General features: G+C 61.6%; 3 protein-coding genes across 5 annotated transcripts in view; 1 reads left to right on the forward strand and 2 right to left on the reverse strand.

The window, feature by feature from the left end:
• The first annotated feature begins 668 nt into the window (after positions 1-668).
• INAVA (innate immunity activator) lies at positions 669-21,636 on the forward strand. Of its 3 annotated transcripts, XM_065890330.1 has the most exons (10): positions 669-829; positions 9,245-9,393; positions 10,178-10,302; positions 10,722-10,838; positions 11,368-11,584; positions 16,252-16,305; positions 17,113-17,314; positions 17,493-17,651; positions 19,477-20,089; positions 21,544-21,636. In XM_065890330.1, the coding sequence occupies exons 1-10, from the start codon at positions 669-671 to the stop codon at positions 21,634-21,636; spliced, it is 1,890 nt and encodes a 629-aa protein (XP_065746402.1). The 3 variants fall into 3 exon arrangements, with proteins under 3 accessions (XP_065746402.1, XP_065746410.1, XP_065746411.1); XM_065890338.1 differs by lacking the exon at positions 669-829 and having other exon boundaries at positions 9,339-9,393; positions 19,477-20,032; XM_065890339.1 differs by lacking the exons at positions 669-829; positions 9,245-9,393; positions 10,178-10,302; positions 10,722-10,838; positions 11,368-11,584 and having other exon boundaries at positions 16,267-16,305; positions 17,115-17,314.
• A 23,093-nt stretch (positions 21,637-44,729) lies between these two features.
• KIF21B (kinesin family member 21B) lies at positions 44,730-85,869 on the reverse strand. The gene is made up of 40 exons (XM_065872008.1): positions 85,426-85,869; positions 85,206-85,384; positions 77,064-77,130; positions 76,853-76,936; positions 75,005-75,174; positions 74,635-74,763; positions 72,786-73,008; positions 72,337-72,519; positions 70,006-70,155; positions 69,795-69,929; positions 69,373-69,540; positions 68,957-69,072; positions 68,333-68,528; positions 67,071-67,260; positions 66,206-66,269; positions 65,926-66,126; positions 65,507-65,588; positions 65,134-65,227; positions 64,190-64,381; positions 62,082-62,281; positions 58,792-58,899; positions 58,302-58,370; positions 57,692-57,924; positions 57,410-57,557; positions 57,102-57,296; positions 56,916-57,017; positions 55,635-55,800; positions 55,417-55,468; positions 55,189-55,246; positions 54,262-54,467; positions 54,109-54,183; positions 52,420-52,533; positions 50,889-50,927; positions 49,096-49,232; positions 48,129-48,309; positions 47,845-48,009; positions 47,518-47,635; positions 46,723-46,893; positions 45,767-45,966; positions 44,730-44,787 (listed from the first exon to the last, which is right to left on the reverse strand). Exons 1-40 carry the CDS (start codon positions 85,867-85,869, stop codon positions 44,730-44,732), a joined length of 5,862 nt encoding a protein of 1,953 aa, XP_065728080.1.
• A 13,420-nt stretch (positions 85,870-99,289) lies between these two features.
• Positions 99,290-136,341, reverse strand: part of CACNA1S (calcium voltage-gated channel subunit alpha1 S) — a 60,697-nt gene continuing 23,645 nt past the window's right edge. The window contains exons 10-44 of the mRNA XM_065886695.1: positions 135,254-135,414; positions 132,194-132,419; positions 131,550-131,757; positions 130,530-130,650; positions 130,106-130,220; positions 129,526-129,619; positions 128,773-128,842; positions 125,681-125,813; positions 124,968-125,097; positions 124,400-124,459; positions 123,082-123,188; positions 122,579-122,666; positions 122,212-122,319; positions 120,098-120,150; positions 119,810-119,956; positions 119,369-119,570; positions 118,819-118,977; positions 117,417-117,527; positions 116,522-116,605; positions 110,718-110,774; positions 109,759-109,887; positions 109,571-109,636; positions 108,802-108,893; positions 108,052-108,211; positions 107,012-107,139; positions 105,937-106,033; positions 105,562-105,664; positions 104,705-104,806; positions 104,338-104,462; positions 102,869-102,997; positions 101,930-102,180; positions 100,713-100,798; positions 99,965-100,056; positions 99,658-99,786; positions 99,290-99,541 (exon numbers count right to left, since the gene is read on the reverse strand). Of these exons, the coding sequence (XP_065742767.1) occupies positions 99,290-99,541; positions 99,658-99,786; positions 99,965-100,056; positions 100,713-100,798; positions 101,930-102,180; positions 102,869-102,997; positions 104,338-104,462; positions 104,705-104,806; positions 105,562-105,664; positions 105,937-106,033; positions 107,012-107,139; positions 108,052-108,211; positions 108,802-108,893; positions 109,571-109,636; positions 109,759-109,887; positions 110,718-110,774; positions 116,522-116,605; positions 117,417-117,527; positions 118,819-118,977; positions 119,369-119,570; positions 119,810-119,956; positions 120,098-120,150; positions 122,212-122,319; positions 122,579-122,666; positions 123,082-123,188; positions 124,400-124,459; positions 124,968-125,097; positions 125,681-125,813; positions 128,773-128,842; positions 129,526-129,619; positions 130,106-130,220; positions 130,530-130,650; positions 131,550-131,757; positions 132,194-132,419; positions 135,254-135,414 (4,375 nt within the window). The remainder of the gene's footprint in view (positions 99,542-99,657; positions 99,787-99,964; positions 100,057-100,712; positions 100,799-101,929; positions 102,181-102,868; positions 102,998-104,337; positions 104,463-104,704; positions 104,807-105,561; positions 105,665-105,936; positions 106,034-107,011; positions 107,140-108,051; positions 108,212-108,801; positions 108,894-109,570; positions 109,637-109,758; positions 109,888-110,717; positions 110,775-116,521; positions 116,606-117,416; positions 117,528-118,818; positions 118,978-119,368; positions 119,571-119,809; positions 119,957-120,097; positions 120,151-122,211; positions 122,320-122,578; positions 122,667-123,081; positions 123,189-124,399; positions 124,460-124,967; positions 125,098-125,680; positions 125,814-128,772; positions 128,843-129,525; positions 129,620-130,105; positions 130,221-130,529; positions 130,651-131,549; positions 131,758-132,193; positions 132,420-135,253; positions 135,415-136,341) is intronic.

Here is a 136,341-nt window from a genome sequence, read left to right on the forward strand (position 1 = left end):
GACCCTCTTGCCAAGGGATTGCTCGGCTAGCTTGGGGATCCCCGAAGCCCTTTAACTTTGATCCGCCGGGACGGGCACTAGTAGGTGCTCAGCGTGTTCCCCGAACCAGTGGGTGAGTGAATGAATGACGGGCGGGGCGCCGGCTCGCGGTACGCTGCAGGAGGCGCCCCCTCGGAGCGCGCGCCTCCTTCTCCCGGCGGGACCGCCAGCGGCGGGAGGGGGCCCGGCCGGGGCCGCAGGGGGGCCGGGGGCCGGCGGGGCCGCGGCAATGGGGGGGCCGGGGGGCGGGGAGCGCCCTTGGGGGTGGGCGCGGCACCCCCTCGGCTCAGCCCGGGTCTCCAGGCGCGGAAGCCGCCGGGCCGGCCGGAGCGCGCGGAGGGAAGGCGGCCCGGGTCCGGGAGGAGCTTCCCCCGCCGGGCCGCGGGAACTGGCTGCGCGGGGGGGTCCCGCCGCGCGCGCGTCCGGAAGCGGGAAGAGGGGGCCGGCCTCGCCCCGCGCCCAGGTCCCCGCGGGACGCCCACCCCCGCGGGCACCTCCCCGCCCCGACGCGCGGCCCCGCCCCGGCTCCCGGATCGGACTCCCGGGTCCCTTCCTGCGTCTTTCCCCTCTTTCCTCTGGGCCTTGGTACGCCCCAGGGGACAGATGTCTTGGGATCTTTAACATTTGGGATGCTGCAAATGCCGAAGTTAAATGAAATACCTCCGGGGAGGGGAGGCCGGGAGGAGTCGCGGGGGGAGGAGAGCTGGCCTGGACGAGCAGGTCCCGAGGCTGCTAGGCGCGCGCGGGGGGCGCGGGGGCAGGCGGGCGGCGAGGGATCTCCATGGGACAGGTAAGGGGGAGCGCCGGGGCGCGACGCGGGAGCCGGGGGGATCGAGCCCCTAACCCACAGTCTTCCGCCTTAGAGGAGGGGGCCCTGCGGGGAATGGGGGGAATTTGCCGGGGGGTGGGAATTCCGAGTTCCTACCGAAAATGCATGTTTCCGTCTCCTCGACCTTTCTCCTCCGACCTTCCCCACGCCTGTGGATCCCCTGGCAGGTTCCGGGAAGGCAGACAAAAGGAGCAGAGTCTCGGGCCGCCTGGACGCGGAGGGCGCGGTGGGGGAGGGGAGCAGGGTGGACCGGACAAAGGGGCTTTTTGAGAAGAGCCTAGAGGTCTGATTCCAGGGCACATTCCAGGCCGTCGTGGAGTCCCCTGTCCCAGCCCGCTCCACCATCGCTCGCTGGAGGCGAGCACCTTTCCCACTGGGAAGGGAGGAGAGGGGAAAGAAAACAGTTTGAGGAACCATCTCCCGCCCCCCTCGCCTGGAGGGTCCCGGGATATTTCCCTCCCTTCTCTTTTCACTGTTTTGGCTCGAGCAGCCGACGATTGGCTCCTTAATTGTTTAAGTGAAATTGTAGGAGCGCCTGAGACTCTTCTTTGCTGGGTGCTGGTTGGGGCGTCAGGTCGGGCCCTTGCTTTGACTTCCGATCTCATGTATCACAGGAAACTTAAAGGAGGAACTTAAAAAAAATAATGGAGAGTGGATGGATGCAGGAGGTGCAAGAGTTTTCTGATTCAGGACTTTTCCTTAGGAGATGAAAACCCTGAAGAGATGCAATTTTTCCCCTTCTTTCAAAGATCAGATTCCAAGTGTGTGGGGAAACCCCGCTTCCTCACCAATGATGCTGTGGGGTTGGGGTTCGGGGCACTGGCTGGGAGCAGGGCGCTGAACCCTACGTTCTCAGCAGGCCTCTGGAATGCCCACTCTGGATACTTTGAATTGAAGGGCATGGCAGCCAGGGAGATCCATGGCCTTGGGGGTCTTGGGAGAGTTGGTTGGCTGGTCCCACTGCAAGCCTCAGATCCTGCTGGGCTGGGAAATGCTGCGTGTGAATTTGAGGGAGCAAGGGGCCTTTGAGGATTCCAGAGGATCAACGCAGAGACTGGTCGGTCCTCTGTCCTTCTCTCCCTGAGCTCAGAGATGGGGGTGGTTACCTGAGGGCGGGATTCTTAACTGGGTCCATGGGCACCCAAGCATCTGTGGATAGCATTCAGAGGGTCGTGTACTCGGATGGGAAGGGTTTATTTTTCACTAACCTTTACTGAAATTTAGCATTGCCTTGTAACCATTGGTAGTACCTGTGATTTGCCGTTCATAGACCCCACAGAGGGTTTCATATCACAGTGCAGCTGTGATAGCTGTCTTGAAACCTGGTTTACCGTCGGTCATGAAACATCGTTTACCATCGTCATTGCTACGGAACTGCCCACTACTAGATCCTGTTTAATGTTAATAAAGAAACATATATAGATTACTATGTTTTACTGTTTTTAGAACTGTATTTAATATAATCCATTATCTTAGTGATTCTCTTCATCTTAGTTTATGCATTAAAAAATATGCTATGAGTTGATTCTAGAAACTTCCATCACTCCCTCCCCCCACCCCGGAGCTGGGGGATGGGCAAGGTGGAGGCTGGGTGGCAGCTTCAGAGTCAACTCCTCTGTTTGTTGTGGGAAGACTGTGACAAACCTGTAGGGGGGGAAGGGAAGGGCTGCGGGCTCTTTGGGAGACCCAGAGTAGGCCCCCCAGCACAGGGGGGCTGTCCCCTGTTGGGGCCCCTCAGCCTCAGCCCAGGTAAAGAAGGGGGTGGTCAGCCTGGAGGGCTCAGGGCTCACATTGTTTGGACAGACGGTGTGCACAGGAATGTGAGGGGAGATGGGTGGTGTGCAGGGGGAGTAGGGAGACTGCCTGTGTTGGTGACACAGCTCCACAGAAGGTGGTTGGGGGGGTGACTTCTTCTGTCATCCCTGCCCTGGGGGCTGGGACTGGGGCTGGGGAGATGGTCTTTGGGGCTGGGGAGGTAGACTTTGGGGCTGGAGAGGTGGTCTCGAAGCTCGGGATGTGGTCTAGGGGCTGGGGATTAGGTCTTTGGGGCTGGGGTGGTGGTCTTCCGGCTGGGGACGGGGTCTTGGGGCTGGCTAGGTGGTCTTTGGGGCTGGGGAGGTGGTATTTGGGGCTGGGGAGTTGGTTTTGGGGGCTGGGGAGTTGGTCTTTGGGGCTGGGGAGGTGGTCTTTGGGGCTGGGGAAGTGGTCTTTGGGGCTGTGGAGGTGGTCTCTGGGGCTGGGGAGGTGGTTTTGGGTCTGGGGAGGTGGTCTTTGGGGCTGGGGAGGTGGACTAGTGGCTTGGGAGGTGGTCTAGGAGTTGGGGAGGTGGTCAACGGGCTGGGGAGGTGGAGTAGGGGCTGGGGAGGTGGTCTTGGGGCTGGGGAGGTGGTATTTGGGCTGGGGAGGTGGTCTTTGGGGCTGGGGAGATGGTCTAGGCACTGGGGAGGTGGTTCTTGCGGCTGGGGAGGTGGTGTTTGGGGCTGGGGAGGTGGTCTAGGGGCTTGGGAGGTGGTCTTTGGGGCTTGGGAGGTGGTATTAGGGGCTGGGTAGTTGGTTTTTGGGGCTGGGGAGGTAGTCTTTGGGGCTGGGGAGACGGTCTCGGGGATGGGGAGGTGGTCTTGGGGCTGGGGAGGTGGTCGTGGGGCTGGGGAGATGGTCTCGGGGCTGGGGAGATGGTCTCGGGGCTGGGGAGGTGGTCTTGGGGCTGGGGAGGTGGTCATGGGGCTGGGGAGATGGTCTCGGGGCTGGGGAGGTGGTCTTCGGGTCTCGCGAGGTGGTCTAGGGGCTGGGGAGGTGGACTCGGGGCTGGGGAGGTGGTCTTCTGGCTGGGGACGTGGTCTTGGGCCTGGGGAAGTGGTCTTTGGGGCTGGGGAGGTGGTCTTGGGGCTCGGGGGTTGGTCTTTGGGACTGGGGAGTTGGTCTTTGGGGCTGAGGAGGTGGTCTTTGGTGTTGGGAAGGTGATCTTTGCGGCTGGGGAGGTTGTCTAGGGGCAGGGGAGGTGAACTAGGGGCTGGGGAGGTGGTCTAGGGGCTGGGGAAGTGGTCTTGAGGCTGGAGTGGTGGTCTTGGGGCTGTGGAGGTGGTTTATGGACTTGGGAGGTGGTCTTGGGCCTGGGGAGGTGCTCTTGGGGCTGGGGAGGTGGTCAAGGGGCTGAGGAGGTGGTCTTGGAGCTGGGAGTGGGTCTAGGGGCTGAGGAGGTGGTCTTTGGTGTGGGGAGGTGTTCTAGGGACTGGAGAGGTGGTCTAGGGCCTGGGGCGGTGCTCCTGGGGTTGGGGAGGTGATCTCTGGGACTGGTGAGGTGGTATTCTGGCTGGGGAGGTGATATTTTGGGTTGGGGAGGTGGTCAAAGGGCTGGAGAGGTGGACTAGGGGCTGGGGAGGTGGTCTTTGGGCTGAGGAGGTGGTCTTGGGACTGGGGAGGTGGTCTAGGGGTGGGGGAGGTGGTCTAGGGGCTGGGGAGGTGGTCTTGGAGCTCAGGGTGTGGTCTAGGGGCTGGGGAGTTGGTCTTTGGGGCTGGGAAGGTTGTCTTCTGGTTGGGGATGTGGTCTTGGGGCTGGGAAGTTGGTCTTTGGGGCTGGGGAATTGGTCCTGGGACTGAGGGGTGGTCTTTGGGGCTGGGGAGGTGGTCTAGGGGCTGGGGAGGTGGTCTTTAGGGATGAGTCTAAGGGCTGGGGAGGTGTTCTAGGGGCTTGGGAGGTGTTCTAGGCGCTCGGGAGGTGGTTTTTGGGGCTGGGGAGGTGGTGTAGGGTTTGGGGATGTGGTCTTTGGGGCTGGGAAGGTGGTCTAGGGGCTGGGGAGGTGGGCTAGGGGCTGGTGAGTTGCTCTTAGGGCTGGCGTGGTGGTCTAGTGGCTGGGGAGGTGGTCTAGGGGCTGGGGAGGTGGTCTTTAGGGATGAGTCTAAGGGCTGGGGAGGTGTTCTAGGGGCTTGGGAGGTGTTCTAGGGGCTCGGGAGGTGGTTTTTGGGGCTGGGGAGGTGGTGTAGGGTTTGGGGATGTGGTCTTTGGGGCTGGGAAGGTGGTCTAGGGGCTGGGGAGGTGGGCTAGGGGCTGGTGAGTTGCTCTTAGGGCTGGCGTGGTGGTCTAGTGGCTGGGGAGGTGGTCTAGGCACTGGGGAGGTGGTCTTGGGGCTCGGCATGTGGTCTAGGGGCTGGGGAGGTGGTATTTAGGGCTGGGGAAGTGGTCTTTGGGGCTGGGGATGTGGTCTTGGGGCTGGGGAGGTGGTTGTTGGGTCTGGGGAGGTGGTCTTTGGGGCTGGGGAGGTGGTCTAGGTGCTGGGGAGTTGGTCTTGGGGCTCGGCATGTGGTCTAGGGGCTGGGGAGGTGGTATATAGGGCTGGAGAGGTGGTCGTGGGGCTAGGGACATGGTCTAGGGCCTGGGGAGGTGCTCTTGTGGCTGGGGAGGTGGTCTAGGGCCTGCAGAGGTGATCTTGTGGCTGGGGTGGTGGTCTTTGGGGCTGGAGTGGTGCTATAGGGACTGGAGAGGTGGTCTAGGGGCTGGGGAGGTGGTCTAGGGGCTGGGGAGGTAGTCTTTGGCACTAGGTATTTGGTCTTGGGGATGGGGAGGTGGTCTAGGGTCTGGAGGGGTGGTCTAGGGGTTCGGGAGGTGGTCTTGGAGCTGGGATTGGTCTAGGGGATGGGGAGGTGGTCTTGGGGCTGGGGAGGTCGTCTTGGTGTTGGGGGAGTGGAGCTATTGGAGACTCGTGAGTGCTGGGATCCCAAGGTGAGGGGCGTGGTGAGCAAAGCGGGTGGCGTTAAGCCTTGAGGGGTCTCCTCCGTGTGCAGCGCTGTCTGTCTTCCTGCCTCCTGTGATGGGTCACAGTGTCTTTGGCCCTTGCTTCCACCAATGAAATAGAGTGAATTCCAAACTGTTGGTTTTCCTTGAAGGTCAGTGGCGTGGAGCCCCAGAGGCTCATTTCTTGTAGGGAACAAGTTCCATTTTGGTCTCTGGCCCCCGGTGGTTGGGGAGTGAGCTTAGACCCCGGGGTCCCAGTGGCCCTCCTGTGGACTAGGGAGAGGACTGGGGTCCAGGTCAATGCGCCATGGGCCCTGTGGAGGGATGGTTGTAAAGATAAACAGGGAGGTGGCGGCCATGATGATTCTGGAGGGAAATGTCTGTGATCAGAACAGCCTGGCCTGCTGTGGGACCCCAGAGCCGCCCCGTGTGGAGTTCCGGGGTCACGGCCTGGCCCGGAGTTTCTAATCTCATCTGGCCTTGGCCCCACTTCAGGGTCTGGGGAGCAGGGGCCCTCCTTGTCAGCATGTAGGTTTCTCGCCGGTGGTCCCCACGCGCCGGGGTCTTTGCCTGCTCTGGGCGCTGCGCGGAGCCGGAATCTGGGGGGGCGGGCAGCTCAGCACAGGGCAGGGGGGCCCTTGAGGCCGCGAAGGCCTGATCCCTGCTGCCTTCTTCTGGGGTTCCTCTGTGGGGAGCCCCTTTCTCCCGCCTGCGCGGCCCCCGGAAGTGCAGAGGCCCGGGCTGCCTGTGGGGCAGGCTTTGCTCTGGGAAGGGCTTGCTCACCGCTCCTCCCTCTGACTCAAGTTGGAACAAGTAACCTGGCTCCCCTGGCCGGGCAGCCTGGGAGGGACACAGGCGGGACCAGGGGAGGGACAGCCACCGGCCATCGGCGTGGGGAGCGGAAGTGGGTCAGAGAGCACGGGGCGGCCTGGGACACCCTGAGGAGACATGCCAGGCCCCTCGGTCCCCTGACTTGGGACCAGGGGCCATTTCCCGGACTCCTGGACTGAGCTGGAAGCAGGTGAGGGTGGGGCAGCTGGAGCGGGTCTTTGGGGCGAGGGCAAGCCGGCCCAGGGGGGCCCCTAGGGGGGCCCAGCAGTGGCCGTCAGCCACAGGGCACAGGGGTGATGGGGGTGCTGGTGGGCTCGGATGAGGACCCGGCACTGTAGTTCCCAGGCCTCAGTTTCCACGGGAGCGGGGAAGGCTGGGACGAGAGCGTCCCAGGGCCTCCCTTTGGGGCCACATTTGTGACGGGAGAGGGTCCCAGTGGCTCAGCCCGAGGGCAAGTGCACGGCGCTCCCCTTCCTCCCCTTTTGTCCTCCTCTGCATTTTCCTGGGGGTTTGCATTCGTTTGCTTGTTCTCCGTTCTTTTTCTCTGTTCGGGGTGAATGGATAGGGCTTGCCACCTGGGGCTGCGGGTCTGGAGGGCAGGGAGGGTTCCCATGCGGAGAGGCGGGGATATTCCCAGAACTGCCTGTATCTGAAAGCTATGCCTTCAACACCCACGGGAGCCTGCGGGCCCTGGGACAGGGTCCCCGAAGCCGGAGGGCTGCCTCCGGGGAGGGGGCAGATGAGCGGGCCGCACACGTGTGGGTCCTTCCTGCTCAACCTGGCGCTATCCAGATTCAGTACGGGGACTGGCCAGGGCCCCGGGTACCGTCCAGTTTTCACCGTGCCTGTGAGGACGGGAGGCCCAGCCAGGTGAGAGGTGAGGTGAGCTCCCCTAAGATCACATAGGTGATGGCAGGATCCAGGCTGGAATCTGGGGCTTCCAACCTCCGGTCCGTGCTCTCTGCCCTACTTGGAGCAGGCCTGCCCCCGACCCAGGCCAGAGGGAGGAAGGGGCTGAGGGGGCCGTTCTGCCGGGCCACCCCTCGGTCCCTGCAATTTCTGCTCACTCTGCAACAGGCAACAACATGAGAAGCAGGGCTGAGTTGTCAGAGCTTCCCAAGGCAACTCCTTAATGGTTAATAATTAATTAGTAAGTGTGAGTAATTGATGGCTTCCCGCCCACATCATCCCCTCCCTCGTCCAAGCAGACGTGCTAGGACGGCCTTGCTTCCTTGCTCTGGCAGGGCCCTGCCCCTGGCTGCTGGGGAGGCCCACAGGCTGCCCAGGGCTCTGCAGCGGGCGGTGGGGGAGCTGCCTGCCGTCTGTCCCGCTCCATCTCCAGGAGGGATGAGGGTTTGGGAGGGTGAACCAGGCAGAGCTAACTCACGCCAAGTACCCTGGTCTCGGTTCCCAGAACGTGTGGCCAGGCTCTCTCCTTGGCATCTTCACAAAGGCCCCATATAAACTTTAAAAAAAAAAAAAAAAAAATCCTACCCTCCACTCTCTAGACTTTCTTGGAGAACTGAAACTCCAAAGTGCAGGTACCTATTGTTTTCAGGGCGAGGTTTTTAACTGAGGCCCAAGGTGCTCTGATAGGCTGTGCTGTTTCTGTAGGTCTGTAAAGCCGTCCACGGGCAGAGAGGTGCTCCTGGGGCCTGGCCGTCAGCGGTCCCTCCTCCAGGGGCCTGGCTGCAGGCTCAGCTTGTCTCCCACTGGCTGAGGAGCCCCCGCCCCCGGCCCAGCAGTGGTGCCCTGAGGAGAAGCAGGAGAAGCTCCAGACAGAGACTCCGGAGGACTTTTGGACTGTTGCTCAATGGCTGACTCAGGGAGGAGGTGGCTGGGCTTTCCTTCCAGGCCGCCTGCCCGGGCCCCGCCCGCGCTCCCCACCCTGGCTCCAGCCAGCCGCCGCCAGGCCCCGGCCAGCTGGGACCCTGAGCAGGGGTGCAGACTTGGCGAGGAGAGAGGGGGCGCCAGCGGGTGCGGCCGGGGTGACTGCTGCCGGCAGACGCACACCTGGAACTCTACCTGAGCTGTACACGTGCTCCCAGCCCGGGCAAGCAGCGTGGCCGTGGTCTCCTTCCCATCTTGGGGCAGCTTCGGCTCTGGTCACCCCTCCAGCCCCGGCAGCACGCACCCAACACACACGCACGTGCGCGCTGCCTCGCTCCCGGCTGTGGGGTGTGAGGTCCGGGCCCCCTCCCCTTCGAGGGGCCTCCCAGGCATAGCTGGTGGCCCGGGAGTTGGCTCACGGCTTTGGGCACCTGCCCTCGGGTGGACCGCCTGGTGTAGACAGACAGCAGGCAGCCTGGGCTGTGGGCCTCGGGACAGGGCCTGGCTGAGTGCCCGGTGCCCTCACCCACGGGGGCGGCGGGATGGGTCTCGGGCTGAGGACCGTCAACCGTGCCTCCCTCCTGGCACCGACGTTTCCCCTCCCTCCTCTCCTTCCCTTCCTCCTTGACTTGTCCTCCCACCTTTTTCTTGTTCCCTCCTTTCCATCCTCTCTCTTTGCTCCTGTCCTCATGGGCTTTCTCCCCAGTGTCGTGGTCCCTGTGGCCACCACTGCTGTCACCCCTTGGGCTCGGAGGCCTCTCTGGGAAGTAGGTGGCAGGGGCCCAGGCTGGGCCCAGGGCAGGTGCGCTGGAGAGGCCCACAGAGCCTTCTGTCCGCAGCGCCCCTAGCACTGACGCCCCCATCCCAGACTCACTCCCCCGGAAGCATGGGCCTCACGCCACATCTCCCACCCTCACCCACCTGACTCAACAGCTCTGTTTGGAGGCAAGGGGGTTTACATGTATCATTTTTTGTTATTTTAAAAGCTGGGGAAACTCCAGGCCACCTGCACATCCTGGCCCAGGCTGGGAAGGGTGTCGGCCCCTCCTCCTCTGTGCCCCCTCCTCCCAGAAGTCCACCATGGAAAGCAAGGATGAGGTCAGCGACACCGACAGCGGCATCATCCTGCAGTCTGGTGAGGGCTTCAGCGCCCCCGACCCCACCGACTCCTCGAGTCCCAGGCTCCAGGCCCGGCCAGGCCGAGGGGCCCAAGGCGGGGGCGGCGGGGAGGCCACTGTGCGGGGCAGCGGGGTGCAGACCCTGGAAGGGCTGAGAGTTTTCCTCCCTGGTGGGAGGGGGGGCTCTGGCCTGGAGGGTCAATCCTATCTGAACAGCTACCTGCCGTGTTCAGCTCTGGCCCCACGATTCCTAAGAAGCTGAAAGCTCTTATCTGGTTCGCGGGAAGGGGCCGTGGCTCAGGTTGGCCACAGCCGATGGGCCCATTCGGGTCTGGTTGGACAGAGAGAGAAGAGGCGCATGCAGTGTGTGTGTAGGTGTGTGTATGTATGCGTGTGTGTATGTATGTGTGTGTATGTCTATATGTGTGTATGTGTGCGTGTATGTATATGTGTGTGTGTGTGTGTGTGTGTGTGAGAGGGGTGGGGGAGCAGACAAGGAAGAAGGCACCTGCCACGGGTGGCGGCTGGGAAGGGAAGGGCGGGAAGGAACGGGCTCTGACCACAGCCTGGCCCTCACCGCACACGGCCGAGGGGCCGCCCGTCCCTCCGAGCCATAACGGTGCCGTTGGGCCGCCGGGGTACACGCCACCTTTTGGGTGTGACACGGCCTGCTGTGGTGGCCGGCCCGCAGCCTGGGCAGGCGTGAGGCCTCCTGAGCGCGCGTGTGCGCCGTCAGCCCCGGGGACGTCCCGCGGCGCCCGGGACAGGCTCCCCTGAGCGCGCGCCCCTGCCCCGCCGCAGGCCCCGACAGCCCGGTGGCCCCCGCGAAGGAGCTGACCCACGCGGTGCGCAAGCAGCAGAGGGCCCTGGAGGCGCGGCTGGAGGCCTGCCTGGAGGAGCTGAGGAGGATCTGTCTGCGGGAAGCGGTGAGGCTGGGCCCCCGCCGCGCACAAGCGCAGGCTTCACCCCGGGGGCTGGAGCCGCGTGCTGGTCTGTCGGTGCCGAGGACTGGGAGGCCCGGTCCTGAGAAAGTTCTGGGGGTCAGACGGGGCACCGGATGGCACAGCAAGGGGATAGCTCTTCCCCGCAGGGCCCAGGCATACGGCCGGGCAGAGGAGGGGCTGCAGGGGACCGAGTGGATGGAGGCGCCTGCGGGGACCATAGCCAGGCCAGGGCAGATTCCCGGACGAGGGGCAGCCCTGGACGCTGGGACGCGCGGAGATGGGCAGAGGCCTCTGGGAAAGGGCGGCACAGGTCACCCAGGGCCCGCCGGATGGGCTGTTCCTGCTCGGCCAAGGGCTGGATGCGTGGAGAGCGGCTTGGCACGAACTTGCTTCCCCCGCAGGAGCTGACGGGCATCTTGCCTGCAGAGTACCCCTTCAGGCTGGGCGAGAAGGCCCCCAAGGTCCGCCGTAGGATCGGAGCCGCTTACAAACTGGACGAGTGGGCCTTGCACAGAGAGGTGAGGTGCTGCAGGGCACCGTCCCTGCTCCCCGAGGCTGGCGGCTGTGGTCCCCAGGCCTTGCTTCCCCTCTGCAGGGGTCTCTGCTCTAGCATCACACAGCTCAGGCCGCTTGGCTCTGCGTGGACAAGGGGCACCCGCCTACGTGTAGCCCACGTGGCCTCAGGGAGGGCTGGGACCTCAAGGGAGGACATGGGGTTCAGTCCTCTGAGGGCAGAAGGCCAGCCAAGAGCGCAGCCGGCCCGGAGAGGCAGTGGCCTGTGCGGACGGGTCGCTCTGGCTCCTGGGGCCATCCTCCCCTTTCTCAGCACAGGAGGAGGGCCATGGGGTGGCTTGGACCCTCGGGTCCCTCCCCGTGGTGTGACGGGTGGCTCGTCTGCCCGGCCCTTTGGGGTGGGAGGGAAGCGTCCACCTCAGTCCCTCCCCACCTGGCTCGGGGTCAGGCTGCTGGGTGGGTCCTGGGCCCTGGACGCCGCCGTCTGCTGGGGGTCTGGGCCGTTCCGGTGTCGCTCACTGCGTCCTCCCCCAGGACCCACTGAGCAGCCTGGAGAGGGAGCTGGCCCTGCAGCTGCAGATCGCCGAGGCCGCGCGGCGCCTGTGCCGGGAGGGGAACCTGGGCCGCCAGGCGCGCCGGCAGCGGAAGCAGGCGATGCAGCAGGAAGAGAAGAAGCTGCGGGACCTGCAGCGCTGCCTGGGGGAGTGGCAGCGAGGCAACGGGGCCCCTCCCACCCTGGCCCCAGGCCCAGGTGAGCAGCGGTGGTCCCAGACCCATCCGGCTGGTCCCAGACCCGTCCCGACCCATCCCCATCGTCGTCGTCGTCGTCGTCGTCGTCGGGGGAAACCTGCTTCCCCGGTCCGCCCCACCCCATCCTGACCCATGGCAACCCCACAAGCCTCAGCCCAGCCATCACCCTCCCCTGAGACCCTCCCCATTTCCTTAGAAAACAACCCACTCCTCCCTCGAAATCCACGCCCTGCAGGAGACCTCCCGGACAGGAGGCACCCCCAGGCTGACCTCAGCTTATCTCAAGGGTTTGTCCAGCCCTCTGATCCCAGGCCCACAGGGCAGGTGGTCCCGTGAGCGCGGCCGAGGGCCCACATTCTGTGCATATCTGCTCGCTGAACTGCTGCAGGGCCCATGGCTGCCGGTGGATGCTCTGGTGGAAGTGCATACCCACCGTCCCTGAAGTACCTAGAACCGCCCAGTCAGGACTGGGGCCCCCGCACTCTGTTCTCTAGTTACTGTGCCTCTTAGTCTAGTCCCTGAGCCCGGGGTCCAGCGCCCGCTGACTGTGCGGCAGTGAGTCGTCCAGGCCGGTTCCTCTTCCAGCAAGTGGTTCTGGGCCCTCGCGTGTGGCTTTTTCATTCTCCTGACCCGAGCCCAACCTGTCAGGTCAGTCCTTGGAGGCCTCCCTTCCGTTCCACGCCAGGGCATTGGGCTCGCCCTCCCCCAGGCCTCTCCTGGGTCCCAGGCCTCCCGTGCGTGTGAGGGAGCTGGCACAGGGAGTTGGGCCCTGGGCTGAACTGGATCTGGGGCCTCCACCTGGGCTCCCCAGCTCCCACCCCTGCCCCTCAGGTCAGCTCTGTGCCAAGGCCGCCTCCTGCCCCGGTTGCGCACGTGGCCTCTAATTTAGGGTGAGTCCAGATGCCTCCCAGGTCCCCCCCAGCAGCCAGGAGTGGAGGACGAGGGAGGAGATGCCTCCACGCGACAGCTGACCCAGTAACCCCGGGCGACGGGGAGACCCAGGCAGGACGGCCGACCGGCTCTGGTGGAGAGGGGCCTCCGTCCTCCCTCTGTTCCTGACAGGGCCCAGGATGCGACCTCCCCTTGAAAGGCAGCTGCTGACTTGGGCACGGAAGCCCCTGAGGGCTCGTTGCTGTCCTGGTGGCAGGGGCCCGGGGGGCTGTGCCCCGTGTGTCCCAGCCCCTCCTGTGTCCCGTCTGGCCTCACGCCGCCCTGTGGGCTCCTCTGACCACAGGCCTGCGGTGTGGGGTGGTGGACAGCGTAGGGCTGTGGCTCTGCTACTATCATTGCGACGATGAGGCTGCTTGTTGGGAGTGGGGAGCAGGCCAGGACACGCCTGGGGCTTGGCCAACCATCCGCGGGAGGGGGCACTTAGTCCAGGGGAAATAGAGCTGTGGGGAAGGGGCCTGGCCATGCGACTGCTTCCACCCTCCTGATCAGAGAGGCAGCTTTGCTCTCCACCTGCAGCCCTGGCCTGACCAGGCCGAGGTCCTGGGTCTAATGTGCTGTGGCGATGAGGCCTGAGGTCCTGGGTCTAGTGTGCTGTGGCGATGAGGCCCGAGGTCCTGGGTCTAGTGTCCTGTCCTGACCAGGCCAAGGTCCTGGGTCTAGTGTCCTGTGTCGATGAGGCCTGAGGTCTTGGGCCTAATGTCCTGTACTGACCAGGCCGAGGTCCTGGGTCTAATGTCCTGTCCTGACCAGGCCGAGGTCCTGGGTCTAACGTCCTGTGTTGACGAGGCCTTAGGTCCTGGGTCTAGTGTCCTGTGTTGATGAGGCCTGAGATCCTGGATCTAGTGTCCTGTGTTGACGAGGCCTGAGGTCCTGGGTCTAGTGTCCTGTGTTGATGAGGCCTGAGGTCCTGGGTCTAACGTCCTGTGTCGATGAGGCCTGAGGTCCTGGGTCTAGTGTCCTGTGTTGACGAGGCCTGAGGTCCTGGGTCTAACGTCCTGTGTCGATGAGGCCTTAGGTCCTGGGTCTAGTGTCCTGTGTTGATGAGGCCTGAGATCCTGGATCTAGTGTCCTGTGTTGACGAGGCCTGAGGTCCTGGGTCTAGTGTCCTGTGTTGACGAGGCCTTAGGTCCTGGGTCTAGTGCCCTGTGTCGATGAGGCCTGAGGTCCTGGGTCTAGTGTCCTGTGTTGACGAGGCCTGAGGTCCTGGTTGCAATGTCTTCTCCTGGGAGCCCAGGAGGAGGTGGTTCTAGACAGGTAATTCCTGCTCTTGGCCATCTGCCCAGCTGGGCTCGCCCTGAAAGCAGGAAGTAGAGAGGGATTAATAATTAACTAGCAATAAAGATGTATGAAAAAATAATTAGTAGCTGAAAGGTGTTTTGAATTAAAGAGGAAAAAAAAAGCAAACAAACTAAACCCCAAAAAAGTTAGAGAAATCCACCCACCCTCTTGGTCTCTGCAGGAAGGTCACTCCATTTGGAACCTAATTGTACCAGGTGGCAGCCATTAGCTCGTCCTCTGCAGGTGGGGGGAGCGGTCAGCTGCGGGACTAATCGACCACAGGGAGCCTGATGAGAAAGGCCCCCCAGCACCGAGCTGACGTAACAGGTGCTCAGGACGCACTTGTTGATTAGCGGCGCCCGTGCTGGCAACGCTGGTAGGAATTCTTCCATGATGAAACGTTCCAGATCCGTGCTGTCCAATGTGGCAGGCACTCACTGCATGGGACTGTTGAGCGGTTGGATTGTGACCCGTGCGGCTGAGGAACTAAAATTTTAATTTAATTTAAAACAGCCACATACAGCTAGTGGCTGTTGCACGGGACGGCGCAGCCTCTGAGGATGCCCAGCGTTTGTATGGCCTCTGCCTGGGGTGTCCTCCTGCCGCTGCTGGGCCGAGGGCAGGGCTGTGGGGCAGCGTGGCCAAGACAGCAAGCAGCCCCCATGAACCACCTGTGATTAAACAGCCGGGGGTGACGGCTGTCTTCCCAGACCATATATTCAAACCCCAAACACATGACTATACCCAGCCCCCGACCCCGGCATCCCTGGACCGTGACAGTAACAGTCCCACAATTTCTTCAAATTGACATTTGTGAAAAATAAACATCTCGGTTCCCCAGGCTTTTATAAAAGATCAGAGGCTGGGAACCAGCATTAGGTAAGAGCATGTCTCCCCAGTTGAACCTTAAAGCACGGGCTGCTCCGTGGGCAGCCGACCCTGCATGGTTTACAAACTGCTCTGTGTAAAGGTTCTGTCTCATTTAAATGGAGGAGCAAACGTTGACAAACTTCTGTAAAGGTCCAGGGAGTAAATGTTTTAGGCTCGTGGGCCATGTGGCCTCCGTCATTACTACTCAGCTTGGACATCGTATCATGAAAGACATTACGTAAACAAACCCACAGTTGTGTTTCAATACAACTTTATTTATAAAAGCAGCCAGAAAAAAAAAAATTTTTTTAAGGGACTTCGCTGGTGGTCCAGCGGTTAAGACTCTGTGCCTCCACTGCAGGGCGCACGGGTCAGGGAACTAAGATCCCGCATGCCTCGCGGTGTGGCCAAAAGTAAAAACAAAGCAGCCCGTTAACTGGATTTGTCCCACAGGCCTGCCACCAGCCAATCCCTGTTATAGAGGATTTTCAGATGGCTGGAAACGGAATCTACTTTTCTTAGAATTTTCTGGTTAATGACCTCTGCATGAAAGGCCAGCTAACAGGAGAGCCCGTAAATGGTGGTGGTGAAGGGCCAGACTCTGGTCAGACGGTCTGGGTGTGAATCTGACTCAACCACCTTCCGGCGGTTTGACCTAAGCTATGTTATCAGCTCCTCCAAGCCTCTGTGTCCTGAGCTGCCACGGGGAGATGGTCATCTCACCGTACACGCTTGTTAGGAGGATCACGTGAATTCACATATACAAGGCACTTAGAAAAGCCCAAGAGAAATAATTAGCTATTGTCAGTTTGCCCTCACCCGTGTTCTCAAATGTAGTTGAAAATGCTTTGTGAGTCCCATCCAGGTCACGTTAGGTGTAGACCGAGTAGCTGAAGTTTCAGTGTTTTCAGGACAATGGTAAATTTGAGTCCTCTGTCTTCCTGGGTCCAGACTGCTGCCCATGCAGAAGGGCTACCCTCCATGTCCTTAGGTGGCTGTCCCGTCACCAGGGAAGGACCTTCCTGACCCAGACGGCCAGACTCTCACTTGAACTGTGAGAGCCCACGACCCCATAGCTGCAATTCCCACTCTCACTGGTAATGCAGGGGTTCTCAGGTTTGCGGGTGCTTGAGTTGAGCTGTACTTACGGTATCAGAAGACTATACAACAGTTAGCAAAAGTCTCTTTACCCCGGGGGCCTTCCAAAATGACTTTCTGCCTTCCCCTCCACTGCCTGGAAACCCTGCCAGACGAAGGCCTGGCTTTTTTTTTTTTAATAGATGGGGAAACGGAGGCCCAGAGCATTGAAATGGCTTATTCGAGGTTACAAAGCTAATGGCAGAGCCAGGATTAAAATGGAGTTTCCTGTCTCCTCACTCCTATTTACTGACTTTTATTTTCTCCTTCCAAGTGATAAATTCACACCTAGCACAGTACTGAACACATGGTTGGTATCTCCCGATAAGGGATGCTATCAGGAAGGGGGCGGGGCAGCTGCTCAGCACTGCTGACGCCCCAGATCTGCGGGGGGATTTCTTCACCTCCTCCTCTCTCCTTTGGCCTCCCCAGAGCTCGGCGCCTCAGATGACAGCTCCCTGTTGGACGGGCTGCTCCGTGAGGAAGGTGAGAGGGCGGTTTAGGGGCTGTTGTGAGCGCTGGGCTCCTGCGCGAGAACTCGGGGCTTGGGCGGCATTGGCTGTGAGTTCTCAGTGAGCTAAAGGAGGCGGGAGCCGGGCTGGGCTCAGCGTCCGCTCCGCCTGTTCGCCCTGTGCGTGGGTGAGAGGGGGGATGTGCTGACGCTTTGCCGGTCCGGGTGCTCGGTCATCGTGACCGGGAGGGGAAGGGGAATCCAGCAGAGCCTTGGGCCCCGGGCCTCCCTGCCTTTGCCTGGGACTTAGCCTTTACGTCAATACGCACCCGTCAGAGCCTCAGCCATCCGGCCACGGTCATTGCCCTTTGTGAAAACAGGGTAGCACTGAGGGAGAAAACAAAAGTCCGTAGATTGAGAACCCTGGTGACAAACCCTAACGATGCTGAGGGGTCAAGGTGGGCCAAGAGGGTGGTGAGGTCCTGCCCAGGGGAGGGCCCAGGCCAGTAAGGAAACAGCACACGTGGGCACAGCGTGAGAGGAAAAATAGGGAAACAGGAGGTTAGCTGCAGACATGGCATCAGGAGTAAAGGTTAGAAAGGAGAGTCATGTGAGCCAAGAGAGGCAATCTGGGGAGGCTTCCTGTAGGAGGCAGGTATAAAATGGAGCTGTAAGGAGTAAGTCTGAAAGGAGAATAAAGTGTTTAGAAGCATCTGGGCCCAGAGCCATGGCCTGGCACTGCCGGACTGACAGCCACGGGACGGCGGGCCAGGCACAGGCCACGGAGGTTCTGGTTGGGCTGGTTCCCCCACCACTGCCCTCCGGGCTTCCTTTACCTGCAGAGGCATCTCAAGTGCCAAAACCTCCCCCAGATGCGCCTTCCCGGCCTCTCCCGCCCCAAACCCTCGAGGGGCTGCAGCCAGCAGGCCTTGACACGGGGGGCCTGGAGCGGGCCCCCATCCAGAACAGCCCCTGGAAGGAGACAAGCCTGGACCACCCCTACGAGAAGCCCAGGAAGTCTTCTGAGCCCGGAAGCGAGTCCAGGTCAGGCGGGGGGAAGGGAGGGCCAGGAGCAGGTGGGATCGGGGCGGGGGTGCACAGTGCAGGAGACCCCCATCCTGCGTGTGATGGGGGGAGGCATGAGTCCGTCCCTCCGCACACCGGAGCCCCTGGATGGAGGCATTCCTGCTGCTGACCTGTCTCCAATCCCTCCAATCTCCAGCAGCCCGGCCAGCACCCCGCAGGATGGGCCCAGCGACCCCAGCCCTGCCTCCTGCTACGTGGTCCCCGTCCGCAACGTTGCCGGGCAGCGGCAGGGCCGCATCAGTGCCCCGGCCACCCCTGAGATGCAGGGCAGGAGGGGCCAGTCACAGCCCCTGAGGTAAGAGACAGGCCACCCCAGCGATGCAGGGGGCGAGACCCACCATTGAGAACTTACCTTCGGAGGGTGGTGGCTTCCAGGATTATGTGGGACACCCGTGGGTGACACATGGCTTGTGCAGTGGCTTCTCCTTGGGATCTTTTCTTAAGCACCTCTCAATAGAGGCTGCGCCCCAACCAGCAAAGCCAAGGGCGAGTCACGTGTGAAGCAAGGTGTTTTCTTCCAAAGACTCCGGTTTTGTCTTTGCACAGCCAGATTCCACTTTGCTTCCCGTCTCTGCAGACTCTCCTGCGAGAGCGAGTGTATCTCAGAAGATACTTTTGCAGTTGTCTGTCATCGTTTTATTATTAGTCTCTTGACGATGGACGGGTCACGTTTTCAACTGACGTACAGTTGATTCTCATTACTTGGGTAGTTACGTCCTGTGAAGTGCAAACGCTGAACCACTGCTCCCGGGGACACACAGGGTTACAGCTTCTGGTCACAACGTGTCTGTAAACTGATCCATACGTAACCTTGTTTTATGGGGTCTCTGTTTAAAGACACCTTATCTAATACGTACCATCGACTCATTAACACTGAACTCAGGGCCAACAGCCCTAGATCTCACGCCTGAACGAAGCTCATCTAACACGTTATTTTCTCCGTAAATCACGTCCCCGCTTCCTTGAGCTCAGGACACCAGGTGGCCCTGCAGCGTCAACTCTGGGGCCATTTTAGATACTGAAACCACCAACAAAATGCACAAAAAATATGAAAAGTGTGATACTAAACAGACTGTGGGAATAGTATGATAGCTGAACCCAGAACTCAGAGCCTCGGCTGGGAAAGCCTGCTGGGCAACTCAGAATTTTCACCACCCTGCGTGTGTCCACACGTGACCACGAGAGCGCCGGGAGTGTTGATTTTGAGGCTACAGATCAATTGGAGCAGTCGGTGAATCTGCAAATACAGAACCCATGAATAATGAGAACCCACTAAATGCTCCTTTCCAAGTTCCCTGCTGTTTGGTGCTCGTTTCACTGACCGAGGCACGACAGGCAGTGTCGGCCACACCGTCCGACAGCCCAGGGCACCCTCAGGACGTTGCTGGGTTCTTCCGTCAGGTTAACTTTACTTCTGGGCAGCGCTGGGCTGGAGCCCAGAAATGCATCTTATAGTTTACATACTGGGGGGCCTTTTTACACACAGGGCCTTTGCGCAGATTAGTGAAAGGCGCCCCCGCTGGACGGACAGGCCTGCTCCCGGGGTGCTGGCAGAGGGAGGCTGGATTCCAGCCCCGCTGGCTGTCCCGAGCTAGTGCCCTGGGGAGGGCCACCTGCATGCGGCCACCCTGTCCTAGCCGGCTGGGGCTGCCATATAGAGCAGCGCAGCTGGACACAAACCACCGCCTCCAGACTGGGAGGCGGCAAGTCCAGGATGCAGGTGCCCCAGGGCGGTTTCTCCTGAGGCCTCTGCCCTTGGCTGTAGAGGGGCCCGCCCTCTCCTCTCTTCACTGGTAGTCCCTCGGGGTGGGCCACATACCAGCCTCACGCCTTCACCTCGGACGCTTGACTGTGTCCGCCTGTTCAGATTGTGTGGATGAAATGCCACTGGATGCCTCGCACCTGAGATGGCTGAGAACAGGAGCCAGCTGTGGGTGGCCTCCGTGACCCAAACCCCAGCGTGCAGTGGAGCAGTGGTGTGGGGTGCAGGAGGGGCGTGTAGGGCAAGCCGGGCCAGGAGGCTGTGGGCACGTGGGGAGGCGTGGCCGAGGCCGCGCACGCGCGATGCCTTCCCCGCCAACCAGGCAGGGCTGGCTCAGAGCCCCCTCTTCTCTCCATAGGACCGACCCCTTCCGCGCGGGCCCCGACGGCAGGGGTCGCAGCGCCCTCCCGCGCCGCCGCCCCACTTACTACACGGTGACGGCACCCGCTCCCGTGCCGTGCCCCGCCTGCCACTCGTGCTCCGAGGACAGCGGTTCCGACGCCTCCAGCCTGTCGCACCCGACGCCGCCTGGCAGCAGCAGCCCCGACATCTCCTTCCTGCGGCCACTGTCCCCGCCCGCGCCGCCCCGCCCGCGCGTGCCCCGCGGCCCCCGACTCCGGCCTCCCCCCGCCTGCCTGAGGGCCACGCGCTACCTGGTGCTGGCTGAGGGCCGCCCGCCGCCCGGCCAGTGGGGCGAGTGGGGCCCGGGGCGCGGCGAGGACGCGGCCGCCCCGCGCTGGCAGCGCCCACCGCCCGCCCACGGCCGCGTGGTCCGGACGCCCTCTTTGCGCGACAGCCCCGCGGGCCGCGGGCTCAGCAAGGCGGCCGTGTCCGAGGAGCTCAAGTCGTGGCACGAGCGGGCCCGGCTCCGGAGCTCACGCCCCCACTCGCTGGACCGCCAGGGGGCTTTCCGCGTGCGCAGCCTGCCGCCTGGCGCCGAGAGCTTCGCGCGCACACAGGTACGCGCACGGGTCCGGCCAGGTCCCGCGATCTGGCGCTGGGGCGCAGGCGCACAGCCTGCAGTCCGGTGGCCGGGCAGCTTTCAGCTCGGAGGAATAGGCCCCAGAGCATTTCCTCGCGGCTCTGGAAGGCCCGCAGGAAGACTCCCCTGGGGGCCTCCTGAGTTCGCCTGCACGTTTAGCTCTAGAGCGCGCGTCCACGTGCGCCAGTGGAGGTGACCCTCCCGGACACCTAAGACCTTTTTTCCTAATGGCTCCACCGATGATCTACAAAACAGATAGGCCTCTATTTATAACCATAAGGCCAATCCACATCACCCCCCAGTCTCCCGACTTGAGTGCCCAGGACGGAGGGAGAGTCTGGCAGTGTGTATGCAGGAGCCATAACCTGTGACTGCCTGTCAGCCAGCTACTGCGCCCCACTGCCCTCCCGCCACCCAGCTGAGAAGCAGGGTGACTGATGGCTAAGGGCGCAGGCCCCGGTTCAAGTCTCAGCCCTGCCAGCACTGGGCAGGTTTATTAACTCCTCTGATCCTCTGTCACTCTCGCTGTAAAATGGGAGTCTTAAAGGACCCATCACAGAGGGGCAGTAAGAACTTGAGATGAGTTAATATGTGTGAAATGATTAGAGCAATGCATAGTAAGTACTAATACGTGGTGTTATTATCACCTGGGGCCCCCCGAGGTCAGGGACCGAGTTGGTGGGCAGCATATAGGTGGAGCACCCCGACATGAGGTAGCATGGCCACTCTTGATTTCTGTGCCCAGCTTTTTCTTTCTGGAAGAGGGGGACGGTGCATGAGCTTTCTTTTTTTTTTTGGCTGCGTGGCATGTGGGATCTTAGTTTCCCGACCAGGGATCGGACCCATGCCCCCTGCACTGGGAGCGCTGAGTCTTAACCACTGGACTGCCAGGGGAGTGCTGAGTGAGCCTTTCTTTATTGCTCCCTGGGAAGGAGGGCTCTGCAGGGGGTGTGCTCCAGGAGCCCCCAACAGGCTGCTGCTTTGAGACCCAAGATTCTGGCCGGGCCCAGCTGCACCTCCCTCCCCCGCCCCCAGTTCTCTGGGCTGCAGCTGGCATCCTGGGCCTGGCAGCACCCTGGCCGCAGTCCCAGGCCGCACCCTCCAGCTGACGTGCCTTTCCATGCCTGCGAGCTTGGACCTGTCCTTGGCCCGGGCCCAGCCCATCCCAACCTGCCAGACGGGGAGGGTGATGAGAAGTGAGCTGGGGGGGGATGGGGTGGGGGTGGAGCAAAGGTCAGGGTGCCTGTCACACCCCAGAGAAAGCTGGAGTGGAAATGGACGAGGGCACAGAGAGCCTGCTGCGGAGGCAAGGGCTGAGTGGCTGGGCCGGTGCTGCCACTGGTCAGCGTCCTTAAGGGACAAGGATGGTGTGGCCGGGCTTGCTGTCCTGATGTCTCTACCTGCTTTGCTCACCCACCTCTCCTTTCCCCCTGGCCTGGGCAGGTGCCCACCGTGTGTGTGCTCCGGAGATCGCCTGAGGGGGCCCCCGTGCAAGTGTTTGTACCTGAGAATGGAGAGATCATCAGCCAGGTGTGACCCTGGGCTCCAGACACCGTGGCCGGCAGGCCGAAGAGACTGCTTCCCAGCGGGGCTGGGGCTGAGACCGCCCACCCTTGAAGCCCTCTTCGGCTCTCCTCCCCCATCGCAGGTCGATGACCTGGAGCTGAGACTATTTTTTTTTTTTTTTTTTTTTTACCAGTTTTTGTTCAGAAGCTCTGGCCTATGGATTTATATTTGTGGTTTGTCCCCAAGATCCCTGTAATATGACAATGCTTTATTCCCCAGAGACAGGCCTACCGGACTCGAGGCCTTGCCTCTGACTAACAGCATCTGTCTCCGTGTGCAAGACGTGTGGTAGGGGACGCATCCCCAGAGAACAGCCCCTGGCCCTCCTGCCCCACTGCTGCTGGGGGCTGCACCTCCCTCCCCCATTTCCCAGCTCTCAGGCTGTAGGGGTGCCCGGGCTGGGGGCGAGTCGTCCCCTCTATGATGTGCTCTGTGATGCACACACCGAGAGCTAGGTTAAAGGTCAGTGTGTCCTGGCGGAGTCTCTTCCTCGGCTCTGCTCTTTTCCTGACCCCGTGACTTCCTCGTAGGGGCCCCTGTCACTGTGTGCGCCCTTGTCCTGAGGCTCCCAGCATCGACCCAGACCCTGGAGCCTTGGGTTGGAGGCCTCTCCAGATTGGAGTATCAGTAGGCCCTGGCCGGGAGCTGACCACCTTCTCTGGGCCTCTTGAGGGCTTGCAGGCCACTGCCTGCCCCCCCCACCCCCGCACCGCCCCACTTCCTCTGATGTCTTTTCATCGTCGTCATCCTAAAAACCAGCGTTTTACACGTGCTTCTGGAAGGGCGCCCCCTGTGGCGCGTTCCCAGGGCCGGGGGTGTCATTGCTCCTTCCCGCACTTGGCTGTGCTTCTGCCCTGAGACCGGATTTCCTTGAAGGAGGGCAAGTCCTTGTTTTTACAGACATTGGGATACCCGCCTTGCAGGGCGTTAATGAATCATCCTGGCGCTGGGACTTGAGGCCCGGCAGCTGGCCGTGCTAAGACCATCCGTGGTCCTGGGCTCTCATCCCCTGGCCTTTGCTGCCGGGTCAGAGCCCCAAATAGGGGTCCTGCTCCCAGGAGAGAGCCGCTGAGCTGAGGCTGGGAGGTTTGGACGCACCAAGCACTGACCTTGCCCACGTGGCATCCTCTGTCTGTAGGACGGGGGCTACACAGACAGCTCGACGCTCTAAGAACTTTTTTTTTTTTTTTTTTTGCGGTACGCGGGCCTCTCACCGTTGTGGCCTCTCCTGTTGCAGAGCACAGGCTCCGGACGCGCAGGCTCAGCGGCCGTGGCTCACGGGCCCAGCCGCTCCGCGGCATGTGGGATCTTCCCGGACCGGGGCACGAACCCGTATCCCCTGCATCGGCAGGCGGACTCCCAACCACTGTGCCACCAGGGAAGCCCCTCTAAGAACTTTGAGGCCTGACCCGGACGAGGCACAGTTCTCCCGCTGCCCGGGGCAGGGCGGCCCGGCCGAGGGGTCGGGAGGAGGGAGGGACCTGAGGGGAAGCCTGCATCCCTGTGCTCCCGGCCCGCAGCATCCTGGCTCTGGGTGCGCCTGCCCCGTCGTGTTGACTTTGGGCGCTGTTCCGTTGCGGTGGGTGTATGAGCGCGTTGCCCTTGAGCACAGCCTCTGCCCCCTGCCGCCCCGGGTCCTCGCGGAGTGTGCCCTCCACGCCCGCGAGTCCTTTGCGTTGACTTACTGGTCCTGTGTGATGCCTGGTGCACCTGAGAAGTGGCTGTGTCCTCGGCTGCGGGGCTGGAGCGGTGGGGTTTCCGTGCCAGATACTCCAATAAAGTCTGTCTTTGTGAGGCGGAGCTGGTGAGGAAGGTTCTTTTGTGCTGAATTTCGTGAGCAGAGGATCTGGCCAGGTCCCTGGGGGGCAGGGGGTGGGGTTGTGGGGGAAGCTCTCTGCGTCCCCGGGCAGGATGGAAGCAGGAGTTGAAGCTCCTTGGTCCCCCTACGCCCGGGGCCCGAGGAGCTGGGCTCTGGGGGTCCCTCCCCGAGAAGGACCCGGGGCCACGGCAGCCCCTGGGGGTTCCGAGACTGTGCTCAGTGATGGGAGGGGCTGAGCCTCCTCAGAGCCGTTCTGGGGGGAGAAACAGCCCCTCTTCTCCAAAGCTGGATGAGGTAGGGGGCGGGGGGGGGGTGGACTGCCCAGGTCACAACGGGGCGGGGAGGGTAGCTCGCATCGGCTGCCTCCATGCCTGCCCTGCAGGGACCGCTCTGGAACCCAGCGCAGCGCCCCCTGGAGCCTCGATGCCCAGGATGGGCGTGGGCCCCAGAGCTGAGGCACCAAGTGTCAGGTGAGGCATCCCTTCCGCCGGCCCTCGCGGCGGCCCCGGGGCAGGGCGTGAGGCTGGGCAGATGCCCATGGGTAGGCTGGCCCCACTGTGCCCTCTGCCCTCCCTGGGCTCCAGGGACTGCGGCTTTGGGGGCCGGGGCGCTCCATTCTGGGGTGGGCTCCGAGGGGACACAGCCCAGGGTCTCTGGAAAAGTGTGAGCATCCCAATCTCAGACCTGAACTTCTTCCACCAAACTGAGTCGTGGATCACGGCCCAGATTTTGTGGATTCTGTGTTTTAGACCATTATAAGGAGTGAGGCCCAGGGAAACCGTGACCAGTGTCCCCAGGGTGCATGCCGAGGGGGAAGCTCCCCGTCAAAGGAAGCAACCAAGTCCAGCGAGTAGGATGGGGCGGCAGGAGGAGACGGGCCCCTGGAGGGTCCTGTGGGGGCTGGGGACCCAGTGTCCAGCGTGGGAGACGCGGCCAGGCAGCACTAACCTCCTGCTCCCAGGCAGGACCTGGGCAGACATCTGGGGGCTGTTAGCCCCCCAGCCGCAGGGCAGAATGGGATTATGAATTGGGCAAGGGGTCGGGGGCTTCAGGATTTCAGCAGCGAGCCTCCCAAGGCAGAGCAATGGGAGGCCACCTCTGAGTCTGAACCATCCACATGCAGAGAGGTGGGGAGGAAGCAGGGCCCTTAGAGGGTCCCCACTTCCCAGCGGGGGGGAGCGGGGAGCTGGCAGTGGGACCGGAGGGGGCACCGCTCAGCCAGTTGCCTTTCCTTTTCTGCAGCCCGCCCTGGCTGCCGCCCCGAGTGCGCAGATGGATTCACCTCCCAACAAGCGAAAATTAAACAGGTCACCTTTTCACCATTGGCTGACCGTGTCTCTTGGAACCCTAACTTAGCAGGTGAGTTAGCCCAGGAAGGGGCTGTGTCTCAGCTCCCAGCGGCTCAGAGGTGATGGTGCTTGGTTGCCCAGCCCTCGCTGGGGACTCATTGATCGGCGCGAGTCTGCCCACTCCTGGCTGCCCAGTCGCAGCTCTGGTCTCTGCATGCCTGTCCTTTTTGAGACCTGCCTCCCTGAGGGGCCTGGAGCTGGATGGGGTCCAGGACATTGTCTGGGGCTCTTGGCCGTTCAGGAGAGCCACGGCAGACCTCTAGACCCACCGGTGTGTCAGCAAGTCCCAGATCCCACCCCTGAATTCCCGACTCTTAAATCCAGCTGCCCGGTGACATTTCCACTTTGATGCCTCGTAGGCGTCCCAGCTACGCTCCCTCCGGACTCTGTTGCCAGCCCCAGACCTGCCCCACCCACTAGCGCAGTCCCTCAGGCTCCACATCTGCGCTTCTGTGTTCTCTCACACCCAGCTCACTGCTCTCCCTTCTTGGTCCTGCCTTCCACATAGATACAGAGTCTGAGCGCTTTCTCCTACCTGCCCTGGTCCCAGCCCCCATCACCCCTCCCTTGGGTTATTACCGTGCACCCCCTGCCACGCTCCACACCATCCCCCCAACTCTCTCGTCTCAACTCAATGGCCAGGGTGATTCTGTTGAACAAAGCAGACCACCTGCCACTGTTTTACCGGGAACCTACCCAGGGCTCCATCCCTTACAGAGCAAAACCCAGAGTCCCTACAGCCATCCTTACAGTGGCCTCGCGAGGACCTCCTGACCTGTGCCCTGACCGCTCTGCCTTCGTGGCTGGCCACTCTCCCTGCTCCCCCAACTCCAGGCTCCAGGCCTCCGGGCTGTTGCAGGAACATATCAGGCGTGGTCCTGCCCCAGGGCCTTTGCGAGGGCTGCTCTTCTGGCCTAGAAAGTTCTTTCCCCAGATATCTGTAGGGCTTGCTCCTCACGGCCTCCAGGGCCACTCAGGTTCAGTCAGTGAGATTTTCTCTGACCTCCTGTGTGTACATACACATACATATATATGTGTATATGCATACACACAAAAGCGTATGGGCAGACGCAGAAGTAATTCCTCCACGAGGACACGAAACAATGTCCCGTGAAGGGACCTGTTGATATGTCCACGCTACGTCTGTAAGCTCTGCCTGAAAGAGCACATTTCACGTAAAAGGTGCTCAATGCAACGTGTGAAAAAGAAAGCACTTACTGATCTCCTACTGTGGGCCAGAGGCCGTTCTAAATTTTTTACGTGAACGAATTGATTTAACCATCATAACAGACACTGTGATTACCATCCCCGAGTTAAAGGAGAATTTAATTTGCTCAAGATTTCTCCTTTATTTATCATTACCCTGTGTTAATTATTTATTGTTATCATTTATTATTTATCATTATGCTTTCGTTCATTTAGTCCTCACAACAGTGACGGGGCGGTCATCCTCTCCACTGTACAGACGGGGAAGCGAGCCGAGGGGCTTTAACTCGGGAAGGTCGCAGGGCTCGTAAAGCACAGGGCCGTGAATTCGGGCACTTGAAACAGAGCGGCTGTGCTGTGCCTTTAACCCCACCTGCACACCCAGGGTGCTCTGCGGCAGGAATGGCCTGACCTCAGGCTTAGTGGCCGGTGTTGCTTCGGGTCCCAGGGCTGCCGCCACCTCCGTCCTCTTGCTTCACCCGCTCCCGACGGCCATGGGTGGACAGGCCTATTCTTAGCCTCACCCCCTCCCCCCGTCTGTGTGTCCACACCTGGGTCCCCGCTCAGAGAGGCTCGCCCGAGGGTTACACCAGCCCAATCGTCAAGGGAGACGCTGAGGCTGATTTGACGTTTCCAGTCCCCTCCCATTCAGGGGTTTCTATCTGCGGCCCCTGGGGGTGACTTAAAGGACTCTCCCTTTCCATTGCTGTCCTATCCCGGCCGTACCTGATGCAGAAAATCTCTTAACCAAGTCCCCACGTAGTTGCCTTTCCACGGAGGCTCCTGAGGTCCACTCTCGGCCACAGGCCTGGAGCAGCTAGTTCTTGGAGCTGGGGCACCCACGCTGGACCCCGACGACTGCCGAGCCCTCTTGGCCGAGGGTGGGGGGAAGGGGGTTTCTGCTCTCCTGTTGCACCGAGAGAATCAGCCAGGCCTCTTCCCAGCTGCAGGATTGCGCCAGTCGGAAAGGGAAGCCTATGAGTGTATTCTGGAATTTCTGGGACAAGAACAGGTGGTAAGGAAATTCTCTGGAGCTTTTTGAGAGCTGCGGAGGAAAGTAGGAAAAAACGAGGGCTCACGCTTCCTTGGGTTTTGGATATTAGCCCTGGCTTGGAAGCTGCCTGACTTGGCCTCTTAGGCGGCCAGGCCAGCGGACAGGTGCCGGGCAAAAGTGTCTGCCTCGTGGGCCCCCGTCCCCGGACGCCTACGGAGGGGCCGGGCCACGGTGAACGCCAGGGCGGGGCCTGCGCCCGGCGTGGGGCAGGGTCTGGGGGCGGGCGGCAGCGGGGCCGCAGGCAGAGGTTTGAGTGTCCTTCCATCCTAGTTCGACGTCGACACGCTGAAGTTCCTGAGCCGGGGCTGGTGTCCCTCTCTGAGGGGAATTCTCCTTTCCTCCTGGCCCTTCCAGACATTAATCCTTGAAGAATCCACGGAGGCCTTGGTCAGCACCGTGCGTCCGCAAGCCATGCTCTGCATCGCGGCCCTGAGGTTCCCCAGGCTGTTCCCTCCCCCGAGCCACAGGGTCTCTGCTGCGGGAGCACTGGGGCTGTGAGGAGGGCAAGGCTTGGGGACCTGAGCTCTGGGCTGTGGGTGGCAGGGCCCATGACCACCACCTGGCCTCCCAGCCTCCTGGGGTGGGATGCCCCCAGCTTTCACTGTTAGAAAGCTGTTAGGACATCAGTGTGGGGAAGGCTCCCCAAGAAGCCAGGGCCCCCTTCCCTGGCAGGGAAGCGTGTGGGGCTCAGGTCCCACTGTTTCCTGTGCCTCAGGGAGAGGGCAGAGCAGTCTCCCCCGGGGCCCTCGACACTAACCTGTCCTCCAAAGCCCTCCTGCGGCTCCTCCCCTCCCCTCCAGCCAGGTGAACCTGCCGCTCCACCTGTCCCAGAAGCTGGACCTGGCCAAGGCCGGCCTCTCCAGCATCATCCCCCTGCCGCCCATCACGCCCAGTCTGGACCGCAAGGACAGTGCTAGTCTCTACATCCAGGTACCCACCTTGGCCCATCTGCCGGGGCTGATCTGCCCCCGAGGAGCCCACCCACCCACCGTCCTCTTCTCTCCAGGCCTCCCTCCCCGTCTCCCCGGGCTGCCCACCCTCCCCATCTCCCCGGGGTTGGTTCCTGCTCGCACGCAGCCCACGTCCTCCTCTCACGAGGGCTACGTTTCTCTAGTTCCATGACAGCCCCAGTCTCAGGAGGAGACAGTCTGGCGATAAACCCACAGATTCTATGGAATTACTGGCCAATATAGACTTGGCCAGATCTTCCCGAGAATTTTCAGTTTTAAAGCTGGAAGTTTCCTTGATCGAAAACGTTAGAGAACGAATCTCTGATGGTGAGGGCCCCGTGGGGCTGTATTTGTTGGCAAGAACTGCCCAGTGCCCACTGCTGCTCTCTGGCCTGCCAGTGGAGCAGGTCCGGGCTTCAGTGAGGTCAAGAAAGGCCAGCGCTTGGGAAGCTGGGAGTGTGGAGGCAGAGCTGGCCGGGCTTCCCTTCCCCGTGGGGAGGGGTCTGAGGGGGATGGGGTGCCCCAGGGAGCTGTCCATCCTCTGACACCCCACGTCCCCCACTTGCCAGACCATCCAGACCTTAGATGATGTGTTACAGGCTCTTGTACTGGAGCGTCGTCCTGCAGAGCTTCCTGGAGGTGAGTGTCCACAGCAGTCAGGGAAATTGAAGTCCTGTGTTAAACCTGGTGTGTTGGGGGGAGCAAAGGAACATTAGGACGGTCTGGGGGCCGCTCCAGCCAAAGGCCATCGGTCCTCAAACCTCCACAGTTGTGACTGTCACCCGGAGACAGGTTCCTGTGTCTCCTCCCTCTGTCTTCATAGAGTCTCCCAAATATTCTCAGTTATGATAAATTGTCACCTGTAGGGGTGAGTGTGAATTTGAGAAATAGCCCAGAGTCACTTGAAGCCAACTTTCATGAGCAAGACGGGAATTAATTACGATAATATAATTTGGGATATAATATTAAGTGTGACTAAAGATAAGGAGACAAGATTGCCCAGATATCTAATTTTTTAAATTAATTAGTTAATTAATTTGGGCTGCACTGGGTCTCTGTTGCAGCACCCGAGCTTCTCTAGTTGCGGCACGTGGGCTCAGCAGTTGCGGTGCGCGGGTTTAGTGGCGGCATGTGGGATCTAGTTTCCCGACCAGGGATCGAGCCTGGGCCCCCTGCATTGGGAGCGTGGAGTCTTACCCACTGGACCACCAGGGAAGTCCCTGCCCATATATCTCACTAAAGAACTTTGATGAGGGCCGTATCTGGAGAGGAACCGTGTCTACGTTGGGACATCGTTCTTTTGGAATGTATCATTTCTTGTATTTTTTTCATGTTTAATGATGTTTATTGTTTTCTTTCTAATTTTACAAGCAAAGCATGTTCATTGCAGAAAACTAGAAATACATGAACTCTGTTGCCAGCTGAGGCCTCCCTCCTGTCGTTTCTTTGGCCTACCTGCTGCAGCAGGAGGCTCCTGTGTGTGTTTAAGGGGGTCGGGGATGTGGACTCAGGACTAAGAAGGGAGGGACTTCCCTGGTGGCGCAGTGGTTAAGAATCCACCTGCAGGGCTTCCCTGGTGGCGCAGTGGTTGGGAGTCCGCCTGCCGATGCGGGGGACACGGGTTTGTGCCCCGGTCCGGGAAGATCCCACATGCCGTGGAGCGGCTGGGCCCGTGAGCCATGGCCACTGAGTCTGCGCGTCCGGAACCTGTGCTCCGCGACGGGAGAGGCCACAGCAGTGAGAGGCCCGCGTACCGCAAAAAAAATAAAAAAAAAAAAAAAAAAAAAAAAAAAGAATCCACCTGCAAAGGCAGGGGACACGGGTTCGAGCCCTGGTCCGGGAAGATCCCACATGCCGCGGAGCAATGAAGCCCTTGCACACAACTACTAAACCTGCACTCTAGAGCCCGTGAGCCACAACTACTGAGCCCACGCGCCACAACTACTGAGCCCGTGCGCCACAACTACTGAGCCCGCGCGCCTAGAGCCCGTGCTCCGCGACAAGAGAAGCCGCCGCAATAAGCCCGCGCACCGCAACGAAGAGTGGTCCCTGCTCACTAAAAAGACTAGGAAGGGAGGGGGCGGTGCTCCCACGTGTGTGGATGGGGTCTCCTCGCTCTCCTTCCAGATCATCCTGCCTTGCTTGGTACGGTCGGAGAAAGTGCACGAACAGTCCCGGGCCTTGGGGGCCATTTCCCGGCTGCTGAGGCTTACCTGCAATTTCCCTGAGCTGTCGGTGAGTGCCTGGGGCGGCGGAAGGCTGACCCCTGCCTCTGTGCACATGGGACACCCAACTGGGGCTCTGCAGGGGGCCCTGGAGGGTGACCAGAGCGCCTTTTTCTCCCCCCCACCCCGCGCCTGTAAGCTCCAATCGGGTACACGCATCTCAGCCCTGGTGGGGGACCTCGGCCTAGAGAGCCGGGCTGGGTCCACAGCTCCCGTTGGCTACCGTGTCCCAGGGGTCTGGCCGCTCCACTCCCCTGGGTGCTGACTTGGAAGGTCTCCTTTACCAGTACAGTGCGGAGCTGGTGGGTGGGCACCCACAGCAGATGTCGAGCGATATGTGTGGGGAGGGGATGGTGGCCCCCGGGGGTGGGGGGGGAGGAGCCCCCTGTGGACGGCTGGGTGCACCCAGTGTCCTCTTCCTGCCGCACATGGCAGAGTTCTCGATGAGCGGGCAGCTCATGGGCACCCTAGGCCTCTTCTGCATGAACCCCAACCAGGAGATCAGCATGGGGGCCTTAGAGGCCTGCACTACCTGTTCAAAATCCTCGTGCTTCATAGAAGTAAGTGTTATGAGCCTGGATTGCCTCGTGGCCGTGGCCGTGGGACCCTCTGGTTCGTAGGAGTGACAAGGACGACCGTGGAGACCCCATGTGGTGCTGGGGGCATCAAAGGGCCTGCCTCTCTCACAGCTGCAATGCTGTAAATGTGCTTTATCTAGATGGACCCCAAGTGCAGTGCTGAGGCAATGCCCTCTTTTCAGAGGTTCCAGGAGAGTCTTGGGAGAACAGCGAGCTAGGCTTGCAGCCACCTATGAGATCAACTTGAATCCTCAGTGTCTCTCAGCTGTCCCACTGCCACCGTGAGGTGTGAAGCTGGGAAAAGGAGGCTCCTTTCTCACGGAACAAACTTGGGCATCCCTGATCTAGGCTTTCTCTGCCCCAGGAAAACCAAAGATACAGACCACCACACACACTTACAGAGGTGCCACAGGAATTTGCAAGTCTCCCCCAAAAGGAGTTTCAGGAACTTGACGTTTTGTGATTGAATAGGGTGTATTTCCTGGTTGCCTAGCAGCGGGTAGAGGGGGGAACGTGGTACAGAAGCAGCAGCTGCTAGAGGACCAGGCATCTCACCGTCACACTCCCCCTCCACCCACTGGCCTGGCACTAGGGACCAGGGAACCCTCCTTGTTCTGTTGGGCAAACGTCATCCCACCTATAAACCCTCTTGATCTCTGACGTTTGCAGGGGAGAGGGCAGGGCGTGTTCCTTTTTCCCTGTTAAGGCCCTGCCCCGAACTGTTGGTTTTGGGTCGGAGGCATGAAACACAAGACAGAGGACATCCTGAAGGATCTGCTGAAGCATTTCCGAGCGGAACGGTTTGCCAACATACAGGATCTCACAGTGGTAACCCTCGGCCTCCACCGAGTATGGGATGCCCAGATGGGGAGCCTCGGCAGGGGAGGAAGAGGCCTGGGGCGCAGAGGGGTAATCCCCAGTGCGGGGACGGGCCCCCAAAGTTCACGGAATGCTGAGGGGAACGCAGCGGGGGCGAGGCTGAAGGAGGCTCCCGTCTCTGACTTTGGAGGGCAGCACTTAGAGGCTTGGGGTGACCCGACGCCTGCACCGGGCTTTTCTACAGCCCCGGCTCCCCGGCCGGCCCCCGGCACACAGTGGAAAGCTGTGGGTGTGACACTTCCTTTCCCAGGAGCGCCCCCATGGTTCCCGGCCCCAGGCATCACTGGCCTTCTCTCCAAGCCGCTCTCTGCCCTTTGCCACTGACCAGAGACGGGCTCCCAGGGCGGGGAGGCCCCCATTGGAGGTAGCACGGCGTCCAGAACAGAGAGGGCCCAGAACCGGTCCGTGTTCTGCAGTGGATGGCCTGGCTCTGAGCCCGGGAGCCTGGGCGCGTGAACCGCAGCTGAGAAGTGCTGACATCGGCTTGCACACCCCGGCTCCTTTGCCCGGCAAGGCTCTGACGGGCGCGTGAGGATGCGCTGAACCGGCAGCTGAGCTGGGACGTTATCTTTGTGGAGGGGGTGGGGAGGGTCCCTCCCAGGGAACTCAGCTTGGACGTTTCTGGCAGAGCCGACCCTGATGAGAGGAGTGATCACCCACTTGGAGGATCTAGACTTCAGGGAAATCTCTTCTCTGAGAGACTGTTTTGGGCGCTGGGTGGGTCTCCGTACAGCAACATAGCAACTGGGAAAATCATTACCACCCTGATTTTTCAACTTCTCATTGGTAGGAGAAAGGGTGCAGGTACAGCCAAAGGACGGCCTGGCTTTCCTCCCACCCTGGGTCCCTCGGAGTTCACTGAGTCCCGTGCCCGCAGGGCTGACCTCACCGCCGTCCGTCTCCTCTCTCCATGCCCCTCGGGGTCTCCTCCTTGCCCTGCTCTGTAACACCTTGCACTGAGCCTCCCCGTCTCTCCAGATTGCCCGGTCCGCCCTCTGCCTTACGGCCACCTTGATGGGCTGGTCAAAGCTCAAAGCGATATTTGCCGAGAAAGACGTCTGGAGCGTCCTCAGAGCCCTGGTAAGTCGCGGCTCCCACAGCGCCTGCTCCTGGGCAGGGAGGCCGGGGCACCCAGCCGTGTGGGTCTTTTTCCTGCGGCTTCCGGGTTTGCAGTGGTGCGGTGATGAGATGCCCACTGGCCGTCCACTCTGCGCCCAGCACCTACATGTGGCTCCTGCCCCACCCCGCTCCCGTTGCTTCCTGTCTGAGTTGGGGAACTGGGCACACAAGTGGATCATTCTGGAATAGTCAAGTAAAGGCTGAAAGAGAGGAATGTACTTCGTAATGCAAGGTGGGAGCGCGCTGAGCCCAGTCTGGGGGTTGAAGGAAGGCTTCCTGCAGAGCTGTCCTCTGGGGGCAGTGGGGAGTGGAGGGCGAGGTAACACTGCGGCAAAGGGCTGGGCTCAGGAGTGCAGGTGAGGTGCTGCCCTACAGGGGGCGTGGAGCAGCGGGGCAGGGCTCTCACTCTGTCCCTGGGGCCTGGGCCACCTCATCTGATAGGACTTGATAATGGGAAATGAGGGCGGGAGAGCCCAGCGTGTGGGGAGCTACAAGTGGCTTGGAACCATTAAAGCAGGAGCAGAAAACTCAAATGCCTCCGGGCCACACAGGTAACATCAAGCAGAGAAGCAGGCCAGGTGGGTCTGGAGGGCTGAGGGTCGTGGTGCAGCTCCGGCCCTGCTTCTCGGCCTCGTTAGAGCACGCGTTCGACAACAGCCCCTTACTATCCTGAAGTGAAATGTGTGGGTAATATCACCGCCTCTACAGACTCCCAAAGTAAAGAGATATGAAACCCTAGCTCCAGAGGAGAAATGAAAGTACTTTTTCATAGAATGTAACATAACATGACGTGATAACATGGCAGGATGTGGCCGTGATATAAGCGTGGCCGTGCCCGGCCCAGCGCCTCTAGGAGACGTGACGTGGGGCCTCCTGCCCGCGGGTGGACCAGCTACAAACGCAGGTCGTGTGTTGGGGACGCAAATAGTGACCCAACGAGTGTTGCCGCTGGGGATGTGACTTCCAAAGTGATGGACGATTTTTGGCGAGGTTCTGAAAATGTGGAGTACAGCCTTGCTTTGATCTATATTGTAGCTGCGTCCCTAGAAAATCCAGTGTGTATCTGAACCATAAAAAGTACTCTGTGTTTCTTTAAAAGACAGAGTCAAGTTCTGGGCACAGACGATTAGAAATAAGGTTTTGATTGCACAGGTATCAGTAGGACATGAGGAACCGTGTCCTTCCCCTCATCCCTCTGGCGATGGCACAGTCCCCAGCTGAGAAGGCTGAGACCCCCTGATTGCATCTATGAGAAAACGTGGGCTCAGGGTCGCTACATCTTCCACTTCGCTGTAGGAAGTGGAAATCCTGATTTTAGGTGCAATTTCCCACGTTTATATTGGCAACTAATTTAGAATGTTTGAAACACTGTGCAGAGCAGACGGAAACATCTGCGGGCTGGCTTGGCTCATGGGTGCCGGGGTGCCGTCCTGGTACCGGACCACAGAGCAGGAAGCAGGAGGCTGGGTCGTACGGTTTGGTGGAGGTTGGGACACAAGAGCAGGACTTGACGCTGTAGGAATCGGGGAGCCATCGAAGCACTAAGCATGGGGGTCACGTGGTCGAATGGCCGCGCATTTTTGACAGACCGCCTGGCGGCAGGTTGGGGGATAAGTTCCCGGGACAGGACTGAGTCTGGGCCGGGGGCCAGGGAGAGGTGATGGGGTCATGGAGACGAAGACGTGGGGGGTTAGCCAGACTTGGAGGCTGATTTGATGTGGAGCGTGCAGGTAAGGGTGGACTCCCAGGCTCCTAACACAGGAGAGTGCTGGCGTCGGAGGCTGAGGGGAGAATCCAGGGGTAGGACCAGGTGTGGAGGGGACGCCAGTGGCTCGACTCGTACACGTGGAGTCAGTAAGGCTTGTGGGGTTCGTCCCACTGGACGTCAGACACGGGTCACTGACGCAGGGAGAGCGGGCTGGGCCGTGGGCAGGGACGTGCACTTGAATGGCAGGTGGAAGCTGCAGCCCTGAGCCTGGACTCGCACAGCGGGACAGGCACGTAGTCAGCATTGGGATTCCAGGACCCAGCGAGAGTCTAGGAAAGAGAATCCGGCAGAGGAGTGGAAGAGGGACGAGAAGAGAGGAGCGTCACGGTCACCCAAGAGGAGAAGCTTCGGGAAATGATGGTGACCGTAGCATGAGTGTAGGAAGAAAGACGCTGGGGGGGCCCGTTGGGTTTGGACCACAGGGGATGCTGGGACCTTTGCAGGCGCAGGGTCAGTGGGGGGCGCGGTGGAGAGAGGGGCCCAGGGAGCAGGAACCCAAGGGTTCTTGGGGCGGCTTCCAAAGATGCGGATGAGTAGTGGGCCAGCTCAGCTTCACCACACCTCCAACCAGTGCGGTCCTGCCTTTGTCGGTTTGGGATGTAGAGTTTCCAGTTAGGGTTTTTATTGGAAGAAAAGGTTCTACTGCCAAAAAAATCTGAAAAACCACGGATGTAGCCTCGACGCAGAGTGAAAAAGAGTGTCGGGTGTAGCCAGGAAGGAAAAGCAGGGGACGGGGGCGGGGCTGGTGGTCTTTGCAAAGGGAAGACGCGTCATCCTCGGAACCTTCAAGGGAGGAGCACGGATAAACACAGAGGTGGGAGCCTTCCCAGGCGTGGAAGGAAGGTAGTAAAACACTTAAGTGCACACGGCACCGCGGGGCCCTGTTTAAACAGTGGTGTAGACACCATGGGTTCTCCTGCCGCCTGAGGCAGGTGACCTGGAGATTGAAGATTTTAAGCCGAGATGTAAATAAACGATATAGAAGCCATAGGATTGGAGGGGAAAATGTGTGAGCCAGAGATTGGGGTGATTCTGTGTGAGTTTCATGCGTCCTCCAGGGAACGTGGTTGCCGGGGCTCCATCCGTCCGGGAAGCCTTCACAGAGTAGATAAATCCTTAGGAGCTGGGCGGGAGGAGATGCAGGTTAGAATGTTGTCACGGATGTTACACCGAGAGGGTGACTCCAGCGTACTCTCAAGACTGTCGGGGGCGGGGCCGCAGAACCAGCCGTGGACACCTCGCCCGCGCCGGCAACTCTTCCTACAGCTGAAACGGGAGGAAAGCAAAGCCCTGTGGTTCCTGAAGCAGACTGTGATGGTTTTTAAGAGCCCGCAGGTCCACATCCGCCAGGCGGCCGTGCGGTTTGCAGGTATGGTGGGCCTTCCCTCTTCCTGGAGCCACCGTGTCCCTGTCCTGGGGTCCTTCAAACAGCCCGAGGAGCTGGGACAGCGGGCAGATAGAGCCTGGGGTCGTGACCTTGGAGGGCGGAGGACTGTCTGCCCCTGACCCCCACCCCCCGTAGGAAGCTCCTGCCCGGGCTATAAGCCACGTACTGGTGGTGGCTGGGCAGGGAGGCTCAGACACTGGAGGGGTCAGCTCGATCACCCGAGGAGAAGCATCTGCAAGGCAGAGGCTACCCTCCCCCTCCCCAGCCCCATCTGCTTGGGACCCTTCAGAGAAGCAGGGACGAGGTCACTTTGACTTCAGGGGGAGAGTCAGGACCCGAGGCCAGTCGTGGGAGGGCCAGACAAACAGAAGGCGGGAATGGTGGCGGCTTGGGGCAGAGGCACCGAGCAGGTGCAGCCGGGGCCCCACTGGTCCTCTGGGCCCCCCGCAGGCCAGATCATCCAGACCCTGAGCGAGGAGGAGGCCGGGGAGGCGGAGGAACCCTACGCAGGTGAGTGCAACCCCGCGGCACAGCGCCCATGGCTGTCAGATGTGGCGCCGGGCTTGGTGGGGAAGGCTCAGAAATGAGGAAAATGGGCAGATGGGCTCACAAAAGTCACCACTGGGGAGGAGTGAGGAAGGAGCTTGTCTCCCAGGCATTAGCTTCGGGGCTCTGGTTGGGGCCCCCCCATCCCCCAAGTCACTCACCGCCCCTCACCCCGCTGAGCTCCAGCCGTTCATTGGCCCGGACGGTTCCTAGACCTCTTTGCAGGAGGGACCCTGGCCTCTTCTCACGTGGGGGCACACAAGGGCTCCCAGCGCCTCCCTCCTGCCCGGGTCACCACCCTGTGTCCCCCGCCCATCCGTGGAGATACCCCTCCCTCCCACCCTCCCCTCTCCCAAGCACCGCATCCCTGCCTGGCGGGGCTCCCGGTCGCTGGCTGAGTCCCTGTAGTCAGAGGACGTGGCTCACAGCTGTTCTCTGGGGAGAGCAGGGCAGAGCCGGGGCGGGGAAAGTGGGCAGGACCTCCAGGGCTGGTCCCGGGCTGGACGGGGAGCCTCAGACGCGTCTCCTGGAGCCCGGCAGGTGTGGTCCTGCTTGTGACCGGGTGTGTGCACCCCCAGGAGGAGCTCTTGCTTACACTCTACAAGCTGTCCTGCCCCTTGCTGCACAGCACCGCCCCCCTGCCCACGAGCCCCCGTCCCCCAGGCCCAGGCCCTCCTGCCCAGTACCGCTGTGTCTGCGTTGCAGCCCTGAAGCACATGCAGGAAGACCCCGACCCCGCGGTCAGCTGCCTGGCCGCGCAGACCTCCTACGTCCTGGAAGCCAAGGAGAAGATGAAGATCACCGGCCCCCAGCTCCTGCTTCTGCTGCAGGAGGCCGAGAAAGGCCCGTTTCTGAGCCTGCGTCCAGGGCAGACAAGACGGCGGCAGCGGTGACTGTGGCTGGGCTTCTGAGCCCTGCTCTAGACATGTGGGTGCGTCCCTGCAAAGCCTCTGTGATAAAGGGAGAGGGACCACTGCTGACCTAGTGGCTAGGATTCCGGGCTCTCCCTGCCATGGCCGGGGCTCAATCCCTAGTTGGGGAACTGAGATCCCATAAGCCGTGCAGCATGGTCAAAAAAAAAATCTTTTAATTAGAAATAAAATAAAATAAACGGAGAAAGAGGGAATGTCCTAGCAGGAGGTGTTTCCTCGTCTTTCCCCTGGAGCCCATTCCCGCCCAGGGTAGAGCTGCCTTCTCTGCAGTGAACCTCTGGGTCCAGGCCCCTCCCAGCCCCGCCCTCACTCAGCCAGGGCCCTGAGGCCAGAGTGCGGGGCCTGGGAACCTCAGCTTGAACAGCAAACTGGGAGGAAAGCGGTGCTGGGATACGGGGGGGTTGTGGGCAGGGTTCCTGGCCGTAGGCAGTGCACTCTGGCTGGTTTAAGCCGCTTATTAAAGGGCATCAGTCAGCTCCCGGGGGATCAGCGTTTGGCTACTGCGCTCCAGGCACCAGGCGGCTCGCGGAGCACCACTGTGGCGGTCCCGTGGCTCAGAACACCCCGGCCCAGGTGACAGCGCTCAGGCCTGGGCATGGAAAACTTGGCCGCTGTCCCTCCTGCCACGCCGACGGGTCAGCGGGGTGAGCACCTACCATCTCCCACTGCCCCCGCTGGAACCGGCCCTGCCGGCGGCCGTCCCACCGTCCCGGGGCGGCTCTCCGTCCACGCAGGGCCACTGGCTGTTCCCATCGCCACCATCCCGCCCCCGCTTGGAGCCAGGGTGTCACCTGTTACCCCCGACCTCAGTCAGCCGGGCCCTGGGCAGAGCTCTGGGTACAGTGACAGTGACCCCATGTCCTACAGAGCAGGGGCCCCATGGCCCAAACTCTGGCCACAGTGAGGCGGACGCCTGGCCTGGCTCTGTCTCTGGCCCGGCAGTGTCTGGCCTCTGTCACCCGCACCCCAGACCCCGGGGATGTGTGGAGCTCCCACTCAGTGGCCGCATCTCCACCTTGCACGCCTCCCTCTCAGCAGTGGCCACGCTCCCCGGGTTATCTGGGCCTAGGGAGCGGCGGGAATCACTGCCATGGTTGCAAACAGACCTCAGAGGCAGCGTTGAAGCTCGCGCTAACCCGGCACTGGTCAGAAGCCTCTTCCACCCACCGCCTTTGTCACCAGCTGGCACTAGGGGCCATTCCGGCCGCACCTGTTATAGGTGGCAGTGCTCGGGGAAAGTCACAAGACTCAGTATACACTCACGGTCCCTGCCTCGCCCTCCAAAGCGCGATCCTGCTTTGCTACAAGCAATGACAAAGGATGGATTGTATTATAACCTGTCAGCAGGTCGAGTGCATTGGTATAGGACCCGCTTCAGAGACAGTCACGCTCCTTGCCTTGGTCAAGCCAAATAAGGGACTCAATGGGCAGAGACAAGCCCAGGAAATGGATTCTAGGGCCCTCTTGTCCTGGGATGATCTCGGCCACATCTGTTGCCTTCTGGGCCTCAGTTCCTTTCATCTGTAAACTGAGAGGTTTGGAAAAAACTATCTTTTAAGATGCCACCCAGCCCTGGCAATGAATGGCTCGTGTCAGATTCCGAGAAGTGCAAATTTCTTGCCTGGGAAAGCCGCCTGGGAACTTATATCCTAAACAGAATTTCTCTTCTTCATCCTCGTTTGTTTTCCAAGTTTTCTATAATAAACAGTTATTGGACGTCCGCGGCGGTCCGGCGGTTAAGACTCTGCCTTCCAGGGCAGGGGGCATGGGTTCGATCCCTGGTCGGGGAACTAAGGTCCCACATGCCGTGGGGTGTGGCCAAAAATTTTTTAAAAAGAGGCCATAACAAGCAGTTATTACTCTTATAATCTGGAGAGGAAAATCCCACATTAAAAGAATAAAAAGCGATGTCCCTTAACTCACTATTCCTGCTTCCCCACCCCAAGTGCCTTGGCTTCTTCAAGACTTGAATTTGGAAAAACCACCTTTTGTGGCCAAAGTCTGGGGGCCGAGGGGGAGTCCGCTGGGTGCAGTCAGTCAGCTCCGGGTCCTCCGTCCTCTGGTTTCATCCACACCCCTCCCCGCTGGTATGCAGCTGGCGATGCCCCGTTGTCACTTCCTGCAGTCGACTGTAGGCTCTGTCCCGAAGGGCAGAATCCTATGTGAAAGATGGCCTGTGGGGAGCAAGGGTGGGGTGAGTCCGGGTGGGAGGTGGCGTGGGTGGAGCTCGGTCAACCAGCCAAAAACAACTGGACTCAGGAGCCACCGCTGCTCCCCAGGGCTGGGAGGTTCCGTGCCCGCCGCGGGGCTGGGGGGATGCATCTCTGTCACTGGCCCCCAACTTGCCAAGCCCCTTCCTTGTGAGGACCAGGACCCTCTGGGGAGGAACCTTCCTCCGCCCACGGTGACCCCATCGGCGCCATCACCTGTCACCAGCCGTGGGTCCGGATCTGCAGCAGGGCCTGTGCAGGCTGAGGAAGCAGCTTGCTTTGGTATTTGGAAAACAAAGCAAAGAGAGACCCAATTGTCTTCTTAATACAGACATCAGAAAGGAAAGCTTCAGAGTGGTCGGGGGAGGGAAGAAGGTGCAGACTGGCCCCCGAGGTGGTGGTGCAGGGGCGGGGTGGGTGGGGGGGATGTGTGGTTTTCAAAAGGAAAAAGTAGGTTTAGATAGTTGCTGACAGCTCATCACTCGACCCGCCAGGATTGCTGTTCTTTCTTCATTCACTCCCACTCTCCCTCTTTAAATGTTTGCTCAGCATCTGTGGCCACAAGGCACTGAGGGAATACAGAAAGAAGCAAAATGAAGTCAGTACTGACCCTCCCCAGAAAGAGGGTAAATTTTATGGTATGGGAATTACATCTCAATAAAACTGTTATGAAAATGTTTTGATAGAGCTAAACCTGACAAAGTAGAGATTTGCACACACAGCTAGTGCAGAGCATCGGGACACTATGGACCCTGAAGTGCATGCAACCCTAAGTTATATGAGCATCGCTGATGCCTGGAAAACCGTAGTAACGAACAGGATCTAGTGAGTTACAAGCATGAGAGCAGCTCCGTTTTACGGTAACAGCTCTGTGTCTTCCGGGGTGAAGAGCACATTACAGGGTTGCTCGGCATCTCACAGACGTTTTTATGTTAAAAATGGGGCTTTTATGTTCAAAATAATGGGACGTATAGGCAGAGCACAGAGGATTTTTAAGGCAGTGGGAAAAAGAAAAGGGAATACGAGTTTTTAAGACTGAGAAGCCGTGATCTGGAAGCAAACGTCACGCCTTCGGTGGAGCCGTTGGCACGTGTGACCGTTTGTGTTTCTGTCCCCTCCTCCTAAGCCACGAGGAACAGAACCGCATCTGGGGGGCAACCCGCACGGCGCCTCCCACCCGATGGAGCGACAGGAACGGGTGTCAACCATGACTCTGCCCTTAGCAGCTGGGATGCCCGGCAAGCCGCTTCCTCTGAGATGTTTCTCATTTCAGAAAATGCAAACACTGCCTGTCACACAGGTAGTGAAAACCCGACGGACGACGCCTGGAACAGTGTCTGGAATGGAGCAGGCGCTCAGGAAACACCGGTGCCCTTGCCTCCAGCTGCGCACCTGTCCCAGGAGGGGACACAGGGCCTGGCCCAGATGCCTGGCCCCGCCCGCCACCAGCCCCTTCCCCCAACCCCTGCCCCAGGGAGGACCACCAGCCCAACATCCGTAGCCCTCAGGGTCACACCACACACCACAGACAAGGGTCATTCGCGTTTTATTTATGACAGCTTCTTAGAACACTCACATCCGGTCCGGGAACAGAAATGTACAGCATGAGGTTTAAATAACTTTCATACACTATGTACAGTCACCGGCAGACGTACAAAACATATATACACCTGTGCTACCACCCAGCGGAGGAGCTGAACCAAATGCAACCCTGCGCCCGGGCAGGGGATAGCTAGAAAAGAGCTGGTGGGCAGGGCAGGGCTTCACGGCAGGGGTCTTCTCTGACCCTCGGCTCTTCCCGGAACTGCCCCTGCTTCCCTGCAAGGCCCTCGGGACAGGAGTTCAAAGGGCTGAACTGGGGTGTGGTGCAGCTGGGAGCTCCTCTGAGCACTGGGGGAGGGGGAGTAGAACAAAGATGCCTTAGAAGAATCAGAACTTTCCCTGTCAACTCTATCTTTGCACATCAGAGGGTTGGGAAGGGTTTGGGAGCCAAAAGAGGAGGGATTGTGGGGGGTGGCAGCCAAGCCCTGGCTGCTTGGGGTGCAAAGGGACAGATGCGCTGGGTTTGGGCCACTTGGTGGGAAGGAGCTCAGCGCTCTGGCAGGCCAGGCCCTGGCCACACAACACGGTGGTGAGCACACCGGGCGACGTGGGGATGAACGACCAGGGGGTGTGCCTGCACCCAGCCCAGACCGCTTCAGAGGATGTCCGGGAGCCAGGCCCCGCAACGGTGGGAGAGGCCAGGACTCCTCGACCGTACAGCAGCCCTGCCCGCGTCTCCGCCACCCCGGGTGGCGTGAGCAGGTCCTGGTGACAGTCCTCCCTCCGGTGGTTTGTGCTTTAAACTCCCTCTGCCCGAGCCACCCGGCCCCTGGTGGGCAGCAGGACCGGACCATGCCTGGACCCACAGGTGGCCTCCCAAGGGGTGGAAGGCGGCACCTGGACCGCCTCAAAGGCTCGGGCGTGCTGGCCTCTCTCGGCCTTCCTCTCTCCTTGGCAAGCTCCAGAGTCAACTCCAGGCGCCTCGGAGGAGCCAGCCCTGCAGATGGAAGCAAACGCTGGCCTGGCTAACGCTGAGCAGGGGCCTGGCCCAGGACCGCGCTGAGAAGGCTGTGGGCAGCGGCCGGAAGATGGTCCCGTCAGGGGAGCTTGCCGGCCAGCTTTGAGAGCTTTCCCGGGGCTCAGCCCCGGAACGGGATACGGGTCAGTGGGGCTGGGATGGACCTGGGATCGAGCATTCAACAATTCGGGATGTCGGGGAACAAGGGTGCCACTCCGGGGCCCCCAGCCCTCCGAGCCTTTGGGTGGGCACAGCAGGGCAGAAGTAGTAGGATGAGTCCCGGAATTAGGAAAGGCTGCGGGCCGAGCCCTGTCGGAGCGAGGGCAGCCCCTGAAGTGGGCGTCCTCGGTCTCCCGCTGGGCAGAGCCTCCTGGGAGGAGCCTCCTGGCCGGGTTTGCCCGGGCCGCCTGCCACCAGCCCTGCCTTGTGCTCAAATCACAACCATTTTGTGCTTCCACATTGAGGGTGCTTGTCCATCGAGGGGCGCTGGGGGCCCCCCAACCACGTACCCAACCCGTCCCCGAAGGAGCGGGCAGACTTCAGTGCTCTGGAGCACAGCTGGGAAAGGCTCCCGAGACCTCAAGTTCAGAGTCAGTGCTTCCCGCCAGGACAGCAGAGCCAGCCTGCCATGAGGTAGCTGACCCACGAGAAGCAGCGGGAAACGGGCAGGGCCTCTGGGCGCCTCTCGCGGGCCCAAGGGCCCGTCTGTGCAAGGACAGGCCTGCAGCCGCTGCCCACTGGCCCCAGGCCGAGGCCTCCAGTCTTGTGTTTCTACAGTTTGTAAACAGTCATGCAGATTCTTTCTTACAGGAGGCAAGGTTGAAGCTTTCTGTTGAGGTGGGGGAAGGGCCGGGGCCCGAGAAGAGAATTGTACCCACTTCTGAGCGGCTGAGGGGGCTCCCGGCACCCCCGGGATGGCCCAGCAGGAGGGATTTCCAGTCCTGAAGACACTGTCCTGGCTCTGGGCGTGTCCCTGCTGCACGTCTGCTCCCCCATTGTCGACCCCAAGTCCAGCAGGGGGCCCTCACAGCAGGACGGCTTTCTGAGCTGGGGGGCAGCTCGGAGCAGTGGGGACAGGGCGAGTTCTGCCCTGGCCACGTGGGGAGGGGCACCGAGGGGAGAGCGCAGGGCCACCTCCGGAAGATCCAAAAGTCACTGCGTCCTCTGAACAGAGCTGGGGCTTCCCGGCCTCAGACTGAGTGAGGCCAGGAAGCGCAAGACCAGTTAAGCGTCAGAGAAAGTGTGTGAAAAGAGAAAGAATGCGGATTGAACAACATCCCGGGAGCGGGGAGTCCACGGCCCCCAGGAAAGGAGAAACTCAGTGGAGTCCATCCTCACCGCTGGCCCTACAGGGAGAGACCCTGGCCCGTGCCAGTTAAGGCTTGAACGCAAGTCTCCTGAATAACCAGGGAAGGACGCCAGGGGCTCTGCCTGGCCGGGGTGAGATGCAGGGGGGCTGGGGAGGGGCCGGGCCGGGCGTGCCGTCCAAGCCCCTTCATGGTGGACAGTCTTCCGAGCTGCTTCCTACGTGGCCCACCCGGGGTTCTGGGAGTGGGGACCGCGGGCAGGAGACCCCGCGGGTGAGAAGACACATATGGCTCTGCGGGCATGGCTGGTGTAAGGCTGCCCGGGGCGGGCGCCAGGCCCCGGCGTAGGAAGGCACTGGCGCGCCAAGCGGCCGGAGGCGGGGGCACTAGAGCGGCCCCCGGGTGAGGTCGGGGACGGGCCCAGGCTGCAGAGTCAAAGGGGAGCCGCCCTCCTCTGCAAAGCAAATGGTGGGGGGGGCGGCCCTGGAGGGCGGGGGGCGGATCCCCTCCGGGACTGCTGGCCCCTAAGAGCTGAAGGAACAAGCTTGTGGGAAGAAACTTCAAGTCAGTTTCCAGGAGGCAACAGCAAAAATAAAAATAAAAAATAAATAACTGAAGGACGCTGACCATCTCCCCAAAGGAATCTTTCTAGCAGCTCCACCATGGCCCCAGCAGAAAGGGACCCAAGGGATTGCTGGGGTCCACGGGGAGTGGCCACTGGTGGCCGAGGGGCTAAGGTCAGCTGCAGGGCCAGCTGCCTGCACCTGGTTTCCATGGTTACCTGAGGGCTATCTTTCTGGGCTCAGAGGCAGGTGCAGTGGCTGGGCCAGAGGATGTAGGGGAGGCCTGCTGGCCGGAGGGGCACAGAGATGGCTGCCCCACCTCCCGGACAGGCCCCCCGGGGCCAAGGCTGGAGGAAGGGCGTGGCCAGCTCGGCAAGAGAACACGGGACAGGTTGGGGGGTGGGGGCAGGCTGCAGGGAGAGAAATGAGGGGAATTTGGCTTCACAGCTTAATTAACTCCCCGACCTCCCTGTCCCCAAGAGGCGGGGCAGGGAGCGGGCAGTGTCCCGTGGGAAGGTTGGGGAGAGGAAGGCGGACAGGAGGGCCACAGCCTCTGTCCCCCGGGTGCCGCCCCGCTGGGCCGAGGGTCAGGCTGTCCTCTGAGCTCACTCCTAGTGGGGGCCGCTGGGTACCAGGCGCCGGGCACTCCAGAACTTCACTGTCAGGTCACTGGGCGGAGCAAGAGAGGGCTGGTCAATTCCTGAAGTGGCCAAGGCGGGCCATCCCCGAATGAAGCACGGGCCACATCCCCCAACTTGCCGGGCGGGGCTGGGACCCAGGGGCAAGCATTGCTTAGGCCGAGGGCGGCTGCAGGGGTGGAGGGGAGCTGGGCAGAGGGAGGGGCCTGTGGTCTGAGCACGGCTTCTCTCCGTTGTTGCTATTTTGTTTTCTTGTCCAGGCCTGAATGCTCCCCCTCTGCTCTCTGCCCCCTGGCACCCCTCTCCTGGGGGTCTGCCCCCCGTCCATGCTCGGAAAGAAGAGGGGCAGGCGGGGCAATCTCGGGGCAGGCAGGATACGGGGGGTGGGGGGAGAGAAGGGAGAGGAGTAAAATAATCTCGTACCGTTAAGAAGCAGTTCAGATCGAAGTGGAGAAAGAGGGGAAAGGAAAGAGGGGGAGGACTGGGGTGGAGAGAGGAGAGCGGAGGGGCGCGGAGGTCAGGGCAGGGTGGTGGCTCGGCCCTTTATGGCCAGGACTCGGCGCGGAAGGCAGGGGGTGAGTCCAGGGACGTAATTCCACAACTTTACCCGGCAGTCACTGTGGGGGGGAGAGGCAGGGGGAGGCGGGAAGGGGGAGGCGGAGACAGGGAACGTGGTCGGAACAAGAAGGAAAAAGAAGAGGCCGTCTGAGCAGCTGCCCCTGGGACAGAGGGCCTGGGCGTCCCTGGATGGGACCAGAGCTGGGGCTGAGGGAGACGGGCTGCTCTGTGGTCTGAGATACCTGCACAGGGGTCCAGGCTGCTGTGTCAGGGGCAGGAAGGGCTGGGACACGGGGGGTGGTCCCAGCCTGGGGCCCAGCATCCCCCGTGGGCGCTCCGTGAAGGCGGGCTCAGGCCAGGGGCGCCGCGGGGTCTGCTCCATGCCCTGGCCGCGGGGACAGCGCCCGGGACAGGGTGGAGAACAGGAGCAGAGCTCTCTGCCCGGCACCCACCTGGAGGCGCTGAAGATGTGCCTGGCGTTGGTGCACATGGCATTGATGGGGCTGTCGTGGCCCTTGATCTCGCCAATGGGCGTGAAGTTGTCGACGTTCCAGACCTTGATGACGCCTGCGCGGCAGGCACTCAGCAGCATGGGACGGCCCGGGACGAAGGCCAGGGCACACACCCAGTCCTTGTGCGCCGTGGGGATTTGCTGCGGGAGGAGCGAGCCGTGAGGGCGAGAAGCGGGGGGCCCTGCCCCAGGCTCTAGAGGTCAGTCCCTCATTCCTGCTCCCGTGCTCCACCCTGAGACCCTGCACTGGTACAGAGACCTTTAGCCCTCAGAGGGGTCGGAAGAGAAGGAAGGGGTTGACTAGTCAGACCAGGGGCTAAGAGCAGACCCTTCCTGAGAGCTGCTGCCTGAAGGCAGATGGTGGAGGCCGGAGAGGGCGCCGGCCGGCGGGGGCACTGGGGGGAGGGGGCGCCGGCCGGCGGGGGCACTGGGGGGAGGGGGCGCCGGCCGGCGGGGCACTGGGGGGAGGGGGCGCCGGCCGGCGGGGGCACTGGGGGGAGGGGGCGCTGGCCGAGGCAGGGGTGGGCATGGGGGGAGGAGGGTGCCGGCTGGCGGGGGCACTGGGGGGAGGGGGTGCCGGCCGAGGCAGGGGTGGGCACGGGGGGAAGAGGGCGCCGGCCGGCGGGGGCACTGGGGGGGAGGGGGTGCCGGCCGAGGCAGGGGTGGGCACGGGGGGAAGAGGGTGCTGGCCGACGGGGAGGCACAGTGGGGAAGAGTTTGCTGCCCGGGGCGGGGGGGGGCACGGGGGGAAGAGGGTGCCAGCTAGGGGGGTAACCACAGGTGGGGGAGAGGCTGCAGAACTGGCAGGCTTGGGGGGCTCTGGGCCAGGACACAGGGCCCCCAATCCCTGCCCGGGGACCGCCTCTCCGCAGCCCACCCCTCCCGCCCCCACTGCACCTGCATGAGCTCCTGCTGCGCCAGGTCCCACTTCTTGATGCCATTATCCCGGGAGCCGCTGAACAGGACGTCCCCCTGGATGGCCAGACACTCGATGCCATCGTAGTGCGGGGGCTCGAAGTTGTGGGTGGGGCCGACGGTGCCCGTCACACACTCACCCAGCTGAAACATCTACGGAGGAGGGGCGGGAGGGAGGCTGGGCGCCTCACCAGGCTGTGGGGGGGGGGCTTCCCGGGGGACAGGAACTGGGGGCAGGGAGGCTGACTCAAGGTGGGTTTGGGGTGTGAGCCTCTTTCCTACTAAATTTTTTAATAAATAAATATGACCCTACTTGTACTTTAAACAAAACCATTCATCATAACCCCACCACCCTCTTTCCCTTTTTATCCACTGCTTCCCGGTCTCCGGCCCTGTACCTACGCTTGCAGTGACACAACCAGGGAGCAAACAGCACCAGTGCTGACTTGGGCTCTTTGTGGGTTGTTTACGTATTTATCGTGCAGTCAGTTGTGCTGCATCCCGTCCTGTGGGTTTTCCCTAATTTTCTTGCCTGTTGTTGACACTTAGGTTCTTTCTGACTTTTCAGCACATGTACAAGATCACACAGCGATCTTGGCCTTCTGCACAGACCTTGCTCCTTGCGGGTGACTTTTCAGCATTAAATCCCCAGGGGTCTCATTATTTCCCATGAGTCCCAAGGCAGGGGAGGGAGAGGGCCAAGGTAAGGAGAGTAGGAGGAGAACAGAGCCGCCACCGAGCCCGGCCTCAAGGTCAAGGTCAAGGACTTCTCCGTACCTTAACGTAGTGGTCCTTGGAGCCGGTCACCACCAGGTCGTGCTGGCTGGCGGTCTGGGCGACCGTCAGGCACATCACAGGGCCGATGTGGCCAGTCAGCTTGCCGACAGGCTGGAACCTGTAGGGGAGGAGAGGACCAGCTTGGGGGGGGGGGAGTGGGGGTTGGATCGGGGGGGACCCTGGGGTGGGGTTGGGGGTCCACCCTGGGGTGATACGCCAGCCAGGGGACTATCCCCCCTCAGAGCAAGATGGAGACCCAGGCACGAGCCGCCTGCAGCCCGGGGCCGCCCCGGGGGTCCCCCGCCCCTGCCCGGGCCCCTCCCCGACCTGTTGAGCTCCCAGATGCGGACGGCGTTGCCCGAAGCGGCATACAGCATGCTGCCCGAGGGGCTGAGGGCAATCTGGTTGATCTGGTGCTCTCCCTGAGCGCTGGTGATGGTGCGGGTGGACGCAGCCACACAGGCGTCCCCTGAGACCACCTGGCCTGAGGACCTGCCCGTGAGGGAGAGAGGCAGGGTCAGAGGTAAGGGCTGGGGTGTCCCTCGCGGGTCTCCTGGCCTGGGTCCTGGCTCCTGCCCCGCCACCAGTGCGAGCCGGGCGGGACGACTTACGTGAGGGTCCGGACGCACTTGGCCGAGTCTCGGATGTCCCACACCTTGATGTAGGAGGTGGACACGGAGAACACGAGCCCAGAGAGGCCGCAGTACTTGATGGAGACCACGTTGCTGGGGTGACCCTTCAGAGCTGCGATCTCCTGCCCCGTCACCAAGTTCCACATCTTACAGCTGCGGTCTGCAAGAAAGCGGGCGTGAGCGGGGGACAGCCGTCACGGCCGGGGCCCGGGGAACTCACGTCCCCACAGCCACCGGGGCCGTCAAGGCCAGGGGAGGTGGTCCAGGGTTGCCCAGGGGACGGGCTCCGGGTCCGGGGGAGAAAACGTGCTCCCGCCTGCTCCCGTGGCGCACGGACGAGCCCGGCACTTCCCACCGGGGCTTCTCGGGCAAACGCCCACCAATGCCAGGCTCACGGAGCATCGCCGGGGCGCCGGGGCTGGAGTAAAGCTCCCGTGCCTGCCAATCGCTGACCAAATTAACGAACGATGCCAAGCAAGTCTCAGGAGGAGGACTTGGAACCGATGAACCTCACCTCGATTCACAACCCTCTCCCTCCTGCCACGCAGGTGGGTGTATACACATTTCCCGCTGTTCTATTAGCTACCTCCTGCACAGCTGCTCTTCCTGCCGGAAGGTAACGTTTTCTGACTGTCACTGGGATTAAGGAATCGTAGGAAGTGCGCAGCCCTAAGTGCTGGGGTCGGGGAGGGGCTGAGATGAGCAAAGGTGGGGCACCTGACACGCTTCCTGGAGTTCCAGAGGCAGGTCTGGAAGGAGGTACTGGATGGAGACCCCAGAGCCAGCTAGGAGGGGAGGCCCGGGGTGGGAGCCCTGAGCCCCGGCAGGAGACCCCACCTCCTCGACCTGGCGGCTGTGATCCCGTCTCCTGGACAGCCCGCTCTGGCAAAGGGAGCGGGAGGGCGGGAGGCCCTGACCCCACCTGGCCGGTCCGGGTTCCGCCCACCTTTGGACCCTGTGAAGAGCAGCTCATCCGTGGCGTCCAGGCAGAGGATGGGCTTGGTGTGGCCCTCAGCCATGGAGACGCACTGCAGCGGGGCCGTCCGCGCGCCCCTGGCTCCTCCGACCGGGGTGATGATGCCCCTTCCCGGGAGAGAGGGAGAGAGGCGCCCGTCAGCCCGGGACCACGGCCAGGCTGAGCGAGGCTCCCGGGTGAGGGACAGGCGCAGGGGCACTCGGGCTGTGGCAGGGGCTCCAGCCACAGCCCCCCAGGTCCGAGAGCCGCGCAGACAGCCTGTGGTGCAGCCTCTCAGTTGCCATCCTGAGCACTCCTGGGGAGCAAGCCCGGCCGGGCACGGCCAGGGGCCAGGACACGCGGGAGTCTCCTCCATCGCCTGCCTGACCCAGAACCCAAGACACACACGCCCCCAGGCCCCAGCCGGGCGGGGCAGAGGCGCCAGAGCTGGATGGGCTCCTCCGGCACCTCGGCGTCCACAGGGAGGGTGGAGGAGTGCGGAGAGGGAGGGCGCCCAGGCCGCCAGGCCGGGGCAGAGACGCGCGCATGCAGGCGTGCACGTCACCTCCACCTGGGCCCCTTTGGACCACTGTGGTCAGATCCGTGACTGCCATCTGCAAAGGGCTAAGTCCCTCTGGGGAGCCCTGCTCAGCTCTGTGGGAAGAAAGTGCAGGCCCCTGTGGGGAGCGGAGCTGGCGTGGCCCCCTCCTCCCCACAAACACTCAGAGACGAAGGACGCCCGTCCTGAGCGGACCTGAGGACTTCGCTACACACCAGCCTCCTGGAGGGCCTGATGGTGAGGATTTATTTCCAACTGAGGGTCTTTGGGAACGAGCCCTTGGCCAAGCCACGTGCATGTCTGAAACATGGCCTATTCTTTCCAAAGACAGCGCCGCCCCTGTGGCCGAGAGCGTCGGACGTGCCCAATGTCCTGCCCTGCCCACAGCTGCTCGAGAGCCCCCGAACTCCACTGGCACCCCCACGGACGGCGGTCGGACAGGCCCAGCCGTCCCCGGTGTCGCAGGCACACGAACAGCCCCGCCCCCCAGCTCCCCGCTTCTGACGCTGGCTTGGGCCCAGGGGAAGGAGCCGGGGAAGGAGCCCAAGACAGCAGTGGGAAGACCCCAAGTTACAAGGATAACCCTCCGCCCATGGGAGGGGCCGGGGGTGAGGGGGTGGCTGGCAGCCTTGCAGCCAGGGGCATCACCCCCGGGGGTAGGAACAGTGAGTGGCGGTCGCCCCGGAAGAGCAGGGGGAGCCCTCAGCTCAGGGTGGCCCTTTCCCAGCAGGGGCTCAGGCCCACCCGGTCCTGGGACTTGCCCCTCGTTACGGGCAGCGGGAGGGGTACGCGCGCGTGTGCGTGCGCGCGGGGCTGGCTGAGGGGAGAGAGGTCTCCTGGTACTCCTGGCCTTTGGGCCAGGAGACGTGGGCAGGGCCACTTCTCTTTCAGAGCCGCGGTCGGTGAGGGAGCCCCCGACACAGCTGAGTAAAAGCCGGGATGCTGAGCCCGCGCGACCCTCCAGCAGCCTTCCTCCAGGGCTCCGGCCCCCTAGGCTCCCGTGCCCGCCCCTCCCACCCGGTGACAAGCCACCAGAAGCCATGCCCTCCAGAGCCCCCAGCTCCAGCCTGGCGCAGTCAGAGGCCACGAAGCACCCACGAGAGAGGAACCAGGGGTGAGAAGGGCAGGAGGGGGTCTGGGGGAGCCACGGAGAGGAGGGGCCGCATGCTGAGGCCAGGGTGTGGGGCAGGGGGACAGAAAGGGAGCAGCGAGCCATTCTGTGTACCTCAGGACCTCCGACAAAGAGGAGTCGCTGTCATCAGACCTGGGGGCAGAAAATTAGCTGGATTAGGGGGAGAGAGGGACACACACGAGGGAGCAGAGGCGGCAGCAGCGTGGGGAGGTCAGAGGGTGGTTATTCTCTGCAGGGGGAGCGGAGAGAGGAGAGGAAGGAGGGCCTGAGGGCAGCGGAGAGGAGGTGGGGCAGGCCGGGGAGCCTGGGGCGGGGATGGGGGCGCAGAGGGGCAGGGGGGACACGGGCCTTGCTGGTCCCAGGATCTCGGCTGCCTCACTGCACAAGCTGCGCCTCCTCCCACCCCTCCCAGGAGCAGGCCTCTCCCAGCAGAGCTTCAGAGACCTGCTGATCCCCAAGCACTGGCCCCACGGGCCACTGGACGGTGCCCAGCAGCTGCCTCTGCACACACATGGGCCCGACACCCGGGCCACCGGGCAGGACCAGGGTCTGGAAGCCCCCGGCGCTGGGATGCCAGGGTCCCACCCAGAGCTGCTGAGAGGGACCTGTCAAGGTGTGAAGGGCCCCTGGCCAGCATGGGGGTCCCCTGGCCGGCATGGGGGGCACCCTGGCTGGTATGAAGGGCCCCTGGCCGGCATGGGGGTCCCCTGGCTGGCGTGGGCTGGGCTCGGTGCTGTCTTCCCGCAAGGGGGGCCACGGCAGGTTTGGGGCAGGAGCGATGTTTTGCCTCTGTGAGGAGAGGTGATGTAGGCAAAGGAGTAGCACTTTGTAGCCTGGGCTCCGCCAAAGGACAGAGGAGCTGTTAGAGCCGAGAGGAGCCCTCCGGGGGCTGCAGAAGGTTGGGAGTCGGGGGTACCCAGCAGTGTGGGGGGCCCGGAGGGGAGCACAGGAGGGCCGGGCCTCTCCCTTCGCCACCGCGGAGGCCCACAAGTCAGAGATCCCAGGTTTGGGCCCAACTCGGCTGCTTTCTAGGTGTCCCGCGGCCTCTGAGCCTCATCTCCTCTTTGTGAAGTAGGGAAGGCAGTCCTCGCGGCTGGTTTACATACTTCGGGCGGAATCACGTGTGTGCAAGCCTGGGGCGGCGCCGGGGGGCGGTGCCCACCGCACTGGGAGGTGAATGTCCAGCGAGAGCGCTCAGTAGGGGTGCGCTGACCCTACCATGTGACAGAAACGGGGTCTCCTTCTGCAGGGACCCTTCACAAGGGTGCTGGGGCGTGGCCTGAGCATTAGCGGGGGCGGGGGTGTGCGTGACTGAAGCGAAGGGAAGGGCTTCAGAGAAGAATGAGAATCAGGAGGGGCAGCAGCGGCAGCTCTGGGTAGGCCCTCGGGGTGCCCGACTGCCCGGGCCTGGCCCCGTGGCTTCCTTCGTGCCCTCTCCTGCGGTCCCCACACGCTCAGGGGACTGGAGGGGTCCACGGGCAGCACAGAAAGGGCAGAGGTGCCGGGAGAGGGGCCAGCACAGCACGCCTAGCGTCTCCCCGCTGCCCGCCCGCCTGCGGCCAGGGCCCGCCCGCGGCCTCCCTGTCCCCTCTGCGCCCCCCGCCCCCCGGCGCCCGGCTCTTACTTGTCCAGCGCCGACCCCTGGCTCTGGTTACTGGTGAGACGAGAGAAGACGTTTCGGTCGTTCCGGGGCCGGGTGGGAGGGGACGAGGGGGGCGTGAACCCCACGTCTGTGGACCTGGCAGGTGAGCAGGACAGAGCGGCAGCCGTCGGTCACCGCGCCTCTGCCCACGGGCATGCACACACGGCATCGCCTGCACCACCTTCCGTCTGGCTGTGCGGCCGGCAGGGCGGGGGGGTCCTACGGCCCAGCTCCTGCTCGGCCCCCAGGGGTTGGTCCTCGTGATCCGTGGGTTCCGCATTTGGGAATTAATTCACCTGCTCGCCAAAGCCTATCTGTCAGCCCCAAACAACACCCGCAGGGTTCCTGGTCATCTGCAGGCGTGAGGACCCAAGCACACATCTTCCCAGCTGAGGTCGAAAGAGGTGGCCCTACCTCCCTCACAGTGCACACAGCGCCCTTTCCAGTCTATTTAGTGCCATGCTTTTCAAATTTTTGCGCGTTTGGTTGGTGATTTCAGTGTTTAAAACGGCCCCGAAGACGCTGCTGCAGGGCCACCTGGTGTCCTGAGCTCAAGGAAGCGGGGACGTGATTTACAGAGAAGATACGTGTTAGGTGAGCTTCGTTCAGGCATGAGCTCTAGGGCTGTTGGCCCTGAGTTCAATGTTAATGAGTCAACGGTACATATTGGATTAGGTGTCTTTAAACAGAAACTCACATGACGGGCTGATGAAGACGCTGGGACCAGAGGCTCCCAGGAGCCCAGCCCTGTGTTTCCCGGGAACAACGGCTCAGGATTCGCTAAGTCGTGTTCATGGTGACTTGACAACACAACTGCCACAAGCAGCTCGACCTGATCTCCAGGGAAGAGTCCAAGGCCTCATGGCGCCACCCCTTCCAGCACCCACGACCCTGCTCTTTGGAGGGTGGTCCTCAGGCTCAGCCCATCCTCCCTCCCTTTGGAGGGTCGTCACGAGACCAGCCTACATTCCCCCCAATTGCAACTCAGTGTGTTCTCTCTGTCACGGGGGGCGGGACGGTCTGTGGGGCCCCAGGTGCACAGATGCCTTTGCAACTCCTCCCACCAGAGGCCCATCTGCAGCCACGGGCATGGGCGGCTGGACCGGAGGGAGGGACAGGTGCATGTCCCCCTCCCAACAAGGCAGGTGCATGAGGTCATCCTGAGCCCCTGCCCTTCTACTACTTTGCTGTGTGACCTGGGGAGGCCACCAAACATCTCTGAAAATTAAGGTGACCCTGAGAGGCCTACCCGAAGAAGCCCATGGGGCCCCATGAGTGAGTGGCTGGCCTCCTGGGGACTGTCCTCGGTCCCGCATCCCCTCCCGGGACTGTCCTTACTCACCTACACTCCGCCCACAGGACGAGACCTTGAAAGGGCCTGAGGCCTTCCAAGGACCCCTGGCCGTGAACGGGGCTGAAGCCCGCTGGTCCCGTGACCAGGCCAGGCCACTGCAAATCCGCCCACCCTGAGCTCACGGCAGCCGGCGGTTTTTAGCAGCGGCCTTGGCCACCAGCTCAGGTGCTTATGGAATATCTGTTTCCTGAGCCACAGCTGACGAAGTGAGGAAGGGGCCGTGGGGGGGCCGAGCGGGACCGGATGGAAGTGTGCACGACGGTGTACAGTGGGCCTCCCAGCGATTCCCGCCTCCAGGGTCTAGAACGTGTCCTCACCTGATGGGCTGCCCTCGGTCATATGACTTCCTTCGGGTCAGAGGGGACGTCTCCGCTCCTCGAGACTGCCGGGGGCTGGAATGCAGGGTCCAGTGAGGCCCGGGCCCACCTCCCGGTCCCACCCATGCCCCCACCACTCGGCTCCCTCCTTACAAAGTGCTCCCTCTGCTGGGCAGGCTGATGGTCCGAGAGACCTTGTCCCGGTAGTAGGGGTCTCGGATGGAGAAGCCCACTCCGTCCTCTTTGATCTCCACGAGGGAGGCCAGGGACTTAGTGATGTTCTTGGTGGACACGTCCAGCGGGGGGCCCAGGCACTCGGCAGACACGGCCTTCATCTGGGCGGACAGCTTGGGCTCACCCTGAGACAGGAAGGGCTGGGTGGACCCACTGCCCAAACACGATGGCATAGAACGGGGAGCTGGGGGAACTCCAGCGGGGAGACACGCCGCCGGCCTGAGGCAGAGGAGGTGATGGAAGGGCCCCGGCAGACACGACCCAGGCACGTCTCCCGAGGCTTCTGGAGAAGCCAGACCAACAGGAAATGCCTCTGCTGCCCTTCTTTAGACTTCGCAAACAGAACGGCAGGCTGACCGCTGCTGCTCACCAGCTAATCAGTTACTCAGAGGCTGTGCACAGGTCGCCGCTCCCAGTCTGCAGGGCTCTCCCTTCTCTCTTTACTCAGTCCTGCTTCGTGGTTCCGTCTAGTCTAGTAGTTGCTCCCTCAGCGTCAGACAGACCCCCTCCCTGCTGAGTCAGTGACCCGCACGCACAGTAACTAGACATCCAGGGTGGGTCCTTGACTAAGATCAGGAAGCAGAGTCTTGGTGGGGAAGAGGGTGAGTTCTGACAGCGAGGACTCGGGCTGTGATGATGTCATTCCACCCACTTCAAAAGGAATGGGCTGTAACGGGTCACACGTCTGGGCACCCCGACCCTTTCCAGGCCAGACCCTTCTTGGCCGCCACATCCCAGCTGGAGGCAATACTGGGTTGGGGCTGAGGGTAGGGGTAGAGCCCCAGGAAGGTGGGGACCAGGCTGCGGGAAGCCCCCCGCCCCCGGCCGCCTTCTGGTGGGGCTCACCTTGAACTTGAAGTCGTCATGGCTGGTGGAGCCTTTCATGGTGAACGACTGGGAGAAGCTAAGGAAAAAGCAGAGGAGGGCCAGGATGCTGACAGCTGATGTCCCAGCTCCCTGGGACTTAGGTTCATGGGTCCCAAAGAGCCCCCAAGCCCAGGCTCAGCCCTCGACCCCCTGGCAACCCCCCAACCCAGCCCCAGGCACACGCTGGCTCCCAACCCGGAAACTCACCTCCCCTCCGAGAACTCAGACACCTCCTCATCTGTGCTGGCGTAGCCGTTCTCTGCCGGGGAGGAGGGAACCGAGGGGTGAGGCCCCACTGAGCCCTCACCCTCCCTCCCACCCCTCACCCTCTGGGATCGGACCGCGGCTTCCGGGGAGCCGGGGGGAGGGAGGGTCTCTGAGGTGGGGGTCCCTGGGAGCCCCGAGGCCTGCCCCCCGCCCTGTACCCTGCTGCACGTTGTGGATGAGGGCCTGCAGCTCGGGATGGGCCTCGGCCTTCTCGCGCAGGGCGTCCAGCAGCAAGTGGTTCTGGGAGGGGCCCGCTATGTCTGTCTGCCTCAGCCGTCCCTCCAGCAGCCGGATCTGGGCCTCCTTCTGGGCCACCTGCAGCCCCTGAGGGTGGGGAGCGAGGAGGCCTGGGGTTACCCCTCCCGGCCTGGGGCTGGGGGGGGCCCCCGTCACTGCCCTCCCAGGATCTGCTCCCAACCAGACGCCTCCCCGCTAGCTCCCAGGCTCCAGCCTGTGCCCATCGCAGACCTGTGATGCACCCCAGCCCCCTTAATCTCCCCCGCATCCACGCTGTGAGACACACTCCCTGTTATGGGCAGAATCGTGTCCCCAGAACGCACATGTAGATGCTGTAACCTCCAGGACCTCAGAATGTGACTGTTTGGAGATGGGGTCTTCAGGAGATCATTACGTTAAAATGAAGTCTCTAGAGGGGGCCCTAATCCCTGTGACCGGTGTCAGGACACAGACACACACAGAGGGAGGACCTCAGGAAGGGCGAAGCTGAGTCTACAGGCCCAGGAGCGAGGCTCAGAGGGACCCGCCCCGCCTACACCTCGATCTCTGACCCCAGCCTCCAGGACCGGGGGCAGGAGACGAGGGCTGTTTAGGGCCCCTGTCCGCGGTGCTGGCAGCCCCGGTGGAGGAACGCGCTCCCGAGGGGCGAAGCAGAGCCGCGAGAGCTCCCTGTGCGGGCGAGGGGTCAAGGAGGCCAGGCCCCTCTGCCCCTTCCCCAAGTTGCCCTGCAGGCACAGACCCCGGGGGAAGGAAGTCCCCACGGCCAGCGCTCTGTCGGGCAGAGGGGACAGGGGACCGACACAGGCCAAGGGATGCCTTCTGTTCCTGCACAATGCCACTGACCCCACTCCTGGGTGGAGCGTATCTGTCTGGTCCTGTTGCCCCACCGGAAGCGCGCGCACACACACACACACACACACACGCTGCCCCCTCCACCTCCGCGGGCTCAGGCCCGGCCCTACTCTGGACGGGCTCGCACCAGATGCCAGGGTCGCCCCCTCCGGAGGCCCTGCTGTGTGCCAGGTGCCACGCCAAGCCTCTGGCCCCGTCATCTCGTTAAAGCCGCGCGCGCAGCAAGCCGTCACCCCGCTTTGCAGCCTCGGTGCTCGCTGGCGCCTGTGAGGGACGCTGCCGGGCGCCCGGCCGGGCGCTGTATGCTTCGCCTCAAGGGTGGGTCCCGGGGCTGCCCGCCGCCGGCCTACCTTATCAATGGACGCCTTGAGGAAGTTGTCTAGCAGGAGGCGGGCTTCGGCCAGGGAGCAGGAGCTGATGACCACCGACGTGTCTGTGGAGTCCAGCTCCTCCTGGACCGGGAGGCGGAGGGCCCACGTCACCAGGGCTGCCGCCCCCGGGCCCCGGCGCCCTCCCGCTGCCCCGCCCACAGGCACCTTGGTCTCCTCCAGCTGCACAATGGTGGCCTGGCAGTCGCCGATGCTGTCGTTGATGTAGTCGATGTTGGCCGCCAGCACCTCGATCTCCTCTGCCAGCTCCTGCAGCCCCTTCTCCTCCTCCGGGCTCTCGGCCTGCAGCCGCTCCCGCTTCCTCCTCAAGGCCTCCTGCAGGAGGGACAGCTCCTCCCTTTTCTGGGGGGAGGGAGGAGGCCTCAGGCTGCTGCCCGGGCCCAGTGGAGGAGGGGCGGGGGGGGGGGGGGGGGGGGGAAGGACAGAGCCGGGCGGGGGCGGGGCGGGGCGGGCACCTTGATGAGCCGCTCCATGTCAGCCTCCAGGTTGGCGATGGCCATCCTCTGCATGACGATGTCGACAATCCTCCGTTCCAGCGACTGCCACTTGAGCCTGGCGGCCTTACTGAAGCTCTGGCTGGCCCCCTTCTTCTGGAACTTCTTTCTGGGGGGGCAGAGGCAAAGGGGCGGGGGCAGGACCACCCTCAGCCCCTGCAGCTGCGTGGAGACCCCGACCCAGAGCCGACGGTCGAGGGGACCCTGGCGCTTGCCTCCCCCAGGGGCTCCCAGCCGCCTCACCTGGCGGGGCGGGCGCCAGACACGGGGGGCATGGGGTGGTTCTCCAGGAAGTGGCTGATCTTGTGGTCCCACTGGCGCACGATGCTGGAGACGGAGCGCGCCCCCGATTCGGCCTCGGACGAGGTGGTGCTGGCCGACACCTCGGCACCCGAGTCCAGCAGGGGTGACTTTGGTCCCACTCGGCCCGCCACCCGCTCAGACATGGGCTTGGCCAGACGCCTCAGGGCAGAAACCTGGGGGCCCAAAGGAGCGGGACCCGGTGGACAGGGTGCCCCCAGCCTGCGGAAAGGCCCGGGCGGGGGCGCGGGGCAAGGAGAATACAGGGCCGCTCTGTCCTGGCCTGGGTTTGGGACTGAGAAAGGTCCAAAGGGTCTCCAACGTGAAACGGACACAAAAGAGGCTCCCCGTCCTTTTGAAAAGTTACACAACTGAGGCAGGCATCTGGACCAGAGCCTGCAGCCCACCCCCAGCCTCAGCACTCTAGCTGAGAAAGGCCCTCCCACGGGGGCCACCCCAAGTCAGCACGTGGCCAGAGGGAGCCAGGGCCACAGGGGGGTGCTCTCAGGACAGGGGGGCAGGGCAGGGGCCGTGGGGGAGGGGCCATGCTCACCTCCTGGGTTTTCCTCCTCAGGACCATTTCCTGCTGCCGCTTCTGGGACTCCAGAGCTCGGATTTGAAACTGTGGGTGAGAGGAGAGGGTGGGGTCTACACCCAGGCCCTAAGCCCGTTCCACCCGGGCTGGCCCCGGAGGTGAGCGCCTTGTGTAGCTAAAACTCGCCAGTAAAGGGGCCCCAGCGTTTGGGTCCCTTTCTCCACGAGGACACGTCTCTTGGCCTCTTCTCCCCACCATGCGCGAGGAGGCTGGAGCAGAGAGCTGGAAGCTGTTGGTGACCTGGGCAGGGTCCTACCCAGCGGTGGGCTCGAGGCCTGGCTCGGAAGCCCACAAGGACGGGGCTGGGCTCCTGCGACCGTCCTGCCCTCCCGCGTAGGGCCGCGCCTCTCCTCAAAGTGCCACCGTCACCGCTTAGGCCCGCGTGGCCAGGAGGGGCGGCCGGGCATGCAGGGGGCCGGGGGCTGGGGGAACCTCGCGGTGCCCTCACCTCCTGCCGCCGCTGCTCCTTCTTGAGCTGTGCGATCTCCCGGTTCCTCTTGGTCTCCGCCAGCCGCCGCCGGTGTTGCTCTTCCCGCATCTGCTTCATCAGGGCCACCTGGGACAGGGCAGGGGGGGGCGGTTGAGGGGAGGCCCGAGGCCTGCGTGGAGGGGCTGGCTCGGAGGATGCCAGGCCGGGGTGGAAGCCACCAGGTGGCAGTGCCTCAGGGGATCTGGCCCCACCTTGTCCACAGGGGTCGAAGGTGTCCCACCACCTGGGCAACCTACCGAAAGGAGCGGCCTTATTGCCGGCCCAGCCATGCAGGTGGGACCAGTCTGCAGGGTCCAGCCACGGCCCCCAGTGCTCTGCTCACAGCCCCTGGTGGTCCTCACGCAGAGCCACCGCCAGTGCCCAGACATTCTGGGACCAGCCTAAGTTGCTAGAGGCAAGTGGTCCTGCCTGGATGGAGCAGCGTTCTCTCTCCCGTCCGCAGCTGAGCTGCCGACGGGGCGCGTTCCCAGGCCAGGTTCTCATGGTGACGACGATAAAAACCAGCGTCATTTACTGAGCCCACACTGTATGCCCAGCCCCGTCCTCACGATAATCAAACACGACAGGCAGTATCACTCCTATTTTATAAATAAGAAAGGAGCCTCGGAGAAACAGAATGACTTAAAGTCAGAAAATCAGTAAGGGGTGGCCAGACTCCTGGCCCAGGTCGCTTTGCTTCAAAATCCAGCTCTTACCATGGCCGTGGGGATGGCACCAGGCAAGGTCAGAGCAGAGCTGGCGACCAAGCACAGAGCCTGGAGCCGAGCTCTCGGAGGGCCGGCCAAAGGCTCAGAGAGCATCATCGGGGAGGCCAGAGGTGACCCGGCACAATGGGGAGCCGTGTGCTGGGTCCTTGGAGCATCCACCCCCCGGCCCCAGAGCACAGAGTGCAAAGTGCACAGGGGTCAGACGCCTTCCATGTGACGGCGCCATGAGAATCAGGTGCGGGCTGTCCCTCCTCTGCCACTGAGGCCTCAGACACCCCAGGAATGTCACCAGCCTGCCCTGAGGACAGTTAAGAGAGGAAATGGCCCGGGAGGAAGGCTGGAAGGACTGTGCCGGCTTCTGCCTCAGAAGGCAGGCTGTGTCGGGGGGAAGCTACAGAGACGAGGAGGGCTCCCTGCTGCTGGGCCTTTGGGGGTCCAGAACAAATGCTCCCCCAAAGGGCTGGGGCTGACAAGAGAAGCCAAGCCTGGGCTGGAAGCGGACCCAAGCCCTGCCCACAGGGAGCTGCACGCACACTGGGACGGCCGCCCTCATATGGAGCCGGGGCCAGAGCCTTCCCGGGGAGGAACGTGTCTTTCTGGACAAAGGTCCATCTGTCCAACTCTGCCTGTGTGGCCGAGTCCCAGGGAGGTCACCACAGGGGTGGTGGTCTCAGAACGGGTGGGAACGTTCCAGGCAGGTGACAGCACAGCACCCGAGGCCAGCACTGCTCTGAGTGTCTCCTCTCCTTTAGGACACCTCTGTAAACCGCAGGGCCTGCCCCTGAACTGTGGTGGCAGGGTCCTGGGCACTGGCTCTCACGGCATCTGGTTAGAATCCTTGACGGCTGCCCTCGGTGCTTCTGACAGGAACCCTGGGCCCCTGCTGGGCACCCTGGGACGGCCCAAGGGTGCTCTTTTCAGCCTCTTTCCTAGGCTCACAAGAGCACAGTTAGCCGGGCAGAGCGGGGCCCCCGGCTGAAGGGCTGAGCAAGCTGAGATTGAAACCCGGGAACACGCAGGGACCCTCTGTCCTTCACACAGATGCTGGGCATTATTATATTATTTTTTCAGGCTTCAGAGCCATAGAAAGATCCTCCCTCATACGGATCTACAGTAGAGTCACCTCCCGCTAAGATGAGGGCCGGCCGGCACCAGCCAGGACCGCCTCGAGAGGTGTTAGCCAGGGAGCCTCCAGGGAGACAGAGTTAGGACGCAGGCAGAGCCCCCAGAACGCTCCAGGAGCTGCAGAGTGAGTGCAGCCTCCAAATGGGGACAACCAAGGCCCTGGTCCCTCCCTCCTACCACCAGAGGGCGCCCGCCGACCCAAGTCCCCCTCTTCCTCCTGCAGCCGGGATCAGCATCTGCTAGTGGAGGTCCCAGGGGCAAACCGGCTCCCTGGGGCCAGTGCAGGACGGACAGTCTGAGCAGAGCGAGACTGCCCCTTCTCCACCCTGGACAGGCTGATGGGCCCTGGATGTGTGGCCCAGGCGTGGCTGGGGACAGAGCCTGCCCGGGGGGGCGGCTAGCCTGAGGGCTGAGGGTCCACCTGTCAGAACCTGCACCACCACAGCATCACCCCTCCGCTGTACACTGGTCAGCGCCAGCCCAGTCGGGCGGTGAGGACGCAGTTACTACGGCACCGGGTGCTCCCCTCTGTGGGACCTGTTCCCAAGGCCAGCTGTCTGCAGCTCGCTGGGGTCCTGTCCCAGGGCCTGGTGCAGGGCTGCAGGGAGCCGGGGTACACGGGGGGCTGGGGCCAGGGCAGGAACGCGGACCAGGCAGCCAAGGGGACAGAGGACGTAAAGGCAGCACGGATCTTCGGGCCCCGAAGGGGGAAGGAGGACCCAGCCGGACGGGGAGGCATTAGAGACAGGAGCCAGACTTGAGCGCCCCGGACGACGGCAACTGGAAAAGGGTGGCGGCAGAGAACTGAGTCTGAATCCCAGCGCTGCCCCAGGAGGCGGGAGTCACTCTCCGAGGAAGTGGCAGTGACACCTGAGCTGCTTTCTCCAGCTCCACCTCAGGACCCAATGAGGTCGTGGTGCTGGGGGACTGGCGGAGAGCCACATGCAATCATCACTACATAATTATTATTATTATGAGTATAGGCAAATGTGGCACAGGTGGGAGGCCTCACGTGCACTGCGTGAGGGGCGGGGTCCCTGGGGACCCTCTCCTGCTCCTCCAGGGGTAAAGGTTCTTTCACCCTGGACAACGCACTAAGAGGACCGGGTCCAGGACCAGGATGGGGCTGAAACAGGCAATATCGTGTGTCAAGACAAGCAGCCACGCTGACAGCAATGATTATTTTTAACATGGTAAGTAGGTCTGAAACTACACCCCTGCCCCCCCAGCCCCCTTTTGACGCCTTCATCTCGGCCCCGCCCCCACTCACCCCAGCCTCGCCCCTACCTAGGCTTTCTTCATCTCGGCCCCGCCCCCGCTCCACCTTGGCCACGCCCCCGCGCCACCGTGGCCACGTCCCACTCCCACCTTGGCCACGCCCCCGCCCCGGCCCCAGCCCCCCGCCCTGGACCCCACCTTGGCCTTCTTCATCTCGGCCACCTCGGCCTGCAGCTTCTTGAGTTCCCTCTCGTAGCGAGACTGGTTCTTGAGCAGCCGCGCGTGCTCCTTCTGCGCAGCCTGCAGCTTCTGCAGGTCCCGGTTCATCTCCCGCAGCCTCTTCTCATAGTCCGCCTTGATCTTGTTGGCCTTCTCCTCCGTGTAGCACTCCATGGTACCTGCGTGCAGCGGGGCAGGGTCTGCGCAGGTCCCTGGGCCCCAGTACCCGGGCAGCCTGGGCTCCAGTGTCGGCGCGTGACGTGGGCGAGTCACACCCTCCTCCACCCGTTCCTTCGTGTGAACAAGGAGGGGCTCGGACTAGACACCCAAGGGCATTCTAAGGACCTTGAAGGGGTGATTTCATCCTGAGATCTCTGAGCCCCTGCCCGTCAGCTTGCCATGAGGGGCCTGAGGACCACTTCCGCTGGCTCGGTTCTGACCCGTGATTGGAGGAAAGGGCCGGGACCAGTGGGAAGGGGAAGAGTTAACAAGAGAAGACAGAGTGAGTGGGCTCGGGGAGAAGGAGCGACCTGGTTCTCCACCCTTGACCTTTCCTACCTGAACTGCCAACGTCTAAGAGACATGGCAAACTAGCAGGTGCAAACCCACCTCCTCGACCTCCACCCCCTCACCCAGCAGTCCTCCCCATCTCAGTATCTCATCACATCCTTCCAGAAGCTCCCTCCCTGGAGGCATCTTTGGCTCCCTTCTCTTAATCCCCCACCAACCAATCAACAAAGGCTTTCATTTCCACCTTCAAAATGGATCCGGAATACGACCACTTCTCACTTCCTCCTGTCCAAACCATCTCCCACCAGGACCTTTATAAGAGTTTCCTAACTGGTCTCAAGCTTCCACTTTTGCTTCCCTGCACAGCAGCCAAAGCGACCTTGCCAGAATGCTTTCAAAATTTACATCACAGGGCTTCCCTGGTGGTGCAGTGGTTGAGAGTCCGCCTGCTGATGCAGGGGACACGGGTTCGTGCCCCAGTCTGGGAAGATTCCACATGCCGCAGAGCGGCTGGGCCCGTGAGCCATGGCCGTTGAGCCTGCGCGTCCAGAGCCTGTGCTCCACAACGGGAGAGGCCACAGCAGTGAGAGGCCCGCGTACCGCAAAAAAAAAAAAAAAACAACAACAAAAAAACATCACACCCCTTAAAACCCCACACTTCCCATGTCCCTCAGAGAATAAGACAAAAATCCTTAAAATGACTGACACACCTGGTCTGACATTTCTCCTCTGATCTCCTTGACAGCTAGTGTCCCCTCTCACCGTGCTCCAGCCATCGGGGCCCTCGTCATGCCACCAACACGCCCGGTGCACGCCTGCCTCGGGGCCTTGGTATCTTCTGTTCCCTCTGCCTGCAATGCTCTTCCCCTCACTCATTCTCTCCAGAACTATCTCACCTCCTTCAAGTCTTTGCTCAGATGCCAGCTTCTCAGCAAAGTCTCCCACCACCATCCTTCTCAACACGCCCACCCCCTCCCCAGCCCACCTTGCCCCCTCCCCTACTTGACACTTATCACCCCCTGACATGCTATAGGATCTGCCACTTATCTTATTTACGTCTGTCTCTCCCCACTCGAACGTGCGTTCCAAAATCTCTAGCATCTAGAACAAGGACCGCTCTGCAAGACGCACTCAGTGCATGTTTGCTGAGTAAGTGAACCAACGAGTGGATGAGTGCGTGAGTCATGGGATGCAGGGGCTGAGAGCCATGTAAGGAAGATAACATTGTGAGAAGCAGACTTGTAAATGCGATCAAAGGAAACACCCAAGGAGCAAATTCAGGAAGAAAGGCTGAGGGAGTTCACCTTCATGGGCCTGGAGACAGGATTCTAATACTTAAGGCGATGGTAAAAATAATAGAAATGATAAACTGAGAACGTAGCAAAGGGACCAGAGTTGGACACAAGGACTTTCTGACTGTGGGTCTAAGTGCACACAGTCCAAGGTCAGAATGCCCCGCCCAGAGGCCCAGGTAACCCGGTGGTGCCCTTCTGACGGGGAGGGGCCCGGGGAGGGGGTGTGTGGCGGGTACGGGGCGGGGCTTCGCGGGGGCGGGGCTTCGCGGGGCGGGGCCTCACTGAGGTTCTGCAGCACGCGGTCCCGCTCCAGCTGCGTGTCCCGGATCTTGTTCTGCAACAGGATCAGCTTCTCCTCGTACTGGTGCTTGAGCGTCTGGAGCCGCCGCTGGCTGTTCTCCAGCTCGTCAATCAGCTTCTGCTTGATTTCGATCTCGCACGTCAGGTCGGCCAGGTCAGCCTGGTAGTTCACCTCTGTGGGGGCAGAGACAGGCTGGACCGGGGGCCGGGGGCCAGGGGCGTGGTGGAGGGGACGGGCCTTCCCCTGGCCAGCCGTGACCACTCAGTGACCAGTGGCGAGAGGAAGCGACACATCCCATGGTGGGAAGTGCTGCCAGGTGGCAACACCCTTAAAGAGCTGCCCGGGAAGCGCGGGCCTGGGCCAGGGAGCTGGGGGGTGGGGCGACCAGGCGTCCCACCCGCCTCTGCTGTGCCCCAGAGGCCGATGCCCACTCGCCGTGGACGACCTGGGAGCCAGCAGGGCTGGAGGAGGGAGAGGACCCAGAGCAGCCAGCAGGACTCTGGGTCGGAGCAGAGCTGAGGGACACACGTCCCGTTTAGAGGAGTGGGCTGCAGACCAGCCAGACCTAGGTCCAAGGCCCAGCTCTGCATCTCCCACACGGGGAGGCCACCAACCCTCGTGAGCTTGCTCTTCAGTGGTGACAAAGGGAGGAGACCTAACACCTCCGTCCAGGGTGGTTGTGAGGATGCAGAGGCCAGGCCCGTGAAGGGTAGAGCTCGCCTCAGTGCCCGGCACCCGCAGGCGCTCAGTGAGAGTTTGCTGCTGCCATCGCGTCCCTGTTGTTTCTGCTACTACTGGTTTCACGTCTAAGTTCGGCCGGGACACCCGCTGCCGCAGCAGTTTCTCTGCGCTTGCGTGGCAGGCAGCCCCGCCCCGGGCAGCCCCACCCAGGAGCACGCACGCACGCACGCACACACGCACGCACCCTTGTCCTCGGGGTCGGAGTCCGAGTCCACCAGGCTCTCCTCGCTGCCCGAGTCCTCGTCCTCACGGCCGCTCTCCTCCGGCTCCTCGTCCTCCTGGGCACCAGGCGCCGTCAGGAGGGTGGGGAATGCGGGGTGCGCGGTGGTGGGGGGGCCTCCCACCCACGCCTCCCAACAGCCTGGGCAGAGCCCCTCTATGGAAGTCTCCTGCCCCCATCCCCCAGCTGGGAAGAGGGGCTGAAGGATGGACGTCACCATGGTGACCAGTCAGATACCGCGAGGCGTAAGGAGCCCCGCCCCGGCGCAAGGATGTCATGGCGACCCGCACCCCGGCAGGGACATGGGGGCGGCCCGAGGTGGGCGGGGGACCCTCACCTCCTCGGCCTCATTGTCATCGGTCTCCTCGCTGTTCTCCTGTTGGAGTTTTGCCCTCTTTTTGAAGGCTTCCTTCTCTGGGCTGCCCAGGAGTGAAGGGTGGACCGGTTAGGGTACTGACCAGCCTTCAGTGTGTGGGTGGGGCGGGGGGATGGGGGGCAAGAGCGCCTCGTCTCTAGGCGCTGGGCTGGGCTCCGGTTCTGCAGGGATCCACTGCTCTTCCCTGGCCCCCAACTCAGAATGAACCCCGGGTGGACTCCACCCTCCCTCTCCTCGGGGAAAGCCCAGCGTCAGAGGAAGGTGGGAGGCTTCTGCCCACAAATGAGACCCGCCCACTGAGTCCCCAGGTCACCCGGGGTACGCACAGCCCCTGCTGGACACAGGGTCCTGGGGGCCGCCTGGGGGGAGCCTCCCCTCACCTCTTTCTCCGCTGCCTGACCTCCTTCTTCTTGAGCCTCTCCAGGTCCTGCTTGGCTCGGCGGATGACCTCAGCGGCGTCCTCCATGGAGCCGGTCGGGACGACCGGGGACGCGCCCAGGGAGTAGGGACCCCGGGTCGAGGCCCGAGAGAGGCTGCGACGCAGGGACTCGTTCATGGCCTCGCTCTCCAGGAGCTTGGTCCTGCAGAAGGGAGGGTGGGGGGCGGGTGAGCGGCACTGCCTCGGCCCCAGGGCGCCCAGGTGCGCAGGGGCTCACTCACCGCAGGTCCTCAATCTCCCGGATGTAGTTCTGGATCAGAGCGCCGATGGCCTCGCTGCCGTCTCCTGAGGGGGTGGCAGGGAGGAAGAACAGTTAAGATAATAAGTACAGAAAGGACCTTAGCTCCAAGCTGGTGGTCTTATATCACTGTCTCCTCCAACAGGGCCTTTTTCAAGGAGGAATCTATCAAAGAGGGACTTGTCTGTGGGCGCAGAGACACACAGGCGCAGCTGCTAACGGCGAGACTGGAAACAAGCAAATATCCATCACTAGAGGCTGTTACGATAAATTATTCGTTGCCATCACATTTGGAACACTGTGCAGCGGAAGAGCATTAAGTAGGCTTGTATGTTTTTAATACGGAAAGATCCCAGGGTGGCGCAGTGGTTAAGAATCCGCCTGCCAATGCAGGGGACACGGGTTCGATCCCTGGTCCGGGGAGATCCCACATGCCGCAGAGCAACGAAGCCCGTGCACCACAACTACGGAGCCTGCGCTCTAGAGCCCGCGTGCCACAAGTACTGAAGCCCATGCGCCTAGAGCCCACGCTCCGCAACAGGAGAAGCCACAGCGACGAGAAGCCCACTCACCACAACGAAGCCTAGCCCCCGCTCGCCGCAACTAGAGAAAGCCCGCGCGCAGCAGCGAAGACCCAATGCAGCCAAAAATAATAATAATACAAAAAAAAAATACAGAAAGATCCCTACGGCGTAATGCTAAGTGGAAAGGGAGTCAGAGGACAGTACCTATGATCGCATTTTCAGAGAAAGAAAACGCCGCCCTGCACGCCCCACGTCCCGGGCTGGGTGGGGGGCGGAGGTCCCAGCCCACCCGCGCCCGGAGCCAGCCTGGCGCTCCTGACTCACCGGCCTTGGCCAGGAGCAGGTTGGCCTCCTGGCTCATGAGCTGTGTGACACGGCTGTTGATGGCGTCGATGGCCTCCTGCATGGCCTTGACCCGCAGGCGCAGGGCCCCGTTCTCCTTCTGCAGCATCGCGTTCTCCCGGAACAGGTCACTGTAGCCCTCGGCACCATCCTCCCCGATCACCCTCTTGCCCTGGGAGGAGGGGCGGGGCGAGGGGTCAGGGGCGGGGAGGCGGGGGTGATGATACTCTTCCCCGCCACCCCCGCCCCGGCCCCTCCCTCGGCGAGGTGGCCCTGCCAACCTCCCAGCGCTCAGAAACCTGCCGTGGCCCCAGTGACAACAAGAAGTCCACATTTTGTGACCAGCCACTGCAGGCCACTGTGTTCTCACTCCACCTCCCTCTCTACTGCTCACCTTCCCGTCTCCCCAGACATGAACCCGACCCAAAGGGCCCCGGTGGGTGGCACGAAGGAGGACGGCAGTCTGGGTGTGAGACTACAGGGAGGGGTGGAGATTGGAGCACAGAGTCGCCCTCAGTCTAAAAGGCGCAGCCACTTGGGCCACTCCAGCCAGCTCAGCGCCAGATCATTACATCTTCAGATTTTTAAAAGAAAACGGAAACTCCCTGATTTTCAGAAAGCATGACAGCTACGTTGCATTCTTCTAAAGCAAAGGGCGAGTCAGACCAAAACCCACTTGTGTGCTAGGTCCGGGCCAGGGGCCACAGCTGGTGACCTTTGCCTTAGTCACATAGAATGGGACGCGCCCCCAAAGGCGCTCGTTTTTCCTGTCTCTGTTCCTTTGCACGTGGCTTGCTGGCATCCTAGGACACCTGCTCCACTTCCTTTTGCTGGTGTCTCATTCATTCCTCAAGATCCTATAAAAGGTCCCCTCCTCCATGAGGCCCTCCCTGACCACCTGAGCAAGGAGGGCCAATCCTCTCCCCTGCAGCATCCCCCAGGCACGCTGGACCACTCACGTGGTCCCCATCAACTCTCCTCATTCTGTTTCGCAGCCTAGAGTCTTACCTGGTCCAACACGGAATATTCAGCAGACGGGAAACCCCAGCAGAGCGTCTGCCCTACACATGAGATCTATGCAAGCAGGGGTGTGCTCTTCCTTCTCTTATATTCTAAGCCCTGAGGGCTCCGACTTCGTATGCGCGGGTCACCCACCAGGTGAGCCCGGCACTGGGCACCGCGGCTGGCACGTGGCGATGCCCAGGGCGCGGGGAGGCCGGGTGGGGGTGGGGGGGCCCGCTCACCGCCTTGTACTCCATCAGCTCCATCTGCAGGCGTGCAATCTCGGCCCGCAGCGCACTGATCTGCTGGCTGGTCTTGTCCTGGTTCACCACCACCTTGTTCTTGATGTTGCGGGCTCGGTTGGCGTATTTGAGCGTGTTGAGCGTCTCCATGAAGTCCCGGTCAGAGGGGCTCACGCAGGCGATCATGATGGTCTGGCTGGGGAGCATGGGGGAGTGGGGTGGGGAGTGAGGGACGAGGGCATGGCCGGCCCAGGAGCATCACTTGAGAGCAGATCCCGCTCCCGCCTGGAAGCCCTAAGGCCCTGGGCAGAACCTGGGACGTGGGGATCCGGACTACCTAGCCCAGGTTTCCACTCCAACAGTGGTGACCACAGCGAGGGAGGCCGTGATGTGTCATCGCTGAAATCGTGGCCCTGTGTGTGTCCTTAGCGCCCCCGTCTATTTTCCCCGTTGGGCTCTAGCACCTCCTTTAGGACTATCCCTCCCTGCTGTGTAGTTGAGAAAGCTGGGTCCGACCGTAGTGGCCGACGGGCACCTGTCCACTGGGCCTTCTGCCTCCAACCCTCCCACCAGTGTGCCCCTGCGCCTTCACCCCTGCCCCTCCCTGGGGTGGTGGGCAGGTACCTGTTGCCGCCCAGCGAGTCCTGGAGGAGCCGGGTGAGCTTGGAGTCCCTGTAGGGCACGTGCACCACTTTCTTGCTCTGGTCCCCCAAGGCGCTGATCACGTTGCCCAAGGCCAGCTGCGGGAGACAGGCGGTGCGAGATAGGCGGCGCGCTGGAGAGCACCCAGGGAGGGAGGGGGGTGGGACCAGCGGCTCTTGAGCCGCAGGACCTGCCCCGCTGACCCCAGCAGCCCTCAGGCTCCCTGAGGGTTTAAAGGCAGATGTGTGATGGTTGGTGACGTCAGGCAGTCGGGGACAGGGGGAGGGGAAGGTCCAGAGGCCCAACAGTAGTGACATACGGGGCTCCGGCCAGTAGCCGGCCCAAGGGGGGCCTGGGGAGGGTCTGAGGCTGAGCCGTGCTGGCCGCCGTGTGCCTACCAGCCCACAGTTGATGGAGATGCCCTCCTTGGCCCGCTCGCCTGTGGCCCCCGTCCGCTTCAGCCGCTCTGAGCCGGCCAGGTCCACAAAGTGAAACTTGGCGGTGAGCGTCTCATACTCGCCCGAGGGAGCGGTGCCGTCGGGAAGCCCGGTCACGGCCTCGTTCACCTGCAGGGAAGCGGGCGTGTGACTCCCGGCCCCCCGCCCACCTTGGGCTCCTCTGCTCTCAGCCCCTGCCCTCGGGATTCGGGGGGCAGCGTGGCTGGGGGGCTCACACACACAGCGCATCTGACTGAGTGCACCTGCCGGTTCTCCCCGCCTGAGAGAAAGAAAGGTCCGCAAGCTGGCAGGGTGAGCCCGCGCCCCAGAGCCCGGGCTCCGTCCCCACCCCGCCCTCCGACACGCCGCCAAGGGCTCCTCACCAGGTCGGGCCGGGTGCACAGGCGCATCTGGCACACGTGGATGGTGAAGATGGCGTGGGAGCGGGAGCTCTGCACGTTCATCTGGGTGCTGGCCGTGGTGCGTGACAGGGCGCCCTGCTTCAGGCACTGGATCAGCTGGGGAGTGCAGACGTGAGGACCAGCTGGCTGCAAACCCGGCCCCCAGCCCCCGGGCGGCTCCTCAGATGCTCACCTCCTCCTGGGAGCTGATGAGGCGGGAGGTGACGCCCGTGGTGTAGATGCCGCCGTTGGCGTCCTCGTGGATCTTGATGTTGGACCTGCGGTGGCGGGCGTCAGGGTCGCGGGCGCTGTCGAAGAGGTCGAGGATCTCCTCGTTGTAGAGCTGTGAGGGCGGAAGACAGCCGCTGGGTGCAGGTGGGTGCGGAGGGGCCCGGGGGGCTTTCTCTCGTGTCACAGGCCAGCTCTGCTTTGCAGGTGTGGAAACCAGGCTCTGGGAGGCAACCTGGCCACCCCCGGTGGGCTCTCTGGGCTCTGGCTCCGGGATCTTTCCCCTGGACAGTGTAGGGCAGCTGGGCCCCAGGGAGAGCTATCCTGAGAGCCCTTCCGCTCCCCAAGGAAGTGGCACCCAGCGCTCAGCCCTGGTGGGGGGCTAAGGACCTGGTGGGGACAAGGGGACTCGAGTCCTCACGTGGACAAACATCATGTGACTGTGGTTGGGGCAGAGCCTGGGATGTTACAGGGCGGGAGAGGGGGTGGGGGTGTGGCTCCAGGAGGGAGGGGGGTGGAACTCAGTGGAGAGCTGAGCAGCGCCCTGTCCTATCCCTATGGCCCCTGGGGGCTGAGGAATGTGGGATGGAGAGCAGTCTGGGGACGCCACCACGGGAGGCGGCCTGGCCAGAAGCAGCACCCCGTTTCAGAGGGTCTCAGGCTTGCACACGCTTGTGTTTGGAGTCGCTGGCAGGGAAAGTTTCACCTGCTGGTGTTTCCACCATGCAGGGGGGATGGGGCAGCCGGTCAGCGGCCAACAGAATCCCGTGGGGGGAGGGGCAGGCCACAGCCCTCGGACATCCGAGGCTTTGATGGCCTTAAAGGGACAGAAATACCCCACAGGAAGGGGAAGAGGAAACGGCAGGGACCGGTGCAGACGTGGGGGCCTTGGTGTCTGTCTGTCTGCTGGGACAGACGCATGGCATCATTTAACCCCTTGTGGGTCACCCTTTGGCATGGGTTTTCTAGGTACTGAACTGCTCTTCGGGGCCCTCTATGGCAAAAGAATGGAGAAAGGAAAAAACAAAGAGATGAGGAAGCTTATAGAAATACACAGCATAGGACACGCATACACACAAACACGCATACAGACACACACAGACGCACACACACATATGCACACATATACCTACACACAGACACACACATATACACATGCCTCACACAAACATGCAGCTACACACATCTACACATACGTATATACACACACACAGACACACGCACATGCCTACACACACACACACACACACACACACACACACACAGAGGCAGACTCTATCAGAAGCAAAAGTCCAGAAGAATAAAGAGAAACTCTCAAGTCTACAGTACAGGTCCCCTAGGGGAAGGTAGCCACGCTGCAGGCCCAGGAAGGAGCCATGCTGGGGCCGGGGTCGGGGGGCGTGGAGGGGGGCGGGAACACGAGACCTGGGGAGGGCTGGGGCCACATCTCTCCCCCCGAGGACAACCTGGGTGCGGTCTGAGCCCAGGGTGGCTCCACACCCAGCAAACGTCCCAGGGCCGGGGGTCCGCGAGCTGGAGTTTGGACACTGAGAACTGGAGCTGCCCGGTCCAGGGGTGCTAGAGCAGGAGCCTGGTGACACCGGGCCTCACGAGAAGTACCCAGGCCCACCGGCCTTCCTGGAGACGCTTCTGAGAGGCCCCTTGGCAGGCCAGAGGTCCCCTCCCCATCCCCAAAGCCCCTAGCTGCCACGGTCCCTGGGCTCGGCACCCGGACATCCTCCCAGGGAGAGGCAGGGCCAGATGCCAGAAAGGCCCCTCAGGAGGACCACCTTCCTGCTCTGGGGTTAGAAAAGGCTCAGAGGGTCAGGAAGGACCTCAACCAGAAAGGGACAGGGCAGGCCGCTCTGAGGCTGGGGAGGGCCCAGCAGAGGCCAGAAGGGGCGAGAACTAGAGTCTCACTGTGTGCTGGGCAGGTGCTTCCCCATCATCCCCTGAATCCCTAGGAAGTAGGTGTCATCACCCCCATTTTGCAGAGTGGTGAAACGACTTGCCCAAGGGCACACATCTGGTACGTGTCGGAGCTGTAATCAGTCAGAGTTTGAAGAGATCCTACAGGTTCTCACTGACTCAAGCTCCGTCTGAGGCAGGAAGCCCCTTCAGTGTCCCACCAGGTGGCCCCCCGGCTCTGGCGGGGATACTTCCAGCAGCGGGAACCTCGATCACATGCAGATGCCTCCCTGGCTCCCCAGGCTCTTCCTGCGGCTCTGGCGGGGAGCCCAGCTTCCAGGTCTTGCTGCCCCCGTCTCCCTCCAGCCCACCCACGAGGCCACGGTACCTCCAGGAACTGGGCGCTGACTTTGAACTCGGGCCCAGCCACCCCCTGCTCCTGTGCCCGCCGCTTGCGCTCAGCGATGCCCCCGAAGAGGTGCGCGATGGCCCTCGGGATGATGCCCTGCTCCTCCTCCGCCATCGCCACGTCGAAACCGGTGCCCATAGTGTACGTCTTCCCGGCCCCCGTCTGCGTGGGCAAAGATGGAAGGAGGGTGGCACCCAGCACCCTGGGGGCGCCAGCGAGCCCCGGACCCCGGCTGCGTCCCCCTCATTTACCTCCCAGCCCGGGTCCCTGCCCGGCCTGGTCCCAAAGCCGCAGCCAGCAACGCAGCAGCACCCTCGGACCACAGACAAAACCGCAGCTGCGTCTCAGCTGCTCTGAGGGCGGCTCTGTCTCCCATCAGACGGGGAGCCCGGGGCAGCAGTGGCTGTGGGTGGGAGGAGGCAGCTTACCTGCCCGTAGGCCAGCACCGTGGCATTGTAGCCCTCGAAGCAGCCCTCCACGAGCCTGCTCACGCAGGTAGAGTAAATCTGCTCCTGCCAGGTGTCCAGGTCGAACACGAAGTCATAGGTGAAGGCCTTATCCTTCCCCAGGAGGACCTGCGGCTCCCCCGGGGTGACCGACGTGCAGATGTGGCAGCCCTCAATCTTCTCTTTTGACAGCTGGGGCCGGATCCTGCCCGGGGTGGGGGGAGTCCTGGGTCAGACCCAGCTGCGGGGGGACTGCAGCCACCGTCCTCCCCGTCCTGCCACCAAGCCTCCACCCCCCCAAGGCCCCTCCTGCCCCACAAGCGGGAGGAGAAGGAAGGAAACCTAGGATGCGGGCAGCTTTGTAATACTACGCTAACAATAACGGCAATAGTAACGTCAACACCCCCCGAAGCAGCAGCTCCTAACATTTTATGAGCACTCCGTGTATCCAATCTACGTTAAAGGTATTTTACCTAAATGAATTCTTGTATTCGTTACCATAAACCGGCGAGGGATGTATGATTTGTCTGATTTTACAGAGGAGAAAACAGAGGCTGGGAGAGTTTAAATGACTTGCCCAAGGTTGTGTAATGGACCGTGACAGGTCTGACTGACATTAAAGCACACGCTCCCGATTGGAGCGCCTGAGTCTGTCCCACGGAGCGGGGGAGAGTAGGCAGCTGGCCCCCTTCTAGGGAGGCAAAGCCCAAGTCCAGGCAGGGGAAGGAAGGGCGAGGCCTGGCTGCTCCCCCCGGGGCTGCGTTCCGCAGGAGACCTGCGTCTCTGCCCAGGCCTGCGGGGGCTGCAGGAATCCCGCAGCTCAGGACCCGCCCCCCTCTACCAGATGCCAGAGGAACAGTCGCAGGCACAAGCTCTTTCCTCTCAGGGAGCCAAGGGCGCCAGACCAGGCACAGCCCTGCGGAGCAGGTCCAGGCAAAAGTTGCAGAAAGGCAGGGATCTCCAGCAGGGGCCCCAGCCACAGAAGGGGCCGCATCCCAGACCCTGGGGGCTCCCCGCTAAAGAGGAAGGCAAGCGGCATCAGGGCTGGGGCGGGGGGCGCGCAGCCTTGGACAGGGCCGTCTCCATGCGCCGCCCCTTCCCCTCTTCCAAGCAGCCACTGCCGGAGGAGGTCCCCATGGCAACCAAGTGTGAGTCAGTGAGCATGCGTGTGTCGGGATTGGCGGGGAGCGCCTCCTGACGCCTAAAGTAAGGCGGGGGGTAGGCTCCGCGCTCATGGGCTCACAAAGCCAGCCCCTCTGCCGGCCTCTCACAATGAGCTACTTGTCAGCATCCCTCTCCCTAAGCCAACATTTACCAAGAGAAGAAAAGAGTGCGAGGGCCAGGCCGGCAGGCGTCCAGGACCTCGGGGCGCCTTGCTGCAGAGGCGGGCCCTCCAAGCCGCCATCCTGTCCCTGTCCGCGGCTGTCCAGCCCCCGAGGCCCCTAGAGCTGCAGGCCAGGTGAGGTGCTCACCTGGGCCTGCTACCTGCACTTTGCTGCGAGGGGGTTAAAGAGGCCGGGGGAGCAGGTGGTTAGAACCCCAGGTCCAATTCACACCCATGGTTGGTGGCCTTCCTTCAGCAGCCTTTCCCCTGAGGTGTGGACAGGTCCTCACACCATGGAGGCTGCCAGGTCCGGACGTCCAAGGAGTCTACCACCCCCTCCCCTCATCCAGCTGTTCCGGGCCAGGCTGAAGTGAGAATCTAGCTTCTCAGTCTCCCCCAGACTGGTTTCTGGCTGGGAAGGGAGCTGTGGATTCCACCCATCCTTTCTGCACCTGCAGACCAGAAACCTGACCTGCCAGTAATACGCCCAGGCTGCAGCGCTCCCACCTGGACCGCCGGTGGTGGTGGTCCCCACCGTGGACGAGGAAATAGATGGCGCCCGGCCAGTCGCAGGCAGCAGGGCCAGCAGGGTCTGAGCCCGGGCAGTGCGTGCTCTGCTGCTTCCATGCTCCCGTGCTTCATGTGGCCGAGGGGCAGGGCCCAGCGTGCCAGGCAGTGACCTCAGAGGGGACCAGGCCTCAGGTGGGAAATCAGGAGCTCGGACCCGGGGGGCCCAGGGTGTCCACGGCTCCCAGGGGGACCAGGGGCCTGGCAGGGGCAGCCTCTGAGGCCCCTCCAGCTCCCACAGACGCCCTCCCTGCCACGTGGGCTGCTCGCAATGGGATTTCTGGATCCAGTTCAAGCACCATTTAATTACCACAGGCAGATGGCAATGCTGGTGACTGGAGGAAATCGAATCAGGGTCCCGGGAGCCAGTGGGAGCAGGGGAGGGGAGCAGCAGCCCTGCCGGGCAGAGCCCATTGACAAGGGGCCAGCTTCTGCCCCACCCACCAGTCCCCAGACCAAGAGGGCGGCCAGAAGAGCAGCCTAAGGGACAGGGCATAGAGGAGGGACCCCAGGTGTCGCGGGGTCAGCCAGCATTCACCCTGGGACCCTCCAGAGCCTGGCACATCCTGGTGTGGGGTGCTCTGGAGTCAGAGAGCCAGCCCCATTCTCCGCACCAGTGTGCTTGGCAGGTATGACGGGTGAGTACTGCTACGCAGAGAATGGGGTACCAGCTGGGGGACAGAGGACACGGGCCCAGGATGAGTCACTAGTTACCAAAGCCACTGACCTGGATGAGGAGGGGAGTGTGTTAAGTCCCAGGAATGGGCCTTGAATGAGTAACTGGAGATGGCGACAGAGAGAATGAAGATTGTATGGATGCCTTCCACGTGCAGGTGCTGGGCCAGGCACCGGCCACGGACCACCTCACTTAAGGGAGGTGATGAGCTAGGGATTTCAACGCCCATTGTCCAGAGAGGAACGTCGAGGCTTGAAGCAGTTGAGTCACACACAGTAAATACAGGGAAGCTGGGAGTCTGAAGCCTGCGGCTTCTCCACTTGTCCAGCTGCCTCCTGCCCGGGAAACTCAATGTCTAGGTGGATATATAAACTCCCTCCACACATCACCATTAGGGGCAGGAGGCAGCCGGGGGGAGTCCTACCACAGCCTCACACATGCGCCAGGCTGGGCTCCGGCGCCCAGCCTTCAAGGCACAGTCCAGAGGGGGCAGGCATCCTGGGGCGCCTGCCCAGCACACCCTGCCCAGTGGAGAATCTGAACCCAGGCCCTGCAGGCAGGAGATAAAGACGGTCCTTGGACAAGCCCCTGCCCCATCCTCCTGTGGTCCAGGAGCCCCCGCTTCCTCCTGTGTCATCTGGACGACCTCTTCCCAGCTTTAACTTTCTAAGAACTCCATCGCCCTCCCCTCCGGCAGCTCCTGTCCCGGCCCCGCCTGGGGTGAGGTCACTACTGTGGGCTGCCCTGAGAGCTAGTGGCCCTCCGCCAGCATCACCGCCCCAGATGAGGGGAAGGAGGCTGCTTCCGGCTATGCAGGGTGGCAGGATGGCAGGATGGCACCACTCCCAGCCCTGTTCCTCCCTTGGGGCGCGGGCGGGAGGTCAGGGGTGGGAACCAGGTTCCAGGGTCTTGCCAGTAAACCATGGACGCTGGGTGCTGTGGACCACATGCAGGGCCGGGGTGAGGTGAGTGAGGTATTCGCCTCAAGTGCAAAATTTAAGGGAACATGAAAAAAACTCAGTAATCAATATAAATCATGATTTAATGCAATGTTTGGAAACTCAAGTTGGCAAACGGTGCTGCCTGTTTTTGTCAAAGTTTTGTGGACCCAACGTCCAGTATCATTTCTGTCCAGAGACCCCCCTGAATGTCACCCATGGGCACCTCACGCCAAGCCCCATCCCCCCCAAACCTCCCCCATCCCTTCTCCAGGTCCTGCAGGGGGAGGGCGGGCGGACGGCCCCACTAAGAAAGGCCCGGAATCTCCCAGAACAGAGCCCGGTCTATTCACCACTCGGCAACCCGCAGAGAGGGCGGTGGGAGGGGGCGGGGGCGGGGACGGGGGCGCGGAGAAAGGGGCGGCGCTAGCTCTTCGGAGGCGGGATCTGGCCCAGGGTCCTCGGTGCCGTGGCTGGTGATTCTAGTATCTGTCCACACACGCTGGCGCAGAGGGACCGCGGGCGCTCGTGGCCGCCCCCTCACAGGCTGATGCTCCAGGCGGGGGACAGAGGCCGCCAGCCCGAGCCCAGGCCTGCGGCAGCCGCTGAGCTCATAGGTCCCTGGGCTCTTCGGGGAGCCGGCACAGGGCGGAAGGGGCGGACAGGGGAGACAGGCAGGCCCGGGAGATGCTGATACCGCCCAGGAGGAAAAGTCCCTCCCTCAAAGGGTAGCCGGCCGGAGCCCCACACCCCACCCAGTCCTCGGCGACATCACACAAAGCCGGCCAATCATCGGCCAGGGCTCCGCCCAGTAACCTTGGGCTGGGGGAGGGGCGGTGGGGGTAGCTCAGCTTCTCAGGTGAAATCCGTCCTGCCCGATCAGCTGCCTCCCGTCCCTCCTCTGATCCCTCATTGACCTGCCCCCAAATCTTTGCCCAGAATTCCTAGGGATGCGGCCCCTAGGCTCTTTCCCCTCGAAGAAGTCTTACTTTTCTCTAAGAGGTAACAGGCCGTGATATTAAAATACCTAACCAAGAACTGTTCCAGAATCCTAGAAGATTCTTCCAGCTGTGGTGTATGGTCTGATTCCTGACACCCTTTTTTGCTGGGACCTGGAACCCCATTACATCTCTGCTGACTCAATTCCCCAGTAGGTAATAACCCCGCACTTAGGGAGTAAGATGCCTCTTTGCTGGTCGCTGTACCTGCCACACTTTGCACACGTTCTAAGGGGGGTATCCCCCCGGCCCGCCCCAATTTACAAATGAGGGCTCAGAGAGAAATTAACGCAGCTCAAGGTCACACAGCTAATTAGTAACAACGTCTTCTAGGAAGACCACCTTTCCTGGCTGTGGGCCTGAAGATTCAGTGCAGAAGGAGGGAGAACCAGCCCACATGCAGCTGCCCACCCGTGAGTAATGTCACTCTGGGGGCTTCCAGGCTGGGAGACACCCTCTCAGGCCTCACCTTGAAGTCTCTGAGAACCACAGACCCGGAACAGAATCTCCCCTCAGATGGCCACGGTCACCCATGTGACTAGTTAGTCCCTTTGGAAAAAGCCCCAGGGATCTAAGCCTAGCTGCTCTTTTCTCCTTCAGGACCCCCTAACACCTTTCTGGAACCCTGAATAGGAGCCCCTGGGCAAGTGGGTCAGCCCAGGGAGGCCCAGAGAAGTAAGGACACCCAGCGCCCCGTCTTGGGGTGTGCTGCTCCCAAGGTGGCCCAGATTTCACGGCCTCCCCTCCTCAGGCCAGCCCACAGTCGGCGTGCATGGCTTCATCTGGAGCTGGGCTGTCGTGGCCTCCGTCGTGTGTGTGTGTGTGTGTGTGTGTGTGTGTGGCAGGGGACACCGAGAGGAGCCCCAGGACCTCCTGTCTGCCTGGCACACCAGATCACTCAGCCATGCCATGACCTGCCGGGGATCACCTCGTCCCCATCAGTGACAGAGCCAGACCAGAGGGGAAATCAGCTACAGCGGGAGGGATTCAGATAAGCTGGCAGAAGGAACTTCCCGCCTGCAAAGGCTGTGGAGCCCTGGGAAGGGGAGCCTGGAAGAATGTGCAACCTTCTTCCTCTGGAATCATGGTCACTGATGCCACCCGGGCCTCATCTGATAAGGGCAGTGCCTAATATCTTTTGAGAACCTATGCGTGGAGCTCCTTTACATGCATGAACACACGTCATGTGTAAAGACCCCTCTTTACTGAGGCTCAGAAAGGAGAATGTGAACAAGCCTGGAGTCACACACTCCTAATGGTGGAGGTGAAATTCAAACCAAGCCTGACTGTGCCCAGTCTGGCCTCACCCTCTAAGCAGCCCTGGCGTGGAGAGAGGTGGGCTGGAGAAAGATGATCCTGCTGCCAGCTGCCAGCAGGGCTGAGAGCTGTCTGCTGGGGAAGCATTTTCCCATTCCGTAGTGAAGAAAGCCAAGGCCTGGGCAGGGGAGGCAGGGGGCCGAGGACGCAGAAGGCTGCTTCCCTGCGTGAGCACGGCGCCCACCTCCCTCCGCCGCCCACCTCCCTCCGCGGCAGAAAGAGGACACCCGCACCCACTTTACCAGGCGTCCTCTCCTCTCCCTCCTCCTCCCACCGTGGCAGCCTGCCAGCTCCGGGGAAGGCGGCTGGAAGCAAAATCCCTGCTCTCTCTGGGGAGTCTGCCTCCCAGACACCCGGGGGGCTTTAGCCGACTTAGCGCAGAGAAAGCGTCTTCCCGTGGGGGCCAGTCCTCTCTGAAGCAGGGTGGCAGGTCCAGCCTGGGGTGCTGGCCCTTTCAGCTGCAGGGGTGCAGTGTGGGGAGCCCCGTGACAGCCAGAGGGCCCTGGTGTCCCCCCACCGGCCCTTCTCCTGGCCTCCCAGACCCTCCCCAGCCCAGCCTTCCTGAGGCTGCCGCAGGGAAAAGACTGGCTCTGAACCCCCAAACAAGAAGGCTTTGTACGGTGGGGTCAAAGGGCATGGGTTTACAGGGCTCAGCCTGGTGAAAGGGGTCTGTCAGCCCCCTCTGCCTACTTCTGCCCTCACACATCTTCCCGGGAGCACAGGGAGCGGTGCAGACACTCAGAGGGAACCTACAGGAAACCTGGGGTTCCGCACACCGACCCTACTGCCTCCTGAGGATGCCCTTAACCTCTCTCTCTCTCTCTGTTCATCCCAGGGTTCTGGCCACTGACTTCTGAGGAATGCCCAGACAGGCCGTCCAATGGGGGAGGGCGCGGGGAGTCTTATCCACACCCCCCCAGGGCATCGGGATCTCAGCTGGGCCCAGGCACCCCTAGAACGGCCAGCCGAAGCCGGCCCGGGGGAGGAAGCAGGCGGGCGGAGGGGCTGGGAGGGCAGGAGCTGGAGCGAGGAGGGGCCGAGGGCGGCCAGACCCGATCCGGAGCTTCACAGGCCCCTGCCTGCTGTTGGCCACGCGAGCCTGCAGGCCTGTGAGCCTATGAGCGACAGCTCAGGGCCTGGCCAGAGGGCGTTCCCAGCTCAGGGAAGCCCGCTCAGCTGTGCTCCGGCATCCCGGGGCATCTGGCAGGGGTTTCCCATGACCTCCCAGGAGACGCGGCAGAGCCCAGAGCTGTGCCGGCATCTGCACCTGGGGGGGGGGACAGCTCAGTGGGGACTGGGCCCTGGGGACACTCCCCTGCTGAGGAATGCACAGCAACAGGCGCCTGGCCTGAGCCTCTCCCCACCCCGCTAGCCCTGGTCCCCAGCCGCCCTGCCAGGCTCTCCTCGGGGCACCTTAACTCCAGCCTCAGGAAGGACCAGTCCGGCCTAGAGGAAGGACTGCTGGCCTCTGCCACCACTCTGATGGCGGGCTTCCACCGACGATGGCAGAGGGGTAGGGGCTCAGGCATCCGGGGGTCTGGGGATGGGGAACCGTGGCCCTCCATCCCTTCCGCCCACAGAGCAGCGGAGGGCAGAGTGGGAGTGCTCCAGAAGACAGGACGCTGCAGCCAACAGTGAGCTCCACCGCCCCATCCCCCTGGGACAGAGAATTAGCGCCCGGGGTCAAGGCCGAGCATCCCCGCCCCAGCAGGAAGCCCAGCAGCCTCTCAGCGCCCCGCCTCCTCCTCAGGAGCTGCTGGGCTAGAGGTTAAAGGAGAGAGACAGGAGCCCACGGACACTTGGGGTGGGGGTGGGTGTAGACTTGGCTGTCCTGGAACTTCCCTAGGGGCAGCTGCGTGAATCTCAGGAAAGGGGAGAAGGGCGGCTCCCACCCAGTGGTGGGGGGGAGGAACTCCCCCAAACTAGGAGCACGTGGGGACAGGCAGCCCACAAAGAAGGCCCAGCCGGCCTCACCCGCCACATCTGCGCAGCCCTGTGTGCCTCCCCGAGTACCTTCCCGCGTTCGCGGTCACGGCCATGACGTGCGGAAAGGGCTGGAGGAAACGGAGGCACAGAGGTGCCCAGAAAGAGCGAATCAGCAGCCGGATGACGAGGCCATGTGGAGCAGGGTGAGGAGCACGTGCTTGGAAGCAAGGGTGCCCCGGGTCCAAATCCAGACGCCTCCATTTACGGCTGTGAGCCTGTGCCCATCTCCACCATGCGCATGACATCCGCCACCTCGCGGGCTTCCGTGGGACAACGCAGGCGTGACACCTGGCGCTCAGTGAGCGTGCAGGAAATGACAGCGCCCAGCCCCGCCCTCCCTGCTCAGTCCCTCCATCACAGCGAGCTTCCTGCAATCAATCATCAATCAATCAATCCAAGGGCTGGAGGCGAATTCCTCTTTTTACCTAACAGTCACTGTGGCTTAACCCAGAGAGACACCGCTTAGATACGCTTTAAGGGCTTTTTTTTTTTTTTTTTTGCGGTACTTGGGCCTCTCACTGTTGTGGCCTCTCCCGTTGCGGAGCACAGGCTCCGGACGCGCAGGCTCAGCAGCCCCGGCTCACCGGCCCAGCCGCTCCGCGGCATGTGGGATCTTCCCGGACCGGGGCACGAACCCCTGTCCCCGGCATCGGCAGGCGGACTCTCAACCACTGCGCCACCAGGGAAGCCCAAGGGCTGATTTTTAAAACATTTCATTCACACTTAGCTTCTCAAGAGTCACCCTTTAAGGACCGGCCACCTTCTGCACCCAAACCGCTCCTCTTCACAAATGGCCAAACCAGAACAAAGCGCTGATCCCATTCTACAGTGGGTAAAACTGAGGCCCAGAAGGAGAAACAGAAATGGGGCCCCATGACCCAGCCAGTAACCGACTTCGTGGGCCCCAGCCCTGCCCTCTGCCCGCAGAGCTGTAGGAATAAGGGTGCCAGGAACAAGTCACCTCTGCCACTTCCTCAGCCCCTGCCCCCACCCCCCTTCTATGAGGTCTTCAAAGGCTGAGAGCCAATCAGGCGGGCTGGCTGGGGCGGGGTGGGGGGCACACTTCCGGGGCCTGCGGTTACTACACTGCACTTCCTGGTGATGACATAAGCCCTATTTCTGCAGCAGAAGCCCGCCACCAGGACTCTCAGGTCTCCACGGGCCACAGGAGGCCCTGCCTGGGCCTCAGTTTCCCAGGTCTGTGAACTGGACAGGCGGCACTGGTTGGCCCTGACTGGCCTTGGACTCCGCCAGAGTGGGGGCAGGGGGCGGGGAAGGGGGGTTCTGAGGCACGGCATCCCCACCCTCACTCAGTTTTTTCTGTCTTCAGTGTCTTTGTCCCAAACCACCGATTCTCTTGATTCGAAATTTAGACGGACGCTAAGACTTCAGAGGAGCCTGGGGTTATTCCAGGGGAATAACTGCAGCTACAGAACCCGAGGGAGAGAGCAGGGGTGCCATCTGACTGTCCCTGGGCCCCTGGCTGGTGCGCTCCATGCCCTTTCCAGCCCCTGCCTGACCCTGCAGTGTCCAGGGATGGATGTGGAACCGGCAGAGCCCCCATCCCCACCCTAGCAGACTAAGGAAGGAAGCTTAAGGAAACCAGGCAAAGATAAGGGGGAAGGGGGTTAGGCCACCCTGAGGGCTCCCCGAGGGCTGGGGACTCACAGCTGGGGGCTTGAAAGGGTCTTAAATAAATGCACCACGTGACTTGGCTTCCTTCCCCAATCTCAACTTTGCCAACTGGCATTTCTTAACAGCCACCCCTTCCCCTTCTCCCCCCACTAGTCAGGCCTATATTTCTGCAGCCTGGGGCAGGTCAGCTCTCCCCAGGGTCCCCCCCAAACCCCGGCCCCAGGTAGAAGCAGGCCCCTAGGCCAGCCTCGGAGCTGACAGAGTCCTTATCATACGAGGGGATTTATGGATAAACGTATCACAGGGCAGGCTGGAGGGGCTGGCCTGGGAGTCTTGGTGCAGAGCTCAGGGGCAGATGGGCCAGATTCCAGGGTGGCCTGGGGTGGGGCTTTGGGGTCTGCTCACACGTACACCTTCTCCCCTTATCCCACAGCCCCAGGTCCTGAAAGTCGCCTCCTCTGGCTCTGCACCCCCTTGGCCTTCCCCGTGGCTCCGCAGACAAGCCAGCTTTGATCCTCATCTGGAGAGACTATAGGGCCAAGAGCCCTGGGCCTAGCACTTCTTACCTAGTCTAGCAGCTCCCGGACCTCCACCCTTACACATACACACAACACCCGCCCCCCACCCCGCCACCGCCCAGACCAAGTCTGTCTCTTTCCCGGCCTCCCTGTCTCAAGAGTTGGACCCAGGGCTTGCCATTAGTTATTCTCAGTTAGATATAAGAAAGGGTTTCCAAAAAGACAGCTCAGAGCGTGCTGGGCTAGGCTCTTGGCAATTCCAAATCCTTGGGTCTTCCCAGCAATGCTCTACGCTACTCCTGCCTACCACCCAGTCCTTTAAGTGGGACAAGCGATTGCCGAGGGTGGGGATGGGGGGTTGAAGGGGACCCCAAAGCCCGGAGAATTCTCCCCTACAGCCCCCCAGTGGCACCATCTGCTCCCCGTCCCAGCCCCAGCCCAAGCCAGGTCCTGTCCTCAGCTTTGTGATTAGAAACTGGGCTCTGTCCAGGCATTGTCTGCCCTCCACGGCCAGCTGCGCACGGAGGTCTGGCGTGTGCCTGGCTGGGCGCTTGGGCTGGGGTGGGAGGGGAGGAGTGGGTGGGGCCTTCACCTTCCAGGAGGGCCTGCAAGCCTGGCTCTTCTGATGCTCAAATCTCCGCACCCCTCCAAACAGATCAGCAACAGAGGCAAGGAGTGGGGGCGTCCGGCTCCCCCCAAGGCAATCTCCATGGAAGCAGAGATGACCCCTGTCACTGGCAGAAGCCCGAGCAGTGGGCAGGCACAGTGCCCTCTGGGCGGGAAGGGTCCCGGGAACTTCTGGCGGTGGTGGGAAAGGAACACCAGCTCTTCCTCACTCTGCACAAGGTGCCAAGGCCATGGGCTTTCCCACGTCTTACGCTGCCCCAGTCTAGCCTGGGGTCCCTGCTGGGAGGGGGGGGGGGGGCTTTGTTCGGCTCTCTCGGGTAAGATGGAGTCTAAAGGAAAGCCCCCTGGGAGGGGCACCCCCAGTGCCCTCCTTCCCAGGCTCGGTTCAGTTTCCTTTTATGATGCGCCCAGACTCTCCCACTCTGCTGCAGCTGTCTTATTTACATTTCCCACTCCCACACTCCCACCCACACCGTGCCCTCGCCCTCGCCCCCCCAGGGGATCCTGCCGCACAGTCAGCCACGCAGCAGCCTGGCCCCGCCCAGCCAGCCCACCGGGCACCTTTGGGGCTCCTCTTTGTCTCAGGCTGTCCGGAGCCAACAAGTCTGTGCCCACTGATGCTCTGAGTGCAGCGGGGGACGTGGGGGGAGGGCACCTCGGTCTCCCTCCCTCAACCCCAGAGCTGTGGTCAGCAGTCCCCGGACCCTCTCCGGGCTGCGGAGGGCTGGCCAGGTGGCTGTTGTGTGTGTGTCGGGGGTGATGGCACCTGCCCTGGGGTGTTTTCCACAGTCATCTCCGAGTGACTGCCCTGGAATCCTGGAATCTGGGTCATCTACAACCCAGGGAAACCAGAGACCTGCTCAGACCCACCCTAGACCCGGTCTCAGACTCCCACCCCCATCACACAGGGCTGAACGATGTCCTCCACCATCCCTTCATTGGTGATCAGTCCCAGACTGGCACTCTCCCACCATCAGACCCCCTCAAAGAGAAAAGCCCAAATCAAAAACGGAGGGGTGACATGGCGTGAAGTGTCCCCACCCAACACAAAGCCCCGCACCTCCCGGTGCCCTGTCCTCTGCCCACCTCACTTCTGCCTCTACGTCCCTTCAAGTCCCAGGTAAGTCCACGTGGCCCTGCCCCGCTCAGTTCTGTCTGAAGGCCTGAAGATGGGCACCAGCGTCACAGCATCCTGCCCTCTCAGAGGCAGAACCTCAGAGACACCGCATCCTCCCTTCCCAGCCCCAGCCCCTCTTGGGACAGGGCCGGCAGGGTTCTCTCCAGAGCGGCGGACTCCCCAAGGAGGGCCAAGGCCCCATCCCAGCCCTTCCATTCGTTCAGCACTCGATCTTTGTCTGCGGAACCGGCCCGGGGGCGACGTGCTGCCTCCCCAGCTGGACCATGAGTGCAGGACCAGCCGCCTAGGGTGGATGCAGGGAAATTTCCCCCCATCCACTGTGCCCGCATGAGACAGCAGCCCGTGGGGAGGCGAAGAGGAAACACACAGACGCTCCGGCCTGGCCCAGGGCTGGGTGTGAAATACCGGATTTCCTTGTTTATTCGATTTTCTGATCATTAAGGGCTCCCAAGAGGGGCCCGAAATTACCACCCAAACAAAGCCACCTCCAGCCGCCCGCGGGGCCGCCGATCCCTGCGGGGGCCGGGCCAGCACGCGGCGCCCTCCAGCCTGGTCAGCCCGACCTCCGCGGACGCCGACTGCGGGTCGAGCGGCTCCCCGGGACCCCCGGACCCCCGCCCCGCGCCCACGCGAGACAAAGCCGAGTCCTCCGCGCACGCGCCCCGCCGCCCGTCCTACCTGACGGCCACCTTGACGCAGCAGTCCCCCTGGCCCGCCATGGTGCTTCGGCGCCGGGTCCCGAGTCGATCAGGGGCGGGGGCTTGGGGGCCAATACCCCGGGCGGCGGCTGCGGCTGCGGCTGCGGCTGCGGCTGCTAGAGGCGAGGGCGCGGGCGCTGCGGACGGAGGCTGCGGCGTCTGGAGGTGACATGCTCGCGGGCGGCCGGCGGAGGGCTCACACGCGGCCGGCGGAGGACCCCCGGGGCCGGGCCCGCGCGCCCCCTCGGGCCATCGGGCGGCGGCGCGGAGCCAGCTGACAGCCCGGGCGCAACCCGCTCCCCACGACGCGGCTCCCGCGCGCGCACCTCCAGCCCGCAGCGCCTCCCGCCGCCGCACGAACAAAGGGGGCGGGGGCCGGCCCGGCGGAGGCTCCGCCCCCGAACCAGTCCCGGCTCCTCCCCTAGCTCCGCCCCGAGGCTGATGCACCAATCGAAAGCCCGAGCCGGCAGCAGGGGCGGGGCGGAAGCCTTTACAGGAACCCCTCGCCTCATGTCCACGCGTTTGCTGGGGGCCTGGCCGGGTGGTCTGGGGGGCGCGGAGGGACGCGGGCCGAGGAGCTGACCGCGCCGGAGCCTCGGACCCCGGAGCCGCAGACCCTCAGCCTCGGTGGGACCCCAGCCCATTAATGCGGAAGCCGGTACGCAGAGAGGGGAACTACCGAGGTTACACAGGAGTTAGTGGCTAAGCCAGGGTAAGAACCCGGGTCTCTGGGCCCAGCGCTTCTCTGCAAAGGGTCCCACAGCGCCTGGCGGTTTGTATTCTGAAAGCGCCCGGAAAGCCTCCCTTCTGCATTTATTCCAGTGAATTTGCCAACCTTTATTGAGGGGAATTCTTGCTAGTGTCTAACTAAAATTCCCTCCACCTCCACCCTGCACCCTTCCCTACAACTTTAGGTGAACCCTAAAGTTCATCTTTGGGTTGATCCCCGGCCAGACGGCCCCTCCCTTCTGTGAGACCGCGGAGGCTCCAGTGACCTTTGTGACCCACAGATGCCCCCTCTCCCCGCCTGGCTCACACTCTGCTTGTTGTGGCTGTGGGGGCAGAGGGTCAATGTGGGAGGCCCGAGCTGCCCCAGGGAGACAGGGAACAAACCGGGCACTCAGCTCCGGGCACCTGGGTAGAGGTTGTGCGGAGGTGAGTGGGAAGGGGGTGTGGCGGGCAGCTGCCATCGCTTGGGTATAAAGGACAAGGGGAGCCCTGGGAAGTTGAAACACGGGGCAGTGATGGCGGTGGCTAGTGCCGTGGGAAGTCACAGTGGCCTTTCCAGGCCCTCTGCCCTCCCTCTGAGCCCGGCCCCATCTCCCTGCCCCCAGCTCCCAACATTGGGGCCATTCACGGGGCCCCTCACCAGCTGCCCTCCCTGCCCCCCCACCCACTTCAACCAGCTCCCTCCCTGGAAAGAGCCCAAGAGGAGGACCCAGCTGCAGCTCCAGATGTGGAAGGAGCGCTCTAGGGGGGTGGGGGGGGGCGGCGGGGGAGGAAGGGGAGTCTGACTCCAAGCCTCTTGCATCACCCACAGATGATGAAACCAGGCCAGAGATTTTGCAGAGGGTATGGGTTAGGGGCTGAGGATGCAGCCTTGGTGCCATCCCCCTTTCTTTCCCTCCCCCACCCAACCCACAGATAACTGCTCCGTCCGTAGCCCAGATCCGTTTGGTTTGACCTACTATGGTCAAACCAAAAAATAAAGATAATTTCTAGGGCACATTTCAAGAGCAAATCAGCACCCCCCGACTCCCTACCCAGTCCTGATGGAAGAGAGCAGCGCCCGCCAGCAGTGCCCCAGGGTGGAGGAGGGGCAGGGGAGTGGGGGAGCCCGGGGGGATCCTGCACCTTCCACTAGCATTGGAACCTAGAGGAAGGTCTTTCTGGGGCCAGCAGGTTCTCCGGCCAGAGCAGGAGGCCAGCAGAGTGCTGAGAGAGATCCTGCACATTCTCTTCCAACCAAGAGAAGGTGGGGAGGAGACTGACATTTAGGGACCAGCTACACAAACGAGGTACTTTACATGTGCGTTCTCATTGCACGCTCCTCACCTTGTGAGCTAGGCTTTATTCTTTTTCAGTTTTGCCGACAGGGACACTGCGCCTCACCCAGCGTATAAGCCACAGACCCAGGATTTGACCTCATGTGTCGGGTTCCAGGCTCCCAGATCACCTCCGAGCAGCTGCCCAGGGAGCACAGCTCCCCAGCTTGTGTTCCAGGCTTGTGCTCTCGGATGACACGTTGCATTTTTTTTTTTTTTTTTTTTTTTTGACAACGTTGCATTTTGCAAAGCTGCTCTCCTGCCCACCAGACTCTGGGCTTCTCCGGGACCCGACTCTGGTTTCCTGCCTCCAGAGGTCCTCTCTGACTTCCGAGAGTAGGTGACCTTCTGACTCACAGTTTCACTGCTGGGAAATGGCGCCAGAGCCACTGTCTCCCCACCCCCCCCACCCCCCATCCCTCCAGGTCACAGGGTGTCGAGCCAGGAGGAGCAGGGAGGCACATGGGATGGAAAGTCAGGCCTCCTCGAGGTCAGGGCCTCAGGGAGGCTCCCTCCTGGGCCACCAGGGAGCAGCAGGGCAGCTAGATGTCCAGACTCCTGGAGCTGCTGTCCCGAGGCGAGAAGGTCAGATGGGGATCCAAGGGGTAGTGAATAGGCCTAAACCACAGACTGGGCAGATTTAGTTACAGGGCCAGGGGAAGCCCAGGAGGGCGCCCGCCCTCTTAGTGGGTGTCCAGCCTCAGCACAGCCCCGCTTCCTCCTCAGGTGTGTTCTCACCCCACCCCCTCCTCCTGCTACCCCTCTTTCCTTCCCTCCTTCCCCAATCCTGAGGCTTCTCCGCATCAGCTGCCTGCATGCGTATCTCCCCCCCCCCCCCCACACACACACGCTACCCTGTGTTTGGCCCCATCCTTCCCCCTACTGGACTGCAGTTGGAGCCTCAGCTCTTGTCCCGAGCCGAGGCCCTCCCCCAAGCGTCTTGGACCTCCATCATCTCTCCTGACAGGAGCGGTGGGCGTCTGGGCAGATGGGACCCTGGGGAGTTGTGAGGGGAGCTCCGTGGCAGGAGGCTCCCAGGCTACTGCAGTGACAATACTCCAGCAGCACCTGGGGGCAGCCATCTGGCCCAGATCTCTCAGGTCGGCCTGGTTCTCAACCCTACAGTAACAAATCAAAACACCTAAGAGATACCCTTAAGCCCTAGAAAGCTCCCCGATGGTGGCCTTTACTTCAGTCCCGTTCTGTGGTTCTTCTTCAGCATTAGCACCAGGCACTGGCATTTGGAGGAAGTATCTGAGCGTTGACCTGGAGTTCTGGGCGTGCAGGATACAGAGCTCCCGGCCTCCAGCTGCAGCCCCCAGCCTTGCCCAGCTGGGTTCCTGGGAGATCAGGCCTTAGCCCACCCTGCTGGCAGGTGGCCCAGCCGGGGACAGAGCCCAGAGCCCTGCTCGCCAGCAAGAGCTCCGAACCCCAGAGAGGGCCTACTGGGGTGCAGACGTGGGGACCTCTGCTCAGCGAGGGCACAGCCTGACTTCCCCTGTTATGGAAGGAGACAGACTTAGCCATAGAGGAAACCAGAGTTTGTTATAAATAGCAAGAAAGAGAGAACTGCTGTGGATTACAAATACCCGACAGTCTCTTTAAAAAACAACAACAACACACTACTTTTGGTTTCAGATGTTGATGAGGGTTTAATACACCACGTAACCTCAAATACCGGGTCTTCGTCCATTGCTCTCTGCAGTGCTTTCTAATACAGTGTTAGAGCCCAAGGCGGGAGCAGGTGTGGGCAGCCTCAATGTCCCAGAATCCTAGAGTCCCTGAGGTCATCTAGTTCAACAGCTAGTTCCTCATCTTCAGGTGAGGAAACTGAGGCCCAGAGAGGTGAAGAAACTTGTCCAGAGTCACACAGTAAGCCTCTGAGCTGGCACCAAAAGCCCCAGAGGGGGCAGTTTCCACCACAGCGTGATAGGACCCGAAGGCCGGACGCCTGAGCCTGGGCTGTGTGTGAGCTCATGACTTGTGTAAAAGTAAAGTCTGCACAAAATAGCAGAAGACAGCCTGGAAGCCGGAGTCACAGAGATGTGGGTTCAGGTCCAGCTCTGCCACTTGAAGCTGGGTGACTTGGGCAAGTTCCCTAACCTCAAAACGAGGACGCTCACACGCCCCTCATCGTGGTCTATTATGAGGTCAAAAAGGGGTAACCTGGGTGGACCACCCAGCACAAGGCCCTGCACAGCATAGAAATGAAGTTCCTTCATTTCCCGTAGAATCTCCATCCCTTCTTTTATGCGCCCCCGTCCTCTGACTGGACAGAGGGCGAATTTGTCATAAAGACTGACAGGAAGTCAGAGATGAGTGTGGGTGAGTCTGGGAGCAGGGGGTGTGGCGGTGAGGTCTGCCCACCCGAGGGGGTCCTTGTTGATCTGGGAGGAGGAGAGTTTCCAGCCTCTGCAGGCTGCTGGGTGGAGGGGCCCGGGGAGCCGGGTACGTGTCTGCAGAGGTGGGAGACCCCTGCAGAGCATGGATGCCCCTGGGCTCAGCCTCCCTGGGGGCCACCTGGAGGAGCATCTGAATTTCATTTTACTCGCCCTGGGGCTACCCTGTGCCGAGGGTGTTACGTGTGTCTTTTATAATCCTCACAACAGTCTGTGAGGCAAATACTGTCATTGTTCTCATTTTGCAGAAGAGGAAATGGGCTCACAGGTCACTCGGCTAGTGTCGTGGTCATTAGTGCCTCCGCCAAATATGTCCGGCCCTCTGCCTGTGGCATAGGGCAGGCCGCAGGCCCTCACTCTGGTGTTAGCCGTGGCCCTGTGACGTCCTTTGACCAATGAAATGTGACCAGAGCTCACACGTCTCACTTGCAGGTGGAAGCTTTCTGCGCCCCTAGCACAGCACAGTTGATGCTGTTCAGAGCGTACGCGAGGCATGAACTTTCATTGTGCTGAGCCACTGAAATTACGAGCTTGTGTGTTACCTTGGCAAAGCCCACCCTACCCGAACTGATGTCCTTAGTAAGGCGCAGAGCCAGAATTCTGGTCTGGAAAGATGCCTGAGGGCCCAGAGCCTCCCAGGACTCCAGCTGCCCACCTCGGACTCACAGACGCCCCTTTGGGCTTCTGGTCTCCGTGCCGCACGGAGCCTTGTGGGCAGGTAGAAGCGGGTAGCAGCCTCTCTGCTCCACCTGTCTCCACCCCCCGTGATGTCTGCAGATTGCTGGCTCCTGGGGAGTCACCAAAGGAGCGTGGTTTCCCATCCACCTCTGGCCGGCTGTGCTGAGCATCCCTCAGCGGTCCTCAGGAACCACTAAGAAAAGCAATTAGAAAAATCCCAGGGCCTTTCAGTGCCACTGCCCATTGCCTGCCGAGGAACGGTCGTGGAGGTGGGTGTCAGGACACACCTGTGCTAACCCCCAGCTCAAAGCCTGGCCCTGCTCAAGTCACTCTTTCCCTCAGCCCTCACTGAAATAGGGCTGCCGCAAAGGGTTGGGTAACTGCCCAGAGACCCCAGACAGATCCAACTTCTCAGAGGCAACAGCTGTCATTTCTGAATGTGGTGCCTGGTGCCATGCAGAGCGCTTCAGATCTGGGCTGTCCTGTACGGCTCACGGCTCCCCGAGGAGCTGGGAGCAGCTATCATCCCCGTAAAACGAAGGACACTGAGAGGTGCCCAAGGTCGCACCACAAGTGGCAGAGCGGGGTTCAAACCCAAGCCAGCTGGTGTCCTGCTTCCTCCTGAGTCGGATCCCTGTGGAGGAAAAGGATGGTGGGGCCACCTGCTGCAAGGACTCGGACGTGGATGTCCTAGCAGCTTTTTGCGGCGCCAAACTGGGATGAAAGGGTAAATGTGGAGTATCGCACAACGGACGCTACTCGGCAGTGAAAGGGACGGGACCATCGGTACATGACAGGGCGTGGATGAACCGCAGAATAGCTGTGCTGAGTGGCAGACGCCAGCCCCAGAAGAGCCCGTGCCTTGTATGTCCGCGGAGGTGAAAATCTAGAAGACGCAACCCGAGCCATCGAGCGGCCCAGCGGGTGCCTGATTGAGGGAGGATCTCGAACACAGTCGGGAGGGGCAGAGGAGGGGTCACCAACAGGCACCCAGAAATCATGGGGGGGGGTGGACATAGCTATTATCCTGGTGGCGCTGGCAGCTACACGGGGGTAGACATTTTTCAGAAACAATCCAGCTGTGTACTTTATGTTCAGTTTATTATAAGTTAATTATCACTCAACAAACTGATTTTAAAAGAGGTCATTTGGGGCTTCCCCGGTGGCGCAGTGGTTGAGAGTCCGCCTGCCGATGCAGGGGACACGGATTCGTGCCCCGGTCCGGGAAGATCCCACATGCCCGTGCCGCAGAGCGGCTGGGTCCGTGAGCCATGGCCACTGAGCCTGCGCGTCCGGAGCCTGTGCTCCACAACAGTGAGAGGCCCGCGTACCGGCAAAGAAAAAAAAAAAAAAAAAAAAAGAGGTCATTTGCTCTAACTTCACTGCTTACACAGAGGTGCAGGGCGGCTGGTGACTTACCCGGGTCACTAGGACAGTCACCTGGAGTCCTGGCCACCTGAAGGTTAGCTGAGCCCTCTGCCTGGCCCCATGTGGCCTGTGGGCTACACGGAGGGTCCCCCTCCGCCAGCAGGAGGACAGTGGTGGGGAATTAGGAGCACAGATAGGGAAAGTGGATGTACAGAAGGACGGTGGACACCAGCTGGGAGCCGCGCTGGGGGAGCCAGAGACGAGGTGGCGCCACAGGACTGGGGACCCCGAGAGAGGAGGTGTGGGGGTGGAGCCCCCCCGCCCCCCACATGGTGAGGTGGGGGAGACAGCCCTAGCCAGGGCCCCAGAGGAGCCACCCCCCTCCCGCTTCCTCTCGTGAAATTACAGATAACCCCACCCTGCCCGGGAGCTCTTGATTTCTGTCCCGGAGGGAGCATCCTTTCTTCGCGTTTTTTTTTTTTTTGCGGTACGCGGGCCTCTCACTGTTGTGGCCTCTCCCGTTGCGGAGCACAGGCTCCAGACAGACGCGCAGGCTCAGCGGCCATGGCTCACGGGCCCAGCCGCTCCGCGGCATGTGGGATCTTCCCGGACCGGGGCACGAACCCGCGTCCCCTGCATCGGCAGGCGGACTCTCAACCACTGCGCCACCAGGGAAGCCCCTTTCGTTGCGTTTTAATAGCTATTTGCTTCACCCAAAAGCTGCAGAGCCAGTGGCCAGCAAAGGAGCATTTAACACGTTAAAAATAGGAGGAGAGGGAGGCGGTGGAGGGCGAGCACGCAGGATTAACCTCTAAAGTGCCGGCTCGCCAAACATACAGCCAGACTGAGGATTCTGTGGACAGTCTCGAGTACCAGCACCCCAGGTGGTGTGTGTGCTGAAACTCACGGGACAATTTTAGGGGAATTTCAAAGGCCCCTTGACCGCGATGGCCTGCATCGGCCTGAGGTGAAATTATCTCCTGAGTCCCCGAGGGGGAGGGGGCACCCCCCCATCCCTGACTCCAGTACCAGTTGACAGTGGGGACTCTGCCTTGAGGGGATTAGGGAGGAGGAAGGGTGTGGAGAGCATGAAAGAACTTTCCTCTTTGACTTCCAAACTGGGTTGGAGGATCCCAGGAGAAGGCCCGCCCTGGGGGGCCTTCGGGGGTCTAAGCCTGGACCTGAACTAGCACGAATGCGGAGGGGAGGGGCGCCCAGGTCTGCCTCCCACCCCCAGGCCAGACTGATGAGTGCCCCTAGGTCTGGCAGAGGAGGGGGTGGGCTCCCGGAGAGACAAACTCACAGTGCCTGGTGCAGAAGCCTCTGGGCCCCGGTGCAGACGCTCCTCACGGCCCCCTCTCAGAGGGGGCCCCTCAAGTGGTGACAGGTGCCGGGAGCCCCTCCCCCCACACGCTGCCCGAGAACAGCCCTGACCTGGTGCCCACCTTGTGAGACTCTCTCCCAACCGATGTGTGTGATCAGGACATCAGGACGCATATACACAGCCCCCAAATGGAAGGCGGGGCTCTGGTCCCCAGAGGGGCGGGGGTGGGCTTGTGGCGCTGGGCAGTGGGGAAACCCACCCTCACTGTAGTAGGTTAAATATTGTCAGATTGCCTATTTGTAGACAAAAGGGGTAGAATGTTGGCAATTTCAAACGATTCAATGTAATGCCTGTTTAGCAGTTTACTTAGAGTGTCTCTGGCGGTTGCCCTTCCCACCTCTCTCTCTTCCTTTCTTCCTTCCTTCCTTTTCTCCTCGCTGCGGATACAAAGTTGATAAAGAAATCTACTACCTTTGGGAAACACTGTATACCTGGAAAAAACAAGCTGTAGCCTCCTAGTTATGATACAATGTAACAAGTGCTACAGTAAAAGTGAGTGCTAAGAATTAACTGAATAAAAAAGCACACGATGTGAGAGCTGTGGGTTCAGTTTTGTTCGGGGACTTACTGAGGACTACAGCCCGGGAGACGGGCTCTCCGTAGCTCTGAAGGGGGGAGTCAGCATGTCTGTGATTTGGAGAAAGGGGGCTGCACTCAGGCACACCTCTCGGTAAGGGGCTGCTCGTCACCCGGAGCGGATGTTTCCAATGATGACTTTGAGTGCTTTTCTAGGTGAGAAGATGCACGAAATTGGGCTTATCAAGTGTGAAACTATAGAACTCTCTGAAGGCCTGTTCTGCCAGTTTCTCACAAAGCACAGAGAGCCCCATTCCTCGTCGCTCTGACCTCGTTTCAGCAGGTGTCGAAGGTCCGCGACGCAGTGTCAGTGACTTCATTCTGTGGAACCGGGTGGCGAGTGGCCTTCTCTAGTTGGCAGAGTTTCCTGGGGCCATCAGAGGGGCCCGGCTGAGACGGAGGACAGAGGGCTACCGGGTGCAGAGGGGTGCTGAGCGCGTTGGGCTGCGTGGGCTTGGACGGGCGCTTGGCGGGGTGTGGGAAGGGGCTTGGGCCAGATCAGTAGAGGACGAGGTGGGACTGGGTCAGGGATTGTCCTGCGACCCTCCTGATAATACGGGGTGCCGGCAGCTCAAGAGCAGCGTCCAGGCGCCTGTTGGACGCCTGGCCTCACTGCTCCTCGGTGGGTAATTGACTTGGCTTTTCCCGGAATGGGCTCCACAGCAATCCCCACTTCCTGGATGGTGTTGCAGTCTAAATGTGACATTGCGTCCGGCAGGCACCGCGTGAACCGGAACCGGCCTTGATGATCAGCTGTTATCATTCTCTGCAGACGACACCGCTGGTGGAGATATTTTAAAGGGCCCACGACTAGAAGTGGGCTGGGCTGGGTCTGCAGGTCTCACTGGCCTCCTTCTGGAACCAGGCTCCTCGCACGGACTCGGACGCTGGGCTCCACGGCCCTTTCCTCCTCTGGGTCTTGGTTTCCCTTCTTAACACAGTGGAATCTCCTCTCCTGATCGTTTTATTTAAACAAACAGCCCTCAGCTCTCCCTCCTCTGAATCCTCCAAATCCCCGCATGTGACCCTCAACGTGCTGCTCTGACATCCTAGCGTTTTTGAATTCGTGTTCGACACCAGAATTATTATTTTACCCTATGTATTTATGGCAGGCTTCTTTTAAAACGCTTCTGTTCCCTGGCTTACTAAACTGGATTTAAGTTCCATTTAGGAGACGGCAGTATAGCACAGGAAAAAGAAGCAATGGGATTAGAAAGCTCGGGGACAAATCCAGCCCTGCCCCTTCCAGCTGGGAGACGCTGCCCCTCAGTCACCTTGTCGGTAAACCGGCAGCAGGAGCCCTGGTGCAGTGGGGAGTGTCACTTGCCATCATAAGCTGTCAGTCCCAAGGCAGGAGTGACGTGTTACTGGGATCAGATGCCAGAAAATGGGTCAAGGTTAGCTCTGGGTCATCAGTGCCTTTTCTAGTGACCTGTGGAGCCGGCCTCCACACCCGAGGGCTACGGCTAAGAATTGCAGGGCCTGTGGGAAGACCAGGCCCGACGCTGAGATGCTGGGCTGAGAGCCGAGCTGCCCAGCATCCTGTGAGACACTCAGCCTCCTGCCGTCATAACCTCTGGCTTTTCTGCAGCCAGTGTCTGACAGAATCGAAACGGCAGCTGCTCACCGAGGGCCGGGCCCTTCCAAAGCCACTTTCACACCTTCCAGCGGCCTGCATGTAGTTTATTCCCACTGTACAGGACGAGGGGCAGAAGCTTGAAAGGGTCTGTGAGCGCCTCGCGTCGCAGCATGGAGGCAGGCGGAGGGACTCGGGGCCGCACGGGTGGGTCCCGCTCCAAGGCTGTGCTCCTTCACCCTGCAGAGGGCAGCCATGCCCCTGCTTCAGGGACCTCTCGGCCCCATCCAGAGCCGGGCCTGGAAACGCACTGGGACCACAGCTGGGGCGGGAACACCTCCCCGCCCCGCCCCACACTCTGAGGAGGGCCTGGAACCGAGCCCAGCCTCCTCGGTCCGGAGACGCTCGGGCTGAGCTCCGCACCTCCCAGAAGGCAGGGATGGCTCCCCTGGGTCTCAGCACCCGGCATGAGGCTCAGCGCCCACCCCGCCCCCAAGCTGCACCCCGCCCCCCTGGCAGATTCCCCCTGCCCCGCCCCCCAGCAGCGGGATCCCAAGTCTGCAGGGAACCGGCCAAGAGAAGCTAGGCGGGCGGCAGACAGCCCCTCTGGACACCGGCTCTGTCGGACGGCCCGGCTGACAGGAGGGGCCTGCCTGCTCCCCGCAAGGCCCCCGGCCCCCAGCCTTCCACACCCGTGTTCCTTTTATACTTTACCTGAGTGGCCTGGGGGCCCTCTATGGAGAAACCCAGCGATCATTTGAAGGGGAGCTGGGGACAGGCAAGGTTTTGTACATTCTGACGAATTAGAACATCCTGCACGTTGCAGAGGAATCTGCCTGAACTCTCGGAAAGGGTGAGAGCTGGAAGGTTCCTCAGAGCCCGTGCGCACGCGTACACCTCTCACGTGGGCTGGGAGGCCCGGCACAGACGTGCCGGATGGCGCAGCCATCAGGGCTGTGGGGCTGAATCGCGCCTTGGCCCTCCTACCCGCTGCCGGGCCTTGGGCACATTACCTGTCCTCTCCGTGTCATACTTGGAAAAGGAGGATGATACTTCCTCGGTATCAAGAGGATTAAATAGTGAATCTACGCAGGAGGCTTGGAGCAGGGCCTGCTGTATTGTTGGTATTCTGTACACGTTAGGTACTGATATAAGATGCTCCGGTCCCACTTGTAAATGGAAACATCCTTCTATAGAGCTTGGCAGCATACGAAGCCCTTTCACGTGTGCCCCAGGTTATTTAGTTTTTCAGCCATGCTGCCAGGTGGATTATTTCAGCTCCCCGCCAAGAGGAGGCATTGGAGGGGACAGTTTGAGCGGCTGGCTGGGTGGGGCTGAAACTGAGGAGTCAGCCTGCACCTCCGGAGGCCGATTCCTGCCCCGCCTCCCCGGGCACTGGGCAGTGAGGGCGCGAGGCTGCAGCCCTGAGCCGGTGGCCCTGGGCGGGTGGGCTGTCAGCCAGGGCAGGGCCACACTTCTCAGCACTTCCCTGCATTTATCTGACAGTGATTGAGCCGCTCGTCTGTGTTGAAAAGTGCTCAGCTCTGGGGTTAAGGGCCAGCCTGGTGGACCTGCTCCTGCTTTCGTGGAACTTGGCCTCAGTCCGGTGTAAAATAAACGTCACAGAGCAGGGGTGACCCCGGCCGCGATGGGGAAACACGTGTCCCGTCGCTGGGCCACCTAGAGCGTTTCGGGGCATCCGGGGGATGCTTTCTGCAGGAAGTACTAGAGAAGCTGAGATGTGGAAGATGATGGCCAAGGGGTCCGTGGGGTTGAGGGTGCGGGAAGTTTCTCCCCACAACAGCATGTGACGCTCAGAGGGGCGGGCAGCTGCCCCCGGCTGGGCTGCAGGGCGCTGGGAGGGCAAGCACCCTGGCACGAGGGCCAGGGCTGGGTCGGAGCTGCCTGCAGCCCAGGCAAGGGTTCTGCACCATATTCTGAGGCTTTGGGGGCCTTTAAGGGTTTTACGTTGGGGGATAAGACAGCAGGTTTCTCTGTTTAGAAGGGTCAGGGTCAGGCTGGGAGGAAGGGAAGTGGTGCTGGGAGGCTGTTCCGAGGCACAATAGACAAGGCATGAAACGAGGACTGAGTGTCAGGAAAGTCACCATGGGGAGGGGACAGGTTTGAGAAATACTTGGAGGGGGAGTCCACAGGGCACAGTGGGGGAAGGTAGGAGTCCAGACAACACTCAGACTCCCGGGTTGAACAGGGGGTAGGGCCCTGAGGTCAGCAGGCTGCGGGGACGGGTGAGGAGGTCGGCTTTGGACACGATGTGCTTTGGGCACGAGTGGGACATGCGCAGAGCTGACGAGGAGCGGCACAGGATCGGCGCTTGGAGGAGATGGGCCGGCCGCGCAGCTATGATTGTCAGGACTGCGTTAGGAGAGTGATGGGAGCCTCTGGGGGACTGAGCCAGCGGGAAGCAAGGCTGCAGGACACAGAACCCTGAGGACGCCCCTCCCCGGAGAGGTGGCTGGCCTGGGGACAGGTGACAGGGAGGCTGCAGGAGGGAGACGGGAAAGGGGAGCCCAGGCCACGGGCCTTGCAGGAAGGGGGGAGAGGTGACGGCACCTCACGAGGGCTAGAAACTGGGTGAGCTCGGACTCCCAGGGTCTCAGAGCAGGGGTGGGGCCGAAGGCGGCCGCCTGGCACCAGGCGAGTGCAGGGGAGGGGAGCCGGCCCAGGTGAGAGGCGTGGTCCTCAGGAATGAACTAACCAGGTGACAGGGGAGAGACAGGTAGACAGGTAAGAGAGGGCAGGTAGACAGCAGGTAGCTGGACGGCAGGGGGACGGCCAGGATGGACATGCAGGTGGAGGAGGGCAGTGAGGAGGGGCGGACGGTGGCTGGGCTGGCCGAGGGTCGGCTGCAGGAGAGTGGGGTCGGCTGCAGGAAAGCGGGCTCCCGCTGGGTCGGGGGGCCGGGCGGGGAGCGAGGGGCACAGCGGGCTGTCCGTCAGGCTGGTGACAGGAGCTGTGGGAGGGATCTTCTGGGGGCATCTCTGTGCAGGAGGGAACAAAGCCTTGCTGAGGGTGGAGTGGGGGCGGGTCCCTGATGCTGAGGTTTGAGGAGGAGACGAGTGGAAATGGCTCCTCTCACGGGGACCCCGGGTCTGCAGGGCACCGGGGGCGTCATCCCCCTGCCCCGTGCGGCTCCCAGTCTGGGCGGCGGGGTTGCCAGGAGGTGCACGGGAGGCCAGTGGGAGAGCTGACGGCGGGGGGAGCGTCTGCCCGGGGAAGAGGGGAGGGCCCTGGTGGGACCCCAGTGCTAACTCTGCCCCTGGCTGGCTGTGTGACACAGGCACGCGAGCCGACTCTCTGGGCCTCCAGTGTGGCATCTTCAACACGGCCTCTCCCGCTGCTGGAGAACGAGCGGGTACCGTGTGTGACGGTGCTCTGGGGCTAGGATGTGTCTGCAGCTGGCACGCAGGAGGGAGTGGGGGCCACAGCCCGTGCTTCATCCTGTTACACACTGCTCCTCGGTGGGTGCGGGAGGGGAGGGGGGCACTGCGGGCCCCGCTCCCCCAGGCGGAGAGCAGGGCCCCCCCGAGGCTCTGGGGCCGGGCGGGCCGTGGACTCTGGCCAGGACAGCGGGGAAAGGTGGCTGCAGGGGACCTGCCCGGGGGGCTGCGCAGCGACGTCCAGGAGCACCGCCTCCTCCACAGTGGTCCCTCTGCTCCTGCGGGAGAATGATGCAGAGGGGCCTCCGTGGAACGGCGGGGGTGTGTGTGCGCGGAGGGTGTAGAAGGGCCCCCAAAGGAGACGAGCAGAGACAGGTGCCCTGTTGCAGGCCTGGAGACTTTAATGTCCTGCTGGCACTGACCAGGCCTCTTTGAATGACCCCAGAAGCTCCATCCCATCACGCCTCTTGCTGGTGAGGAGAAGGGCCTGTCCATCTACCTCCTGACCTTGTGGGTGGTTCCTGTCTGTTTGTCCGTCTAGCTGCTGAGATGGAGGGCTGCCGTGCTGGGCCAACCCTCCCGCGCCAGCCCCCCACCCTTGGCCATGCCGGCTCTAAGCCCAGGCTGACACTCGTGGCCTTCACAGCCTGCGGGGAATGAGGGTCTCCTGGGAGCCCTGATGCTGGTCGAGGCTTCCCAGGGAGGACCCGAGGCTCCAACGCCCCCGGGCACTGGCCACACCCTCCGGGGTCTCTCGTCCCTTCAGAAGCTCGGCGGCTGCCACCTCCACTTCCTGCAGTTCCATCTGGCAGGCTTCCACCAGGGTGTGGCCCGTTGCCATGACGAACTTAGCATCAGCCGCCAAGGTGTCCAGGCCCCCTCGAATCAGAGCCTGCAGACACAAGAGGTGGCCGGGTGGGTCTTCCCGCGGAGCCTCAGCCCCTCTCCACCCCAGGCCATTGCAGGGCCACCCCGGGATGCAGTCCAGTGCCTTCCTAGCCCCCTCACCTCTCGGATCAGCAGGGCCATGGCTGGGGCCGGGCACCCGGGGGTACCATCCTTGGGGGGCGCTTCCTCGGGCAGGGACCCTGGGGTGGGGCTCCTCTCCTCGGGCACCAGAGACTGTGTCCCCACAAGCTGTCCCAGGTGCACAGAAGCAAAGACCCATCAGGAATGCTGGAGCCCACTGGGATCAGGAAGCCCCGGCTCTTCAGAGGGAGCCCCAGCCAAGACCCCCAGGAAGCGGGGGACGAGGGGTCCCGTCCCTTCTGCTGTTGAATTACCACTGCAAGCTCCCCGGCCTGCGGCCCATTACCTGGCAGGGGTTGGCAGGTGCCTGAGCTCCGCGTATCACCCTCCGGGGCAGCTGTCCCTGCAGCCTCTCCCCATGGGACTTGCTGTGGGGTCCTGTGGGCACGGTGGGCCGAGGGCCAGAGGGGCTGCTGACTCCTGTTGGGAGCCCTGGGTGGACAGAGCTCCCCTTGGCCAGTCAGCCCCGCCCTGAGATCCTCGGGGTCCTAGAGGGTGACACATGCCGAGGCCCAGCCCACCCCAGTCCTGGCGGAACTCCCCACTGCCCATCCCCCCAACTCTACGTGCCCTGGGCCCTGTCCCTGTGGGTTTGGGAGGGGATCAGCTGATCTTGTGTGTGTGTGCGTGTGCGTCTGTGTTGGGGAACACAGCAAGCACCCTGGTCTCCTGTGAACTCCAGCCTCCTCGGGCCCCTACTGTCACACACAGCGGTCCAGGACCCACTGAGAGGCTGCCCGGTCATCTGCTGAAAGGCAGAGCTGAGGTGTCAGTGTGTCCGGGGCTGTCTTCAGCCGGGGTGGAGGGGTCCGAGCTTCCTGGTGTGCCAGGGAGGGCCCTTTCACAGTGCACCACCCACCCCCGGCTCCCTCAGTCACCTGGGTGGCCCCCTTCCTCTGCCTGGTGAGGAGCTGGTTCCCATCGCCACAGGCTCCCAGCCCTCCCGGCCACAGGCTCCCCAACTGGATGGAAGAGCGGCTCCCCAGGCCTTCCTGGGAGAAAGTCAGCCCCTCGGGAGCACAGGAGAGACTGACCCAGGGTCCCCTGGGGCCGGCCGGAAGCTCCTCCTCTGCTGGCAGGCGTCTCTGTCTCCCCTGGGAGCTCCCCTTCAGAGTGGACGCTGAAATGGAAGCACGGCTGATGGGGATACGGGCTCCCCCATCCCTGCCCTCTGTGGTCCCCACACCCTTTCCCTCAGGGTCTAGGCCCATCGCTCTGGAGTGGCCAGCCTCCTCTCCTCCCATCTGTACCCCTTTGCTCTTGGGCCCCTCCCACACCTGGCCAGCTCGGGCCTCACACCCCTGAGGACACTGCGTCTCAACCTCGGGTGCACGTGGATCACCCGGGAGCCCTCACATCTGGTCGCGGGGTGTCCCGCCCAGAGCCCACGGTTCTGGAAGCTTCCTCCATGCCCCTAAGCAGTTAGGTCCTGGGCCCTCGGCCTGCTCAGGACCTACTCTTTGACATCGCTTGGTCACAGTCGGATCACATGGCACGTTCTCCCGACAAGACTGCAATCCTCTGGGGGCTGGGCCGGGTCTGCACGTCCACAGCACCCAGCACCGCGGTGACCCCACGTGCAGGCGCCCTCCAAGACTTGTGGGCTGAGTTTGAGGGGTCTCAGGCCAGAAGGGGGTGCAGGCAGCCCCTGCCTGGGAAGTAGTGGCTCCCCGGGCCTCTGCCCTGTCCCGCCCATTCCTGAGGCAGGGGAACCCAGCCTCTCCAGGCCAAGGAGACGCCCAGTCCCTGGGCCCACTGTCTAGAATAGAAGCTCTGCTTGGAGGCCAGCCCATAGGCCACGATGGCCGAGACCCTCTCTGCTCATCTTGCTGTTTTTCCTGACACTCATGTAATCACAGATGACATTCAGCCCTGGGTTGGCGACATGGGAACCACCTGGAACCCAAATCCAAGGGCTGCATCTTAATTCTTCAGGTTTCGTAGGCTGCGCCCTCCCCTTCTAACCTAACGTGTGCCTTTCCCGGGTGAAAAGCCAAGACCGCGGAAGAAAAGCACCGCTGGGCACTGACCGACACCGACCCGAGGCTGCCCCCTGCTGGCTACACACGTCTCTGCCGTCCAGGCCCGGCCTCCTGCGCCGCAAGGCGTGGGCTGGACCCCAAAGGGCGCAAGGCAAGCAAAGCACACCCTCCACATTTCGGGGTGCCCCCAAAGGCCCGGAGCCCACTAACCATGTCTGCCCAGTCTCACCCCAGCCCCTACATGCCGGGCTGACGGTTGCCGCCACTACCTGAAAAATGCCGGGCTGTTGCCAGGGTTGCTGTTGCCACCGGCAACGTTGGCGTTGGCATTGTTGGTGTTGGCACGGGCAAGGGGGTTGGTGCTTGGATGCTGAGGGAAGTCCTCCAAGAAGACGGGTGACTCCAGCTCCTGCATCTCTATTTCAGTAAACTGGAGGGGTCTCTGGTTGGCCATGTGTGGAGGCAGGGAGTTGGTCCTTTCCAGGAAGCTGTCCACCTGGCCAAACAGGCCTCCGGTCCTCTGGGGGCGAGGAGGACAGGGGAGGGACTGAGACCAGGCACCAGGGATGGATGTGCGGGGGCTGCCACCCTGGACGACAGACGGCGCCGGGAACAAGGCCAGAGGAGAACAGGGCGGGCTGTGAGGCCGGAGAAGAGACCATCGCCCTCGGGGCGTTCTCAGTTTGATGGGGTACGCGGGACACCCGTAAGAACTGTACGGGGACCAGACACCGGGACGGGAAATGCAGGGTGTCGGGGAGCCCGGAACCAGGCAGTCTGGAGGATGGGCTCTAGTCCAACCTCCGAAAGGAACTTGCTGAGCGGTACTGGACTCAGACGGTCTCTCTGGGCCACCATTTCCTCATGAATAACCCAGAAGGTTCAGCTGGGTGGTCGTGAGGGACCCTCCAGCTCTAGGAGGGAGGACAGTGAGACAGGAAGCAGCTGGGGCATCTGATAACGGGGGCTTCCGACGGATGGACGTTGCCTCAGGCTTGAGGGGAGGGGAGGCCGGGGAGGCTGGGCAGAGGAAGGTGGGAAGGACGTGACACCTCAGGTAGGTGGGTCATTGGTTCAGAGTCCTGGGAGGTGTGGGCGGCGGGTATCCTCAGCCCCCCCACCCCGTTCTGCGCGGTGGGGCTCCTGGCCTCCTTTCCGCTCCCTGGCCTGGAACGCGCATGCGCTGGCGTGGCCGGGGCCTCACTCACCCGGAATATCCCTTCCTCCATCGCGGCCTCCACCATGGCTCTCTCCAGCTCTTCCTCGGCCGTCAGGTCTCCGGAGATGGTGCGGCGGATCTCAGGGGCTGCCTCTTCCTCAAGGGTCCGCAGTCCGGCCTGGGGGCACAGAGGGACTCAGCGCCCCCCCCCCCCCAGGCCAGGAGGGGAGGACGCACTGCTTCTCATGGCCTCCCCCTGTCGAATTCGGGCAACCAGGGCTTCCCTGAAGGCCCAGCTCCGCCCCACCCTCTCCCGCCCATTCGATCCCCCTGGGCTCCTGCTCTGCCGCTGGGATAATCCAAACCCTGATGGCTCCCAAGGCATCTTCTCTAGGCCTCACAGGGGGTTTCATCCCCCGCCCAGGCCTCCAGGCCGGGAAATCCTCTCACCAGTACAGCCTTTTAGACAAATGATCTCTTCCCATGGCACGTGCCATTTATAACATTTTTTGAGCTGATCAAAGTTCACATCACCAGCAACGGGACAAAGCAAGATTGGTGTCACCTGACAGTTTGCAGGGACAACGCAGCATCACTTCTGGGACACTGCTGTCCAAGACGCAAGCCCTCAATCTGTCACGAGGCAACACCGCACAAACCCAGACCGAGGGACGCGCTGGCTGGGAATCTTCAAAGTGTCAAGGTCATTTCAAGGAAAGACTGAGGGACTACAGACTAAAGGGATATGACAACTAAACGCACTGTGTGATTCTGGATCCGATCCTTTTGCCATAAAGGACATTATTGGGACCACTGGCACAACTTGCACGGGGCCTGAGGATTCCACGGGACTCAGGCATCAGTTTCCTGATTTGGGTGGCCACATCAGGAGGGTATGGAGGAGGGTTATGGAGGAGAATGCCCTTGTTGGCAGGAAATACACACTGACCTGTTCTGGGTTGATAGGATTGACCCTCAAACGGTTCAGAAAGAAAAATTTTTTTTGTATCACACGTGCAACTTTTTAAATTGTGAGATTGTTTCAAAGTAAAAATTGAGATACATTTGTGAACGCACAGCCCGAACACGTGAATATTTTTTTAACGTATGCTTTATGTGCGATATACTTAACGTAAGAAACTGAAATTAAAAACAGGCAAGATAGCCCAAAGTTCTGGGTTTCTTTGCGTACCCAATGGGTCATTTCAAGCACCTCCCCTCCCCCGGGAAACCTGTTCTCTTTGGAGACCACTGCTCTCATCTAACCCAAATCTCTCCCTTGTGTTCAGGGGGATAGGACCACGGTTTAGGGTCGTATCATGCAGGGCTGGAAGGGCTCCTGGTTCTTCCCTTGAGGTCAAAGCATCTTCCATCCAGAGCTGTCATCTCTGCCCCTACTCGTCCTGGTTCCGTCCTGCCCTGTCTGCCCCCACCGCTGCCCCCGAGGACACAGAGAGGGAGCTGGAGTCTCGAGAGCATCTCAGCAGTGGAGCTCCCTGGTGCTCGGGATGGGCTTACCTGGATCTGCACGGTGTCCTTCTTGGGCCGGTACCCATAATATTCCTCCTGGCGCCTCATGAACTTCCGGAAGTGCTCCTGGATGAGAAATGTGGCGTAGAACTTCCCCACCGTCACCTCGTCATCTGCAGGGGGCGCAACAGGGGCCAGCGGGCATCTGAGGCTGGGGTCAGCGTAGCCGGGTGCAGGTGCCCCTCGCGTCCCCCTCCTCTGCTTGCCGATGTGACCCCGATGGCTGCCACAGGGTCCACCCAAGGCATTCACGGAGGGCCAGGCTGCTCTCCGACTCCCGTGGGGCTCCCTGGAAGCGACCTTCTCCCCTGTCCTCGGCCGCCTCTGCTCTCTGGTCTCCCAAAGCGGCGCCCACCTCCTATGGGAGGGATGACCTGGTCCAGGAGCTTCATGCTGGTCCTCTTCCAGATCTTCTTGATGATGGCCCGCAGCTCCTCGTTGGCCTGTTCGAAGTTACCTGGGGGCAAGGGACAGGCCAAGCCAACCGCACTTGACAAAGCCACCTAGCACTCCCCGAACCTCTCGCTCAGCAAATGTTGGCTGGGTTTTCCCTTGTGGCGGCTGCTTTGTGGGGAGGGCATCGCTGTTCCCCCGGGGCAGCCCGACCCTCAGGTCACATACGCACTCCCCACAGGCCTCGGCTTCCAGCACCTGGAGTGGCTGATTGGAGAGGCTGTCGCCCCCCATCCTCCCCTCCGCCCGCCCGCGCAGCAGCCTTCCATCCCCCACACCCCGTGGTCTGTCCCGCCTCCTCCAGGCAGCCGTCCTGCTCCTCTGCTTCATGCCTGCGAAGGCCCTGCTCACCTGGGCGGTAGCTCTGATGCCGCTGGGTCCCTGCGTGAGGGACACCCCCATCTCCTCCCAACTCCCATCTCATCTGTCCTCCCGGCAGGGGGGCCTGCAGGTTCAGTGGGGCCCCGTGCACACCCAGCAGCGGTCCAGCGGACCCCGGGGGGCCCCACCTCCGTGCTCACCCCGCCACTCCCTGGCCCACCCGCATCAGACCCGGCTGTGTGGGAACAGAGCCTTGGTGACCTTCGCCCTGCAGAATTTGGGGGCTCTCACTGTGCCCTGAGGGACATGAGAACGTTGTGGCCACGGCCTGGGTCCTCCCTCTGCTTCTCCCCGTGACTCTTGATTCCGACCTTTAGCTCAGCTTCTGGTAGAATCCGCTAGAAAACTCAGCCCCTGAGAGGAGGGGACTGCCCGCACCTTCCGTCTTGATCTTGAGTGCCGTGCGGACCAGGGCGAAGAGAGTGGCGTTGAAGGTGACTGTGCCGTCGCTGTTCAGGGGCATGTTCATGCCCACCAGCCGCTGTGCAGAGAGGGGGCTCACTGCCAGGCCAGGACCACTGAGCCGGGGGTTCATCCTCACCCGGGCTGGGGGCCGGCAGGGGGGGGAACCGGGCGCTACGCCCTCCGTGACGGAGGGAAGGACGAATTGGAGACACTGTTGAGAGTTTAGGTCCCAGGCGTGTGGGGACCCAGGAGACGACTGCTCTGAAATGACTCACCCAGTCGGGCCCTCGCCAGTGTCCCTGCCCCAGGGCCAGGTGGGGGACACCCCTCGCTGGCAGCTCTGGTTACCTTACATGCTACCCGGTGTGGGCAGAACTTCCCAAAGCCCAGAGGGGGCTGGATCCTTCTCAGCAGGGTCACCACGTCCAGGTGCTTGATTCTGCCCCTGTGGTAGGACACCAGACCTGTGTACCTGGCAGCCCCACCCAGACCTCCCTTCCGGCTCAGAGAATGGCCGAGGGCGGGGGAGCCAGGAGACAGGGGGATGCTTCCTGATTTCCAACCGTGCTTAGGGAGTGGAAGCTGAGTGTCCATTTTAAAGAAGAAACGATGTTTGAATTCACTGTTGCCCACCACCAGGAATGGGCTCTCTTTTTTGGGGGGTGGTAAGAGGCCAGAATCCCCTCAGATATGGGATCTCCGGGCTGGAATCTGGACCTCACTTCTCCCATGGTGGAGCCTTCGCTGGGTTTTAGTCAAGCTGCCTGGGGGCTCTTGGGATGTATTAACAGAAGTAGAGAATATGGATCAAAGGAGGTGGAAGCTCACTTCCAGGGGCTGGTAGGGAGCTGGAGACCGTGTCATAGGTTGGGAGATTAAGTGAGATAATACACGTCGTGGTTGGCACAGCACCTGACACCTGGGAAACAGTCATCGAATGTGAGCTTATTACCTTCTTCGAAGGAAGGTACGGCAGCTGTGCTTCCCAGCACTAAAGCGCACCCGAGGGCCCCGAGGGCCAGGTTAACGGCAATGCAGATTCCGTCATTCTGGGGTGAGGCCGGGGAGGTGGGGGAGGTGGGCTGTGCATCTTTATAGAGCTCAGCTTCTTGGTCAGTGGACCACACTCTGAGTAGCCGGGGCCTAAACTGCCTGGGGAGGTAGTGAGTTCCCTGCTCCTAGAAGCATCCAAGCGAAGCTGGATGACCATCTCCCAATAAAGGCGAGGGGGCTTCTGCCCTGGGAGGCTGTAGGATCCCTCCCAAGTCTCTGTTCCGGGCCCTCGGATAATAAAAGGAGGGGCGGCCCCCTCCTTGTCGTTAGACTGGAGAGTGACTCGCTGTCGGACTCCAGGACGGGGTCTAGACCAGAGGAGTGGACGTTTGAGGGAGGGCCCAGCACAGAGCCTCCAGGAGGGACTCACTTAGCCTCTGGGTCATACTCTGCCCAGATGGCCTTGAATTCGTCCAGGTGATGAGGGCCCAGGATGGACCAGTCCCGTGTGAGGTAGTCAAAGTTGTCCATGATGACAGCCACAAAGAGGTTGATGATCTGCAGGAGGAGAACCGCGGGTTCCCTGCTCGGAAAGGCAGGTGGCACAGGGGGCGGGGCGGGGGGAATGGGGGCATCCACGGGGTCTGGGGCCCGTAGCTTCTCCTGCCTCCGAGCCCTTCTGGTGACTACAACCCGCACACGCGCAGCCTGTGTCACGGCTCCGGCCCACGCGGTGTCCACTGCCGGGGCTCCTGGGGTTCATCCTTAAAAATCCCAACCTCAGCCTCTCGTCTGCCCCCCAGAGGGACGCTGGTCTCCCCCTGTGCCGCTCTTGTCTGTCTTGTATTGTCGGGTGTCCCTTTGAAATGCAAGGTGGCACTCAGTGAGTGCCTTCAGGGCTAAGGCTGTGTCCTGTTTGCCTTTCTGTCCCCTGCGCCGAGCCCAGGGAACGTTAGACGCTCAAGCAAGCGCCTTAGTGAACATAGAAAAGAAAAAGAGTGAAGAGCGAGGGCCTGGGGCTGGGGGGCTCTTTGTCTCCCGCGAGTGCAGATAGCAGCCCTGGAGCCTCAAAGCCACCTGTGCTCTGTTTCCGAGCCCACTGCTACCTCCTTCGGGACCTCGTTTCCAGAGTCTCAGCCTCCTCACTGGGGGGCAACCGCCTCTTCCAGGGAAGAGAGAGGGGCGAACGGCTTTACTCTGTTTTAGGGTAGAACCTCACTAAATTCTTCTGATTACCAATCGCTAATAACAACAGCAAAAAAGGGCCAAGCTCTTAGCAACTCCTCTGGAGCAGGCAAACGCACTCGGAAAACTCAGCCACGCCCAGGATGACCAGAACAGAGTCCTGTCTCCTGAGTCCCTGAGCTATAGGTCCCTGGAGAGACAGAGGCGCCGGGAGGCAGGGGTGGGGGGATCACCCTGCCTCAGCGCATCTCCCCGCAGCCCGGCCGCCCCGCCCTCGCGCCTCACCAGGAAGGCACAGAGCATGTAGAAGCTGATGAAGTAGTAGTAGGCGAAGTCGGTGCCACAGGTGCGCTCCTCCCCCGGGGCGTAGTCCGACTCGGGGTCGCATAGCTGGCCGTAGCTGCAGGCCAGCAGGATCTCCTGCCACGCCTCACCCGTGGCACACCTGGAAGGCAGGGCGCCGTGCGCCTCTCACTCTGGGCAGCGGCGGAGAGCAGGGCGTCGGGGGGAGCAGGCCGGGCGCCCCTGAGGACCCCGGGTTCACGTGCTGCCCAGTGTGAGCCAGGCCCCACTGCCCCCGTGCTGCGTGCGGTCCCCCCCAACTCTACCCCTCGTGGGGCCCCACAGGCAGGAACTGAACAAAGAAAGGGGGCTTCTCGGACAGAGGGGCAAAATCAATCCAGGATTCAAGTCACCGCCGGGGCAGCAAGAGAGCAAGAGAGCTGACCCGGGGTCGGCGAGGCCTCCCCGTCCCCCCAAGGGACATTCGAGCTCCATCGCCCGCCTCAGTGCAATGAGGGTGGGGAGATCTGCGGGACCCCACTCAGGACCGGCTGCCTCCTTTTCGACCCCCAGGGCACAGTGAAGACGAGGGCCACTCGCGCAAAAACGATTTAAACAGCGGCTCCGGCTGTATGGGGTGAGCATCTGAAATGGACAGCAGAGCCTTGGCGCTTCGGCGCGCTGGGTCCACACACACGAAGCCAGCCTGCCCCGCGGACTAGGGGAGGGGTGGGGACGGCTGGGGCCTCTTGCCTGAACAGCAGAAGCACGGCCTGGGGGAAGGTCTGGAAGTTGTTGTTCCGGTTGATCTGGGTCCCGTCCACCAGGGCGACCTTCCCGAGCAGCTGCAGACCAGGAAGCACGGACGGTGGCACCCGCACGGGTCCCCCCCGGGCCCCTCTCCCGCTGCCCCCTACTTCCTCCAAACCCCCTCCACTTCAGGCCCCGTCAGACCTGAAGCCAGACGAACTGGGCTGCAGTTGGCCCTCGAGCCTCGCAGGGGTATAACTTTACAGCCAGCCCTTGGGCCCTCCGTATCCGGGGCTCTGCATCCACGGATTCAAACCACCACAAATCGTGGGGTACCACGGTACGTATTTACCCAAGAAATCGCGTATACGTGGACACGCGCAGTTGAAACCTGTGTTGTTCAAGGGTCACCTGTATTATCAAGGTTGGGTGAAGTTCTTCCCCTCAAGCCAAAGAAATCTAGGGGGGGGCCAGTTGCCCTAACCAAAAGCTAGTCAGGGACTCAACGTGGGGGGCAGGGTGCTCCAGGAGATCGCAGGCCGAGACCACCCGAACCTCTGACGGGGCCCTGGAGAGCAATCTGGCCCTTGCCGTCTGCCCACAAAGCCTCCCCCGCCTCCATGCCCCGCGCTGCTTCTGCTTGACTGTTGTTGCGCCGTCTGGGGACCACCTCCTCCTCTGGTCCTGCAGGTGAGCCCAGGGCTGCCGCGAGGCCGGACGGGGGAAAGGTCCGGCCTGCACGCCGGCCAGAGGCTCCCCTCCCGCCCCTCACCTGCATGCCGATGACGGCGTAGATAAAGAAGAGCATGACGATGAGCAGAGCCACGTAGGGCAGGGCCTGTGGGCGACGACGGAGGCTCAGGGCGCAGGGCCCCGCCGCCCGCCCCGCAGCCCTGCCCTGCCGTCGTTCGCGTTCACCGCCCCCCCGCCCCCCGCGGCTGGGTGGGCGGGGCCGCACACCTGGAAGGACTTGATGAAGGTCCAGAGCAGCGTGCGCACGCCCTCCGCGCGGCTCAGCAGCTTGATCAGCCTCAGGACGCGGAACAGGCGGAAGAAGGCGCTGGAGATGCGGGCGCTCTCGTCGGGGTCCTGCGGGGCGCAGCCCCAGGATCAGTCTGGGGCCGGGGCAGGGGGTGAGGGCAGGCAGGCGGGGCGGGGCAGAGTGTGCGGTACGAGTCGTGCTGGGGGGACTCCCAGCCCGCCCCGCGGCCCCCGCTGAGCACTCGTGCTGGCCCTCGGGGGCCTGCAACGCTGGTGGTGACGCGGGCTGGGCGCCAAGCGGTGCGCTGAGTGGACGGCGATTCTGCCCCCGGGGCGGCGGAGGAGGCGGCGGCCAGGCCCCGCGCCGGCTCTCCTGGGGCTCCTGCCTCATCCCACCTCCTCCCCGAGCTGCCACTCAGCCGAGGACCCTGGCAGCTCTCCCGCCCTCCCCTAGTGTCCACCCAGTGCAAAGTCTCCCAGAAGCTCAGCTGCTCTGCGGCCATCAGTTCAGTGGCCACACCCTGCCCCGCACAGGGCTGTCCCAAGCCGGGAGGCCTCTGCCCACGTGCCAGCCTTAGACACTGGATGACTCCGGCCAGGGAGAGCCCCCTGCCCGGCGTCCCGTGTTCCCATAGGCTTGGTGCTGGTGACCTGTCACTAAGGTTCTGTATCAGCCAGTTCTCTCTGGATGTTCCCATCAGCACAGAGGCCCTGTTTCCCAGGGCTCCGAGAAAGCCACTGCATCCATGCACATTCTAGTAGCACAGAGCTCGCCGCCCCCCGCCCCCGCCGTCCCCACCCGGACCCTCTGGGGCCTGCTTGGGGCAGGGGGCCCTGAGTGCGTCTGCCCCATGCAGTCCAGCGGCCAGGCCCAAGCATGCACGCTGCAGGGCAGAGCTGGCGGGCGAGCCCTGCAGGCTCATGCAGCCTGGAATTACAACGTTCCCGCAGCTGCCACCCAGGCAATACAGTCCCCCGCTGGAGGCCAGGAAAGTCTGTGGAGAGAGAGAGGAGGGGGTGGGGGGAGGAGAGAGAGGAGGGACACGGTGGGAGGGCGGTGAGGAGAGGCGTCAGAGAGGACAGGCCACATAAGAGTTAAAGAGAGAACGAGGCAGAGAGGCAGGGGGTGAGAGGCCCCTAGTGGCTGCCGGCCAGGGTCGGGCGGGCGGGTGTTGAGGACGGAGCTGTGGGGACAGTGAGGCCACAGGCTGGGGGCAAGGGAGCCAGGAGAGGAGGGGAGACTGAAGACGGGCAGGTCCCTTCTCGCCCCCAAGATGCAACCTGTGTGTCTGGGGTCTGTGATGCTGGGGCCGTAGGGGGGCGGCACGTGGGAAAGTACCTGCGCTCATGGTCACAAGGGGAGTCACACGAGTCACACCCCTGTCTCCTGAGTCCAGGGGTGCTGGCCAGCTCCCTTGTGCTGCCGAGGCCCTTACCGGGGTCCCATCCTCTGTGGCAAAGGCCCTCTGGGGGAGTCTGAGACCCCCCAGCAGATGCATCTCTGCCCACCCCTCCCCAGCCCCCCACCTGGAAGCAGGACCTAGGCTTCCATCTCAGGGCCAGGCTCTTAAAGGGTGGGCACGGGGTGCGGGGAGCAGCCTTTGTTCCTGTTTACTCTGAGCTCCTCTCTTGGGCCACATTTCAGGAGAAACCCTGTTTCTGGAGTCCTGGGATGGGGAATCATTGCTTTATCTCCTAAAGACTTGTGGGGGTCTGGTTCCCAGTATGCTATTTCCCCACCAAGCAGCATTCTCCAGGGCAACTTTCACCTGGGACACTGGTTCTCAGCCCAGGGTGGGTATCAGAATGCTGGGTCCCCACCCCGGCCGAGTAAGTCAGCTCCTGGGGCCTGGGCCTGGCTTCCGGGTGTAAATGCACCCCAGGTGATTTCACATGCAGCCCGGGGTGACAAGCCACGTTCCAGGCCCGTGCGGCCAACATGGTACCACCAGCCACATGTGGCTCTTTGGGTTACAGTGAAAACTACATAGACTTAGAAATTCATCTCCTCAGTTGCACTGGCCACGTTTCAAGTGACCAGTAGACACTTGCGGCTCGTGGCTACTGCACTGGACAGAGCGGAACCGGGATTGCAGAGGGTGCCAACGGATGCTGCCGCCCTAGTCTGCTCCCTGGTTTATACGACAGGAATATAAATCCGTATTTTAATTCAAAGTCTTAACATGACTTCAAGCAAACAGTCCTGGTTAGGGGCATCTGCTGTCCCTGAAAACCAAAAGGTGACCAGCGACGCCCTCGGCCCTCCTGCACCAAAGAAACTGCTCTGATTTACCCCAGACTCCCCGGCACAGACCTCAAAACTCCAAGAAGTAATTTGTCATCTGAGCTGAGACTGCGCTGGTGAGAAGTGCTGTTCTCAGACCCTGGGGCCTTTGGGGGGCTATTTCCCAGCAGGTGCCCTGGTTTGCCCAGAAGGCAGCCTGCCCCCCTCAGCCCCGCCCCCTCCGGGCCTGCTTGGATATGGGATGCTTTTCCCCACGCCCCTCCTCCCGGCTGCCCCTGGCAGGCACTCTGGGGTGGGGGGGGGGGGGGGAGAGGAATGCCTTGTGACTTCAACCTCTGGCTCCGGGATCTGCCCCTCCCTGTCCCCTGCTCCCCTCCTTCACCCGGCAGCCACCTCAGCTTCAGATCCTCAGCGAGGCCACCCTGGAGGGCTCCACCTCTGGGATCCTGCCCTCTGGCAGAAACCCCCCGCCCACACTCTGCTGCTTTTCATCCCACCCCCAGGCCTCATCCCCTCTGTCTCTCCTGGGCCAGATCCTGGGCTCACATACTGGCTACTTGTACTGAGACCCAACGAGCCGGCCCTCAAGACCACAACGATCCTGGTATCTGACCCCTTGTTCCAGGCCTCAGGGCTGCCAAGCATGACTCCAGGGAGAAACTGGGCACTCGCCACCACCCCCATCCCCCCGCCCAGACTCAGACCCCGCCTCCTGGCAGTGTGGCAGCCCCATCGGCTTCCTGCCGTGGGTTCATGACAGCAGCTGTCCCTCAGAGGCAAGTCACACTGTCACACCCACCGCCCTCCCTCCCCGAGGACTCAGCCCGCTCCTCAGATGCCCTCGAGGCACCCAGCATGGACGCTGCCTGCCCGCCTCCCCCACACCCTGCCCCCTTCCACACCCTGCATTCCTCACCGCTTCTGTCTTACACTCATTTTTTCCCAGGGCTCTGAATCGCATCCTTTCTACCTCCTGTGAGACCCTAACAGCTTCGTCAGTGGTCTCTTCCCTCCTCCATGCTGGCTCCACCCACAGCCTCCATTTCCTCAAAATGAATGGGAGAAAATATTTGCAAACGAAGCGACAAAGAATTAATCTCCCAAATATACAGGCAGTTCATGCAACTCAATAACAAAAAAGCAAACAACCCAATCCAAAAATGGGCAGAAGACCTAATAGACATTTCTCCAAAGAAGATATACAGATTGCCAACAAACACATGGAAGAATGCTCAACGTCACTAATCATTAGAGAAATGCAAATCAAAACTACAATGAGGTATCATCTCACACCAGTCAGAATGGCCGTCATCAAAAAATCTACAAACAATAAATGCGGGAGAGGGTGTGGAGAAAAGGGAACCTCTTGCACTGCTGGTGGGAATGTGAATTGGTACAGCCACAATGGAGAACAGTATGGAGGTTCCTTAAAAAACTACAAATAGAACGACCATATGACCCAGCAATCCCACTACTGGGCATATACCCTGAGAAAACCATAATTCAAAAAGAGTCATGTACCACAATGCTCACTGCAGCTCTGTTTACAATAGCCAGGACATGGAAGCAACCTAAGTGTCCATCATCGGATGAATGGATAAAGAAGATGTGGCACATGTATACAATGGAATACTACTCAGCCATAAAAAGAAACGAAACTGAGTTATTTGTAGTGAGGTGGATGGCCCTAGAGTCTGTCATACAGAGTGAAGTAAGTCAGAAAGAGAAAAAGAAATACCATATGCTAACACATATATATGGAACCTTAAAAAAAAAAGGTTCTGAAGAACCTAGGGGCAGGACGGGAATAAAGATGCAGACGTAGAGAATGGACTTGAGGACACAGAGAGGGGGAAGTGTAAGCTGGGATGAAGTGAGAGAGAGGCATGGACATATACTACCAAATGTAAAATAGATAGCTAGTGGGAAGCAGCTACATAGCACAGGGAGATCAGCTCGGTGCTTTGTGACCACCTAGAGGGGTGGGATAGGGAAGGTGGCGGGGAGACGCAAGAGGGAGGGGATATGGGGATATATGTTTACGTATAGCTGATTCACTTTGGTATAATCACTTTGTTATATAACAGAAACTAACACCCCACTGTGAAGCAATTATACTCCAATAAAGATGTTAAGAAAGAAAACCACTGAAGGGGGTCTGCTGCCCTCTAGTAACCGCCTCCCCCCAGACTCCGGTGAAGCTGTTTCCTGAACTGGCCGCCATGATTTCCCGGCCCTGCAACACCTGCTCCATCCTTGTAACTGGCTGCAGTCCCCCAGTCTGCTGTCTGTCACCCCGCAGCTCACGTATGGCTCTCTGGTCCCAAGCCCCGTGGCCTTACCAGCTGGAACCCTGCGGAGCCTCAACCCCCCAGGCTTTGGCCACCCGCTCCCTTCCTTGATGGGGCGGCTGCCACGTTCTGGAGTCAGTGACCCTCGGTTCCTGGCCTGCGTTTCCAATGACGCGCGGCTCGTCCGCCCATGCACACCAGCACCCAAACCCCAGCACCAGAGCAGAATCATGGAGATGGCCCCCCATCCTTCTTCTCCTCGACGCCTCCTTCGTCGCCCTGGGCGGCACTCACCTCGCCCCGCTGCACCTCCCAGAGCCGCGAGCTTGTCCTTACGTCCACCCCGACTCTCACGGAACCTCTTGTGCTCGGGGGCCGAACTGCCGTCCCCAGAGCCAGCCCTCCCCGGGACACAGGGTCTCCTGCCCTCTCACCCAAGGGCTTAGCTCCTGCAGTCGCCCCTGTACTGCCTGATCCTCCCACGAGCCCAGGATGTGCTCTAAATTCTCCCATTTTCAAGAAAACTCTCCAAGGCTGCACGCTCTCCTCCACCTTCTAAGCCATTTCTCTTCGTAGCAAAAAGAGAGAACTGTCCAGGCTCACAGCCTGCCCTGCCTCTCCTCAGCCCACTCCAGCCGGGCGTTCTTCCTCCGGAGTCCCGTGAGACTGTCAGGCCGGGGTCCCGGGAGGGACACCACCGGGCGCGGCCTCCGGACCTTCGCTCTCTAAATACCCTCTTCTCTCCGTGGCTGGTCTCACCCCCTCCCACGATTCTAAATGCCGGTTCCTCCACTAGTCTCCGATTTAGATCTCCAGCCTGAGCAGCCTCTGCGCGCCAGGGTCATAAGTCCAAGCCTGCTACAGCGTCTCCATTCGGATGCCCTGCAAGCGTCCTGAGCTGTCACGCCCCAAGCGGGACTCTTGGTTTCTGCCCCACGCCTGCTCCTCTGGGAGTTGGCACATCACAGCAAACGGAAGCTCAGTTTCTTGGGCAAAATCCTTGTACTCACCGTGGATTCGTTTTCCTCTCACCCTGAATCAAGTTCACCAGCAAATACTATCGGCTCAGTGCTCCAAGCAGCTCCAGTTGCTGGCTACTTCTCCTCTCCTGACCGCCCCCCGGGGGGCCCTTAGTGTCCCCTACAGCTTGCTGTCAGCACAGCAGCCCAAGGGATCCTCTGAGAACGGAGGTCAGACCAGGTGTACACGCCCTCGGGGCTCTCGTCTCCCCGCAGAACAGAACCCAGGATCAGAAGCGTGGCTCTCCAGGGCCGACACGATCCGGCCACCGCCCTCTCTCTGAGCTCACCTCGCCGCTCACCCCTCACCCGGCCGCCAGGCCTCCCGCTGGTCCTCAGCCGGCCCACGTGCTCCTAGCTCCCTACCCAGGCCTGCGCACTCCCCACCTCACCCCCCCACCCCCCGCACGGCCCACCCCGTGCTCCATGCCGGGCTGTGCTCAGTACCACCCGACACTACCTCCCGTTCCCTTCTGTCGAAGGCTCCACCTGCTTGATTTTTCTTCATCACAGGCACTGGCCGCACCGGCCACGCGACAGATTCACTTGCGCTGTCCGTTCACCCCCCCACCCCGCCCCGGTGCTCTGGTTCTTTGCTGTCCCTCTAGCCCGTGGGAGGCGCTCAGTATTTGAGGAGTAGATGAACCACTGCCTCCCAAACTGTGTCCCCTGCCTGCAGCCGCTCTCACCTCCTGCCCTTCGCCTCCAGGGTTAACGCTTTAGAAGCGTAGCTTTCATCCTTCCACAGCCCTGTTCAGAGACCTCCAGCGGTGCCCACACTGCCGGCTACACAAGGTCTACACAAGGTCTACACGCTCGTGTGCTTCTACCAACCGGACCTCTCCGCGCGCCCCGTACCTTCTGTTTATTCGTCTCTCTCCTGCGCCCTTCCGGCAGCAGCCCTGCCTGTGCTGCTTGCTCCCACCTCCCTTTCCTTCAAGAACCCCTTCAGATGGCGCCACCTCCACGAAGCCTTCCCTGACCATGCCGCCCAGGGATGACCTCTCTTCCACCGTGGCGCTTGCTGTGGGCCGCCTGGCACACTCACTGTGCCTGGAATCTGAGGTGTCTGTCTGCTCTACAGGATTTGTAACCTGGGGTGACAGGCTGCACATGCAGCAGGTACCCCGCAAGGGTCTGTGGCCTCAGCCCCACCCCAGCAATGGCTGTGTCCACCCGGTACTCACGTCAATCTCACTGAGGATGACGTCGATGATGCTGCCGATGACAATCAGGAAGTCAAACACATTCCAGGGGTCCCCAAAATAGCCCTGGGGGAGGGGCCAGGGGTGAGCTGTGGAGGGGAGGGGCTGGGGTCCCCAAAATAGCCCTGGGGGAGGGGCCCGGGGTGAGCTGTGGAGGGGAGGGGCTGGGGTCCCCAAAATAGCCCTGGGGGAGGGGCCAGGGGTGAGCTGTGGAGGGGAGGGGCTGGGGTCCCCAAAATAGCCCTGGGGGAGGGGCCCGGGGTGAGCTGTGGAGGGGAGGGGCTGGGGTCCCCAAAATAGCCCTGGGGGGAGGGGGCCGGGGTGAGCTGTGGAGGGGAGGGGCTCAGAGGCCAGCAGAGTGCAGTGGTCCCTGTCGGGGGGATGCAGAACTGCAGGGCCAGGCAGGGCTGCACCAAGATGCCACTTCCCACGGGTGTTCCAGGGCCCCACCCACTCCCGCTCCCCTCCCCTTGCCTCCCCTCCCTCCATAGCATAAAGTGGTCCAAGGGGAAGGCGGTGTGCCTGGGAACTCAGGATTTGGGGTCCTGGTCCGCACGGGGAAGTCCTTCGTCCCCCGCTTGAAGCCCAGTCCAGTCTGGCCTCGCAGGCAGACCTGACACGGGGGTCGCGGGTGGGGAGTGGACGTGGAACCCAGGACACAGCAGGATGCTCCCTGGCCCGGGGGCTGCTCTTCAGAGGCTTAAGGGAGACGGGGCCACGAGACAGGCTCAAGGAAGGGGCGGGGCAGGGGCAGCCGCATCTAGTCCTGCCGGCCCCGGGCTGAGCAGGCTGGGAGCAGAAATGCCGGAGGTAGGGCGTCCTGTAGGACGGGGTGAGAGGGCTCCATGGGAAGGCCTCATCCTGCCGCGGGACTCACCCTGGCCTTGAAGGCCATGAGCTTGAGGACCATCTCCACCGTGAAGATGGTGGTGAAGGCCACGTTGAGGACGTCTGAGATGTGGTCCATCTGCTCCGACTGGTTGTAATGCTGTGGAGGCACAGGGAGGGGCTGGGGGCCGGCTCCGCCCCTCGGGGAGACACCCCCAGAGCCCTGCTTCCTTCCTCGGGGCCCCTGCCCACCTTCCTTTAACCTCAGAAAACTAGAGCCCACTCTGGCAACGTGCAGAATCCTACCAGGTCCACGGCCACGCCCTCTCCCCTCGAAGGACCGTGAGGGGAGGCGGAGGGGGCCGACCCTGGTCTTGTGAGCCGGGTTACCCACACACGTCTGTTCCTGGAGGCCAGGAGGGAGGCCCCCCAGCAGGGCTCTGTGAGCGGCTCCCCCGAGCCGTTTGGGTACAGGACCAGGAGGGCAGACCCCTGGTTCGAGGCTGGGACCGCCCCCACCTGCAGGTGGCACCTGAGATCACCAGCCTCCCATGCCTGCAAGCTACCCCGGGACCCCGAGGCAGCCCCGAGCAACGCCCTCAGCCGCCTTGAGCCTCCCCTGTGACCCTCCTGAAATCGATGTCCTTGTAACATTTCCCAGGAATCTCTCACCCTTCTTAAAATAGAGTTGACACGACCCCACTTCCTCCACAAAACCTTCCCAGGTAGTAGAAGGATCTGGCGTCTCCCCTGCCCCACCCCGTCTCGGCAAGGCTTCCTGATTCTGCTGCCCAGCTCAGGCCCCCACGTGAGCCATGGCTCGTGAACCCCTGTCCGCACTGGGCCCGCTGGCTCCGTGACTCCCTCCCCAGACCCTCCCCACCAGCAACGTGTGGTCGTGTCGTTGCCGGTGGCTGGGGCTCCGGGGCCAGGGAGCCTTGCTGCGTGATCCCATTTATGCGGGGAGTTAGGGATCAGATGCTCGATTAAGGCTTGAGAAGGACGCTGCGGATATGACTCGTCTGTAAAGTGTGCTCATCTCCTCGGAGGCACCTGTTCTGTGAATCTTACGTCCCCTTTTCTCGGGACTGGAGCTGACATTGCAGCCTTCTCCCGCATCAGGGCAACAGCAGAAGGAGAACAGAGGAGGCGCTCTGTGCTTCCCACACAGCCCCACCCTCCTGCACAGCCGCCTCCTGGCCCCAGAGCAGCCACAGCCGCGTGTGCGCTTGAATCACGGCCCTGATGAACCGCTGAGGGCCTGGCCCCCGGGCCGGCGTCCAGTCCACCTCCCTGCCCCACGTGGCACCTCAGCACGGTGCCTGGCGCAGAGCAGGTGCCAGGAAGAGTCTACTGGGGGTAGTCAGCCTGGAACCCCGCTCCCCCTGCCCTGCCCAGGCCCTGGCCCGCTGGGCGCTGATCTCGGGGGACCTGGTCCCCGGGGGCCTTACCTGCATGCCCAGGCAGATGGTGTTGAGCATAATGAGGGCGAACATTAGGTACTCGAAGTAGGAGGAGGTGACGATGTACCACACCTGGTACTGGCACGGGTTTTTGGGGATGTAGCACTTCAGGGGGCGGGCCTTCAGGGCGTACTGCACGCACTGGCGCTGAGACGGGACGCGATGGGCAGGTCAGTGCCCGGGGCCACCTCCCCCCCCTTCCACGTCCACGCCCACAGGCTGGAGGGGCCCTGAATTCAGCAGGCCAAGGGCCTCTGCTGGGCTGTCGAGGGGAAGAGTTCCACTGGGCCGGATTCCCCTGGAACCATCACAGCCCATTTGCAGCACGGCTCTCACCCAGCCCAGGGGCTCTGGGCATCACGGCGGGTCCACAGGAGACCCCTCCCGACCACCGTGCGCTGCTTCAGGTGGCAGATGGGTCGGAGGCGGGGCTGGGCACCCAATGGAGGGTCTGGGATCACCCCCTGCCCAAGGACCCTTTTCCCTGGCCTGAGCCTCGGCCCGGTGGGCGGGAGGCCTGGAGCAGGCGGCCCAGCACCTGGTTCTTGTCCAGCTCGCAGTTCTTGTACTCGGTCTCCCCCTGCTCCTGGAAGGTGACGATGACGAAGCCCACGAAGATGTTCATCATGAAGAAGGCGATGAGGATGATGTAGACGATGAAGAAGATGGCCATCTCCGGGTGCTCGTTGTACACGGGGCCCTGGTCCTCCTTGTGAGAGTCAATGGCTCTGTACAGCAGCCTGCGGTGGGCAGAGGACGCAGGGGTGCTGGGCGGGGCGGGATGCGCTGGCTTCCCCCAGTCACTGGGGCAGAGAGGCCCACACCGTGCCACCCCTGGTCGGGCTGTCTCTGGAGTGAGCGGTCGGCACCCCAGTCCCGTGCGCACCCCACGAGAGCCAGGGTGGCTGCCGAGCCCCCGCGGCGCCCGGCGTGCTGCAGGGGCGCGGGTGGCTCCCAGGCCCTCCCCGGCCTCACTCACTCCGGCCACCCCTCGAAGGTGGACACCGTGAAGAGTGACATCATGGCCGAGAGCACGTTGTCGAAGTGGAAGTTGTTGTGTGTCCACTGGCGGGGACGCAGCTCCATCTGCGTGGGGTCCCCATCCTTGTACACGTAGTAGTAGCCCCTGAGGCGGGGAGACGCGGTCACTGCACTGTGCTCGCGGGTCCCCCTCCGCGTCCTCTGGGCCCTCGGGCGGTGAGTGTGGGGGAGGAGGGCAGGTCTGGACCCGGGACCCCTCCCGACCCCCCCCCCCCCACACACACACCTGCACTCCTCCTCTGTCCTCTTGGACAAGTCATTGCAGCTGAAGAATTTCCCCTGCACCCAGGAGGGAGGGAGGGAGACAGGTTGTCATGGAGACAGGATGGAAAGATGGGGTGGAAGGGAGGAGGGAAGGCAGGGCCTGAGGGCAGCCTAACCGCGGGGGCAGGGCCCCCGGATAGTCTGCCTCAGGTCACTGTTCCCTCAGCCACCCACGGGCTCCCCGCCAGGCGGACAGCTGTGAGACTGGGAGCCAGCTCCTCAGACTGCTGAGTGCCCCAGGCTGGGCCTGAAGAAGGGAAGTACGGAGCCAGCTTGGCCTCTGCTTCCCGCTCAGGAGCCCCTGCCCCTGCCCGCACTGCTGGGGCTGCCCCACACGCCCCTTCCTTCTCAGGCCCTGGGGCGGTGCAGGGATGGAGCCCAGCTGGGCCCAGATGACACATCTTCTCTCAAAATTGAGCAGGGGTCCCGGCACGCCCGCTCCCCCCAGGCTGAGTAGGGGAGCTCTGTGATCCCCTCTGCTGACTGCAGCCCAAGCAGTTTCTCCTTTGATTTACGTCGCGTATTAGGCGCCCACGGAAGATTTTGTTTCAACAAAAGGAGTTGATTGCTAGGTCTGACTGTGGCTAAATTGTTTGAATCCATAGATGCTGGTCCGGGGCCCTCAAAGGTCGGGAGAGGGAAGTGCCTTGGCCAGGGACACAGGAGAAGCTGAAGACACGGCCACCCTGTCACTGCAGGCTCTTGCCGTCCCTACCACCTCCCCCTACTGTCACGGAGCAGAGGGTGAAGGTGAGGCAGGGGACGTTGGGGCAGGAGCCGCCAGGGGACACTGCTGCCACTGGGCAGGTTTTGGGGCACTTGAAACCAAACACCCAATCTAGTACAGGAAGCAAATATAGCACGGATACATGTGACCGGCACATTACAAATGTGATGTAAATGCCACCTGGACCTGGCGTTTGACTATGATCTGGGCGGGAACTGGGGGTCTGTCGATAGGAGACTAACACACACAGGGGGTTGGGGGTGGGGGAGCAGCTGCTCACTCATTCTTTCGGGGAGCGTGTCTTGGGGGCCCGGATGGGTGCCAGGGTGAGGATGAGTCCTGCAGAGACTCTGCCCTGAGGGGGTCCCAGGGCCCCCAGGCTGCAGAGGCTGAGGCTGGGGATGGGGCGGGGGGCGCCCCTGGCTGGAGCTGTGGGATAGGGCCGAGTGCAGGCCACTGTAAGCACCTGGTTTGGCGGCTAAGCTGTCTCCGTCCAGACACCCCTCCCGCCCCTCCAGGACAGAGACCAACAGGACCCGGTCCCCTATAGGTCCTCTGGGAGCCCCACCCTGATGGCCCTCCCCAAAACCTGCCCCTGCCGATGGAGGGGGCCTTGTGGGGTTCGCTCCGTGGCCCCCTCAAGCCCTAGCAGAGGCCCGGGCCCAGAGGAAATGCTCCATAGATGTTTGTTGAATGAATGAGTGATTGTAACATGATGCCACTGTATGTCTAAGAATGACTGAGGTTACATAATCGGGATGGTGCTTTGTGGGTGGGAGCAGAGGGTCACGGAAGGAAGGGTCATGAATGTGGGTGGTGCCCTCAGGTGTCCGTGTCTGTGTCCTGCAGGTGATCTAAGAGCCAGAGGCATCCAGAGGTTGGCCGCACAGGAGAAGATGGCCTGTCGGGCTGATTGCCATGGGGGAACGAATACTGGAGTTCTCCCAGGAAAGTGAGCACAGAAGCGGGGTGGCTCCCACATGTGAAACGACGGACCCACACCCGCAGAAGCTTGCGGGAGACACACCTGCTGGCTCAGGGGGTGCGGAGGCTGGGGCGGGCGTGTCCTGGAGGGGGTGGAGAGCATGACAGTGGGCTGGGTGCTGGCAGGCCCGGCAGGTGGGGGGAGCCAGTAAGACAGCAGGTGGCCCGCAGAGCCCCGGGGGCCAGGTGGGGCGTCACCTAGGAACCAAACTCAGGCTCTCGACGGCTTAGCCTTACCCCTATGCGTTTAGGACGTCTGCCTTCACAGTTTGGGGCTCCCCTCGTTTAGAGGGAAACAGACCGGCTCTTGCCTTGGCCCAAAAGCTGGCACCGGAGCTGGGGGAGTGAGGGCAGGAGGGGCTCACCTTGAAGAGCTGGACGCCGATGCAGGCGAACATGAACTGCAGGAGGGTGGTGACCAGGACGATGTTCCCGATGGTGCGGATGGCCACGAACACGCACTGCACCACGTGCTGGGGAGGGAGGCCCGGTCGGCACCTCTCCCCCTCCCCTCACCGGCCCCGTGCCAGCCGAGGGGCCCCCAGGGCACAAGCCTAGTCGCCTCCCGGCTTGTTGGGGGCAGAGAGGGGCCCATGGGGGCACGGCTTCCCAGCCACACCACACCCCCATTGGGCAGAGGGGATGGGATGGGCCCGGCAATGGCCAGGCTGACTGTCTGAGCGAGGCCTGGCAGCCCTGTTCTCCCCCCAGGGTCCCGCCGGCCCCTCTCACCTTCAGCCCTTTGGCTCTGTTGATGGCCCGGAGCGGTCGGAGTACCCTCAGTACCCTCAGGATTTTCACCACGGAGATGGTGCTAGACCTGGGGGGCAGCCTGCTCAGCCCTCCGCCTGCCACCAGCTCTCCGCACCCACGCCTGCCTCCCCCGACTCCCCTTAAGCTCCGCCCCAGGACAGAGGCGCCTGCCGGCCCCTGGGCTGGTTTCCTCCAGGGCTGCCCACAGACCCTGTCTCTCCCATCAGACTGGAGTGCCCTGGGCGCCGGGGCTGTGCTCCCCGTGGGGCTGTGGAGGGGACCCCCTGCTCCTGTCCACATCCCCCCTGGTCTCCAGCCCACGCTCTGCTCACCTAGCCTTGTCACTCAGTCCAGTTGGTGACAACCCAAGGGACGCCCCCCACCCTGGCCAGTGGTCCCGAGAGACTGTCCCCTTGTGGCTCAGTGCCCACCAACCAACAGCGGCTGGGCTGCCACTCTGGGGCCCCGGCTGCCCCGCTCACTCGAGTCCCATGGAGATGAGGGACACGGCCACCACCACCAGGTCCAGGATGTTGAAGTAGTTGCGGCAGAAGGAGCCCTTGTGCAGGAAGGCCCCATAGGTGGTCATCTGGGGAGAGAGGTGGCATCCTGGGTGGGGAGGACCCTGGGGACACTCCTTGCTGGGTCCTTAGGGCATTGCCCTGTTCTCTGCACCCGCCTCTGGGAGCACTGACACCCCTCATGGGCAGCGAGGCCAAGGGAGCCCTGGGTCTCCTTCCTCACCCAGCCACAGGGGGATGCCCTGCCCTCTGCTCTGCAAATTGATACAATTCTTCCTCTCCCTCCTCCCTTGAAAGCATCCTAGGCATGGTTGGGTCAGGCTGAACAGCCCGTCGAGGACTGAAGACCTTGCCCAGGCAGCCACCCCTGCACGCGTGCTGTATCTCGGCGCAGAGGGGCCACTTTCTCCTCTCTGAGCACATCCCAAACATCGCCGTACAACGCGTTTGCATTGTTTTGTCCTCCTTGACTGCCCCCGCTCTCTCTCTAATGAAGTCCTGTCCAATTTCAAGGCCTAACTCTAAAGTCACAACCTCCAGGAAGTCCTCCTGGACCTCAGGGAAGCCACCATCTCCCTCTGATCAATTTCTTTAATAATCGGGGCCCTGAAAGAAAGGACTGTCCTCACTTCATACTGCAGCCAGCTCTGGGCCTGCTCTCCCTTCACGGCTCCCCTCTCCCCTCCTGGTTAATGGAGGTGAAGGCTGGGGTTATGGGTTCTAGTCACAGACGGGAGGTCTCTGCCCCCAAACCCCATCCCCCACCAATGATGCTGTGAACCCAGCGTGTCCACCTTGAGAACGGGAGGGCAGTGGTGTGCTATGGACAAGGGGTGGGAGGGCCGTGAGAGGGCGGAGCTGCCAGAAACCCACCCAGGGCGACAGCCGCTTCTCTGGGATCCTAGGGGAGGCCTTTCAGTCGCTGGCAACAAAGGTCTGGGAACAGATCACTGCTCCCGGGTCCACGCTTAGGCTAGTTGCGCCTTGACTGTGGAAGAACGTGCCCAAGGCTTCAGAGACACGCAGGCCGCGGGTTGACTGTACCTCGTGCCTCCACACCCCTCCTGCTTGCCCGCTCGCACCAACTCGTGAGGTGAGACCATCCGGGCTCCTGGGTCCTGGGAATCTTTCCCTGCTGCTCTCCACCACCTTCTTGCTTTTCCCTCCTCCCTGCAACCCAGCCCCTGTACAGCCTGTGTAAGCAGGAGCCACAGCAGGTCTGGTCCCTGGCCTGGAGATGCCCTTCGCCCAGGCTGTCTGTCCCACAGCCTTCGCTCACCTTGAGGACAATCTCCACAGTGAAGACAGAGGTGAACACGATGTCAAAATACCCAAGGATCTGGTGACAGGGCAGAGGTCAGTGAGAGGAGGGGCAGAGCAGTGATAGCACCATCATCTTCATTGGCATCCCCACCATCCCCACCACCATCCCCACCACCACCACCATCCCCACCACCATCCCCACCACCACCATCACCACCACCATCCCCATCACCACCACCACCACCATCACCACCACCATCCCCATCCCCACCATCACCACCACCACCATCACCACCACCACCACCACCACCATCACCATCACCACCACAATCCCCATCACCACCATCACCACCACCACCATCCCCGCCACCATCACTGCTAACATCCAGCAACAAGAGCCCGTGTAGGCCGAGCGCTGTGATAACACCGCTCAGGTCGGGCAGTCTCGGCCCTCCAGGGATTTAAACTCTAAGCCACTCTGATGCCTGTAGCCACACAGAGGAGACAGTGAGCTCCGGGCATCAGGGTGAGGTGTGCGGTGACGGAGGCCGGGTGGGGACGGGTGCCGAGCTGGCTGCCGTCACCTGGTTCCTCACGGACTCGGTCCGGATGGGGTCCTCAGCAGCCAGCGCGGCACTGCTGAGCAGGATGAAGAGCAGGATGAAGTTGGTGAACCAGGTGGCGTTGACGATGCGATGGCACAGGACGCGGAGCCTGCAGGGGCGGGGTAGGGGCGGGAGGCTGGGACCGGCCTCCATCGCCGGACCCCTCCCTCCCGGTCAGTGGAGAAGGCCAGCCGGCAACCGGGTGGTCTCTGGCTGGCCTCGCAGGGCCCTGTCCCACCTTCTGTTCCTGCAGCCCCAGTCCCATCCCGCACAAGCCCTCCCCCAACACTCCACCCCATGCCACGGCATCCCCACCAAAACATCGGGGCAGGCCCATCTCCATCCCTGAGGCCGACAGCTGAAACTCCATGGGGACTACAGTCTGTATTTTAAAGGTGTAAAATTGTGAAGCCAGTGAGAACTACAGCTTATCCCCTTGTCCTGCTCTTGGAAGGGAACCCAGAGATGTGATCCCTCTTAGGAGTAAGTAACTGGTGAGGCTTAAAGCATCACTTCTCCCAGAGATTCCGGCACTTTCAACTGGGCACAAGGTCTTAAGCTAAAGGAATGACTTTCTCACGGTGTAATTGTAGGCCCAGGGAGTCAGGAGAAGGGGGCCTTCTCAGAGCAGGAAGCAGCCCTCTCTGAGAGCCCCACCAACCACCCTGCCCCGCCACCGAGGGGCCACCCACTTATTGGTGGGGCTGAAGATAAAGAAGGCGCTGGCTTCTGGAATGGGCACGGCCTTCTCCTTCAGCTGCAGCTCAGCCAGCGGGCGGGGTCGTGGGCTTATGGGGATCTCGGGTTCGTCTTCCTCATCATCTCCTGTGGGGAAGGGGAGAGAGAGGTCGGGGTGTCTTTCCACGTTTCACTGCTCCCCTGGCTCCTGTGCTCTGACCCCAACCGTGAACCCCCAGCAGCCAGCAAGCAACACGGGGCACGAGGGCGCCAGCAGAGTCCAGCCGGGCACCTCCCTTCTTTGCGGCACACGGAGCTGAACTGTCCAGACAACGGTCAGGCTCAGAACCTCCCAGACGTCGGGCCGGGAGCAAAGGTCTGGGAGCCTTGCCGTTGCACCTCCTGTCTCGGGGCTGGACGCACCACCACGAACGCTCACAAGCTGGGGGTGCCAGGGAGGGGCCCTGCTTGGCCCGAGGCCAGAGTGCTGGGCCCGGCTCTGCCCCTGACTCTCAGGCCAGGCGGGCTTCTGTCCCTCCTGAGTGTGAGACCCTCAGCTCGCGACACTGACAAGGGGCAGAAGGCCTGTTGAGATAAATGGACTCGGAGCTGCTCTCCTGGGGCCGGGTTCCAAAAACCATCATTCAGGGAGGAGCTGCCAGCATGAAAAGAAACCAGGATTCTTCCCTTCCGGGGCAGGTGTGGGGTGGGAGGGGGAGGGGGCCCCTCGGGCTCATTTGCTGAGTCTCAGGGCCTTGTGAGAGGGAGCTGTCCCCCCAAGTCCTCAGCCGCAGACTGGGGGCACTGTGGGAAGTTGGGGTGCCCTTTCCTTTGTCCCCTCGCCTACAGCTGTCTCCTGCCAGCCCCTGGCAAGGTTCTCCCGCTCTCTCTACCACAGCGGCCCCTGCAGGGTCTCCTCCCGAGACCCCACTTCTTCCTGCCAAAGAGCATCCTCCCGGGACATTTCCTGCCTTGCCTGGGACCAAGGGCCCCAGAGACACATTTTCTGCTTCGTCGCAGAGACTGCTAATTCTTAGAACTCGCGTATTTGCTTTCTTTTCCCGCCTTAATTCTGATTTTCTCCGCCCGCGCCCACTGTGTTAACTTCGGTGTGCCTATCTTTCGTTGGCAGCCATTTCAGATCATTTTTGGAAAGAAGCAAGATAAACACATTCAGCCCCCTTGGTAAGAACGCCCCTCCGCAGCCCACCCCACAGCCCCTCCCCCACCCTCCCTCCGCCTTCTCCCCAGCCCCGGCCCCTCCCCCACCTCAGGTTTCCTGGCTCAGCCTCTCCCACCTGCACAGCGGCCACTCCCGTCTACTAGGAGATGGTTATTAGATGAAGCAGACGAAGTCGAATTATTTTAAAACCCAAATGTCCCTTCTGGCAGGTATCTGAAGAACTGTCATTAGTCTTACCTGTACCAGCTCCATCCTCCCTACATTTTACTCGGCAAAATCCTTGCATTTTTTTCCTTTCTTTTTCTTCTTGGATTTCTATAAGGCTTTCTTTCTCAGTTTTAATATTTTTTTTATTAAAGTGTAGTTGATTTACAGTGTTGTGTTAATTTCTGCTGTACAGCAAAGTGATTCAGTTACACACATGTAGACATTCTTTCTTTTTTATATTCTTCCATTATGGTTTATCACAGCATATTGATGAATGGATAAAGAAGATGTGATACACACAGACACACACACACACACAATGGAATACTACTCAGCCATAGAAAAGAACACAATAATGCCATTTGCAGCAACATGGATACAACTAGAGATGACCACGCTCAGTGAAGTAAGTCAGACAGAGAAAGACAAATACCATAGGTTATCACTTACATGTGGAATCTGAAATATGCCACAAATGAACCTATCTGTGAAACAGAAAGAGACTCACAGACACAGAGAACAGACTGGTGGTTGCCAAGGGGGAGGGGGGTTGGGGGAGGGATGCAGTGGGAGTTTGGCGTTAGCAGATGTAAGCTTTTATATATAGAATGGATAAACAACAGGGTTCTACTGTATAGCACAGGGAACTATAGTCAGTGTCCTACAATAACCCTTCATTCTATCTATCGATTGCCTATCTGGTGCCAGACACTGCTATTTGGAGCACAAAGGGTCCCGCTGGAGCTTAGAGTCGCTGGCGCAAACAGATGCAAATAGGCATGAAATTGCACCAGTGACCCAGAGCTGGAAGGACCCAGGAGTGAGCTAAGAGACCTCGCCAGCTCTTGGGCACCAGCCTCTCCCAGGTGGCCTTTTAACCTTGGAGCTCCCTCCAAGTGTTCCCTCTTTGGCACCGACGACGAGGACTTCTGCTGCAGCCGCAGGCTGTTTGCACCTACGAGGCGTGTGTAGTGCATTCGTGGCTGTGCGCTCTGCATCCCCCTCCCCTCCACCCTGGTCTCCTCCATGTAGATCTTCTTCCTCGTCATCCCCTGCGGGGCACAGACGGTGAGCAGTCTGCCCATCTCCTGTACCACACGGGTGGCTACGCCCGCCTTGTGAGCTATTCTGTGTGGCTGGAGGGGCTGGAACAGAAGCCGCGTGTGCCCATCTCCTGCACCACACGGGCGGCTACACCCCTCTTGTGAGCTATTCTGTGTGGCTGGAGGGGCTGGAACAGAAGCCGCGTGTGCCCATCTCCTGCACCACACGGGCGGCTACACCCCCCTTGTGAGCTATTCTGTGTGGCTGGAGGGGCTGGAACAGAAGCCGTGTGTGCCCATCTCCTGCACCAAATGGGCGGCTACACCCCCCTTGTGAGCTATTCTGTGTGGCTGGAGGGGCTGGAACAGAAGCCGCGTGTGCCCACGAGTCTCTGGGCTCCTTGAAAACCAGATCCTTAGCCCTGAAGCGCACAGCCAGTGCTCAGTAAATACTGGCTGAATTAATTGAAAATAAAATGTGTACATTTTCCCACTGTGTGTATGGTAGGGAGAGGCGGGCTGGCAGACGGCTCATTTGCAATACGAGGTACACAAGGGATGTCTGAGTCCTGATCTCCTCGTGGATGGGTCCAGGTAGGGGACACACAGGAGAGACTTCCTCCCTGGGGAGAAGTCACCCCAGCACACCCGCCTCGGGTCCCAGGACTCTCACCTGGGAAGTCGGCTGACGGGTAGGGGTCCTTCACCTCATTGACATTGGATTCAAACTCATCGATTTTCAGCTGGAGGAAGGAACACGATGAAGGTGAAAACCCAAGCTGTGGTTCTCACCTAATGAACATTGACTGGAGGGCCGCGTAGGTGTCAGCTCACCTAAGCCTCCCTATGGCGCGGGGCGGGGTGAGGCAGTGGGTGCTATTATGGTCATCCCCGTCTTACAAAGGAGAAGCCAGGAGCAGAAAGGTCAGCCAGGCTGCCCAAGCTACCAGGACCCCAGCCTGTCTGAGCCTGAGCCCCTCACCCCTGCTTAGTTCTCGAGAAGAGAGTAGACTGCCCCAGGCCACGACCCCTGCTCTGGGGGCCGGTTCCTGCCCCTCTGAGCTCTGCTTCCTCGGCTCCAGGAAGGCTGAGCAGGGCCAGGCTGACAGGCGGGGCAGGGCTAAAAACGGGGGGAGACTGGTCTGGGTGGCTCTGAGGGGAGGGGGACACCCTGACTGGGGTGGAAAGCCGGGACTCAAAGGAAGTCTGGTTCCTGGATCGGGGCGTCTGTGTCCTCAGTACAAAGGATTCCGTGAGACAGAGCTGCCCTCCCCTGGCTGGTGCCCTCACCTGGCTGTTACCCAGGCAGACCGCCCCTCTCCTGCCTCCCCCTGCCCCCCAGCAACCTAAGGCACCAGGCGAACAGGGGACTTTCAGAGGCCCCTCCCCGCGCGACCCCTGAGAGCGCCCCCCACGACGGGCTCACCTTGGCCGTGGTGGGGATGCCCTCCCCCTTGGGTTTCTGCTCCAGCTTCTTGGCCACCGTCGACTTCTCCTCCTCTGACTTGTCTGGGAGCCCCCTGGGTTGGAAAACCAAGAAAGCCCAAAGTGGAGGACCAACTGGGAGGCTCTGGGGGACGCGCCCAGCCTGAGGACACTGCAGGCTGACCCTGTGCCCATGGGCCGGGTGCATCGCGTCCTCCCTCTGCAACGAGGGAACAGGACAGGCGTCCGCCCGCGGCCGGGCAAACCCAGGGGCCGTTGGCCGGTCCCAGGGGAGGGTCCCAGGCCGCAGAGGGTGAAACGGCAAACTCACAGGTGCCTGAGGCCCAGCAGAGGGAAGGGACGCCCTCCAGGAAGTGTGGTGACGGGGGGCGGAGGCCCAGCCTGCCTGGCTCTGCCCTCGGGCTCCCTCCCGCCTGCCGACTGGCCTGCAGTCCTGCCCCGGGGACACCTCAGAGACTCGGCCAGCGGCTGCAGTGGTTTGGCCTCTGCTCCCCAGGGAGCCCCTTGCCCGGAGCGGGCGGAGCCCTGCAGGTCCCTCCCGCTGGGCGCGCCCCGCTCACCTGGACATCTTCCTGCGCCTCCGCTCCTCGGCCTTGGCCTTTTGGGCCGACGTCAGGCTCTCCGCCTCCGCCAGGTTGTCTACCGCGATGGCCAGGAAGACGTTGAGCAGTATGTCTGAGGCGGCCCGCTAAGGAGCTCGGGTGGCGGGGAGGGACGCCCGGGAGGCGGAACCTGCCTCCTCCCGTGCTCCAGGCTCCCTGTCTTTCTACGACTGATTCCTCCCACCTGTCACCAGTCACCCTGTGTTTCTCTAACGTCCTGCCGGAAGGAAGTGTCCTACAGCTACACCCGCACTGCCACCGGCTGTGTCCCACCTCCCCACCCCCAGGAGCTCCCCAGCAGCAGGCCTGGGCACCCTGACTCCGCTTTACCCCCAAGCCTCCTCCCCAGGCCCTTTTCTGTGCCCTGCGTCTGGGCGGATACAGTTGCCACAGACGAACAGGATGATGAAATAGATGCAGACGAGCACCCCGGGGTAGGTCGGGCCGCCGTAGGCCATGATCCCGTCATACATCACGGAGTTCCAGTCCTCAGCTGTCAGCACCTGGCAGGGGAGGGAGGGTGGGTGACGCAGAGGGACTCGAGGGTCTTCTCTCGGGACTGTGCTGTCCAAAAGTCCCCTTCCAACCCTGCCCCCAGACCGGTCCTCTCTCTTCATCCGGGGTGAAGTCCCTGCCCTCCTGAACCTCTCGCGGGGGTCGAAGACCTCATCGTTGGCTCTTCGGGGCCAAGGAGCTTGATTGTGGCGTCAAGGCTTCCACGAGCTCTGTTCCTAAGGCCCAGGCTTAGCTGTTCCGCCCACACTGGACCCCCTGCCTTTCCAGCCCCCAGAAAGAGTGCGAAATGTCAGGTGCCTTGAAAGACAGGATGCCCAACCAGCCGGTGGGGTGAATGGAAGAACGAGGGTGACACCCTGTGTAGGGCCGGCCGGTTGTTACAACTGCCCTTCCCACTGGCAACACCGAGGCGGCGTCCCCTGAGTACTGGCCCGACAGAGAGGAGCGCGTGTCTGCTCTGCGCTCACGCAGCTCGTTCTGGAGGCCGGCCGCGGCTTTAGTGAGCGGTGGCTGAGCCACGTCCCCGCAGTGGGAAGTGGTTTGTGTTCCTCTGGGGCTTTTGCAGCCTTGCGGAGGGACAGCCCACCTTGTCTGACCTTGTGCTCAGAGATTCTAGTAGCACGTGGGAAAGAAAGCTCCCTGCCCACCCAACTCCTTCACTCATTAGCCGCTGCCCTACTGTGGGCCGGGGCTCTGCGGGGCAAAGGGACGAAGACACACAGGACACACTGGGCACAGCGCCCAGCCTCCAGAGCGTGGAGGAGACAGACAGGTGACTGTGGCCTGGAGGGCATGCGGGGGCCCAGAGGGCAACGTCGGATCACGGAAGGCTTCCTGGAGGAGGTGATGCCCAATCTCCAGCGGCAGGCAGCGGGCTTTAGCCTACCTGGAAGACGGTGATGAGGGCCTGCGGGAAGTTGTCGAAGTTGCTGCGCCGCACCTCCGTGTCCTCAAAGTCGTACCTGCCCCCGAAGAGCTGCATGCCCAGGAGGGCGAAGATGACGACGAACAGGGACAGCAGCAGCAGCAGGGACGCGATGCAGTGGATGGAGTTCAGCAGCGAGGCCACCAGGTTGCTCAGGGACGTCCAGTGCCTGGAGGAGACGGGCAGCCCCCACCCCCGGCATCCCTGCAGTCGACGCGGCTTGGGGGAGGCTGGGGGCTGGTGGGATGCGGGGGGGTGGGGGGGGTCGGGCAGGGCTGCCTGGATCCGGGCCGCACACCCAGCTTCCCTCCGCCAGAGTACAGATCTTGGTCTGTCATCTCATTCTGTTAGTAGGACGGCCGTTTAGCTGCTGGCGCCACCACTGGACTCTGAACCCCACGGGGGTGAGGACCCCCCTTCCTGAGCAGCCCCGGCCCCGGCGGCCGTCCCACCACTGCCCCCTTCTCTGCTCCCCTTCCATCTTCCTTTCCCCCCTCCCGCTCCCAGGCGCTTCTTTTCCCCTTCCTTCCGGCCGAGGCGGAAGGGGAAGGCGCTTTCTCCTGCAGAGACGCAGGATGGGGCAGCGCGCGCGGGCGGGCGCTCACTTGGTGATCTTGAAAATCCTGAGAAGGCGGAGGCAGCGCAGGACGGAGATGCCGAGGGGTGTCATGGCCCCCGACTCCACCAGCAGGATCTCCAGGAGGCCGCTACACACCACGAAGCAGTCGAAGCGGTTGAAGATGGACATGAAGTACTGGCGCAGGCCCAGCCCATACATCTTCATCAACATCTCCACGGTGAACAGGGCCAGCAGCACCCGGTTGGCGCTGTCTGCAGGGTGGGCCACGCAGCTCGGGGTCACTCTCCTCCCTGCCCTGCCCGCCTTGGCCAAGCCCTCCACCCTGGACACCCTCCCTGCATTTTCAGGGCATCTTCCTTCCCCTGCCCTCCAGATCCAAGAAAACCTGGTGAATTTCCACCATTGAAGGAACGCAGTCTAGATTTCTAAGAAACTAAACGACACTGTGTTCGGCAGGTCCACCTCCTCACTCCACCGATCAACCTGTGAGCATTTTAACCCCATTTCCCTGATGTCCCAGAAGCACTGACACTGTTGATCAGCCTCTTGCTTTTTTTTTTTTTTTTTTTAAACTTGCGGGATCTCAGTTCCCTGACCAGGGATCGAACCCGTGCCCCCTGCGGTTGGAAGTGCAGAGTCCTAACCGCTGGACCGCCAGGGAAGTCCCCTGTCGCTTTTTCAAACGTTCTCTTTCCTTGGCTTCCAGGACGCCGCATCCTTCTGCATTTCTCCTGCTTCTCCTGTTTCTCCTGCACCCTCTCTGCAGAGGCACCCCTACCTCAGCCCTGAGTGCTGGACTTGAGCTGTACGCATGAGTACACGCCGTCCTCTGGGGATCTGGTGATGTCTTCTAAGACCACAGCTTCGATTGCCACGCCTGCCAATGACTCCGGATTTAGACTCTTCAACCCAGACTTCTCCACTGAGTCCCAGACCTACTTTCCATCTGTCTCCTCAACATCTCACTGGGATGTCTCAGAGGCACCTCAAACTCAACATGCTCAAGTCTAAGCTGATAGGTACTGCCCGTCCTCCCCCATCCCCCCAAAATACCTGGTCACTGACTGTCTTCCCCATCTCAGCAAGTGGCACTACCATCCATCTATCTGCATGGGCCAGGAACCTCAAATTCATCTCTGACTCCTCTCGGCGGGCACTGTTCACATTTGTGTTCACATCTTGTCCACATTTGGTCATTGACAGTGCTTGGCACATTCAAGGGGCTCTCAGGAAGACTGGTTGGATGGATGGATGGATGGATGCAGGAATGGTTGCATGGATGGATAGATAGATGAATGGGTGGATGGATGCATGCATGAATGAAGGAATGGATGCATGGATGGATAGATGCATGCCTGGATGGGTAGATGGATGGATGGATGGATGCCTGGATGGATAGATGCATGCCCGGATGGGTAGATGGATGGATGGATGGATGCATGGGTGGATGCATGCATGCCCGGATGGGTAGATGGATGGATGGATGCATAGGTGGATGGATGCATGCCCGGATGGGTGGGTGGATGGATGCATGGATGCATGGGTGGATGCATGCATGCCCGGATGGGTGGATGGATGGATGCATGGGTGGATGCATGCATGCCCGGATGGGTGGATGGATGGATGGATGCATGCCCGGATGGGTAGATGGATGGATGGATGGATGCATGGATGGATGGATGCATGCCCGGATGGGTAGATGGATGGATGGATGCATGGGTGGATGGATGCATGCCCGGATGGGTAGATGGATGGATAGATGGATGCATGGGTGGATGGATGCATGCCCGGATGGGTAGATGGATGGATGGATGGATGCATGGGTGGATGGATGCATGCCCGGATGGGTAGATGGATGGATGGATGGATGCATGGATGGATGGATGCATGCCCGGATGGGTAGATGGATGGATGGATGCATGGGTGGATGGATGCATGCCCGGATGGGTAGATGGATGGATAGATGGATGCATGGGTGGATGGATGCATGCCCGGATGGGTAGATGGATGGATGGATGGATGCATGGGTGGATGGATGCATGCCCGGATGGGTGGATGGATGGATGGATGCATGGGTGGATGCATGCATGCCCGGATGGGTAGATGGATGCATGGGTGGATGCATGGGTGGATGCATGCATGCCCGGATGGGTAGATGGATGGATGGATGGATGCATGGGTGGATGCATGCATGCCCGGATGGGTAGATGGATGGATGGATGGATGCATGGGTGGATGGATGCATGCCCGGATGGGTAGATGGATGGATAGATGGATGCATGGGTGGATGCATGCATGCCGGATGGGTAGATGGATGGATAGATGGATGCATGGGTGGATGGATGCATGCATGAGTGCATCTGAGCTGTAGCATTGTTTCCTATCTCCTTTCCATTGAAGAAGACAATCTTCTTTTCTATTTTCCTTCTTTTATCTCTTTCATTATTTTATTTTAGGCCACACTGCGTTGCTTGAGGGATCTTAGTTCCCTGACCAGGGACTGAACCCAGGCTACAGCAGTGAAAGCACCGAGTCCTAACCACTGGACCGCCAGGGAATTCCCTCTTGCATCATTTTAAACATAGTGTCTTCCTACTATCCAACCTCCCCTCCTCTGTAATCCTCCTCTTGTTACCTTGTATTTACCTCCACTGTTGCCCTCCCTACACTGACCTGACGTCACTTATCAATATCTGTCTTTTCCTCTGGCTCAGGAAGCTCCTTGGCGGCAAGAGAGGTACATTCCTTGTGTGTGCCCTGCATTCTTTACTGGACCTGACCCAGAGTACGTGTGTAATACATAGTTGGTGAAAGATTGCTGTTTCTGGAATAGAACTTGAACTTGGATGCATGAAGCGCTCAATTACTGGTCATCTGTACGTCCAGTGTCTGTGATAATTTGCCCAGACATCTGGCGAGCACCTGTAGTGTCCCCAGCTTGTTGCTGTTACGGCCCCTGGTAATGCCTCGAGGAAAAGAGTACCACTGCCTAGAAGTTCTAGAAAACGATGTCGACATCTAACGACTTCTTCTGCAAAACCTGAGGTGCCATTGGCCAGCACTGGCCATCAACCGCGTGTCTCACCTTGCAGGTGGGTCAACCAGAGAGGCTGGTGGTGGTGTTCCGAGGCGATCGACAGGGTGTTGAGGGCGACGATCAGGATGACCAGCCAGTAGAAGACCCTGGACTTCACCGCGTCGTGGCACTTCCAGCGGAAGACGCGGTTCCACCGCCTCCAGTGTCGGCTGAGAAGGCGGGGGGCGGGGCCAAGGCTGAGCTACTCCAGCTCCTCCCCAAGGCCGCCACACTTAAGTCTCACCACCCACTCCCTCCTCCAGCCACATGAGAGGGCCAAGGACCCGAACTGCAAAGGCAGATGGCAAATCTTGCCTCTTACAGCAAATGTCTTCACCTTTCAAAGGAGAATAGGGATGATGCCGACCTCGGACGGAATGAGAGACAAGGTCCGGCACAGAGTAGGGCTCCATGCGTTTCCAACTTAATTAAAGCAACCCTGGCATGCCCCGTTTTGCCCGTCATAAAGGCAATTCTTTAACAAATCGGTCACATCTGGTGTAGGGGAGGGCGCGCAGAAAGGCACCTCCACTGTCAGATCGACCTCTGTGCAGCATTTACCAAGGTTAGAACCTGTGCTCCCTTTGACCCAGCGAGCCTGTTTCTAGGGATCTGCCTGGCAGAAACGTTCACCCTTATGCACAACGGTTCCCTGTGGCACTGTGTGTATTGCCCCAAACTGGACAGCTTACGTAAACAGACTACAACATATGCGCGCTGTGGAACATTTTACATTCAAAGATACGTCAAAAGACAGTGTGTGAGCTATCACACCTTGCGGAGATGTGGAGGGACCCGAAATGCACGTCACTAAGTAAGAAGAGCTGATCTGAGAAGACCACACGCTGTGTGAGTCCAATTAAACGACATCCTGAGAAAGGCAACACTGGAGACAGGAAGATCAGTGGTTGTTGCCAGGGGTGGGAGGTGGGGTGTGAACAGGCAGAAACAGAGCATTTTTAGGGCAGCGAAAATACTCTATATGATACTATAACGGTGGGTACGTGTAATTATACGTTTGCCCAAACCCACAGAGCGTCCAGCACCAAGAGTGCGCCCCAACATAAACTATGCACTTGGACAATGCAAGTTCATCA

Source organism: Phocoena phocoena, chromosome 1 (assembly GCF_963924675.1).
Source record: "Phocoena phocoena chromosome 1, mPhoPho1.1, whole genome shotgun sequence".
Classification (NCBI taxonomy): domain Eukaryota; kingdom Metazoa; phylum Chordata; class Mammalia; order Artiodactyla; family Phocoenidae; genus Phocoena; species Phocoena phocoena.

Excerpts from the sequence above, each read along its gene's own strand:
- INAVA (XM_065890330.1), top strand. The coding sequence starts at position 669 with ATGCTGCAAATGCCGAAGTTAAATGAAATACCTCCGGGGAGGGGAGGC. Across the intron at positions 10,839-11,367 it reads AGTGGGCCTTGCACAGAGAG|GACCCACTGAGCAGCCTGGA; the intron begins GTGAGGTGCTGC and ends GTCCTCCCCCAG. Across the intron at positions 16,306-17,112 it reads CGGGCTGCTCCGTGAGGAAG|AGGCATCTCAAGTGCCAAAA; the intron begins GTGAGAGGGCGG and ends CTTTACCTGCAG.
- KIF21B (XM_065872008.1), bottom strand. The coding sequence starts at position 85,869 with ATGGGCTGGGGTCCCACCGAGGCTGAGGGTCTGCGGCTCCGGGGTCCG. Across the intron at positions 69,073-69,372 it reads TCTCCATCAACTGTGGGCTG|CTGGCCTTGGGCAACGTGAT; the intron begins GTAGGCACACGG and ends TGTCTCCCGCAG. Across the intron at positions 55,247-55,416 it reads TCTGAGTTCTCGGAGGGGAG|CTTCTCCCAGTCGTTCACCA; the intron begins GTGAGTTTCCGG and ends CTTTTTCCTTAG.